General features: G+C 38.8%; 1 protein-coding gene across 1 annotated transcript; it reads right to left on the reverse strand.

Moving 5' to 3' along the window:
- Window positions 1–5,443: 5,443 nt before the first annotated feature.
- Window positions 5,444–103,179, reverse strand: galnt18b (UDP-N-acetyl-alpha-D-galactosamine:polypeptide N-acetylgalactosaminyltransferase 18b). The gene is made up of 11 exons (XM_030722990.1): window positions 102,645–103,179; window positions 60,382–60,577; window positions 54,628–54,794; window positions 46,493–46,676; window positions 44,273–44,470; window positions 43,866–43,980; window positions 23,583–23,768; window positions 21,516–21,653; window positions 15,283–15,378; window positions 12,197–12,361; window positions 5,444–6,107 (listed from the first exon to the last, which is right to left on the reverse strand). Exons 1-11 carry the CDS (start codon window positions 102,880–102,882, stop codon window positions 5,961–5,963), a joined length of 1,830 nt encoding a protein of 609 aa, XP_030578850.1. The 5' UTR covers window positions 102,883–103,179; the 3' UTR covers window positions 5,444–5,960.
- Window positions 103,180–144,179: the final 41,000 nt, after the last annotated feature.

Consider the following 144,179-nt stretch of genomic DNA (forward strand, 5'->3'; position numbering starts at 1 on the left):
TAAGCTCAGTTGTATCCATTAAACTCTTTTTATTTGCTTTTGAACAGTTATGGTTACAGACTCACTTTTCACCCTTTTACACTCACATTCTGAGAGTAATTTATTTGCCATAAAACAGAAAAAAAAAACCCTGGTCTGATAGAACTATTAATATTATTATTATTATTTACATTTCTTTTGCAGGTATCATAATATTGTTAATTATTTCAGTCACAATAATTGCATAGAGACAATGTGATATGTGAAAGACCTGCTTGCATCAGTGAAAAATCTCCTGGGCTGACTCTTACATTCACCCATTACAACTTCAGGCTTCCTCTTTATTTTATCTAAGTGGGGAACTTCAAGTCTGCTGCAGCAAATCTTTCACCCACCATGCTGTTTTACTGTGCATGCGGCACCCAAAGATATGCACAAAAACAAACAGATTTGTTAATTTGCATAGGTCATTCCACTGCAGGATTAAAAGGGCAAAGATTAAAGGTGCATCTGCATCTGAATGCAATTACATCCTGTCAGGTCTTTTCAGTTAATATGCTCACCTATGGTCTGGTGCCTGGGGATGTCTCAGAATATGCAGCTTAGGAGTTGTAGCCATGGAAACGCAGTTACAACTCAGATTCACTCTCACAGAAAACAAAAAAACAAAAAAACAATTAACATTGACATTTATCCACATGTGAAACATTTTGGCTTGCGTGGTGAACACAAATTTCACGCCTACGTGCATTGTTCTGGTGAATCTGTTTTTCTGCTTAAACATTCTCCATTACACTGCTGGCTTGCTGTACATTGCAGGGGAAGATTCGTTTCATCTTTTGGCAGGGTTTATGTTTATTTTTAACGCAAAAGTGGCTGCTTAGGCTTTTCCCTGTTTCTGCTTCTCTCTGCGTGTGATGTCCCACACACCCTGCAGTACTGACAGCCTCCCATCAGCTACCTGTGGCTCACCTACAGGAGAGACAACAGAGAAAACTTCCTGTCTGGATCCTAGGGGGTGTTCAGATAGTCTCACTTCTGACAACCCGCTTCCTTTTGCCATATGGTATTCAAAACTCAGTTGAATCCCCTGATCACATCTTGACTTCTGCCAGGAATATATTCCTCAATGTTTTATGCTTCTGTGTCGGGGGCAGAAAATAATGACAAGATGTGATAGGTTGCCTCTCAGAGCGTGCTCCCACAAGAAGCAAAAAGATGAATGTTAGACGCGGAGAGAAAATGAGATGTCGAGGGAAAAGAGGAAAGAGGAGGAAAATTTAGATTTTATTTTAAGGAACAGTTTGGCATTTTGGGAAATATGCCTATTTGCTTTGTTGAGTTAGAACAAGTTCATACCGTCTGCATGTCTCTACAGTCTACTGCACACACTAGAAATCACTGGCTAAAATAATCACTCACAGTCAGTCAGTATACCATACCAACTGTTACTTTAAACAAATGTTACATTTTTATAATTACTGTTCCTTACCCCACCCAAAATAGGAAATCTACGTTTATCTTTAGCCAGCAGTTTCAGGGTTCCTTCTTTGTCGCCTGCTTTGGCCCCTGAAAGTCACTCAACAATGGCTGCTGGTATCTCTAGCTTCACGTTTCTCAAAACAGTTTCCAATAAGCTGTGGAGAATGTTGCCTGTAACATTTTTCAGTATGACCAGTTTGGTGGTGGGTGGTGGGGAGGCATATCCATGGAGGGTTGCACAGACCTCTACAGGCTAGGCAACGGCATCCTGACTGCCAATAGATATTGGGATGAAATCCCTGGACCCACTATCAGACCCTACGCTGGCGCAGTGGGTCCTGGGTTCCTCCAGGTGCACGACCATGCCCAGCTTGATGTGGCAAGGCTATGCAGGCAGGATGAAGGGGGCATACAAACTACTGAGTACCATTTTGATTTGCTGCAATGAAATCTCGGCAAAATGGACTGGCTTACTGGATCAGTTTTTTCACTTTGATTTTTGGGGTGTCTTTGAATTCACCCCTCTCTAGGTTGATAATTTTTATTTCCATCAAACGATGTGGCATCCTTTGATTCCTAACACATTGCCCAGTCCATATCAGTATAAATATCCAGCATGCACCCCCTTTTGAGATCTGATGTGTTTTCAAAGTGTTCCTTTAATTTTTTTTGAGCAGTGTATTTCTTTCCCTTTCTTCTTTGGCATTTTTTTTTCTCTTCTTTTTTTTTTTTAAATTGGCTTCTTTCCCTGAGCTGCCTTTGTGATTGCCTTATCTGCCCCTGATTAGTTTCACCTATTCCTTGTTAACTTGCCCTCCTGGTGTAATTAGTTCATGCGCTCTACTCAGTCTTTGTCAGATCGCCTGTAACCATTACCTGCGTTACACATCTGTGCTCCTTGCCTTTGTCCCCCATGCCATTTTTGTTCCTCTTGTTTTTGTGCCTCACTTGGTGTTTTTGTACCCTTTATTGTAACCTTTGCCGAATTAGGTATTAGTTGAATCATCTTTGTTAATAATGCTAACCTTCATGTTTGCAATTAGCTTCAGTTTCACAACATGAAAAAATATTTAGAAATACAGATTTTTTTTTCTTCTTAACCACAAAGTGAAATCCTTGGATTAACATATCTGTCCTGGTATATGTTATTTTAATGATACAGCAAATGCCCTCCAACATAAGCAAATGTTTCAGCAGCATTTTTATGCCAGACTTTAAGTCCTGCTGATAGAACCCACTGCACTGCATGGCAAAGAAAAATCAATTAAATCAGTTAAACAGGGAGAAAAATTGCAGGGAGTCAAGAACTCATATCTTTTTCCAGGACACATTTTCACCTAGAGAGCCATTTCATTTACTCAACAGTAAACACATTTCCCACAGTGCCCTGTGGTTCATGCTAGTTATTACAAATTTCTGATATAAACTCAAGATAAAATCAGATCAGTATTTCTGCTAAGTTTAAATTGAAGAAAACTTTCTCCCTCTGAGGAATACCTGAAAAAGGCATGTTAAAAGTCAATTTTTTGTACACGTGAAAAGTCAGTTTTTAATTCCCATAGCAAGGGAAATGACTGTAATTCTGCAAATCGTAGATCTCAAAGTGAAGACGGACATATTATCACTATGGCTTCATCAAAATCAGGCCAGCACTTTTCTGAGAAACTGCATGTGACTCATACTCAAACAGGAGCAGCTCCACAGCTTCATCTCTGTGGGATACATTTAGATGTATCTGCATCTCCACATTTACAGGAATTTAATTCTCTGCTGTGTACTTTGTGCAAAGTGAAAAAGGAAAAAAAAAAGAAAAGAGAAAGAAAAACCCCTTCTGTCAAGTTATTTTGTGGCACAAGATGATGTGCTAAATCAACAAGGGTGAAATATGTATGTAAGATACACTGAATTTTAAGCAAATATCCAAACAAAGATTCCCCATCTACAGTCTGGCTCAGCTTAAAGCTGAAAGTAATGTTTACAGAGTACACCAGCAGACAATCAGGATGAGAGCTCTGCTAAAAGAGGATAAAAGTAAATGTGCATGGGAGCACTGATTTGGAGTTCTTTCATTCAAAAATTCAAGCATGCCAACGTGCTCTTATTGCATATATTAGAACGTGTTAGTGGGAAAGTCCTTTTGATGAAAGTGGGTTTCCATGTATATTTAATGCCACGGTTTGCTGAGCTCTGCTCGAATGTGAATAGTAACGAGGACTGGCATGTTGAAAACAGGCTGTGCCACTCGCCTCGTCCCCAGGTGCATACAGTCAGACTAGATAGCTGCCCCATTTCTCAGCTACTGCCCCAGCATTTGTCACTACAAACTGACAACATCACTGTCATAACTCGGTACCTTCTAAATGTTGTATGTGTGGGTTTATGTTTTAGTCTTCATCCGTTTTCTTCCGCTTAGCCAATTCAGGGTCGCGGGGGCGCTGGAGCCTATCCCAGCTCCCAAAGGGCGAGGAGGGGGTAAACCCTGGACAGGTTGCCTGTGGTGGCTCTTAAAGTTTAACACAGTGGGGAAAAAAAAACATATGCAAATATAAAACAGTGAAAAGGCCACTGATTTTACAGCACACATGCAGAATAGCAAAATGAAGAGGTTACCTGCACTGAATGTGGTTCATCTCTCCCAACCTGGTGGTATTAAAAGTTAATAATACCAGTTTAACATTCTGATTGCAGGATTTATAACACAGCATATATTTATGATATATACATTTATACTGGCAAGCATAGCCAATATCATGCTAAGTAGATAAGTCCTTGACAACTCCATGTGTGGACCGGTCAAAGGGGCATCCTGTTGTGCTTTGATTGGTAGTTTTGCTGTCAGGGAGCTGATGATGCTCTAGAGTTCAAAAAGATTGTGCTACAGGCAAATGGGTCAGTTCGCTAAGTTGCTTCTTTAATCATTAACCGTCTTTGCTGCCGACAGGTAGCAAAAAATACATTTTAAAAACAACAAAACTGTGACTTTACAACCCTAAGTGAAAGCACAAATGTGGTTTCAGCAGGTGTCTGAAACATAAACAAAACCATTAGCAAACCATTTCCTGAAAGAAAGTGGTTTGTGAAAATTCAGAAAATAGCCCGAGTTCAGAGTGACACCATCACAGTTCTTCTTTTTTTTTCCCTTCCATCCAGCAGCTTAAAGCTGAAAGTATTAAAATTACTGAAATGGAATGGAGCCCATCTGCGTGTTTAAAAAGCTGCCACTGTGAAATTTTACAAGCATTTGGATATACAATTTGATATAGAGCAAAGTGTTTCCGTTTGGTCACGCAATTTGAACTAAGATTTGGGCTTCCCTGTATATTCACGGTTAACCCTTGTCCAGAGCAGTTTATGCACCTAGATTAGAGATTGACAAATGTGAAATCACCACCTGCTGAGCAATCAGCTCTCTGAAAAATAACATCACCATTCCTTGAAGATCCCTCAGACCTCTGTGCACAGAAGGAAGGTCTAATTTTTCTCCCCCTGATGAGCATCAGTAAAAAATATACATTCTTATAGACAATTTTATTGTTCCATAAGCATTAATATATGATCCTAAAATAATGCACCTATTTGTACTTCAATCAAATTTGCCTGTAGACTAAGCAATCAATCTCACTGCTGCCTCTAGACTTGTGATTGGCCAGATGCTGTAAACACCACCCCTTTCATGTGAATGCACTTCTAGCTAGATTGATGAACCGTGTGCTAACTTATTGATAACCACTTTTGTGTAACTGCTCAGTCTGATTGACAATGTTAGAGTAAGTGAAGCCACATAATAGAAAGATATCCCGGGTATGTTGAACTTCCTTTGTAGACATTAAACAGTCTTTTTTCTTTAAACTGATTGAAAGCTTTAATCCTTTCAGTCAATAATTACTGATAGATTGACCTGTCATTTCAAATACCGACTTAAAAAAAAAAGGCACTGCACTCAATAATTATCGAAAGTTATTTCAATGTTCCATATATTACAAATATTCATAATATTTACATTGAGAAAATATCATTTTCAGATTTATTCCAATATTTTTCACAACTGTACAGCTGAATCGCATAATAAATCTACAAACCTGAGACACTAAAATAAAAATACTTACAGCAGGGACAGATTCAGAAAGCTTGCTACACAGTAGCAAATATAAACAAGTACCCATTACATATTTTAAGTCAACGAAAATCTGACTGTACTGTATTTACCACAAAATATACTAAATATACTACATTGTCAGATCTGCAAAATATCTGCCAACTATGGCTGTTCCTGTAGGCAAAATAAAATGTTTAACATTTATGATGTGATGTCGAATCGCTCTTCAGAAGACATCGTGGCACTCAAAATCAACTTCTTCAGCCATGCACTATTCTCCTGCTCCTTAGTCTTTCGCACACACGCCCACACAAGCTCACACTTGCATACACACATGTGCACAAAAGAGACGACTCCATCCGGCCCAGTTGCTATTGACTCCGTTGTTTCCTTCGGCAGTCAGTTATAGGGAGCTGCTAAACAGCACATTTGTGATGAACCATTTCTGTCCAGTGCATTTCTGCAGAGCCAGTTGGTAGCCAAACTCATTGTCACTGTTTGCTACAAGCTCTAGGCATCTCTTTGATTTCCTGTTTTGAATGGATCCTCCCTGAAAAGATAAAAGCAGGCTGGTTAAATTTGTGCCAGGCTCCAGAAGAGGAAAAAAAAAAAAATGTCTGCATAATATAACCTGCCTCTTTTAAACCCACACTGCTGTGAATGGTTATAGATGTAAGCTGCTGAGGAGCCCTAAGCTGGGTGTTTTGGCTGATTCACTCCATCCTCATCGGGCCATCAGATAGCATCAACACGGTTAAGGGCAAAAAACAGCAATGTGATTACCAGCTTTGTCATTAGCTTTTTTCCTAGCAAGGCTCTGGATGAAAAAGCACTGAATCAAAAGAGGAAAATGAGACATAACCACAATGACAGCCATCCCAGACAAATGAGTAGGAAGAGAAATTGAAACCAGGGCATGAAGGACACAAACACCTCATGTTAGGTTTCAGGGCTATTACAGCATTGTTTAAAAATCATCATTTAATAGACAAGAAATCTTTGATTTATGGGAGGACGAGACATATGGAGGCCAGAGAAACAGCAAAAACCTTTAGTGCAAAATGAAATAAGGTCCAGCAATTTATAAACTTTAATATGACAGCAGCTGCCAGAGTATGAACAGAATGAGACCATCAGCTCAGTAAAAATATTGAAGCATGTCTTCATGAAATGAGGCAGGATTTTCTCATTACAGTGTCAGGGCTGACAAAGGGCAAGTGACTGAAGAGGAGGCCTTCAACAGTCAATACAGTGTGGAGAGAGCTGTGGGAGAGAGCTCTTTTCAATGTTATGAGTGGAATGCAAAGGGATATGGGAGAAAAAAAAAGATCCAAGGATTGGACAGGTTGTACAGACCTGGTGCTAAATTATTCTTTCTATGTCTTCACAAGTGTTCAGTGTGCATGTGAGGTTCAAGAGACATTTTTATAGATAACAGATTGGTAGTAACTCTGGAAGTGGACATTTATAGACCTTTAAGACATGCACCAGTACATGGCACACTGTGTGGCACAATGAAGGAAATAACCTGAAGGGTTGCAGCTGTATAGACACAGATCTGTTTCTGATTCTCTACTGAATCCCCATTCCTGGTACAGAAACAGAATATTTTATATGATAACTACATGATATTCATTTAAGATACTGTTTGCAAGGTCAAATCTCATAATGAAATCTGACTACAAAGCCAGAAAATGGAAAAGAACTTTTATAACTTCCACTTTTTCAGTCCTGTGCTCCTCATCAGGGTGCATCAACCCCAGTAAATAGTACCTATACCAAGATATGATCGTTCCTGTCACTTAAATAAAGTGCTCTTGTTTAAGCATAACCAGCTCTTTCACTGACTGACCCACAGTATCCTCAGTACTGACTGCTATTTACCAAACAGTTAATATCTAATATCTAATGGCCTTACATTTCAAATATAGCTAACAGTGGCTGTTTTGGTAGGGTAGACGCCTTCAAACTGTGATGTGCCCCTCCCCAGAAATAGTTGAAGGGAAAGATTTTTTGGGGATAAACATGAGGCAAAGCTATTGCATGAAGTGTACCAGAGGGACATTGTAGCAACAACTGTAGCTGTGATAGAGCTTAGAAGAATATTGCAACAAGTAATTTGGTGTTTCCTCTGGGTTGGCTGCATTGAGGGGGTGTGCAGTGGCAACATAACCCCTGAAAACGCTTTCCCTTTTAATTAATTTTTATCTTTTTTTTCCCTCTATATAAGAATATTTGAGGTTTGTTTATAAATGTTGCACCTTCTCTGGTTTTGAAATGAAGTTGGGATTAAAGCTGGTCCTCCTGGGTTGGGTTGTACATCTGTAAAGCTGAAATTATTGTTCAGTGTGTTGGGGGGAGTCTGATGGCAGTCCGGCCCATCTACCTGCAGACAGTGTTTGCTGTCGATGGAGGCAGTGTACAAAGTATTTGACACAACCAGTTTGTGGGCTACTCTTACTCGTGCTGTTGTTGGTCCATCAGCCAACAACTGCGGGACCATAAATGACACTTAACTCTCCAGAAGAGCTGAGGGGTGTACTATGAAGCAAGATTAATGGCTTAGCGAGCTAAGCTTAAAATCAGAGTTTTCAGTGTCATGAAAGTGGCTCTGGCTAAATCACCACGGTAACTTATGCTGAACACATACCTGGTGGGGAGCAGGTTATATTCTGAGTTTCCTTTTAAAACTGGCTGGAAGTGCCATATTCTCACTGATTCTTTTATTCACAGTACACCACTAGTAGCTCTCTAACACTATGTCTACTAAAACCATTGGATGAAACACAAACTGTGCGTTGCATTGTCACAGGAATGTGCATGTATTAATTTGGTGATGCAGAAAACATATAAATGTTGTTATACTTGATCCTAAGTTTGTTTTACACCACTGGAACTATAGCTACTTAAACACAGAACACACACCAAGATCACCTGTTCATTCAGATTAATTTCACTTTGATCTGCCACAAACTGACGTGTTTCATGTGTCCTATATTTGGCTGCGGGACAGTAACATTCACTGTTTAAATGCTTCCAGCTTAAAGTTTCAGAGCTCTAACATGCAGCTGTCAGGTTAGAAATAAACGGCAGCACTGAGAGCACACTGAATAATAAAACTTGAGTTAAAAATATTTATAATGTCATGAATCCCATGTTTTTCTGCAGCATTATTATTATTATCCTATTTGTGACAATTTACTGTTGTTTTATGTTCTTTATAGATTATTAATCACCATTTTATCATCATCATCTTTTTTATCATTTTGTGTGGAAAAAGAGTCATGTGACCTGTGAAACATCCCTTTTTAGTGAGTGCACTCTGAAACAGAGAACGTTGATAACCCCCTTCATGACACTTATTATCTCCAGGTGGAGTTTTAACTTTTGTTGAACCAGCTGATGCAAAGAAAGTCTGGGTGTATTGAACTTCCTTCATAGTACATCCCTCTGCTGCTGCTCCAGTCATATCCAGGACAAATTTTTCTGCCATCAGACTAACAGACATTTAGTCTTTGTGTTTTTGTGCACTATGGTTACACATGTCCATTAGCAATAAACATCCAGAAACTCAGCAAGAAAGCTTAGACAAAAATGTAATTATAACTTATGAACTTGCCTGAGTTTTGTAATGTTATTTCATTGTATTCAGTATCAAACCCAACCCTGCAAAGAGAAACTAATTCTGGGTACTGTTTATTGTGTCACAGTCAATTTTCTTCTGATTATCCAATTTAGGGTCACAGGGGGGCTGGAGCCTTTCGCCCTGTGCCCAGCTGTCACAGGGTGAAAGGCAGAGTACACCCTAAACGATGGCCCGAAGTCATAGTACACAGAGTAACTGAAGAAAACATGCAAACTCCAGATTCACAGTGTGTTAAAAAATAAATATATAAAACTTAGGGCATTATTATCCCTTTCTAAATCCATTTTTGGATAATTATATAAGTATATCTGTATTTTAATTCCTGGATGCAGCTATTTTTCTGGCTCTTGCATAGAAGGATGAAATCCTTATTCTTAATCCTGCCTGCAAAACAATTGTCTGATTGATTTGCAAATGGGGGAGACGGACATCAATGAGCACAATGCAAGCCCTACTGGAATCAGTGAACAAGCTGAGCACCTGGGAGGTGATTCACAGATCTGGAACGTGGCCATTGTAAAAGACAGAATCCCTGCAAATCTGTAACTTTGGATGATAAAATTAGAAGCTCTGGATTTTAATCAGCAAACTTGTCTACGTGAAATCTTGGTACAGCTTCTGCACAAACAATGTGTGGAAGCGTATGATATATGAGAAGGCTGTTATTTGAATTTGTTACAGAATAATAAAAACGGCACCATCCACAAATTATACAACCAAACTCTACCATTAAATGTTTTCCTTCTAATCTACCACTGTGTGAGTAATCTTTACATCAAAGCAAACAATTCATTTATTTCTCAAATTGAGGACAATGGAAATCACACTGTGGCTAATGAGAGGCTTTTAAAGTGAGTAAAGGATGTGAGACAATTTTCCACATTTCATTAGAAAGAGATTAAAAATATCTTTATCTTACCAGGTTTTGTGCAACATTTGAATTAAGATAAATCAAACTTTTTTCCTCTTATTTGTAGAGTGCTCCTTCTCCCAGAGTTGCATCAAGGCAATTTATTTCTGCTGAAGCTTGACTCTTTGTGCAGCTAAAACTGCCAATAGTTGATGGCACGTTTCAGAGATGTATGCTCAAGCCTTGCTGATATGTCCTCATCCCACTTACTAAATTATACAACCTTAACTAAAACCACCTTGTAAAGATCTGCAAGAGGATAACAGACATATGATCTCAAGAGTGGAAAAACCTTTATTGCACTGTGTGCCTGCCAAACCAAACAGACATAGGTGTAGAGTCACTGCAGTCGAAGCAACGCTGCTCTTGTTACAGCAAGCCTCTTAAAAAGCACTATTTTGGGATTTTTAAACATAAAAACAAACAAAAAAATAAGAACATGAATCTGATGGTGCCCTAACAGCATAGCAGACAGTATGTGGAGTATCAAGCCCAAATGAAAGCATGAAGTAAATCAAATTTGCTCCAGTTCTATTGAAATACCACTGAGCCGCTAATGAAGTGGGACATTCATTAAGTTTCAGCAAGTCTTTGTGTCCAAATGAGCTGAACGAAACTTAAATGGTAACTAAACCACCTACACGATTACAGCCTTTTTCTGAATGCTTAAACACTAAAAGTGATCCTTGTCTGAAACCAAACAGTACACTGTGTGGACTGTAGATTTTAGAGAATCCAAGATGCATTATGCAGGAGGCAGAGAATGAGGTTTTTATGCTGATAACCATAAAGAGGAAAAGCAATCCAAAGCACAGGAACAAGGCAGGAACATGCTGAACCTAACAGACGACAGGACAAAGGACAGAAGGAAGACAGGACTATCTACTGTAGGCAGTGTGGCTGATTTTAAGTGTTCCCTTAATTAGTTTCAGCAGAAAGAATTCAATTTCATTTCATTTATTTAGCACCAAATCTGAACAACAGTCACCTCAAGGAGCTTTATATTGTAAGGTAAAGACCCTACAATATTAGAAAGAAAACCACGACAATCAGATAATTCCCTATGAGCAAGCTTGGAGACAGCAGTAAGGAAAAACTCTCTTTTAACAGGAAGAAACTTCTGGCAGAACCAGGCACACGGAGGGGAAGCCATCTGCCTCGACAGAAGAGATGACCATGAAAACAAAACAGGAAATAACAAGAGACCCCAACTAAATACTAAGATAAGAAAACTTACAGTGAACAAAGAAAACAGTGTGGAGGCAATAATGATAACCTAAAGACAAAAAAACCCCCAAAACAAAGGGCAATATTATCAGAAAACTTAGTAACAAGAATAATAAAACCAAGGCACAGACTTCAAAATAAAACCAACAGAAGAATCAAAACCCCAAAACATAAGAATCAAACCTTCAAATACTAGAATATAGAAAAACCATAACCACAAATTTAAACTCAGATGTATTAACTAAAGATTCAACACTCAGAGGCAACACAAAGCCCTGGGACCAGGACACTATTAACAGTTGTAGCTAAAGCTTTTACTGTACCAAATGTGTGGATGCACACCTGCTTTTTCTGCTATAACACCCTTTTATAAAACTATAAACACAACTCTACTTCACAATCTCAAGAAAAACATCCTAAGGGATGTGAATGAAAATCTGATGGCTTGACCAGCAAGGAAGGTGAGATTGAACTTAATGTATTCTGCTCTGTTTTCATTTTTAGGACAGTTTGTTTTGCTTACAGTACCTCCAAATGCACTTACCATTGTTTGAGGAGTTTTCCTGTATTTTAAGAAGAAACCTTTTTCTCTTTGGTTATGTTGTTAATTTTATGTTCTGAATACAAAAACGCCTGTGTCTATGTGTGTTTACCACAAACCTACACTGGTCACTGCTATGTGCTGCAGAAAGAATGAACAAAACCCACAATTTATACTGTCGGTGAAAATTTGGTGCTTTCTGTCCTTATTCAAATGATGGATAGTAATAATTTAACAATGAGTTTTGCAAGAACTGTTTGCTTTTGGAAGAGCTATATAAGGTTCTTCCTGAAGGTCTGTGTTATGGGTATTTACCTGAGTAAAGAGCCAGTGGAGTTTCATGCGCTTTTCTGCAGCATAACTGCACTCGATGAGGCGGGGTCTGCTATTCACATCCACCAGGCACTTGTTGTCATCGTCGTCAACGGTGGGACTGAGGAGCCCGATGTGGAGCCGCTGCGTACTGGTGTAGTAAACATTCTGAAATAAATAGCAAACCTTGCTATAAGCAAACTGCATGCTGCTTTACTCTACATGTTCACACTGTTGCGGTTGACATTTAGATAATGACCCTTCTACAGCTGTGTATGCCGCACAGGTATTAAACTATGCAGCAAATGAAGCTTGCTCTTGGGTTTTTCTTTCAGTATGAAAGAGAGATCTGTGAGGTTGATTTACATGCATTAAAGATGCATATTTATACTGCTTTCCTGACTGAACACAGACCAAAGAGAGACCAGGCGAGGCAACAAAAGAAGCTCATTGTTAATTCAGGAATGGGGGGGGGGGATAATTGTGCTTTCTCTGGTGGAAACCTTCCCAACAGCTTTTTTTCAAGGGCAAATGTTTGCTCATATTAAGCTGATAAAGCTGTAAATCATTTGCAAGAATGAAGCAAAAGAACCAGTTATGTATTCACTAATACAAAACGTGCTTCGGTTTGGTGGCGAGCACACAGACTGAAAAACACGATGTCTTTAACGAACCTAGTGTACTATACTGAAACTGCTCAGTCATGCGGGGGTGGAAGGTAAATAAGTAAACCTTAGTGAGCTACCTGATTACTTTATTATACAATAGTGTGCTATTACTTTCATTTTTACACACACACACACACACACACACACACATATATATATATATATATATTTACAAAAACATGTTATGTTGGTACCCACTTAGATATCTGTAATTTTATCAGTTTTACCAAAGAGACATTTCAAAAAGATAAAATTATATGACATTTAACAAAAAAGCAAAGTTCAGCTAGAAGCCTAAAGCAATGAAAGGAAATTAATGTAGCTTTGTTTTATTCTATTTTCTTTTTTTTCCCCTCTCCCACTAATCAGCTCACCAGATTTATCTGGTGACCCACTGGAGGGGCACAACGCCCACATTGGCTGCCACAGCATCTAACTGTGTAGTCCAGAAAAAAGTTAAAATTAGCTCTACGCCTCCACCTTGACCAGTCATAAGAACAAGAGTAAAATGCTATTTACACATCGATGGATCATATCAGTCATTTGATTATGCCCCTTTGTATGCACAGCGAGTATAGCTTTACACGGTCTGCTGTTAATGCTGTAGTTTTACGTAAGCAGAATTGTGACTCTAGTATTTTTGCATTGTTTACTAGTACACTTAAAAATGTAAATGTACTTCTATTAGCAGCTTAAAACAAAGGGATAAAAACTAAACTCAAAGGAGAACGCATTAATCAGTTTGTATAATTCAACGGTGAAGTGAAGCGATCAGAATGAAACTCGGCGCAGACAGTTACATAGAAACTATGGTGAACTGGGGTACGGACTACCTCCGCCCCACCCCTACCCATATTATATTTATTTTATTAAAGCTTTATTAAAAAACAGGGTTAGGTTTTTTTCTGCTGATTGCATTACTATTACTCTAATCTTATTTGTCTCATAATGCCCAAATTACATCCTGCCTCCTTTACACCCGGCATTAAACAGTCTGATAAGTGTGAATTTTTTTTTTTTTTTTTTAATTCGTCTGTGCTGCTCACTTTTGGAAATGTGCAAGCTGCCAGGCCATTTGTGGTGGCAGCTCCTATTGTTGCTGTGCTTAAGTCAGTATGTTTTATTACTGCTCGAGCTGGAGGGCTGTATGTTTGCTGACAACATGTTCTACTGTGGGAGTGTAAGCTTTGTATTACTCTTTCTTTCATGTGTACCTTAGCAGTTTTCTTTTAGCACATTTATGTAGTGCTTTTACCAAAGCACTTTGGACACAAAGTCTCTAAAAGTAACATCTACGAAAAGTAGCTGACGCTCAAAATGAGTCATTCTGACCGACTACGGTGTGCGTTTGCAACAGTCATTGCATCTGTACCAATATAAGAGCAATCCAGGGACTAATTCCTCCCGATGATGTAACAGTGAAACATAAAAATAGAGCAGACTAGATTTGTCTTGCAGCCGAGATCCCTAATCTCATTAGAAATGCTGGTGCTACTCCAATCCTTTGTTTGATATGCCTGGATTTATAGCTCAAAACAGATTTATAATTAGCGAGCTTTAAGTTATCTAGGTCTCAAAAAAAAAAAAAGAGCTAAGTTAAATTAGCAGACTATAGAAACAATAATTATCAGAATCCGTAAAGCTTACAGATATTACACTTCAGATTTCTCTTGAATTAGTTTTAAATTGTACAGCGGTGTACCCAGCAACACAGGCCATGTGTGAAGCCCATCCAGTAGTTTCATTTGAATGGAAAGGGATAATGTGAGATCAAGCCACACTCTATAATACAGGTTTACAACTGTCACAGCAAGGTTAAACAGTCCGAAAACAATCTGCTCAGATGTAATGGGATGGAGGGATCGATATGCTGGAAGAGGCTGGAAAAAGTAAATGATAATCACGCTGTGCTAACATTGGAAGACGCAAACTCCCTCCTATTTGGGCTGACATACATCCCGAACAAGCAGTCCACACAAACAGCAAATGAAAAACAATCAGAAAGAGACTAAATGTTTTTATATTAAATAAAAGAAAGATGGAGACAAAGATTTAGGTACAATGTAGTATAACTGAAAACCTGTTTTTTACAACATGTTTTGCTGATAATGTGGAATTTCATTCTGAGCTGGATTCCTTTAGGAAGTCTCACAGCTAAATGGAGGTGTACTGAACATAGAGACGGGTTTAAGATGTATTTAAAACATCAGGGACTGACGTAAAGGGCAAACAGAAACTCAGATCCTGTTGTATGATGTCTAGCTACAATCAGAGGAGGAAAAATGAGTTATAAGATAAAATGAGTTTGAGTAAGAAAACCCTAAAATAGAAATAAGATATAGAGGTGTTATATTAAATCTGGCAGTTTGCTACATGCTGAAGTGGTGCAGATGCAGAAAGAGGGTTTGGGAGAGCTCTAACCTGTGGTGTCATCCCGTGGCAGAGATACAGGATGGGTACGTTGTCATTGTCAGGGCCCTGGTCCAGACACAGATCAGTCTTCAGGGAGTTTTTCAACTGAGAAAATGCACAAAGAAACAATAGATGTGTTCTTTTTTTAGTCAGCAGTATGACTGTGTTTACGGTCACATATTTTATACTCACAAAATGTGTGCTTTCATCAGTAATCTTATCTAATTTCAACAAGGCTCACACGGTGATGTGCCGAGCGCCCATTCAAGTCCATCTCAATTAAAAGACAACTCAATGCATTCTTTTGAAGCACACCTTGATCCATTCACCTCTCTTAATTTATTAAAGAAGCTACAAAGAAAATTGAAAAGAAACAGTGCTGAATTGCACTCTGAGCGCTGAATTGCACTCAGAGGAAGAATTCTTGACCAACCGTAAGAGTTTAACTAAGTGAACAAAAAAAAAAAAATCCAATTATTTAAGTTGGTAAATTACACGTCACTTTATTACTCTGTCCATTGATCCTGGGACCATTTTATAATGCTTACTGCGGCACAAGTGTCTTTTCTCTTTCTGGGGAAGTCCTGTTATTTCTTTAATTTGTTACCCCCAAATCTGTGAAAAATCAATGACGTGCAGAGGATGCTCCTGCAAGAAAGTGATATTTTCTGTGCTGTTTTGCATGTGTGGTCAGTTCTATTTGTTTTGCTAGAGTAAGTAATGATGATGTTTTTGTAATACAAAGTTCTAAATGTCAAAGAACTACATGTTTGATCAGTAAACTAAAAACAGCCCTGGAACAGGGGGGGGGGGGGGGGGGGGGGGGCTGCTGCATACTACAACTATTCAACTCTGCAGTGCATTATTTCTTCTTCCAGAGGGGAGAAAATTATTATCAAGACATTTAGTACTTCCTGCTGCAGTGCCTGCTTTTGCTATGAAAATGCTTCAACAAGCCTGTGTAAGTTTGGAGTTACGAACCAGAAAAGACAACGGAGAAATACACTCACTTGCCATTTCATTAGGTACATGTGTTCAACTGCTTCTTAATGCAAATATCAAATCAACCGATCATATGGCAGCAGCGCATTTAGACATCAGGTCATCAACAGGTTAAGACAATGTGCTGAAGTTCAAGCCGAGCTGACAGGAAGTCAACAATAACTCAAATAACCACTTGTTACAACCAAGGTAGGCAGAAGAGCATCTCTGAATGCACAACACGTTGAACCTTGCAGCAGATGTTAGAGCAGCAGAAGACCACACCCGGTGCCACTCCTGTCAGCTATGAAAAGTAAACTGAGGCTACAATTTGAAAATCACCAAATTTGGACGATAGAAGGTTGGAAAAATGTTGCCTGGTTTGATGAGTCTTCATTTCTCCTGTAGGGTCAGAAATGTTGTGAACAACATGAAAGCACTGATCCATCCTGATTCAGGGTGCTGCTGCTGGTGGTTGTGTAATGTTGTGAGGGAATTTTCTTGGCACACTTTTGGCCCCTCAGTACCAAGTGAGTATCTAAGGAATGTTTCCAGCACCTTTTTGAATCATTGCCACGAATAATCAATGCAGTTCTGAAGGCAAAAGATGATCCAACCCAGTGCTAGTGAGGTGTAACTAATAAAGAGGCCAATGAGGTTTACATCCCATAGAAACCATCTAATACCAACATCAATCAGACGCACTCACTGAAATTCACAGAATATGAGGATTAAGGTGTAATTACAGGAAACACAGAAGAAGCTAGACCTTGTTGAAACATCTTTACATGAATCATCTTCTGAATCCTCTTAAACTAAGTTTTACTTTATAAAAATGCAAATCTGAATTGTTACGCTTCATGAACATGACTCAGTCTTTGAGGCCCAGAGGGTTATTCGTGTGCGTCATGACAAAGGTCGGCATGATTGCAAGATACAAAGTGCACCGCAGGGAGCTCAAGGATAGTGGTTTGTGCAAGGAGTGAATTAGGCAAAGATGTGAGATCAGAAGAACACAGCTAGGGATGATTTCAGCTCTCCAGTTGCTCTGGGGATGTCTACTTGTATCTGATAATCTGCAGATCCATAGGCAGCACATGCCCACATCAACATTACAGGTCTGAACATTTCTAGAGCTGAAAAAAACAAACAAAAAAAAAAAAACAATATATGAGACTAAGCGAAACCTGTGGGAACACAGTAACACTGAAACACCATCAGTGCACCTTTAGCTTTTGAAACATGATGTGCTGGTGTTTCTGAATGAAATACGTGGGTGGAGTATTGTTATAAGAGGGATTTAAAAATGAAATCCTTCAGATTTGATTGGACTGCTCTAATGTGTGAACAGCAAATACAAAGCTGGATAGGAACAGGAATGAGAGACAAAGCTGTAGAGGACAGGGATGAGCGAGAAATAAATAGACCTCAAATGAAGGAAATTTTTGGCTCTAGGAATAGTAATATCAATCTACCACTTTGGACCAAAGTATGAACATATGTAAAGGTTAAAAAAAGCAACAGATGCTTCTTACACATGATTTAGCAACATCTTTTTGTTTATTCTACAACATGACAATAACTCAAAAAATAGGCTGCAGCCAGAGTCATAACAAAACTGGCATTTCCTCAGGTCATCATTTGGTCAAATTCCTTCATTTTATAACCAAATACCTGTGAAAACGTAACATATTTCCATTAATTGGACTTTCAACTTTGTGTTTGGACAGATTCGCATATGTAAGCATCTTTACATGCTAGGCTAACCTAGAGAATGTGGTAAACATAACACCAAAACATCACAATTTGCAATGTTTTATATATTGTCATAGAGGTTGAGATCCCCAAGGCCTTACACATCTGGAACTGTTTATATAAATAAGGGATAATATCCAGCTCTAGGATAGTTGATGAAGTGCAGTACACTATTTAGAATTAACAAATGTAATAAAATGAGTAAAAGTAATCATTCTGAATAAGAAATGTGCAATGAAAATATGAACAGGAAGTCAGCGGGGTCGATATACAGACAAATACTTCAAAAACCAGAAGTAAGTGGCACAATGATCCTCTCTCTTCTCTCTGCCAAAGTCAGTAGCAGATATACTCAGCTTTTATGATTAGTCTTTGTGATTTATGTATTAATTTATAGGAACTGGATTTTAATCTGTCTGAGCAGGATGATTTGCCCCCGGTCCAAAAGCTTGAATAAATATTCAATTTGCAGTTAAAGACGAGACTGTGGACGTCATCTTTTAATATTCTTCCTATAACAGTAAAGGCTATATCTTGTATATAATTATTACATGTTTTTAATGGTATTAACAGGTTTTTCTAACCTATAAAAATAACAAATCCTTGGGGCCTATTTTCCAGGCCACTAAAGTAAAAAGCTAGCAATTCACCAAGTGAACAGATCATTAAGGGGAGAGCTGCTGTAAATGGGTGTGGCTGGTAATTGTACCTGATTATATACTATATATGTATGCCAGGAGTGAACGAGACATTGATTCACTGATCCACACGACACGGATCTACAGCAACGACATCAGAATGTCATTCGAAATGGAGATGTGTAGTCAGATGGTAACAAAGAGAGGGAAGGTAGTCAGAACGGAGGGGATTGCACTACCAGAAGGCAACATTGCAGACACTGAAGAAAGTTACAAATAACTTGGAAACCAACAGGCAAATGGGAACCATGAAGAGGCCACTAGGAAAGCTGCAACCGCCAATACCTGCAGAGAGTAAGGCACATCCTGAAGAGTCAGCTGAATAGGAAGAACAAGATCTGGTCAATCAACACTTCAGCACTTGTCAGATACTCTTGGACAATAAAGCTGGCCAAAGGAGGAGATAGAAGCCACTGACATCAGAAAGCTCTTTACCATGCATGGAGGATTTCACCCCAAATCCAGCACCCTGAGTCTGTATGCTAAGTGAAAGGAAGGAGGCTGAAGACTTGTGAGTGTCAGAACCACTATCCTAGATGAAACAACAAAGATCCATGAGTACATCAAGAAGATGGCCACAAAGGATCACATGCTCAGTGATTACCTCAGGCAGCAGAAACCTGAGAAAGAAGAGGAGCAAAAACAGGAACCATCATGGAAGAACAGGCCTCTGCACGGCATGTACCACCAATATAGAAAAAGTCTACCAATGGCTGGACAAAGTTGGACTGAAAGACAGCACAGAGGTACTAATCATGGCAGCACAGGAACAATCTCTAAGCACAAGATTGATCAAGGCTGGGGTCTACCACACATAGTATACAGGCAAATCTGTGCTGAGTATGACCTGGAAGTTAAAATGGAATACACCCTCAGCAGTGGTTGAGAATGACCGAGCTAAGATCCTTTGGGACTTCAGATACAGACAGACAAACTGGTGATGGCTAACCACCTGGACATAATAGCAGAGGAAGAAGGCTGTAGGGATAGATGTAGGAATATCAAGTGATGGCAACATCAAGAAGAAAGAACACAAGAAGCTTGAGAAACACCAAGGTCTGAGAGAAGAGCTAGAGAGGATCTAGAAGGTGAAGGTAATAGTGGTCCTCATGGTAATTGGGACACTCGGGACAGTGACCCCCAAACTGGGAGAGTGGCTCCAGCAGATTCCAGGAACAACATTTGAGATCTCTGTCCAGAAGAGTGCAGTCCTGGGAACTGCGCAGGACCCTCAAGCCCCCAGGCCTCCAATAGAGGACCCGAGCTTGAAGGACAAAATAGGGTGCCTTGTTATTTATTTGGCAAATAACAAATTAAATTCACATTTTTATACCCAAATGTGAGCCGGCACACTGGAGTTCTCTGAGAAGTCAGAAATGAATCACCCACTAAAATAAATGTGTTTTACTGTTTGTTTCTTGGGTTTTTTGCTTTTGTTTGGCAAAACGATAAATTTCAATATTCCAATCTTATAATAATAATATTATATTTCAGCATTAAAAATATTTTGGTTAAAGAGCTTGCACATAGTGGTGGACTAATCATTACAGGAGCATAAAAAATAATTTTGTATGTACAATACTGGTAATTTAGGGCAGTTGTGGCATAAACCTCACATTGGGTGGTGGTCTAATAAATTTGTTAAGCACTTTATATAAAACAGCAGTGTCAAAGTGCCTAATTATAATCTTCCAGAATTACTAGAGTGGCTAAAGACCCAAATACACACCTCTAGCTATAATTCACAAACTAGCTGTAAGGTGCAACTGTTTACGTTAGTGCATGCCATAGCAATGTTCAATTAAATATCTGCTATGTTTTTCTGTTTAGCAGTCTATTTGTTATGCATGTGAAACAGTTTATACCTTGGGGAGAATCAAATCAAATCAAATCAAATCAAATCTGCTGGGCTGGGTTAGCTAATCATCCCAAATCACTTTTGATTGTATACATCCCCAAGATCTAAAGGAACTCTCGCGCTCTCTCTCTCTCTTTCCCATACATACACACATTCACACACATTTTAAAAGGGAGGAAAAAGATGAACACATATTTAGCATATATGATACTCAAAAATGAGTTGGACACTCTACTGCTTTGCCTTTGTATTTTGTTGTGTTCCCTAAATGAAGCTGACAATCTGCTGCATGTAATGAATCCTCATGACACCACAACAAACTAACCCACGAATGCATGGCACAAATTCAGGGTAATTAGGTCAACTAATTTTGAGAAATTAATGTAATGAGACTCATCTATTCCCTTCTCCATATCCATCCACTATCCAATGTCAGTTAGTGTGAGAAGGAAAAAAAAAAAACCCATAAAAATGAGTGCGATAATAGTGTGCCCTGTGCGTCACAGTGTATTAGGGTGCATCATAGTGACGTGACGTGGGAGGACTGTGGAAACGCAGCTGTTTGAGAACACCTAGGAATGGGCAAATAGGAACACTGCCAGCATACAATGATGGCTGTCGGGTTTTCTGGCATGTCTGACTGAAAATGGTGCTGCAAAGCAAAGAATATGCTATAGCTATATTTTAATTAAGCTTCCATTAATCTGTCCAGTCTTTCTATTACAAAATATAAAAATACAATAAATAATTCTTTTTTTTTTTCACTAACTTTTTAAGAGTCAGAGTTGCTGAAGCAACCTGGTCTATGAGAACTGTTTGTGTTTCTGACTGCAGCCATCCGTATCCCAGCACAAGGGATTAAAATGATTTGCTCAGGCACGGTTTAGCCCTGTGTTGGCATTTGCAGACAACAAACTGAATTTAGGATGAAGAGAGAGGCGGCGGCTTACTACTCCGTATGCGATGGTGTCGCTGTACATCCTCATGTCGGGGTAGATGTTGACCAGGTACCAGCGGAAAGTTTTACACTGCAGCCTCTTCCTCAAAGCCTTCCTCTCAGAAAGATCCCCGATATCAATCCCTGAGTCCTGCATTAAGGGGAAGAGCAACACACAGAATAAATCAGAGATGCACGGACATGGAAGTATAGATTAAATGTAGTTTGTAAAAGGATGAATCAAATAATGAGCCGCTGAGGTGCATTGTGCAGCTGTTTGTTGTGCATTTGAACAGCCCCTGTAAGGTTTCAATATTCTTTCTGTTCTGACTTAAAATCCATCTGTACTATCCAGTTGCCACCTCAAACAGCAACACTCAAGACCTGCTTTATGTTTAGATTAAATGCATTATTAAATCTAATTTAAATCTCTTTAAATCTCATTTTGGTTATTTAATCTAATTTCTTGGATTTAAATTAGAGTTTTTTTTTTGTTGTTGTTGTTTTTGTTTTAACAATGTGTCACCTCTTCTTTACCTTAGTCAAGGTTTTGAAACCTTCTTCCACCACTCAGTGTTACCATCTGCTGCATGTTTTCCACTGCATCTCCTCTAACACCACCAACGCCTCTCTTAATTAAGCTGAAGAGGATGCAAATGTTGCTGATGTGGCTCTCTGTGGCTCCGACACATCCACAAAACTGAACTCAGATGGATGCAAACTTGGGATGAGCACCATGCTCATTTTGAAGCTCTCAGAGGTAAATTAACACTGATGATTTCACTGTGTAGTTAATTCATGGGGCTAAAACTGGGGCTAAATTTCATGCTTCTTGAGTACAGACTCTGTTAAATGCCTCATTATTGACTGAATGAATTGCCTGCAGATGTTCATCTTTTCATAACATGGATTTACATATTCAAACAGATTATTCAGGACAAGAAAAAAAAAGATTCAGCAAACAAACATTTGTCTTTGCCTTTGAGGGATGCTACATTTAACATAAGACAACATGACATGATTATTTATTTTGAATGACCAAATCCAAGATCAAATACAAATCCTTTATATATATATATATATATATATATATATATATATATATATATATATATATATATATATATATATATATATATATATATACCCTGAAATATGACACTAAAACAACTGTGAAAACACTTGATATTGTTGATGCTGAAAATGTCACATTAAATATATTTGAGTATGGCCTCAAAATGCCTCAAATGCGGAGATTGAAAAGAGTAAATCAGCTGCCTTTCTGCTCTACTATATTGAATAAATTATGTACAGCTTCTCTCTTTGTATTTAATTTTTTACTTTCTGTTATTCATTATTTCACTCCCAAGTCACAGCTGTAATCCAGTTAGTTTCTTTAATTAATCTTTTAAATTATTATTGTCAGCCTTTACAATGGATTTTCTAAATGCTAATGTCCTCATTTAAACCATTTTCTTGAATCATATTAAGTATTTATTTATTCAGTGGCACGTATTTAATTCAGGCCAGTCTGTAAGTGACAAGAAAATCATTTCATTTGAGCCTTCAGGAGGTGTCAGGGGCCTCGTTCAGCTAAGCATCTGCGATAGGAGGAGAGCAGCTGATAAAAGGTGACACTCAACCCTCAACATTTAGATTAGGTAACTGAAGACTGGACTGAGCCTGTTTGTCCTGCAGATTTATGGCGCTTTTCTCTGATCTGTTTTATTTGTGGATTTGCACGTCTGACTTTATAAATGCTCCCTTTGGATTATGACACGAAAGGGAAACAGTAAGCCAAGCGCTGACAAATTATGAACTTCTTGTTTTGATGTTATTTTTAGGGTTTTGTAAAAGAACCAATATTCTTTGAACACATCTTGAAGTATCAGCAGTCATCTTGTCCATCACAAAGAGAATCAACATAAATCAAATCTTTGCAGGTGTAAATCACTAAAAAAAATTCCCACAGGATTCACTTTTTTCATTGTACATTGCACTATGGACAAGCTATAAACTGACATTCCCCAACTTAAAAACCATGTGTGACTTGTGCAACATCAATGACACGGTCACTGACCTCCAGGGGAATATTCCAAGCCATGTAGACGTGGCTTTTAAACTCATCCATCCAAACTTCTGCAACTCTGAGGGCGTTTCGACGTACATGAGCCGTCAGGTCCTCAGTGTAGGGTTTATGAGCACGCTCTATGTGGGCGATGTGAGCACAAGGCAGGACTTCAACGCTGCCTCCACACTGCCACACCTGGTTTTAAAAATTCCAAATACAAAGAAAAACAGAGAATTTTTTTTTTTCACAGTAACAAATCAACTATTCATCTGCATCTTAAAAGCTTATCTTAAAATATTCAATTGTATCGTTCCAGCAATGAAAGAGACCGATACCCCCCAAAGACTTTGAGAACACAGCTGCACTAAAGGCTGCACAGATGTTGCTCTTAGATACTGTAGTAGGGTTTAATCCCGGGATCCGGGATTCCCGGGAAATGCGATCAGAACCATTTCCCGTTTCCCGGGAAACGTTAGACGGGAAACCGGGAAAAAAGTCGCGCGCGTCGATTTGACTTTCAGAAAGAAAAGAAAGCTTCAGAATGTTAAATTTAAGGAAATATTGAGAGAAGGGTTCGTTTAATGCGAAAAGCATTTCTCTTCATTTCAGGCACGTTCAGCCTCCGTTTAAGGCTTCAGCCTTCATCTCAAGGGTTTTAATAGAGGTATTACACAGTTGTACTTTTTTCCTCTTTAATTTGTTGAAATCGTAGGCAATGTGTTTACCCTAAGGTATTTTGTATTATATAATTTTATATTATATATTGTTATATTGCATTATATAGCCTATAAAATATGCCTGCCCTGAACAATAAAGAAATATCTGTTTAACTTCGAGTGTTTCTTTTCCTCGTTTGCAGCCGCTTACTAACAATCATGAATTAGGATACGGGCCTAATGTGTGAAGAAATTATCATGAAATAGATTGCTTTAACATATTTCGCTTTTAAAATGGAGTTGAGTAAAATGTATATTTTTTAGGCTATAAGGATTGGCCAGTTTTTCAAAAGACGATTCACAGCGAACCTACTTTAACCCTCAGACACGGTGTTATAAATTTGCTGTTGCCAGAATGGCAATGACCAAGTCGTAGTGCATTACTCAAGGCCCTGTGTTATGTCATATTATAGTGTAGTACGGTAGTTAACTTTTCAATGACTATTACAGCGTTCCACTGGTGGAGATATAGCGCAACAGATGTCGCCACGACAGCGTGGCTGAGCCTTTATCAATGCTGTGGAGATGAACCGTATTGTTTTGCACCAGCAGTTGTAAAATAGCTTGGTATAATTCCATGTACAATGGAGGAATATTCGAATTATATTTGTTAAGGGAGTGTTGAGGAACGATACAACACCGCATAGCTCGAGCACTCGAATGTCGAGATGTAGGTTTTATTGCGTTAATCAAGCCGACGTTGCCCCCTACTGGGCATAACAGGACATAGCTGGAAAGCTACCTCTACAATATCACAATAGGTTAAGGCCGACACAGGCTACAGAAGGCCTAATTAAAATAAAAAAATAAATAAACTTTTTCCCGGGATTCCCGGGAAATGGCTCGTCATTTCCCGGGATTTGATTCATGTCATTTTCGGGAAAAATATTAAACCCTATACTGTAGGGCCTTGCACCTGATGCTCATGCTAGCAAACAGGCCGTCTATGGAGCACTGAAAATGTCTCAAGTTTACTTTAGAACGGAAATGAGTTGCTATAAAGCTCAATTTTCTGTTCTGCCAGGGCTGACAGTAGTTCTGAAGAAGATAACTTCACTGCTGTTTGGTTTGTTTACATTGTTGAAAATCTGAATTTTCTCTTCCGTGTTGATTTGTGAACCTTTTTCTGTTGTTTTTACCTCGAAGGCCACTTTGTTAGGTACACCTGTTCAACTACTCAAGCGCAACAATTGAATCAGCCAATCACATGACAGCAACTGAATGTATCAAGACAACTTGCTGAAGTTCAAACTGAGTGTCAAAATGGGGCAGAAAGGTGATTTAAATGATTTTGAACATGACATGGTTGTTGGTGCCAGATGGGCTGGTCTGAGAATTTCAGACGCTGCTGATCTACTGAGATTTCTCAAATCATTCATTACAACCAAGGTATGCAGAAGAGCATCTCTGAATGCACAAAATGTTGAACCTTGAGGCAGATCAGTTTCAGCTGCCGAAGACGACACCAGGTGACACTTCTGTCAGCTAAGAACAGGAAACTGAGGCCACAATTCAGAAGGGCTCACAAAACTGGAGAGTAGAAGACTGGGAAAATGTCTGGTCTGATGACTCTCGATTTCTGCTGGAACATTGGGGTAGTAGGGTCAGAATTTGGCATAAACAACATGAAAGCATGGATCCATCCTGCCTTGTATCAACAGTTCAGGCTGCTGCTGGTGTAATGGTGTGGGAGCAATTTTTTTGGCAAACTTTGGGCCCCTTAGTACCAAATGAGCACATATACTGCTGACATTAGGATTGTTGCTGACCATGCCCGTTCCTTCATGACAGCAGTGTACCCATCTTCTGCTACACTGGGGACAAGTCAATGTCAATGTGGATGTGGTTAAACAAGATTTTCACATGATGGATGTGCAGCTGACAAATCAGGAGGAGCTGTTGTATAAATATGGACCAAAATCTCTGAGGAATGTTTCCAGCACCTTGTTGAACCTATTTCACAGAGAATTAAGGCATTTTTGAAGGTAGAAGGAATCCAACCTGGTACTGGCAGGGTATACCTAATAAAGTTTATGTGTAAAGTGCGTATTGTACTAGTTAGCTCATGGTTCTGTTCTAATGCTTACACGGCACCTGAAAACAGAATGTTTCCCAGGTGTAAGAACATTTTGGGAAACTTCACAATCAATGCAGTGGATCATGATGACACCCAGGCTGCTTAAAGCACGTAATGGATAACAAGCAGAGGCCCTTCATTACCTCTGCTGCCTGCTGTATCCTTGACTGTGAAGAGGGAGTGCCCATGGTGGAGAATGTTGATAGTCCCAGTGCCCGGGAGGAAAAGCTCAACTCCTTGATAAGTAAAAAGCTAGTGGCACTAAGTCCTCATATAATGAAGACCTCTGGGAGACTCAATGCCCTGTTGTATGACTCTTTGCAAACTTTTCCCAACTGTAATAACCTAATCCAGGAAAATGGAGATAGTTAATGAACCCAGATTGCTGACAAAAGGGAAATTTTGTTAAATACAATACATTTGTATAATCACATTTTTAATGGATTTCTTTTTTTGGAAAAAAACCCCAAACTTTTTAATCAACATAAATTGAAATATTAAAATGGTTGGTTAAGTGATTGTGGTTATTATAAAACATGCTTGATTTAAATTCATATTTACATTTTCCCTGTAGTCTTCAACAACCCAATCAGAAATATGAATTATTTGAATTTTAATTTAATTAGTCATTTTTAAATTAATATTAATACATCAAAAACACTGTAAATTTCAGAGTAAGCAAAAAAAAAAAAATCCAACTTTGAATGGAATGAAATGAGAATTCAATCTTGGAGGGATATGAATTAGAAAATAAATTGGGCTGTACAGTGCTGCTGATTGCTATCTGAAGAATTTGAATGGCCTCACAAAGCAATCCAAAGACTTCAAAAAAAAGCAGTGATGATGTGTTCTTCCGCGTACATGCCCACATTTGTGTGGGTTCGTCACAAGAGATGTCACTAACAGAGCCTGTGGAGCACGCTCAGAAATCACTTAAATGTGTTGAACGCAGCATTATCCCAGAGCACCCAAAGCTTCAGTGTGAATAAGCTTTAAATGATCACACTGTGCTCTTATGTGAGGACCAAATAGCCCAGCTGACATCCTTCCTGTTATTTTTCAACATTTTCATCAACCCAGAGAAACATAAAAAGCATTTGGTGCAAATGAGCATCATCCAGGAGAAAGAGCAAACATGAGCTGCAGCATAAACTGTGGATATTATTGGTGCAACAATCTCTGCAGATGAGTTGAATTGTAAGTCAAGCAAATTTGCTCATGCATTTATTTGTTTTGTTTTGTTTTTTAAACCGCAAATTCAAAACAAGGCATCTGAATTCTTGGTTGGTAATGAGCTGAGGATTATGTACATAATAATGTACTTAATGGGTCCTTGGTGAGATTTTGCTGGAAAGCAACTGATCATACATCTGTTTAAAAGTTCAGGCCACAAAGCCCTCTGAGGATCAGTTTGGTTTATTTATTACCCATTTTAAGGTGCACATCAGGTTAAGCTTGTCTCATTCCAAGCAGATTTCTGCGAGTAGTACCGAGTCACTGGTTCATGTGGTTGTTAATGCCTCAAACGAAACTGCTCAGTCGCAGCAGCTGTTGCTTCTGTGTCCCAGAAGAGAACTAAAACACCAGATTAAAGACTAATATTCTTATTCATGTACAGTTTCCAAAAGGAGATCAGTGACATAACTTTTATTTTCAACAGTTACAACAAGGAAGCTCAAAATCCAGTCAAGTGCATGTTTGCAAACCGATTAACAAACAACAAAAAACAAAAAACGGAAACATGGCAATCAAATCTGGCAACTGGTTGCTTTTGAGGAGCACTTGATGATGATCAGCAATTAAAATTTTATTTCTGAGAAATAAATCAACCAAAATTTTTATGCTTTGTGGTTTGCGGTTTTAATCTGTGTCTGTTGTCTTACTATTATACATGAAATCTCTCTTTGCTTGTGATCTCCTCGTACACAATCAGGAGCTGAGCAACCAAAATTAGCACATCTTAGGCCCCCAAAGGCTCTTATGTATATCAGACATACTTACTTAACAGGCTAAAATGACCCATTTCTGAAATTTATGCACCTAAAACACCTTATAAAAGCATTGTAGCATTGTTTAATTTCATCATAATAACATTGAATTTATATCAGCAAACTTTTATTATGCATTGTATATTACAATGTCATCAGGATGCCTTGCAACCACCTGCAAAAAATGATATATTTGTAGCATTTATGTACCTATAACACCTATAACACCTTAGGTACACAAATTGTGACTCTTGGCCAAGCAAATGCTGACAATGATATGTTACAATGCTGAAAATCATGAACATGCCAATCTTAACAGGTCAGCATGCGAGCATTTCCTAACTAGACCGTAGCTCAAAGTTTAGTACAGTGTGACTGGATTAATATTAGTTTTGCAGATATTTGTTTATAATCAACACGTTGAAATTTTGACCATTAATGGTATTTGATTAAAAGCTGAGAGGGAAGGTTAGAACCTAATGATGTGGCGCTCAAGAAAATACTTATTGAGACATTTCCTTCAAAACTAACCATGAACCAACCTTGTGGTGACATTAAAGGACAACAAAGAGGGATTCATCCTCTTGGGAGGTTATCTTTACCAAAATTAACAGAAATTCATCAAACAGTTATTTTGGTCTGGGCCAAAGTGGAGGACTGGCTGGCCTTGGCAGCCCCGATGGGATCTGGAAAAAGTCTAGAGACCAGTGGATAACATATGACTTTGGTGGGCAGCTGCGATGTTTTACTACACCAGTTTTTTTTTTTTTTTTCAGCTTAAACAACTGTGCCAGCACTTTATGAAACATGGTCAATTACAGCTTGTAAACAGCATGATTCTCCATTATTTAGTGTCAACTTTCTATTCTGACACTGAAAAAAAAAGGAAAAGAAACAACTGGGAGTTTTTCCCTTTGTTATAGCCCTGCAGTTAACCACTAATTTCCAGCTGCCTGTTTCTAAATTAATTTCAAGAAACAGGCCATTACTGTCAGGACAGAGGCCTGAGCCTACCATTATTATGCATGCCTATATTCTTTTCAAAAATACAAAGCTTTATACAGTTGCCTTCCCCTTGAATGATCAAACCCACCACCTAATTTGCATGTTCACTCATACAATCTGTTTTCCAGCGTGCCGCTCAAGCAAAAACAGCACAGCTAAACAGCACTGCAGCAAACAATTACACTACACTTTACTCCGAGGAGCTGGCACAATCTTGGATGAGAGACTACTCTCAATCTCCATGCTGTCAAACAGGAGTTCTATAAACCTAATCGTGACACTTAATTGGCCCTTGTCATTACTGGTGGTGGCAATGTTAACCCACACTGTGCTACATATAAATCACTACTCAACCACTTACAGTCCACGAGGCTACTTTGTGTTATTAAGAGTCAGGTCCTCACTCCGCCAAGTCTCCCTGACTCCTGACGATGGAACAGTCTCAGGCAGGGTTGCACAACTTCTCTTTTTCCTTGTAAACTTAAAACTCATCTCCTTAAGAAATACCTCACGTCACCTGCTCCCTCTTGTATCACAACCCGTTCTGCCATATCCTCTTGCAAATATACTCATGTTTAAATATCCTCTTCCTCACCATCTAGCTGCTCTTCCTGTTAATTTCTTTTTGTAGAACTTTTCTGCCAGAGAGGCTGTCTCACATTACAGCTGTGTTTGCTTAGATCTATTACCAGGGCACCATCAGTCTGAGCCTAAGCTAATTTCACTGCTGCCCTCATCATAATTTGCTTTGGATAAGAGCAAGAGCTAAATACCTTTAATGTAAATGTAATGTGAGTGGAAGTGCTTTATTCATTTTTCTGTGTAGTGGTGCCACTTACCAAACAGGAGTGTGCAGCAGTTTAAAGTGGATTTTGATGAGAGTAGCCACAAGGTTATTTTTGCTAAATCTTTGAGGATATGAATTTTATGGTGCAGCAATAGTCATAATCAAATTACATGTATGCAGGCTTGTCTACTTAATAATTTCATGAACTTTTGGCAACCTCTGGTTTGTACATATTTCACAGCCTTAAAGTACTCCACCCATAATCGTTAGTGTGTCAAATATTCACTCCCTACAGGCTTAAAAGGCAGCGTGTAAGATGTTTGTGTTTTTCTTCTTCACTGAGAACAGCAGCTTCTTGAAGCTGTGTTACCAACAACTGATTTCAAGATTTTCACAGGCAAAAAAAAAAGATGAAGATGAACATAAAACAGCTCAAAACACTCATTTGGCATAAAACATTTCCCTGCTGCTAAATATGCTCAGGATAGCTGAACAGTACTGTCTTTGTTACTCCATGTTTAACTGAAAGATAAACACATTTTACATGAATATTATGAACTGTAGACTAGTATAATTATATACTGACAGATTACTGAATTCTAAAAGCTCTTGCACCCTAAAATAGCGCAGTATGTTTACTTCCAAGGCCAGGAGCTGGCATTTGATTAGCCTCTATAAACAGATTATGTGGGGTGGTTATAAGATTAACTGATCTGGAGTCAGTCTGGTTAAAAAAAGAAAAGAAAAGAAAATTCAGCCTGCAGCAACATTTCTAAAGTAGCCTAATTCCACCTGGCCTTTCAACCCAGACTTCATGTCCTACCTACCTGCCCTACCCAAGACAGCCACTATGGCTAGTGGCTAACTTAAGTGGACAACTTCTTGTTGTTCTTTGAATAACTGCATGCAAACTCTTAACAGGTATTGTGCAGCCACAAACTGTAATAAACACAATATTGTGATTATGTAATGATATGTCTTGTTCAGTTGGACAAAAAAAAAAAAAAGACCCAAAACATGAAAAGTCCCTAAACTACACACTACGCAATTAAGAAACAGATTTTAATCCCACATGAAGAAGTGTGCTAATCTGTCTTTTATACATCTATCTAAGTTCTGATGCTAGGTAGTGTGCAGAATTTCATTGTGCATTTTTTACACAGTGACAATAAAAGAATCTTGAATCTACAGCATCTGCACACAATGAAATTGTAAGAAACATACAGAATCCTTTGAGCATTATGAGCATTATGGGATGTCTGCTTGAGGATGGGGAACATACTGGAGACACCAGAGGATTTAAAAAATGATATAGCATTGTTTTCTAGCCGGGAAGTCTTAGAGCTGGAGTTCATAAGTTCATGTATCGGTCTTGCTATAACTGCATCCTGGAGGTGTGAAAATGAAACGTGGTGCATTTTTCTGTTAAATACCATGCCCTTTAATAAAAGCTGGCATACATTTAAACGCCAGTAGAAATAAGACTATGGCATATCTATCTTTGAATAGATTTTCAGCAGGATACCGCAACTATTTTTGTCATAAAAGAGAACAAGAATCGGATAGAAAATGGCGCACAAACTAGAGTCTTGCTTATGCAAATGAGCAAACCATCCTATAAAATGACACAGGTGTTGCAATGATGTAACAATCATCCAGAGGTGCTGATGTGATCACCTTGATGTGACAGCTTGTCTGTGACTGATGTCAAACCTGAAAGGAAACACAACAGCAAAGGAAACACCCAGAACAAGAGAAGCTGAACCTCTACAAAGTCCTGTGATTTCCTACATGCTACTTCAGGAATTTTATTTCTTTCACTTTATGCTTGTCTGTGTATCTGAAGGTATCTGCTTTCATCTTCCTGCACAACCTCTCCTGTCCCTCCAGAAACCTTAACTGGCTTTTAAAAACTCCCTAATATTTCCCACTGCATTCATTTCACATTTCCTTGGTATTTTGTGATAATAAAACCCTTCACATCAAAGTGCAGACTTACTTTAAAGGTAAAGCTCGGCTTCCTCTTTTGCTGCCCAGAGCGCAGCGTTAAAGCACTGCAGACAATTGGTATAGAATTTCCACTGAGCGTGCATCAGCTTGTACTCTGTTGTTCGAAAAGCAAAGCATATTTCCCGTCCTCTCCACAGAAATGCTGAAACATTTACAGACAGTCCTAAACACACCAGGCAGAGTATTTCTAATTGAGCAAATCAGTCTTATTATGCACATGTGTATGGCACAATAAAAAATTATGTTAATTTAAGCCAGGTTCAGACATTCACTTCATTATGTTAATGTGTTGGCAATTTCTCATGTTGGTTTTTGCATTTGAATAAAAGTCGCAGCCACAGGATTCCAAAATAGTCATAATCACAGTTTCCTTAAATGTTACATATTGAATAAAGCCCATACTTGGAGCAAATTACAATTTAATTTGGGCTTGGCCCAAAATTTCAGCGGAGTTTGACTATCAATTTACCTCACAGTGATGTTTCATTGCTCATTGAATCTGAATTTAAATTTTTAGAGCTAGTGATGCATATAACCGTGTCTCATAAACACCAGTTTTAAACACAGTATGGTCTAACAGGTGTTTACTTTATGTGAAAAAGGCACAACACCTAATTGGCATCTTCAACAATTTTGCTGCCTGTTGTGAGAACTGCAAAACTTCAGAAGGTGAAGTTGCAGTAAGTTATCCTCAGAATAAATGTAAAATAAGCAACAGCTGTTTCTGTTACTTGAACATCTCCTAAACCAAACTTACTAATGGACATGGATATGCTAATGCTGTTGGAGTGTGGGCGATAAAACGAGCAACTAAATTCTATATTCCACCTAATAAATGGTGACACTGAAGAGAAAATTATTAGGGGATCTTCCAGCCTTGATTAGCACAGTGAGGAGAGGGTGTGAAGGTCCCTCTTGCTCACTGTGGTCATTAATTAAAGCTCAGAGATAAACAGTCAGTCAAATGCAACATAAGTTTTAAAACCCACTCACTCACTCACTTCATTTTCACATAATTTATTTTCAGTGCTATCAGTCCTTGCACACACCGTGTGCAAAATATTGTTAAAATATGTGAACCAGTGCATCAGCAACTGGTCTTTCAGACTTGAATATTTAGTGCATAACGGCTAATAAGCGAAATACACATGTATGCATGTCTTCATGAATCCCATGACTGAATATTGCCAATTAACTAAAACCATGGAGCATATTTTTATGTAAATTTTAGTGTCTGAAAGAGACCTGCACCTCATCTGGGATCTGTTTTAAGTCATACTAGCAGGCTTAGAACCTGAATATTTATTTATTTATTTTATTATACTAAAAAAGTAAATCTTACTTGCATTGTGATATTGTAATCTTTTAAAAATATTTTCTGACATTTTTAAAAATGTCTAACTGATTTATAAATCAAGTTACTGACTTGAGAATGACTAGAAAAATAATTGAAAGAACAAAACAAAAAACTATATACACTACAGAAGTTTTAAGCCCAGCACGAAACATAAAGAAGTGTCCTGCAGTGGATGGTATGGCTCCTTCTGGGATTACACCAGAGACGGAAGACACTGAGAGAGTCTAAATCCACTGTGGCAAGATCTCCAAGATGCTCGGAAAAACTTACTGCCAAGCGCTTTGAAAAACTTTCCACAAGTCTGCTGAGGAGAAATGCTGATGTTTTAAAGGGAAAACTACCTTGTTTTGGTTTTTCTGTTTACTGGACTGTGTTATCATTTGCACACCATTCAAACATGCTAACTTTACATGTGCATCCATCACTTTAACTACTTGGTATTTTTGCTGACTCAGCTCTGAATGTTGCCCTTGAAAATAAATAGCTAATAAGGAATAAATGCATATAAATGCAATTTCTTAGGGCTGAAGTAATCCATACAAACAGGAATGTGAAAATTCATAGCCTTGAATTATTAATGTACGATCCATCATCCCATCTTGTTTAAAACATGTAGTTTTCTGTTAGAGATACAAGTTTGTTGTCAGTTTTTTAAAATTATTATTATTATCCAAGAGCTGTTGTGCTAATTTGTGTTCGATTATAGTTTCAGGTATGGAATTTGATGGTATAAATTCACCCATATATAAAGCCGTTGTTAAAGTGTGAATGATGAAATCAAACAATCACTACTTTTGTTTTCTAACATATACAGCACTGTGCAAAAGTCTTGAGCCACTCCTCATTTATTTATATTTTGCAAGGAAAATTGAAAATACGGGCATCAATTTGAGTTTGTACAATTCTAACAAGTTTGAAACTCAATATTTGGCGTGACCACCTTTATTCTTCAGCACAGTCTGAACTCTCTGAGGCAGCTTTCTTGTAATTTCTTTAAGTAGTCTTCAGGAATAGTTTTCCAGGCTTCTTGAAGGACATTCAAAGCTCTTCTTTGGATGTTGGCTGCTTTTTGTTCTGTTCTCAATCAAGATGATCCCACACACCTTCAGTAATGTTGAGATCCAGGCTCTGGGGAGGCCAATCCATGACTGATAGTGATCCATTGTGTGTTTTTCTATCCAGGTATGCTTTTACTTTCAGTGTGCCAGTGTGTTAGGGATAAATGCGATGCTGAAAAATTAATCAGATGTTTGCCAGATGGTACTGCGTGGTAGACCTAAGAGTATTTTTCTGTATTCATAATTCCATCCATTCTTACAAGATCCCCAACACCACAGGCTGAAAAGCAACCCCAAACCATGACAGAGTCTCAACTGAGTTTCCCTGATGGCTGCAAACACTCTCCCTGTACCTGCTCTACCTCCTCCTTATGCATCAACAAAGGTTTGACCCCAAAAAATTCTAAATGGGATTCATAGTCATAAGACCAATTAATACTGACTTTCAGTTTGCTGTTTCCCTTCCTTAAGAATGACTTCTTGACAGCCACCCTTCCACTGAGACCATTTGTGATGAGGCTTCAGTGAACAGCTGATGGATCAACTGAAGGACCAGCTGCATCTCTCGGTCCCTCTGTCCGATCTTTGCTGGATTTTTTCCTATTTCTTAAGGACATGACTTTCAGATACTGTTCACCTGCTGTAGATGTTTTTTTTTTTAGGTCACTTAATTTTTGGTCCTCCATTCGTCCAGTTTTCTCAATCTTTAAGGCTATGCTGAACACAATGCCAAGTTTTTGGGAATCACCGTATTGCTGCAAAAATCCAGTTTTATTCCTGTCCAATTGTGTTATATTTGGCATTTTTTGTAGATTCAACTAAAGAAATTAGAACAAGTTATGTGCTTTTGCGACAGACTGCTAGAAAGAAATTGCTTAAAAATGCAATTTAAAACTTTATCTGAGTTGTCTGTTATGTGTCAAACACAATACTGGTTCATCCCTTGAGTTAGGCACCTTTTTATTTTTCTTGATTGATTGATAGGTCAGGACTGGACAAAACGAGTGAAAACAGGGCCAATGTCCAAAGAAAAACTTTGAAAGACTTTTAGAAAGCCTGGAGAGCTATTACTCAACACCACTTTACAAAAATTACCTGAAAGTCTGGATTCTTGGAAGGAAAATATGAAGAAACAAGGGGCGAATCAAGACTTTTGCACATTACTTTCTATCTGCTTGTCTGAGTCCCCACAGAAGAATACAGTGTTTTTCCTTCAAAATGCTGCTGTAGACCAATTTTACCTCCAGAAGCAGCAGCATAAAGAATTAAAATCAGCAGCCTGTATTATGAGCATCTCTTGGTATGTTTGTACTGGGTAAATTCCCACCACTGAGAGGTGCTTTTACAAAATAAAACTCTGCAGCCTGATGAGCACAGTTCTTCTGTACAGAGTCGATATTGAATCCACTGAGTATTTTCTTTTCTTTAAATCCAAACAGTTTCCTTCTTGCTCACAATTTTGCGCTGATGTTTGCTGCTGATTATTTCTGGATAAAGGTTTTCACATTATGATCAAGCACACTGTTTATCTTCACAGTGATATTTACTATAATACCAAAAGCCAAGAAAAATCAAAGCCCATAGAGCAAACACAACTAAGAGTTTTGTTTTCAACTAAATGTGTATACTTAACTTAATATTCTTCTTACCGCTGTGTGGGTTTCTGCAAAATATACAGTTGAGATGAATATGCAAATCAAGCCATAACCACTTTCATATCACAAAAGAATGTGAGATAAATACAACCTTCGGCAGGGGAGAAGGAAACAATAAATACTTTCAGTAAGTGGAAAGATGGCTTATGTTTTTAGTATAAAAATGGAACCCAATGACAGTAGTATAGTCTTATAAGGCTGCTCCTAAGTTGAGTAATGCACTCTGGAGCTCTGCCATGCAATCCCTTGCAGATAAAAAATAAATACATTCTAAATCTGTTTTAAAATAAACAGGCCAGAGTACTGAAACCAGTCTGAAATATGTGAGCAGACTTGTGTTCATTAGGAGCCACTGAAGTTAATGCTGTTAATATAGCTCCTATTAAAACAGTGTTTCTGCAGTTGTTTCAGTACACTATGAAAGCACTGTAGCAATGTTACAAGTGTCCATCTGCTTACTGCAAACCATGGCCATTTATAGGATTTAAATGTGGCTCATATAGCATTATGGTATAACAAGGATCATTGTATCCACGAAGCTGCAACATTCCTCATTTTTGTACAAGAGGGCTGCAACGCTGTTCCCATCACCCCTGTTAGAGAAAAGACTTTCTCAGTGATTGTGCTGTTGGTATGAGATTACGCAGTGGGGTTCAATAGATTTCCAGCAGTACAGGGGTCATGGAACTCAATCAGTGCTGTCTTACAATTACAGACTGGGTCATTATGGTACAATGTTTTGTTATTCATTCGTGTATGATTACAGAGCGCTCAATCTTTTGCACATTTTATATGGCGGAGAACTTCAAAACAGCGATGTGCAGAGTGAACACTGAACACGAAATTGAGTTGGTAATTTATTCACAGGTACTGTTAATGTGAATGTGACTATGCCTTTTGTTTCAGATTTATTCACTTGAAACTGATGCACAAAATATTGAAGTTAAGTCTAAAATAATGACATGCGGGAAACATTGTGTGAATGTGAATGTGTTTTTCAAAATACAAAACACACAGTTTGTATAACCTTAATTAGTTACAGCCTGCTAGTACTGGGTTGGACACACTTTGCCTTCAGAACTATTTTAATTCTTCATGGTACAGATTCAACAAGGTGCTGGAAACATTCCTCAGAGATTTTGGTCCATACTGACATGACCGCGTCACACAGTTGCTGCAGATTTGTTGGCTGCACATTCATGATGTGAATCTACTGTTCCACCACATCCCAAAGGGGCTCTATTGGATTGAGATCTGGTGACTGTGGAGGCCATTTGAGAACAGTAAACTCACCATCACATTCAAGAAACCAGTTTGAGATGATATGAGCTTTGTGACATGGTGTGCTATCCTGCTGGAAGCAGCTGTCAGAAGATGGGTACACTGAAGTCATAAAGGGATGGTCATGGCCAACAACAATACTCAGGTAGGCTTCAGCTGAGTTCAAACTAAGGGGCCCAAAGTATATCAAGAAAACACCCTCCACACCACTATTCCACAACCACCAGCCAGAACTGTTGATACAAAGCAGGATGGATCCATGTTTTCATGATGTTCATGTCAAATTCTGGTCCTACCATCCCCATGTTCCAGCAGAAATTGAGACTCATCAGACCATACAACTGTTTTCTGATCTTCTGTTGTCCAATTGTGGTGACCCTTAGTGAACTGTAGCCTCATGTTCCTGTTCTGAGTTGACAGGAGGGGCACCGGGTGTGGTCTTCTGCTGCTGTAGCACATCTACAAGGTTCAAGGTTTTATGCATTCAGAGATGCTCTTCAACATACCTTGGTTGTAACAAGTGGTTATATACTGTTGTCCTCCTATCAGCTTGAAGAAGTCTGGCCATTCTCCTCTGACTTCTGGCATGAATAAGGCATTTTCACCCAGAGAACTGCAACTCACTGGATACTTTCTGTTTTCCACACCAGTGGCTGAGTGTGTATTTAAATACATTGTATATGCAGTATCTAAACATGCTGTATTTATGTATTTGAATGCTTATCATTATTATATGCTTTGTACATTGTGTGTGTATATATATATATATACACACACACAATGTATACATTGCAAGTGCAGCACATGAAGTATTTGTTCAATGGATCAATATTCTATAATTATGATGTTTGGTAATTGATCAAGCTGCAAGTCTGATCAATGACACCTAAAATTTGAAACATTACTGCAGAAAAAATGGTTCTGTTTGATGACTGGCTTTATTATTGCGTTTTTGTTGAGTTTGATTGATTTGCTGTCCTATTTGTGTGTTTTATGCTTTTTAAAATGCTCATATAGATTACACTTTGTTTATAGTGAATAAAAATTGCATGGTGAATATTTGGCTAACATCTACTGTGTAAATCATTATTATGACAGTAATGATGTTTTATTGCCACTTCCATAAATACTGTGCACAAAGCCTGCTGCATAATTGTTTTTCATAGCCCTCAATGATCCTCATTTCTCAACACAACCGTCCTGGCACTGTTAGAGTGATGATGTCTGCTTTGGTCTTCTTATGATGCATTGTCCTAGGCTGACTTCACTGGCGCAGTACCCAGTATTCACAGGTGTTTGGGGAAATCATTTGTATTATAATTTTGTTTCATGGTCCTGTGGCAATTTGCTGTGTGTTCCATTGTACAGTCTGACCTGAAGGATCACCTCAAAAGAAACAAAACAAAAAAAGATATCTAAGTTTTTCAACTCATCCACCTTCAGTTTGAAAAAACAAAAATCCCCCCAAATCATCCAATTGTTCCTTGAAGCTCAAACAGATACTGTAAGAAACAGTTCAGATTTGTGTTTTGTTGTGGACATGACTCACACTTCCCAAGACTATCCTTCAGAATTTTAATGCAAAAGACCACATAAATACATCACATTCACATAATTTCTTTTAGTGATTGAATTCAACTCCCACACATAGAGACAGGAAACCAAATCCATTCACTGAGTTTCAGAGTTTCTATCAGATGATCAGAGCAGTAGCCATTCGGTAGTTTTCACTAGTTCGACTAGTTTTAAAATCAGTAAAGATAAAGCGCTAGCATTACTTTACTACAGGCAGCACTGTATGACAATAAGAAACTGCAGTGTGTTATATGATGCTGCTTATGAATGATTCAATTGCATACATAATGTAATAAAAATCTAATGCAAACTTTTAAAAGTGGTCTTTGGTCAGTCTTTGATTGGCACTTAAAATGCAAATGTTTCCACTGGAGATTTGTTAAAGTCGAAAAGGTATTCGAGTGCTTGTCCCTTGTATTCTGGTCCGAGCTCACTTTGTTGAATAATTGTGTGAGAGGAAGATTAAACCACAGATAAACACTGAACCAAAGATTTAGAAATGTTACTGTAAAATTTCTCACTCCCAAACATCACCAGTGTTCTCTAATGAATTTTACATGTTCAGAACAAGGTTTTAAGAAATTTACATTTTCCAAAATTCTTTATATTTTTAAGGAATTTAGCACACTGGCTGCTCACTGTGTATAATAGTTTTTAAGAGTTTTTTTTTAATGTGCATCATAGTTTTTTTTTTAATTTCATCAAACTTGTCTCAGACTTGAGGAATGCCTTCAGGTGTGTGGAAACATTTGACTGGTAGTGGATTGCACCAGTACAACAGAATCTAACTCTCATATTTAATTGCATAAAATATATAAAAAGATTTTACGAAGGGCATAAAGCTGGAATTTTCACAGAGGATATGACAGGAATGCATAATGCCTGTTTGTAAGCACAATGACATGCATTCCCCTTCAGTTACACATAAGATGCCATTTATGAAAACAACACATCCAGAAAGTCAAATATTATGCTTCCGCATTGTGACCAAATGTGATCATAGAGCAGCAGCTCATTCAACCCTCACACTGCAGAGCACAGCCCTTTAAAGCCCCAGCCAAAGCCTGCAGTTTTTGGCCTGGCTTGACTGTGTCTCTGAGGATCTGTCAGCAGCCAGTCTGCATGCTGGCAGGTGGTCTGGAGGCATGACCAATACGCTACAGACAGACAGGCAGACAGACAAACAGACCCTGTTGGGGCTCTATGGGACTGTTAATCTGGGGCCAAGCCAGGGTCCTTCAGACTTGTGGCTCTAAGCTCATTGTCTCACCCTCTGTTTCCAAAGTGCTGCAGAACTATAAACTGTATTCACCTCCTAGCAAGGGCGAGCTCCTTCAGTCCAACATAACCGCAGACGTAAACAACATGGTGGATGGAGACTCAACGCAAAACTAAGATAAAGAAAAGCAATAAACCAAAGTGATGGTTTATAATGTATGTGATAAAATCATCAATGTGTCCAGCTATAAATCAGTCACTGGGGCTATTATCAGGCTCAGGAATTCTAAAAGCATGTAATTTCTGGAGGAAAATTACTTGCAGGACTAATCTCCCTTCTTTACTGATGATTGCATCGCTGTCATTAGTGAGGATGGATATTTCCACATTCAGCATCCTGTCATAAACTTGTCTCCATTTCCTGATCACAATGAAAACTAGGGAGAGTGCAGCTGAGGAGGAGCTGTCCCCCATTTCTTGCTTTTAATAAACCAGCTGATAGCTGTATTAATGGTCTTGGTACAATACATGTGTGCTATCATCAGCTAGAGGGTACTTCTAGCTCTGGCCCATCTGCTTTTGGTTCTGCTGAAGTGGATGCACACCAAGTGATTTCCAGCTCCCAGACAAAGCTGATGAGGGTGTACAAATTAATTAAGGCACTGTTAGAGGAACGCAACACAACGGCAGACAAGGTGCATCTCTCTGCTCTAAACAATGTCAGCATTCTCTTCACACATTGTTGCTCTCAGAGTCTCACATGTGCTTCAGAGGGATCGTCAGGGCATGAAGGTGATCATTCAGACTTCAGAATTCATTAATAGTGATCATTTGTTCTAGCTCAAACTTCCAGGTACAGTAGGTTTTTGTCAGACCATCTCAGCATTTGCATTACAGTGTCCTCCTATTTTTCTGATTGCAAACTTATGCAAACAAAAAGAGAACATTTTAAACATTTTATGTGATGATTGAAGTATTTAAAGAATTTGCCTAGGTGGCAGTTGTTTTGTCATCTATTGTTATCAAGACCAGGAATTATCTCCGAGCCTTAAATTTAAGGCCATCGTAGATGAGAGGTCTTTGAGGTGCTTTAAGGTGTTTGCTATTTATGATAAATAGCAAACACAAAGAAACTGATTTGAGCCAAGTTAGGCTAAGTCTAGGTTGGTGTTTGTGTTTTATTGTATTAAGAGATATAAAATGTTAGTTTTGCAATTTACTTTTTCAAATAGTACAATAGTAATAGTACAATTTCCCCAAATTTCCTTGTTCTTTGTGTGGTCAATAAACACAACAAACAAACAAACAAACAAACAACAAAGAAAATCCCTGAAAAATGTGCTTGCTTTCAGTTTCTATCCCTCTCCTATGGTGATAGTTAGGTAATGTATGTAGTCCTAAGGCTGCACCAGTGTGCTAGTGAGATGGCACAAAGGATAACCTTTACATTTTGTGGGTGAAAAAGACAAAAAGTACAGTAAAATGCAAACTGTGCCTGACTGAGGATAAATGTTTATCAGAGCTCTACTTCACAATTGAAGAAGCACCTGCAAGCAAAGCACAGCAGCTCCAGAGCGCTTTAAAATCAGCTGTCACCTCCGTTGGAAATTCATGAGCTTGTTGCTGCTCAAGTGTTGGAGGAGATGCTACCAACTCCATATGCCATGAGTGAGTTGGCAGAGTCAGTATATTCAGAAGTAGATATACAATAGCCTCCATGGCCTACTGCACATCTACCAACATGAGAAAAGCTTACTTTATGGTCCCATGAATGTGTCCGTCTTTGTACACATTTCTGTTTGAACATTTCTGTTCAAACGTGCTCCTGTGCACTCCTCTAAAATCCCAACTGCGTGTCACTGGATGCGGATGATGTACTGTAAACACCGGTTGAACGCTGATTGGTTGACAAGTAGGCCAGAATAGGGAAGGGAGCAATAGCAGAGTTCATCAGGAATGGCAGAAGCCCAAATAAAAGATCAAAGATTGAAAATGCAGATTGAAAAATACAGACGGGGTTGCAGTGGACACTATTCATTGGTTTTAACACTAAGTTTCACGTCAGCTCCTTGTATGCTGGATGATGGACCAAAACAGCACAAGCAAGAGTAGCCTACACACTGGTTGTACTGGTTGTACATATTTTGTACACTGCCCCCGTTGACAACAAACACTCTTTGCAGGCATGCTGCCTTTGTGCTACACTTGCTTAAGCATAAAACAAGCATGAGAAACATGAGTAAATGTCAATAATCAGTTCAGAAGCTGACCCAGTTGCAGACCTGGACTCAAAGTAACAAACTGAAGGCAATTTTTTATTAAAAACCTGATAGTATTAAGTACAAAATGTAGCAAACAGAACATAAACCAGCTTTGCAAAAATAAAACAGCACAGGAGAGACATCAACAGACAATCTAACAAAGGCTGCGAAGAAGACACGAAGAGAAGGGAAACAAAGCACGGCTGAACATAAGGGTGATGACACACAAGAAATAAAACTGAAAACAAGACACAAGAGACATAAACTGACAAAGTAAAACAGAAAATAACTAACTAAACACAGAGGCAAGAAACTAACACACAGAAACATGTCTGAGAGTTTGAGAGAGGCTAGGAAAAGAAACCGAAATGCAAGGAATGAGCTCTAAACACAAACACGGCAGATGCTTTCAAAATACTTTCAAAACTAGCAATAACTAAAGTCTGAGGATCCTTACAGACTAAGTAGGAAATGCCTAATAAAAAAATGAGGATACAAAATTCAAAAGGAACTAAAAACAGGAAACAATGTTGAGTTAAACAGAAACAATAAAATAATTGAGGCACAAAGAAACACAAAACCACAAGAGTCCTAATTATAATTAGCAAAGAAAAACCCTACACTGAAAGCTGAACCTGAAACCAATAAAATAATGACTTCAAATAACAAAAACCCAGATACCATGACAAGCAAGGAATTGATACACAGACTTCTCTAATGAGTTACTGATCTCCGTGAGTATTTAATATTTTTTTTTTTTTATCAGTAGTTATTTTTAAAAGTATGTCATCTGGACCAAATAATAATAACAAAAACATGAAAAATGTATGAAAAGCCAACGTCACCACCAACAACTACTGCTACTACATGTGCCTTGAAGGGAGATTGTTTTGTGAATGATGTAACTCTAACAACTTTCCAGAGATTGTTTTCTTCAGTAGGAATTTGAAGTGCCAGCTTCATTTTAAAGTTCAAATAGTCCGAAAAGTTTTGAGATTAAAAAAAGTAGCGTTCTGCTAAAAGACACAGTCTGTATAAAGGATATTCTACATTTGCCCGAAAGCTGCTTCATATTTCTTTCCCAACTGTTACTGCACCTCTATACACAGGCCACATTGCTTGAAGCCAAATTACACTTTCCCAGGTAATGATTATGGGTTTAGCATTTTACATATGAACCAGTGAGTGAAGCCCTCAGTGACCTTGCTCCTAACAACCATTAAGTTTCATTATCATAGTTAATTTTCCACACATTACCTGGATGAACAATGGGCCATTGCCGCAGGAGTGACATCATTACTCACCCTGATGCCCAGCTCCACATTTTCTCCCCCGTACACCTCCATCCCTTCATCCAGCAGGCCAATCTCCTCAAAGTACAGCCTATCCACCACAAAGCAGCCAATCAGAGCTGGGCTCCTGAAGGATTTAAAAGGGATGAAGATCAGCTTTTTAAAAATTTTTTTTTTATCACTTACTATCCTCTGCACATATAATGTTAGCGTGGCACTGTTGCTATAGTAACAGAAGACAGGAAAAGATGTGTGACCCAATATAACATGCAAAAATGTTCATGACTGCTGCATAAATTTCCATTTTAGCAGGGTTTGCATGAATAATAATAATTTATTTTAATCAAGATGTATTTTTTTTCAGATTTTAATGATATTAATTTTTTTAGGCTATAAACATAATTGTGGTGTTCTCTTACTGAATCGGTGCACTCTTGTTGCCCTTGTGCCACCAGGACTTGGGTGGGTTGAGGTAGCGACACCACAGCTCCCAGTCAAAGCCCTGTGCAGACAGCGGATACTCTTCAATCTCAAATGTGTCATACTTGATGTTATCAAACGACGGGGAGATTATCCGGGTTCTGTCTTCTTTAATTCTCTGCAGAATAGGTTCAGCCCTGTAAATATGGAGGGAAAAAGTAATTTCAGAGTCAGTATCTGGTGTGCCAGGCTTTCTCTGTCATCTTTATGATCACACTTGTCAAGTTAGAACATTTAAAAAAATATATTCAGTTAAATTTATGCTGACAAATCATTATTGCTCATTTTGAAGCTTTATGGAAATGAAATTTCCTAATGAAAATATGAAGAGATGAGATATGTTTACACACAACTGCACCCTTTGTCTTTTCCAAAGCTACTCTCATAAACGGTTTTTAACAATTCATGGAAAAATTAAAACAAGCCACATTAACAAGAAAACGAACACACGCACAGAGAAATATAGACAAACTGAAACTTATGTTATGAGCTATATCTGAAGTTACATCTGTATTCAGTGAATACATTACAATAAACTCCATCTATACAATCTATCCATCTATATATCTAAATTCACAGGTATGCATGTGATTGCACTTCAAAAATTGTGTAAAATGATAGCTTATTGAAATTAAATTGGACAATAATCTATAAGTCTAGTTTTCTATCATTTAAAATCCACTCTTTTCCAAAACAAATCATACTCCTTAATTTTGCTGTGATTTTGACAAAAGCGACTAAAGGTCATTATACCTGACAGGCAGGGGGTCCGCACAGGAGAAGCACCCTTCCATGTCAGACATTTGTCTTTGATGCATTTGAGTGATCTTGTCATAGATACAAATTACAAGTACCAGTAGGACAACAGCCACAGCTTGTTGTCAGACATTATGGTCTTGCTTGGTGCACATGTACAGTATAAGTATATACTGTGTGGACCATTAAATCCCTTCACATTCTCTAACACAAGTCAGTCAGTTGTTTCAAAGTGCAGAATAAAAACCTTTGGGGAGGCAGCTTTTAGCTTTTATGCTCTGGACACTCTGACTGAGAGTATGTGAGCCCTGAAAGCACCAAGAAGTGCTGAAATATTCAAAAGTGAACATAAACCTACCTATTCAGCTTGGCTTTTGATGCATGACCATCACGTATTGTGTTTTTATTTATTTAGTTCATTGTAGAGACATTTTTACAGGCCTGCAGTACTTGTTTGCTTTGCTTGTGTATTAAAACACAGGCATGATAGTCAAATGGCATGAACAGCGTGTTCATAAAAATATATCAAATAATATATTTCTTTTTCTTTGCAAGCTGCATATTCATTGTATAAGGCATCAATTGCAGACACTATTAGCATCACTGTCTGATGAACACTTATTTACAGATATGCATGACAACACGTTCCAGTGCCACTGCACTAAAAATTGTTTAGCAAAATTTATTTACAAGCAACAACATACATGTAGCACACATGTAATGTCACCATTCACTTTGAGATCAGCTACTATGCATAATATATAGAATTTTTTAGGAGCATTATAAAAATAATTACTAAAAGCTAAATAAACATTGATAATGTTAGTACCCTGGGCAGTTTATATAGTAAGTTTCATCAATTAAGGCATGTAAGAGGAGCTACGTAGAGAACAGACATAAATACACTATCATTATATCATTATAGTAAGATGTTATATAATATAGTTTTCTTTATTTTAATCTATTATATTCAGAATCACTTTTTAAAAATGCACATTAAGTGTCATGTTTTGTCTTTTTAATATATTTAATCTAACATTAATTCAATTTATTTTTACTGCTCGATATGTTCACTTTCTCATAAAGGACGTACTACATGTTGTACATTATATTTTTTTATAATGTGTCTTTATCCAGCTTTAAATACAAATAGAATTTTTCCAGTTAAATGTGCTTTTTCTTATTGTCGTCATCTTGTCCGTCATCTGTGAAGGACTTTAAACTGCACTAACCTGCACGAAAGGTGCTACACAGCTGAAGTCTGATGGTCTGATTGAAAACAAGAAGAACAGTTTTGTTTTGAAGTGAAACAATAAACCCTCATGGAGCGATATGACTCAAGAACCGGTGCTCTCGTGTTGCAGAGCTGAGCTTATCTCATGCTGCTCTTGTGAGTTACTCACCATCCGACACTGAACTCAACGTGGGCATCAAAGAGGGCAACAACTGGGGCAGTAGCAACCCTCCACCCACTCACTCTGGACCGGATCAAACCCTCCTGCTTGGCGTGCCGCACCATCTTTATGAATCCTGGACGCTGGCTGTTAGTCTCAGACACAAAATGTTGAAGTTTGTCCTTTAGCTCATCTGTAAGAAACAAATGAATGCACATCAATGTTGCTAGATACCATTTGAAAAAAGTAAGAAAAGTGAGAGCTACTTATAAGCAAACTTCCACCCACAAGAACACATCATGTCCTCCTCCAGTGGGCAGTATTTCACTGGTCGGAGGCCAGCAGCACTTCTGCTTCACTGCTTTGATCACTGGACCAAACAGGCAGCAGCTTGAGCCAGCACTGCAGACCTCCATGGGGCTTACCAGTCATAACGGGATATTGCAATATTGAGAACTCAGCCTGCAATGCTTTTCAAAACATGGAAGGAGGAGATGAAATGTGTGTGGTTTGATGTTTGGGTTCAAAGTTTACCTCCATTATTACCTGAGCTGTCTACTGTATGATGAATCATACCATGGAGAATATGAGTCATTGCTGCTTACATGACAAATAAATATTAATTTTACTTTAAGGCTTTGAGAGAGCCTCATTTTTTCTAATTTTCTCTAAAATACAATCAATTACAACAGTCCATTACAGGTTCACCCTGAGCATTAACTAGAAAAATGTCAATGCTAGTGAAACAGACTGAAAACTGATTCTTTAAAAAAGGCCAAGCTTCTAAGTCTGTTGTAAAATGTCAGCATAAACCAGCGAGAAAAGGCACAATTATATCACCGCTCTATACTGTACTATCAACTGGATAAAGCAGGAAAATAAAAAAAATGTTATCAGTACCGTGTTTCGTCATTCCTTACATAAATCACCCGAGGCTGTGTTCCCACTGTTTTACTTTTAACCACCTTTTCAGTTTGAAGAGAATGGGAAGCAGCTGCGCGCAGACAAAAAGTCGCTGCTGTGAAATTCTGCCTTGCTGGCTTTATTAGAGGCTGTGTGAGGTGTTTTAGAAATTTGAAAAATAAGTTTGATTTTTCTAAACCAATAAGACAAAAAAAAAAAAGAAGAGTTCTTTTAAAGAAAGTTTCTGTTATTCAAAAGTTGTGAAGTCCAATCTTCATCAACTCAACAAAGGCAGCATATTTTTTTTGGAATGTAAAGATTCCCTGCAGTCCCACAATGCATTCTGTAAACCAATATGTGGACTTGAAATGAAATATTTTTTCAGTCTTATTTTCTGCTGGCATCTGGCTTAATAGTTAATGTTTCCAACTGTTAGTAAACAAGTCCCACAACATATCACCCAGTGCATCTGCAACATTTAATATCTATAGAAAGAACAAAAATATGTGCTAAGAGCTCATTTTTTCATCAGGAATCCTTTCAAAGGTTGCAAAAGTAGTAATTATCTTCACCTCCTCTATATGTGGAGAGTGGGAATTGCATTATTTCTCTCTTCTCATTGACATTCACAGTGAAGCAACAGTATTGCCAAAGGGAAAATATCGCACACACACACACACACACACACACACACACACACACACACACACACACACACACACACACACACACACACACACACACACACACACACACATACTGGACACACTAGTTTGTTGACGTCATATAATTCCTAGCAAACTATATTGTAAGGTGAATTTGAGCAGGGGTCCATCCATCCATTCATCTTCTTCCACTTATCTGTGGCCGGGTTGCGGGGGCAGCAGCCTAAGCAGAGAAACTCAGAGCTCCCTTGCCCCAGCCACCTCCTCCAGCTTATCCGGGGAACACCGGGGGTTCCCAGGCAAGCTAAGAGATATAAGCTCTCCAGCGTGTACTTGGTCTGCCGGGAGGAGGAGATTATCATAAAAAAGGGAGAGGGAGATTATCATTAAAAAAATCTCCCTCTCTCCAGCCTTGGGGTGGTGGTGTATGCGCTCTTCAAACCCTCAAACTCCCAGGCCTCTACCAGTATCTTAGCTGTTCCTAAGACTCTGGACAGAGACCTCTGATGTTGTGCCTGTAATCTGATAGCGCCACTCTTCCAGTTTGAGAGTTATAGCTCCTAATACTCCCATTAGGACCCCTTTGGACCACATCTGTTCCAGGTGTTCCTTCAACCCCTGGTAATTCCCTTCTCCTGGTAATTTTGTCATGCTCCTTCTTTCTGATGTTGTTCCCTGCTGGGATTGCCACATCTATCACCACTGCAGTCTTCTGCTCCTTGTCAACCACTATGTCTTGTTGGTTGGCCAGCAGCTACTTGTCTGTCAGTCTTAAAGTCCCACAGGACCTTAGTTCTGTTGTTCTCAGCCATCAGGAGTTGGGGACTTCTAGCCCATATGGGCCACAGATGTTCCCGTACACTTTCCCTATCACTTGGCTGTGTATATTGTCTCAGCTTGCATCTTACATCCTGCTACTATGTGCTTGATAGTCTCTGGGGCACCTTTGCACAGTCTGCAGCTTGGGTCCTCATGGCTGTGGTAGACTCCTGCCTATATGGATGTGATGAATCTGTTATCTGGTGCTCAGAGCCTGATCTTGTGCTGCCGTAATCAGAGCCTCTGCGCTGTCCTTTTCTGGCCACTGGTAAGATTTCTTGACGTCAGCCACTTCCTCTGTTGATGGCACAGTTCCTCTTCCTGTTCGTTATCATCATCTGTCTGCAGCTGCCTGAGGCACTCATCTCAGGGGACCATCTTCCAGATGTCTTCATGGATACTCCGTGTTTCATCATGGATTGTGGCTCTGTCACTAATAAATCCTTGCCCTCTCTCTTTCTGTTGCCTCAGGGTGCTAGACTCTAGGTGCATTGTGAGGAGTTTTTGTGTCTTGACATCAGTGGCATCTAAGTCTCCTGTGGCCAGCTTATTATACCAGCTGGGTATCTGATGGCTCATAGGGTGTATTTATTGATGCCTAAGATCTTATTCCTACTGTTGAGCTGGCTTACCTTCTGGAGGTATTTGGCAGTGGCTGACCTTGCATCTTCATCATATTTCCCGTTGGCCTATGGGATACCCAGGTACTTGTAGTTGTCCTATATGTCTGCTATCCTGCCTTCTGGCATCTTCTCCCCTTCAGTGTGTATCAATATTCAGTATACAGGAACTATATAATGTCAAAATACCATGAAGACTGACATCAGTTAATTCAGTTTGTGAACACTCACATTTTCCAGAGAAGAAATGCCATCATGCAGCCAAAATAAAAAAGCCAAAACAACAACAACAACAACAACAACAACAAAAACAACAACAAAAACAACAAAACCTATGTGGTCCATTCTGGAATATATCTCTAGTCTGCTGAGTTATTTTTTAGAGCCAACAGCCAACTATTGGGTATTCAATTCAAGACAAGATGCACAGACCATTTTTTTTTTTTTTTTTACAAATGCAGATACATTTTAAGAAGTTCTTATAAAGCAATGATACTGTATCTGATGGTTCTGAGATTGCATTTCAGCAAATGCAATCTTTTCCTCTCCATGCATACTGTTTATCTGCATGCAACCAAAGTTGGCCCACAAGTGGATCACACATGGAAACAAGAGTGCTTCTGCTAAAACTCTTGTCCAGAAGAGTTTTTTATTTATTCCAGTGGACTGCTGCCATTTCCCACCAGGCAATAAATAATTCAAGACCACCATAATTCTTACAGTAATGAACATGCAGTCACATGAATCTCTGTGCCATTTTACACTTCCTATATATTGAGTATGATAGTCACTCAGCAAGAGGAGCGAGCAGTGGTCAGTCTTTATACCTCCTGATTACTGCGATCAGCTAACAACCGAGATGTAAATGTGCCCCTAATGAGATTTCTCAAACTCAAAGCAAAGTAATTTTTGTACTAATTTGACTTTAAAGGCATTTAGTAGAGAGATTAACTTTATAATTCCATTTACTTTGGCTAAAGCCAATAAAGTCACTCGTATGAGCAGCTGCAAAAGATCTATAAGCTTCAATCAATCAATAATTAAGACATACTAATGCGTGCGTATTGAAAATAGGAATGATGCTGTTATTCCTCATAACGAATCCTAATAAAGCACAGTTCATTACACCAGAAATGGCTGATGGCCAACGCTCATCAATCTTTCAGGACCGATATCCGGCTGAAGCGCTGCTGGAAAGCAATGGGCTTTGGGATAGAGTTGGACTCGAACAACAAGCAAACATGTGCAGCCATGCAGTAATTTCAGTACATAATTTACAAGCATAAAAGAAAATTCAAGGTTTTTCTCAGAAGATAAATAGCAAATCAAATGGTGAGTGGCAAAATGAAGAACGTGCCATTTAGCTCACCTCTAGCCTATTCTCAGTCAGATGTGACACAGTTATAGAAACAGATTTTCTGAATAGCATTTCTGAAAGCTTTCCATACGGCTACATGGTTTAAAATCCTCTTGACTGCACAGAGAATTAACTGTGACTGTGTCATATATATCACTTCATGCACAACCAGGCCAAGGATTTTTGATGAATGGAATTTTAGTAATTGTTTCCTTGCTCCTCTTCTATACGACTTCATAACTGTACGTTTACGTTTGTGTGAACTGAGCTGTTTCTTTCATGCATGTTTGAACTAAACATTTATCACCAAGCAGGAGTTACTGCTTGCACAGCAGATGGCAAATCGTCATGGATACAGGTCTCGCAGTTGATGAGTAGTTTGCACAGCACCACTTGGCAATTTCTCACTGCACAACTCTGTGGCAGTGAAAATCAGTGTTTAAAATATCCAACTGAGAATTGCTCTTCCTCCACAATCAAGCCAAAAAGTCCAAAGGCAGTTTTTTTTTTGTTTTTTTTTTTTAAAAAACCTAACACCCCCCCCCCCCCCCCCCCCCCCAAAAAAAAAAAAAAAAAAAACAACCCAAACTAAAACTAAAAAACATGGTGAACATACAGTACGTTGCTGCAGCTCTAGTACAAATTTGCACTGCCTGTTTATCACTCTAGCAGTAGATTCAGTTCATTTCAGTTTGGAAGTTTCAGTAAACATTATTACCAAAGCACAAGAAAATATGTGGACATATTCTGGACAGTATAGAATAAGAGTAATATGAGCACTAATATAATGTTACAATTGTAAAATGAGCTCAAGTTTTTTTTTTTTCTCTGATATCAAAGCTTTTGAGTACTCTCCAGCTTTCACTGGCTGGACCTGCAGTGACTGCTAGCCGGATAACTCAATGCTTTCAGACAGTTCCTGGAACCTCTCTGTACACCTAAGGAGCTGAATGATTCCACATTGAGTCAAGGGTAAAAACGTGCCACAAAAACATGCCAGAAAATTCTTCAGCAAACTGAATCTCTTTCCGTTTTTAAAGGAAAAACAAGATTTTTCAATAAGCTGAACCTTGAACTATTATGGGTAGTTCACTATTTTATAAGCACTTTAAACTGTGTGACTAAAGCATTAATTAACCAACAAAAATATCAGAGTCATATCTGAGAAGATGACTGACTCAGACAGTTCCTAACAACTGATGAAACCCACATGAATCTCAGCCTATGATGATCTTTATATGAAGGCAAGGGAGAAGACTTTTGGTACTTAAGCCTTTCATTAGTAGTTCCAAGTTCTATTCATGTTTATTTAACCACGTCTGAGGAAGCTTTGGCTGCATAAACAGTCTGCGTGAGAGAAAAAGAGGGATTACATTTGTCAAAATCCAATCTTGAAACCACTGGCTATCTTCTAATCAAAGCTATATTCTTTTTTAGTTTTGTTTTTTAAAAGAAATCTGCATATTTTAATAACAGAACAGGATATTTTGGCCCAGATATCCACTAATAGATATTCTGGCCTTTGAATTCCCAGATTGATGTTAGCGATAGTCTTCTTCAACAACTTTAAACATCTTTAAAGATAATTTTATTCTTTCTGCTGTCTGTTTTCTTTCAGGTTAGTGGCTCATCACAAAACCCTAACATATTATCATTTAGGGTATAGAATGGATCATAAGTCTTCTGACAGCCTGTCTAATAAGTGAGACCCTCTCAAAACCCTACTCTTACACAGACCAGACTTTCTCGTCCCACAGCTTGGGACATTATCCAATTAAGGAGGAATCAGCTAGGTCAATTTGCCCTTCTCTCCCGTGATGGCTACATGTCCTCCTGCATGCTAATGCTTCTCGGAGGTGAGCTGTGACAGTGGCAGATGACTAATGCAAGGCAGTGGGTGCCTCAGAGGTAAGCTGCGGATGACGACCCTTTCAGCACTATCAGCAGCATCACAGGTCAACAGGCTAACGACATTTAGCACAGATAAGATTCACAGTCATGGTGATAATGATAACACCAGGCCTATCATACGCAGTGTGACGGAGTGCTCAAGCAAACAAGGTGAAATGCCATCAGCAAAATGTCAACGCGTGACTTAGGTCTCTGAAGGCGCTGAAGGCAACTGCTCTCCAGCTCTCAATTTCCTGATGAAATATGAATCCATATTGGTTGCAATTTGGGATCAGACTTTTGGATTGTACTTTTTTTTTTTTTAGTGGATAAATTTGAATATATTCAACTTTATGGTCAATAACAGCCAGAAGGAGAGAGATCATTCCTGTTCAGTCGAGTTGAGGTTATCAAGACATACCACAATGATCTATGTTTTGCTCCAGCGGGCTACAGGCAATGCTCCATGTTGTGCATTATTGACTCTGGTAAACATATTCCTCCCAGTGCCAGTATTTCCCTTGTTGATTGTCCCTAATGGCTGTCTCAGTTCCTGTTACAAGCTGCAGAGCCTATTTAAAAGTGAAAAGCCTATAAATGACCTTGGCACAGTATCATTACCTTTTTATAGCCTGCTTTCTGCCTTTGTGATGTAGTTAAGTCTTCTGCTGTAAATTTTCAGGTCCACTTTCACAGGTGACTTCAAGTCTATATCTCGTGCTCTGCAAGGCAGACTAAAGCCACCTGTCAGTGATCTCACATATCAGTCATGTCAGTGATAGCAGTACCGAAAGAACGGAGCCCAGCAGGTACACGCTGTCAGCATATAATAAATGTCTTTTTGACCCGACAGTGTTTACTCAACATCCAATGCATGCAGATGTAAGAATTAGGTTTGCAAATGCAGACGAGATATGTACAAACACTTCATCACCTTGCTGGATTGTTATCTGCCTCGGGGCAAATTTCCTGGCTTTGCAGCTAATTAGTGTTATTCATCTATCATTTAAACCCAGTGTACACAGCTCCTAATTAACATTAACGGAGTCTGAAGGCCCTCAGAGGAGCAGTGCATATAATACAGATACAGACTACAAGCAAACACCGATATTTAAACTTTCCAAATTTGCATTCTCATGTGTACTCTGTGTTTTTATGGACTCATCAGTCACAGGCCGTTTTATTGAGGATACTTTGGTAGCAGATTTGTAGGGTTGAATGGATGCATTATGCACCAATCAGGAGTAACGGTGGAAATTTTTAGTTAACGTTTGAGAAGACATACTTGGTCACGTCACTGCTGTTATATTGAAGTACAGCTTAGTACATCAGTTTAGCTGCAGTTTACACTTCAAATTTTACAGTGTGCTTTCACGTACACACATTAGAAGTAGAATGGCCTTCAGACTGAAAACCATCACATTTTTCAGTCAAAGTAATTTTGAACAGCATTGGCTGGAACTGCTCAACTCCCCCAAACCAATAAAGGCAGAGAGGAAACGAGCTGCTAAAGGATCCCTCTGATAGCATCCAGGATTGGCTTCCACACAGTTTTTACATAACCTGCAACACAACACAACAAGATCTTTATCTGATGATGTTCTCCATTACCTTGGGAGTAATTGCATGTGACAAGCCAATTATCTGATGGAGGCTTAGGGAAAGGTAGATTAATAAAATGCTTACTCACTTTTGTGCTTGTGGTAACAAACCATATAAAACTTTTAGAAATGCATAGTGGGAAAAAGTATCAACCTAATTACAAATCCATGCTTATTGCTTCAGCGTGCTAATAAATCCAGCTTCAAAGGCATCTCATGCCTGTTTGCTGCTGCTAAGCTACAACCAGACAAACAGTCCATTTCTGTTATATAAAATGTGGGTACTTACTGTTATTGCTGTTGTCGTCCACCAGGATTATCTCTTTGAGCAGGTGGGAGGGTGTCCTGTTGATGGCAGAGTGAACAGACCGCAGGATGACAGACAAGGCTTCGTTCACAAAAATGAACACAATGCTCACTTGAGGGAGGTTCAAGGGATAAGTAATGTTCCTGCACCTGTGGAGGACAAATAACAAATCAGAGGTGACGTCGAGGCAACGTCTAGACCTTCAGCTTGTCTAAAGGATTAACAGACACATTTGACACAGAGTTGTTAAGAGCAGGATATTGTCAGGTTTCTTGCCAAACCTCCTTCTTGGCTGACTATCAGAACCTTCATTTATCAAGGCATAAATGTTGTTCCTGGTACTGGTTTATGGTTAATTTAACAATTAGAGTGCTACTGCACTAGTGGTGCTCTGCAATGCAGAAGAACAAAATTGCTGGCTGTGGGGTAAGGTCTGTCATCAATCTCTCGCTCCTCTCTTTCCCTTTCAAAACACTGTTTTCTGTCACAACATGTTGACATTTGCATTGTGAGTGATGAGTCCAGCATCTTCTCCTGAGAGGAAACTGATGTCTGTTTCCAAGATGCGCAGAAAGAGAAAGCACAGAATGCCCATAACAGTCCAGGTAGCATAGTTTTCAGTCTGGCCTGAGGTTTTTTTTTTTTCTTTTTTTTTTAATGACCCAGGAGTTTTCTCTATATGGCTCCTGTGTTCACAAATTCATAAAACAATTATTACTTCAATAATGGCAGTGCACCATAGTAGCTAAATCCATTAAAACCTCCCCATGAAATCCTCTCAAAATGAACATTTAATTTAATTAAAAAGAAGGAAACTGTGTTTGGATTGTGATATATTATTTGCTCCTACCCACCCTGAAAAATTCAACCAAATCCCACTGCTGTCCATGTTCATCATGCTCTCCCCTCCTGTTGTATTTACAGAAAGCTGTGGCACAGGCATATTGTTTGGGAAATGTGAAACAGAGACACAAAACATGTGTGATTAATGTCTCCCCTGGAACTGTTTCAGAAGAGGCAGTGTTGGTGGGAATGAATGTTTTGAAGGGAGTTTGGTGAAGAAAATGCCCTGAAGATCTTTAAGCTGTGTAAACTTTTGCACAATGATATCACCATATATTCTCCTTTATAGAGGCAGCTACATAGGCTGGTCCCATATTATTTACGTATTTATTTATTGACATGTTTCTTTGTGACTTCTGCTGTGTTTGTGTGCCTATAATGTAAGGCACTACTAGAACTTCAATTTCCCTGACAGAATCTTCCTAAAGGGATTAACAAAGTTTAATCTAATCTAAACTATGTGCTGACATGCAGCCCCCCCCCCCCATTTCCTTTAACACAAACAAACAAACAAACAAACAAACAAACAAACAAACAAGCGTTTGGTGTAACTTGTGTTATCACATAATTTGAACTGTAGTGCAGCCTTCATCACACTGTCACCTCTAAAAAGGTGCAGAGTCATGTTTGGCGATGTATATGTGACTGATACACTGAGGAATGGGTCACCTTGTAAAGATGGTGCTGTTTTGATCTGCAAAGAGTTAGTGCTTTTCCTCAGGACTTAATATACCCTCAGTGGACAAAGACCTTGAAGATTCTTGTGTTCGTATGTCCATGAAAGTGCTTTCTTACAGGGGGTCACTTGATTGTTGGGGTTTTCTCCAGAATACTGTACGGTCTTTGCCTTACAGTACAAAGCACCTTGAGGCGACTCTTGTGATTTGGCACTGAGTGGAATTGAACTGAATCTGCCTACAGCTGCCCCACCACCTTCGGCTGGCCGATTTGTAGCACATATTTGTAGTGTAAGATTTACCCTTTAACAACCCGAGTGCAAACTAACTATTTATAACATAATTAACTCAGCAGCAGGTAGTGGTGTTGCATCCTTTAGGCAAGAGTAAACTCTTCACTGGGTTTCAATTATTGAGACGGCTTTTTTTCAAGTAACCTTATGGGTTCTTTGTCACCTCAAAGTGATTAACCATCAAAGCTAAAAATCAGCACAGAATACCAGTGTGGATATGTTTATCCAATATGTGATACAGTGAGACTAGAGACAAAACATCTGTTAATTACTAGTTAAACATCACTTCAGCATTAGTTTTAAAAGATGGCGACCCTGAACAGGATAAGTGGAAGAGGATGGGTGGATGGATGGTTAATGGTTTATTTTTCAATACAAATATCAAATATTTGATTCTGTTATAGATTTTTGAGTGTTGCATAGTTTTGTGTTTTTCTTATAGGTCAGTCGATGAATTGAGAAAATAAAGTTTTATAAACAGATAATAAAGAATTGATAATTAATATTTTCCAGTTCAGGAGTTTTGTTTCCTGTTTGGTCAGCTATATTGGACCATAAATCTAGTAGAGAGATTCATGGTCCCCAGAGGATGAATCCATTTACTTTTCATGAAAAAGCTACAACCTCAGGGGCTGAAAAACGAAGCTAACGGCAAAGTGCCAATTTATGTGCCTCCAATGTCTAATTAAGACTCGCATGTTAAAATCCTTGACTTCAGTGGTGAAATTAACTGCCTGGAGCAAAAAGGATTTTGGTCTATCTAATTTTCCTCTTCATACTTTTGTAACAACTCAGGTGGTGAATATTTAACATTTTGATTCACTCAGTATTTTAAGACTTCAAGATAGGGGTGTAGCTATTTTGACTGACGGGTATAGCCAGCAGTTGTCTACTGATTTGGATCTCTGAACCATGTTTGTGGTGTTGGTGCTTTTTTTATGGAATTATCTGACAAATAATATGATCCACTCTGAGATGCAGCCTGTCAAAGAAGACAGTGTGCTCTAGTTTTGATAAATTGAAATGATGATTGATGATTTTATTAGTCTGTTTATTAAGCTGCATTGTAATTATCGGATAAGTGTCACCATGCTGTATCCATATAGTTTATCCAGCTTACTAAATAAGCTTGCTAGCATTAGATGATAACTTAGTGCTCCACTCTCTCATCCAAATATGGTCACTTTGGCTCTAAAACAACAACAAAAAACACTATAGTGGGACAGAGGCAGAGAAATGGTGCAGTCAGGTTTTGTGTTGTGAATATGAATGCTGGGCAGAAAACTGAGACACAGCCAATGTGGCATGGTGTTAAAAATTCCCTGTAAAGATGGTGCCATTTGGATGGTGCAGACAGGTGGACTGATAAGCATGAAAGAGCCAGGAGGAAAGATAAGCAGAAGGTCTGAAAGTGGTGAGCACCTGTATCATGTTTCTTGAGTTTGGAAGCATTGTTTCCAGTTTCCTAACTAATCTTAAGATCATGTTGCCTGATCAGCTTTAATAACAGCTGAAGTAGGATTCCTAAAATGAATCCTATAACACAGATTCCCATATGTGGCAAGTGTTTTGAATGTGCAGGACATTTTACACGTGAGCAAAAATCTTGCACAAACAGCTCTAAGCTGTTAAAATTCAAGGAGCAATATATTAAAAAAAATCTAAATTAAAATAAATGTGTATGCAAGTATATAAGTAACATGAACTACTTACTTAACCAACCAAAAGATATGAAAGTTGCCTGATATCTGTGAGCCTGTGAAAAGAGGACAGTATCGTGCACTCATGGGGCACATTCTTATGTACACCTGTTCAAATCCTGTTAATGCAGAAATCTAATCATCCCATCACATGGCAGCAACTCAATGCATTTAATATTTCAGAAACTGGTGATCTAATGAAGCTTATGTGTAAGTTCAATATGGAGGATCTGTAATCACTCCTCTGCCTGCTTTCATGAGTGTTCAGCTGCTAGTCTTTGCTTTACATCACTTACACTTTCCCGCACTGTCAGACTCAATACTGACATCATTGCTCAAATCCAATCATTTTGCCTTATCTGAGCCAATTAGCCAGCGTGTTTTAAATCTCAGTGCTCTTCTGTCATTCTGCCTTTCACTCATTTGTGCGACCCACCTCTTCCCCATCTTTGCCTCACGCTGGTCACTCAAAACCTCATCCAAGCCTCCATTTTTATCTTCACTACCACCAGTGCCTAGGCTCTGGGTGGTCCTCTCCCAAATCCTATTCCGTTCTGCTATGATGAATCATGATGAATCTAATTGGCAAATAGCTTAATTGAATTCTGTATCTCAATAAATCATGTTCAGTTCTTCCAAATGATGTCTCCTTTTTGACCTGCGATTTTCACACACAATCATCTCTAGGGTCCACAGAGAACGGTCCGAAAAAGAGAAAATATCCAGTGAGTGGCAGTTTTCTGGGTGAAAATACCCTATTGATGTCAGAGGTCAGAGGAAAATGCTCAGACTGCTTTGAGTTGATAGGAAGGTAACAGTAACTCAAACATGAATTTACCACCAAGGGATGCAGAAAAGCATCTCTGAATGCATCATATGGCAAACCTTGATGAAGATGGACTACAGCAGCAGAAGATCACTCTGGATGCCACTCCTGTCAGCTAAAAACAGGAAACTGAGTCTACAGTTCACGTGGGTGTACAAAAATTGGCAACATAAGACTGGCCAATTATGATGAGTTGTGAAATTTGGAAGGTAGGGTCAGAATTTGTGAGACATAAAAAACATGAAGGCATAGATCCATCCTAGCTTGTATGAATGGCTCAGGCTGCTTTTGGTGGCGTAATGGTGTGGAGGATATTTTCTTGGCATACTTCGGGCCCCTTAGGACCAATTGAGCACTGTTGTTGTTGACCATGTCCATCCCAGTGTACCCATCTTCTGATGGCTGCTTCCAGCAGAATAATGTCACAAGCTCAAATCATCTCAAACTGGTTTCTTGAACATGACAATGAGTCCACTGTACTTAAATGACCTTGAAGGTCACCAGATCCAGTAGAGCACCTTTGGGATGTGGTGGAATGCCATGAAGAATTAAAGCACTTTTGAAGGCGAAAGAGGATCCATCCCTCTACTAACAATGTGTCCCTATTAAAGTGATTGGTGAGTATAAATCTATGTGTGTGCTGATTCAGCAGGGACAATAATAAATAAGAAAAGTCATGAAAAATTAATGAGAAAATATGAACCTCATTGCCTTACATTTCTGTATAAATTGAGCTGTCACATGAACCTGTCACCTGGATTTTGTGTTTTCCTTTGCATAAAAGACATTTCTGCCATAAACTGATTTTTAAAAAGGTACTAAAAATCATCAGAATGCAGGAATAGAAGAGTTAAAAACTCAAAATGTCCAGGTGTAAGACTCTGGATCACCTACTTTGTGTGTTCCCTTAGCGCTCAAATGTAACCTACACTAATGCTTCTATTTATGAACAAATACCATGGAAACTGACGAATATTATAATGCTAACATGCCAAATTAAAATGGTAACATGGCAAACAATATACACATATATATGTTAGTATCATAATGTGTGAATATGGTGTCATGCAAATATTAGTATTTAGCATGGCTGCAGAATATTAGTCTGCAGCCATGCACATTAATGCAATAAGGTGCCTTCAGTGGAAAGCACATCTAATTCAATGCAATTCAATTCAGTTGGGGAGACATTCACACAGAATTAAACTACCACATTCCCAACATAAAATTTTAAGCACATGTCTCACTCTAAAACTGTAATTCAGGTTGTTTCAGAAAAATTGAGTGGGATAAAACCAATAAAACTAACAATGGACACTTTACATATAATGTCAACATCTAGTCTAGGGATCTAGCACGTAGGCAGTGTTTGAGCACCTTTCTATCTGGAGTCTTACCCATCAGGCCTGAGGTCTGGTATTGGCCTGTCTAAAGAGAGACGATCACTGAGGTAGGCGTTATATCCGTAGTACTGGAACTGCTTCAGAGCCACCCGCCTGTTGTCCGGACTGAGCTCCTGACCCCAATGAGCAAACAGCGACGAGTCAGAGAATGATGTATCCGGCTGACCGTCCTCCTCTTTCCCTGGAGTCTCTATGAAGGACAGGAAGATGAATAACATAAATATTTGTTTAAGCCACAACTTCTCAGCCTATCTGTGAGGTTGTGCCTAATGGGATATTTAAGGAATCTGGAAAAATGAGCTAATAGAATGCCTGTGATGAATACCATTTTCCCTGTATGTTCGCAGGTGGCGGTGGACCGTTATTTAAAGGGACTGGCTGAGTGTCCTTCAACAGAAATGCTAGAGTTCATGCTGATGATGAGAAGCTCTCTCATGTCCTTGAACATGAAATGCTGAGAGCTGATGGGCTGCTCTGTACCTGACTTTGCCGTTTGACCTACACAGGCAGGACAAAATAAAACCAATTTGCCTACGGCAAAAGACACAACCTTTCTTTAATAGTTAATCACTTGGTATTGTGTGATCATTCTTGGAGAATGTGCTCCACTTCACTGTGTTTTCTTACACTACATGAGACTGTGTTTAAAAGGCCGATAGCAGAAAAATTCAAGGCAGTGACCGCACCGACACCACGGAGAGCTTAGAAACATTTAAGTTGTGGCGAACACTACATTACTGCTTATGGCCCCTGTTGATAGATTCACTTCATGACCAGACTCCATAAAACACTCATAGCATCATTTAAATATTTTGTACAGCTTCCAAGAGACTTTAGTGCACTTTAGAGGCAAACTTCTGGGTGTGTTTAACAGTTAGGGTGCTTTATCCATAAGCGGGTGGATTGCCAAAACTACATAAATAAATAAAAGCAGATTAAAAAAAATGAACTAATGTAATCTCAAAGAGTGCACAGTAAAAGTTTCCCAACTACAATTGCATGATTGCAATATCTAACGCCAAAAGATCTAATCTATGCGTTTCCATGTTGTTCATTTAATACACCACCTTTTTCTACTGAGTCCTAGTATCTGTTATGCAGAGTCAATAGTGTGCAACAGTCAGGTCTGAGTCTTATTAAAAAGAAAAAGTGATATTGAAAGCATTGGAGATCGTGAAACGTTGGTGGTAACCCAGTGAATAAAAATCTTGAATGACATTTTATTCCTTGACACTGCAGGCTGTATGACACAGTACTGTATATAGAAGTGATAAAACCAATGCTGCAAACAGAGGGACAGAAAATATTAACGTCATAAAAAAATTGCCTCTGTGTCATGGTTAATAATAACATATTGTAAATTAAAACGGTCTAATCAGCAGGAAATGCAGTCTAATGAAAAAGGGGTTCTGGTACATCACGTGTTAATAATTTCATTAAGAGAAGGCATCAGTCCCCTGCAGCACAGTGGAACTATAGAACAATAATAAAAAAAAACAGACAAATTTCATTATAAACCTTCAGTATTTCAGGTCCCTGCTGACAGACTGAGGCTAGCAAGATAATTCACATCCTGCCAGACATAAACAGTTTATTTTATTTTTCATAATAAAAAAAACGTTATCTTGTAGAAGAGTGACAAGAATAATTTCTTCCTTTAATTGTTATTTTTCATAGTTGAGTTTTATGCATTTTTTAAGCTGTTTTAATGCACGTGTTTGAGAACATGATATAGATGCATTACGCTAGTAGCTTAAGACCAATATTCTTTTTAAAAATAAAATGTGCAGAAATAAAATGTGAGCAATATAAACTAAAAACCCTCCAAGATGCAAAGAGAAGTGAGGAATTGAGTCCTCAATGAGACTGCATACAAAAGACAAGGCTGTGTTTGTGTGTACAGTGTGTGTTTTAAGCAGATTGGAGAAGGTTAATATTCATGAGCAGATTAAATACAATAATACAAAGGGGAGGCAGGTGCAACAGGATTACATTATGAACAAAAAGAAAAACTTTTTCTGAAAAGGCAGGAGATAATCCTATGTTGGTTTGAAAGGTAAACAAAACTACAAAGTTTATACCCCATCAAATAAAACACAGTTTCTTTCCCTTATACATCTGGTTATTATGAGAACACATTCAAATTCATGCACCCCAACCCTCAGTCTGACCTTAAAATTCTCCCTGAAAAGTCTTTAAATAGCCTCTGGGCATCTGGTGATGCAAACCTTCACTGAGTATTTTTTATATTTTCTAAGTATTTCATTTTCTAAATATTTCTTTTAACTAAAATTAAATTCAAAACTCGAAAAGTGCACAGTGTTTGTAGACAGGTACAGACACAGCTAACTAGCAAGTAAACGTAGTGGAGCATTTAGAGGATCGAGACAGACACTGGAGATAAACAAAAGTAAACATTACACTCACGTGTATTTGTCACTAGGTGAGGAATACAATTCCGAATGAATGAGTTTGTCTTCTGCAATCTATGGTGTGTAAATATATGTAACAAATTCATATGTGGTAACAAATGCACCGTGTAGAGGTAATAATACAGTTACCACCTTTACAAGATAATTCTGTGTGTCAGTCTTGTTCTGAAAACTACTCTGTAGTTAAAAATATTGCACTGAAATCTGGAGTAAATTGCACTTTTTGGTTAATAAATCAAAACCGCAAACTGTGAACTTGTGCAACACTGTTGTCAATCCAGGACATTAAGTGCTTAACCAAAATATAGCTACTAATTTACTTAACACTGTTGTTAGAGTCTAGTTATACAGTCCACAGATATACCAACTAGACAGTAAGCTTTAAATAAGTTAAATATTGTGTACTGTACCAGGGATTAGATTGCACTGAAGCACAAGCTGATGGTTGAAAGTATTCATCTAGCTGCACAGTTACAAGCTGACTACATATGTCTCCTGCATTTATCAAATGTGTTGCAGTATTGTACACAAAGTTATTTATCTTTGATACATCACAGTGACATAGCTGTATTTCTTTCTTTCTTTCTCTCTTTTTTTTTTTTTTTTTAGAAATGCTCAGTGAAACATTAACAAATCAAAAAGCCAGCCAACATCCAAGCTGAGCGAACACAGCAAACGATACAAGCCTGAGGCAGAGAAACGTACATACAACCCACAGTTGTTTCACTGCTGTGAAGCAGAGAGAAAGTGTCTCAGCTCTCAGTAAGTGTACACTGTGATTAGGCTAAGGCCTGCATAAAAGTTCTCCAAGTCTTTCAATCTGGGCAAGTACGCCTGAAGGCCCATTCATCTGACTGCTTGTGGTGGTGATTAATTAAGCCTACAGAGATGATTTCCTCAGTGGTGAATCCCAAAAGTGGCAGTTAGGGCAGGTTGGTGTTGTTTAGACAGAGTGAGTTTGGCAACTTGGTCTTTTTTAGCATGTCTATATAATCACATCTGACAAACATGCTAGCACAACACAATTAATGCAGTGGTTCAGATGAAGACCAAAGCAATTTAACAGTATGTCACATGGCTTTTCTATCTAGCAGATCGTGTGACTTACTTTAACCTTGTGTTTGGAAAGTGGTTTCCTCTTGAGTACCCATTCCGTCAACGAACACTGCTACTAATTCAAGTAAAGCACAGCCAAACACCTGAGGCAAAGAGTAGGGCACGTGCGTAGTGCGTGTAGACTGGGAAAGTATTCCCTAAGCTTCCCAGAAGCACTCCAGCCGTGTGTGGAGTGCAACACTAAGTGTGCTTTCAATGCGTGCACGGGAAGGCAACTGAGTTACGGCTGTCTCCCACAGTCACAGAGGAGAGATGCAGGAGAAAAGATATGCACATACACAAAGAGCACACTCGTCATTAACAGAAAAAACAAAAAAACCCTAAATCTCTAGAGAACAGACAACACTTAACAGAGACGTCACTGAAAGCGAACAACAAACCTCCAGGTCCTCCATGATCTAATTTTTTGGAAGAAGACCAGTACATATTAAATTATTCAATTTGATCCCATAAAAGATAGTTCAAAGTGATGAAACCACCCCACAATGCACAAAGATTTTATCAAATTATATTTACTCATGCCCTCGTGCTTGCGGAAAGGAAATGTTTTGAATGTCAAACACAAAGCATTATCATTTTTTGAGAAATCTCTTCTGTGCAATGCTAACTCACAGTGGTACAGATGTAAACCTCTGATAAAGCTCCTGTAGACAGTGGGAGCTTTTTACCTGCCTCTCCAAACCCAAAGCTACAGAGTACACTGGGTAAGAATGGAGAAGCACTTGGCTGTTGAAACTATTTCAGTGTAAATCAATAAGAGGATAAAATGTCCTTTAAGAGATACCTACTATATTAAAGATGCTGCAAACTGTCAAACAGACAAGAGTCAGTGGATGGAGAATATTCTCATTAAACTTAATCAGTACTAAAATGGTTTAACTGTTGAACAGCTTTGTTTTGTGTTTAATATATGGTGCATATTACACACGGTTTTAGACCTGGATCATGTAAGAGTGTTTTTGTTCATTTTAAGTAGCATTCTGGCCAACACAAGGCTCATGCTAGGTGCAGCACCAGCCAAGACAACCCAAGTCAGAGCCAGCAAACCAAACAAATTATTTATATTATTTATTAGATATTCAAAATGAACAAATTAACTTTTTATTTTTTTGTAGCTCTTATAGCGGTGATATTGTTTCACATCTTCACAGATCCTTCAGGACAACACTGGCTACTCTTGATCCTTTTTTTATTTAATGAATGATAGTAGGTTTAAATCGGGACAGATAATCACTGTCATAATCATAAATAGTCATCCAAGACTTTCCCTTAGGGAGGCTATCCCTGTTTGTATTTCTGGCAGTAATTATGGCTTAGTGAAGGGGAAGAGCTGTTTTTCTAGATATATTAGAGGAAGTCAAATAGATGTGTTATCAATATGAGAGGCAGTCACACAGGCCTCAGTCACACAGGCCTCGAAAGCAGTTGGTGACCCTCTGGCAAACTCTATTTGCTAGGGAAAAATGTACTGTATATTCCCTGACTGGTTAGTGAATGGCTGCTGGGAATTTTTGACTATTGCTAGGTTGTCTTTCTCAATTTATGATTTGGATTTTTTAGAATAATTAATAAGCAGAAGATGATTTTTAAAAGGCCACAATACAATATCCATCATAAGATTATGATTTCAATAGAGCAATAAGAAAATGTTATTGACCCAGCTGCAACCACTTGTAATTAGTTCCCCAACCAGTTCCAAGTGGTTGTTGTGAAATTGATTTCTAAGGCCTAAAAACCAGTCAAAGACTCCATTGTAACCGCCGTTCCCTAGGGAAAAATTTGTATTCCCCAACCAGCTGATGAACAGCTGTGGAAAGTTGCTTGCTATCACTAGGTGAAACTGGTCACAAAGAGATATGTGGTGCCTCTTTTCATTGCTTGCTCTGGTCACTATCAGATGAGCAAATTTGCTTGCAGTTTGCATGGAATTCAATTTCAATTCTTTTCTTTTTTTTATACAGCACCAAATCACAACAAACAGTGGCCTTTATATTGTACGGTAAAGACCCTACAATAATTACATTATTGGAATACATGACTTGTTAGCAAACACTCACCAACTACTCACTATGCAATAGTAAAACTTGTGACACAAGTGTGATGGAAAATGGAAACCATTTGCCTTCAAAGTAAAAGTTGTGCCTTACTGCTGAAATCAACACATTTAGGTGCAATTAGGTGCAAGAGGTGCAACTTTTGCTTTGAAGGCAAACATTCTGTATTTCTAATTTGTAATTGTCACAGTTTCACAACTGCTCAGCAAGTAATTGGTGAGTATTTGAAAACAAATTTCCATACAAGCTGTGGGTGTCTGCGGCAATATGTTAGCATCTGGTTGGGGAATACTATTTTTTCCCTAACAACCAGTGGTTGCCACGTGGTTGCCAACCACTCTCTAGGCCTGTGTGAGTGGGGCCTTAAGGAATTCCTCTCCTTCCTGTTTATCTCTAGCTGTGGTATCAGGCTATGGTAGCCTTGTTGGACATGCTGTATTACCACATTTATTCTAGGAAGTAGTAAAAACATGTGAACCTAAAAAGTTAAAATTAAAAACAACTTATTATTCAGGATATATTGTTAGTGCTTCAGTTTCAGTGGATTATTTTGTTTCTAATTCATTCAGTGTTACATAACTAATTAATGGGTTAAGTAGAAATTTTTGGCAAAAACAAAATAAAAATGGATGTGTGGGCCACTGCAAACAATGGGACAAAGTGTCTGAATATATAATACAGATACTGTGGAAGTCAAATGTGTTTAACTACAAACTAAACTTGATGAGCACACTTTGCTTTAATCAGTGAATGATCCCTGTTTGACCGGGACACAAGACAGCGGTTTCAAAATGACTCTGGTCTATTCTTTTGATTTCACTGTCTGGAAAATACCTTCCAATTAAAACAGACAGTCTGCAATTTATCCTATCCTGTCATTTTGTCATTTTTACATCCAACATAATGAGAGTGGAGTATGAAGCCAGGACATCTAACACTGTTATGCAGTCAATATATTCACTGTGTATTCATTCTGACATGACCATGAGCAAGGAGAAGACCCTCGACATTGATTACAGTCTTATGAAAAATGCAGGTGTCATTATATACACGAACATTTCAGAAACACTGATGCGTTTATATAACTTGGTGCCAGCAGAAAGATAACAAATAATTACAAAAAATTGACAATAGTGCAAAAACAAACAAACAAAAAAACAATGATGATGAAGAGGAAGAAGAAATCCAAGTATTTAACCTATTCCTAATTAAACGAATGATAAATGATAATTCAGTAACATTTTGCTAACAGCTTTGATTGAAATCATAACGTTGTGACATGAAGATGTTTTTAAAATCCTGTTACGCTTATTAATTATTTGGAAAATCTAAATCATGAATCGATAAAGACGAAGGACGTAAGATCTTGTTTGATGCATTTAAAGAGCTTTGTGATATATATTGCATCATAGTGGAACACACACACTCATGTAGCTAAAAGTATCCTTTGATATTTTGATATTGATCTATTGCCCAGCTCTAACCTCACATAGAGCCATGCGTGTTGGTACACTGCACATGGCTTAGTGCTGGACTTCTGACTACAGATATGACTGTCTTCATCACTCGGGATTTAATGCTCTATAGGCCATTTGTTTTTCAGTGCAGTTCTGTCATCTGTAAATCCTCCTCAGTCCATTTGTTGTTCCACTTGATTACATAATTGAGAAATGCAGACAAATTACACACAGCAAAAAAAATGTTGAAAAGATCCCTTTGGAGTTGCCTCAGGAAGGGCAGCTGGCGTAAAAAAAATCTGCCAAATCAAACATGTGGCGCTACCTGCTGTGGCCACCCCTTATGAATAAGGGAGAAGAAAAAAGTAGCTGCTAAAAAAAAACAAACTTTTTTTGTTACTACTTTTAGCAACGGTTCAAGCTTAAGTCACTTGTTCACTCAAAAATAAATTATGCAACACAAATATTAAATAAATATACAAAAATATTACCTGCAAGGGACAATCAGCATTATTAAATCTTACCGTGCAAAGATTTAGATTCTACTAACACACGAACCGCAAATAACTTAAAGAGAGAAAATAGTGTTCCGAAACAACAGAGAAAATAAACGTCTATTCATCCAGCAAGTCAAGGTGAATGAATGGATACTCCAGCTAAATCTGGGCCAGAGCCAAGATTTTAAAAATAGCTGCAACCATAAACCCAAGTGAAAGACACCCATCATCCCACTCCAGTAAAAATTTGCTGGACAACAAAAGGATTATTTCCTGTTAAAAAAAAAAAAAAGTTAATTTAATAAGCAATGTATTTATAAAACAGCTAACAGAAAGCCTTAAGAAAAAATGAAACAAATTTCTGTTGCATATACCTCATCTAGTCATCAATTCATCAATTCTCTTAACCACTCATCCAGTTCAGCGTAGCAGGGGGCAATGGAGTCTATCCCAGCTGTTACAGGATGAGAGGAGGGGTGCACCCTGAACAGACCAGTCCATCACAGGGTTAACACAGAGACACAGACAACCAATCATGCTCACACTCACATCTACTATTAACTAATTAACCAACACACATGTCTTTGGACAGTGGGAGGAAGCTGGAGTACATGGTGAGAACCAACACAGGCACAAGGAGAACAGAAAGTTCCCAGCCGGCCAGTGGATTCAAACCCACTACCTTCTTGCTGTGAGACGATGGTGCTAACCACCATACCACCACCCAGGAATAGAAAGCATGAATAGACAGTTAGGAAATAAATAAATAAATGCATTAATGCTGCAGCAGCATCCTTCACAAATAACCACAGACAATAAAATACAAGCCAGGAAGTCCATTTTGAGTAATTGACTTGCCCACACTAAAAGGAGGATGAGTAGCACTATAAGAGGTTAGCTGTGTACCACTCCCTGCACTCATCTTTCCCTCTAACAATCGCAGGCGAAACAGCAGAAATATACAGTGTCTGTGTTAGAAAGTAAATGTGTTTTTACACATATTCAATCTGCCAATTCAGAGCTGTGTAAGGTGGCACGACACTTTTGCTGAGCACTATTTAAAATGTTCACACTAAAACTCTGTTGCTATCCCAGGGTGGTAACTCAGTGGTCACATTCAAGTCAGTGAGAGGGGTGCAAGAGAAACAGATTCTTTAAATAAATAATTTGCTGGAGACTGTCTTATCTTAATGCTTTTGCTTTATTTGCAACAGCAAGTCACGGTTACATTGCTCCACTTTAACATGTAAGCACTCATATAAGATTAGTTCAAAGAAAAACACTCATTTGCATTTTGCTACAATATGACACACTGCTCCTTTGCACCTTTTGTCTAAATGTGTAGCTTCAAAGAATGACTCGTTTTAAATTTTACACTGACATGTAAGCACATGAAGAGCTAAGTTCAACAGCATTCATAAATGTGGTGAAAATAAAACTGCTCTTATCTGACAGGACTGTGAAGGAGGTCATCGATGCTTTGATTTCATTATAAATCAACCTTTTCTGTTCCTGCTCTTGCCATTTTAGCTGCAGGTAGCAGGAAATATTGCTGGCAGATGCCTAACAGAAGCTAAATGACATATTAATCCAGTTTTATCGCCTTTCCTCTGTTTCTCTCTGAGGTTTAGAATGAGTTCAAAGATTTAATTGATTCTGGCATCACCTGTTTCAAAACCATTTCACAGCCTCCTCGCCCCCCCCCCACAGCCAAGACACAAGGGTCTCAGATCTTTGATAAATTACCTCACGACTAATCCAGAATCAAGACAAATATGGAATTTATGCTACTGCTGTTAATCAATGTGTATAATAATTACTGTTATTATCAGAATATCATTAATTTATACATTGACTGGATGTATGCATACTTGAAATAAAATATTCCTTAAAGCAAGAAGAAAAGGGAAACATTAATCCTCCTACCTATGTAGAGGCAGAGGTTTTATTATTTACTCTAATGAGTGGCCTGCAGTTTGTGCCTTAAATACCAGATTATGAATACGGGATTAGTCAATACAAACAACAAAAGTGGTTTTGTCAAAGGGACGTTGAAAAGGGACAAAAACAAAAGGGACATTCAGAAAGAAATTCTAACTAAAACACTTTGTTTTTTTGAGGTGATCAATGCTAAATTGTCTAAGTGCTATAAATTCATCATGGAGCCAACTGTACTAATCAACTTTCTTCTACACTTCTTCAACACTATGGCTGAAGAATATTGGCACATAAAAGGTGTCACTTATAATGACATACTTCCAAAGAATAATCACCTGACTCTGCACTTTGCCTGAGTTTTAGCAGTTAAAGAGACATACAGTACAGTCCCAAGATTCAATAGCTCGTAGAACCACCTTTAGCAGCAATAACTTGAAGTAATCTTTTATCAGTGTCTCACATCTTTGTGGAGGAAATTTTGGGCCACTGTTTTTTTGCAACATTGCTTCAGTTTGTTGATGGTTTGCGAGCATTTGTTTATGCAAAACCCTCTTAAGGTCCAACCACAGCATTTCAATCAGGCTGAGGTCTGAAATTTTACTGGATCATTGCAACATCTTGATTTTTCTTTTTCAGCCATTCTGTTGTTAGATGTCAAACATTTGATTCTAAAACACTTTTGTATACAGGGAAGTTCATGATCCACTACGTGACTCTAAGGTCCTGTGGCTGCAAAACAAGTCCAAATCATCACCCAGGTATCTCAGTCTATAACCTTATATTAGATTTGACTTCCTCAGCATTGAGCTCATGAAAAAAATCGTTTAATTTTTTTTTTATCTTGTCATTTTTTCTTCACTGCTGTGCTTGACAGTTGCTATGAGGTGTTTGTGCTGCAATGTTTTCACCAAATGCTGCACAGTGCAGCATTTGGTGAAAACATTGCAGCAAATGCTGCACTGTGCATTTTGGCCAAACATCTCCACTTCCAAAGGACATTGTTCCAGAAGTCTTGTGGTTTGTTTGGATGCAACTTTGCAGCCCCAAGCTTAGAGAGAAGAGGCTTTTTCCTGGCAACCCTTATAACAAATCATAAGTGTTCAGTCTATTTCTAATTGTACTCTCATGAAATTTAACATTTAACATGCTAATGGAGGTCTGTAGAGTCTGAGATGTAGCTCTTGGCTTTTGGCAGTTTTTCAGAGAATTGCGTGGACTGACCTTGGGGTGAATTTGCTGGGAAGATTGGCAGCTGTCTTGAATGTCTTCCACTTGTGAATTATTTTTCCCACTGCCTATTGATGAACTTCAACTTTGTTTAGAAATGGCCTTATAACCCTTCCCAGACTGATGGGCAGAAACAGTTGCTTCCTTAAGATCACTGTTGGTGCCTTTCCTCTTTAGTATTGTGTCAATGCACACCTGAATGCTCCAGACCAGCAAAGTGCCAAAATCTGCTTGTGCAGGTCTGATTACACTTGCTGACAATCAGATAATCATGTGCATTTGAAACTTAGTTTCTGAATTTCTGTTTAAGCAATCATGTAAATTTGACATGATTGCATGCAGTCATGCAAAATTTCTCCTTCTCACATTACTGTATATTTATCTGAGGCTTTGGTGGAGAATAAAGCAGAGTTAAAAGAGGAGTGAACATCTACTCACATCATACTTCATCAAGCTTCTCAAGACATGACTAAAAGTAAATACTAGTATTGCTCTAAGTTGGTGGGTTATCCAAAAACATTTTTTTTTCTTATGTTTATCCACAACTTTTAAGACACCACCATGTCACTGTTGTATTTGTGTCTTGTTTTACCGTCCACAAGAGAAAACAAACAAACAAAATTCAAAATAAGTGCAGGTTTAATGAGTGAATAAGCAGCTTGTAAAGCAGCTTATTGATAGAGCATGAGAAAAAAAAGGTGAGAAAAAAATGAGTGCACTTAGAACTGTGTGTATTACTTCTAGACATTGTTATACTAATAACGTGACGCTACATACACAATCATGTAAACTTCCTCTTCAGAAGATGCACGCTTTGACAGAACACAGCAGCCATTACACACTGAGCATGACCAGCTTTGCATGTTCATACAGCTTTTATTGTTACTCCTTTCTTAGTAGAAGTCATCTCTTTCCTGACAATAAATACAGCTAATAACCAATTAGCTTTCTTATTGGGAGAGAGGCTAAGCTGGCTACTGTATAGGTGCTGTGTAGGCATCTCTGACTCGGGCGGGGGGAGTGGTAGTGATGGCGGCGTATGGGGTCTCTCATTAGGACGCATCAGTAGCTGGCACGTCACGCTGACATTTTCCTCTTGAAAGAGGAGAGGGGTGTGCAGATTTTTCATTGTTTATTCCCAAGAGGGGATGTACAGGGACAGAATTTAGGAGGGTCATGTTTACTTGCAGCGGCCTTTGTCATCTCTACTCCTTTTGTTCATTTCTCCTCATTAAAGCCCTGAAATCACCCATGGCCTTCAGAGGGGCACAAATGCTTTGTTTTTGCTTTTTCATCCTTTAGAAAAAGAAGTCTCCTCTAAAAATTCAATGTCATTAATGGCAAAAACATCTGAGCAAAGTAACTCATAATATTTTCCTTCTTTTGAAGAACAGCAGATATCATGAGACACTGCTGGCGTTGTTTGATATTAAGCTCTGGACATTTTCCTTCTCAGCTACATTTCTCATTCTCACTGCTCAGCTTGAAAAGCTGGATTTGCCATTCCATTAAATCCAGTCATCTGAGATGCTTTTTCTATAACCTCATATCAGATTTGACTTCCTCAGCAATGAGCTTGTGGAAAAAAAAAACAAAAAAACTTCACAGTATCTTTTCTTTTCTTTTTTTTTTTATTATCTTGCAATTTTTATCCGTGCCCTGCATTTAACATCATTCGTCCTTTATGGAGGGGTGGTTTTGGGGGGGTGTTTTCTTAGAGTCTCGACTGTAGCCTATTCTCAGAAAATCACTCATCGGCGTAGGATATAAATCAGAAAATAATTCAGAGCACGGGGAGCAGAAAAATAAACTCATGTAGCCCAAGGCATAGAAAAGTATAGGGTGAAGAATCCCATTTATCTCTCAGAAAGGACATCTGTCTTTTTATAACAACTATTCATTGGTTATGAAGTTTTAAAGTATAACAATGTGATTTTTTTTTTTTTAATCCAAGTCCTACTTTTTAAAAAAATAATTCACCATTATACCAATTTGCCACTTTGTGGCTGGATTTTTGAAAAGCATAATTACCCAACAACACTATAACAGAGACACACATGCTGATAATTAAAGAACAAGCTGTGAACGGCAACAGAAAAACCAGCAAAGAATTGTGATTACCACTTTTAAAGCACTTTTTTTTCAGCAAGGGACAAAAAAACAAACAAACAAAAAAAAAAAAAACAAAGTAAACAATGTATAACAACAGAAGTTTAAAAATATTTCAGCATCTTCAACAAACTGACCAGAAAAGGCAAGTTTTGTTTTAAAGCCCATAACAAATGATAAAAAATACCGTTATTACAGTATTTAGCATGATACCATGCTTGCTCAAACTAACTGCTCATATGCCCCTACGATGGTCCCATTGCCAGAGTTTGATGTGTTCATGTACTTTTGAGAATATTAAAAATATTAATTGATATGACAAATACACTCACCTAACAGTCACCTACTCAGCACCAGCTCATTTACATAACTAAATAGTTCCCTATGAAGATAAATAATCTTAGAAAAGTATTCCATAACTCAAAAAACAAACAAAAGAAAACATTCCTACAACAAAAGAAAACCATTCCATTTAGTTTGGCATGGTGATATTAGATACAACATTACCAGTACTACAAACATCAGGAAATTCTGGGCAGGTCCCTTCCCAAACCCCCTAACACCGGAATGGATGCTTGGAACAAAGGAACAATATATAGTAAATATGAACATAAGAAAAAAATAAAATATAGACCTACAACCAAAATAATAATAAAAAAGAAGTGACAAGAAGCTCAAATGCTTGATGTGAACTGCAGCATAATGCTAACACAGACAAACCTGGATGAGTAACAGAAGCCTAGAGATCAAACCAAAACTGCGTACCAAAAATTTCCACTTTCTGACTTGGGGTAATATTCACGTGACCACATTTACCAGATGCAAATTTATTTTTATGATTATTCTGAAATCACATGAATGCACAATTACATACAAATGTTTAACAGGTTGGTCATTGAGCATTTGTTAGTGTGTTTTAGGAAGGATCAGTAATAAAGCCCCTGTCTTTGTTCTTTAATATTGTGCCTTCCTGTCTGATTTGTGTTTTTTTAAACTTATATTTTGCTTTATTTTATTAATTTTTTTAAAAATACTTATTTTACATACTTGAAAATGCGAATGGAGCCTTAACTGGAAATTTGACTCTTTGAAACTAACATGATGCAATCTGCAAGACAGAAATTTATCCCTCTGTTGGGACTACAGAAATTCTCAGTCTATGCTTTCAACCAAACTGAAAATTTTACCCCTAAATTGCCGATTATACTAAAACATTTCCCTCAAAAGGCTCAAGAGGAAAAGCCAGGTGGTCATCCAACTAAGTACCATTCATCCCAGCATGGATTTCAGAGCAATCTATCCAACAGTTGTTAAAATATTTAACTGTGGAGACTAAAGTAGCAAACTTACTGGCTGACACTGCCAGCAGTGGTGCAAATGTGGCATAAAACCAAAATATATATATTTATGTTGTGTATGTAGCAGTGTATACACACATATTTGTGTGTGTGTACACTGCTCAAAAACATTAAAGGAGCTCTTTGAAAACACATCCGATTTCAAGGTGGAAAAACACCATCCTGGATATTTATACTGAAATTTTCTGGGTAATGTGTTAGGAATGAATGGATGCCACATCTTTTGATGGAAATGAAAATGACCAACCTACAGAGGGCTGAATTCAACAACTGCCTGAAAATCCACGTGAAAAAATGATGCAGCAGGCTAGTCCATTTTGCCAAAATTTAATTTCAGTAACTCAGTAATTTGTATGGCTCCAAAGTGCTTGCCTGACAATGTCGGGGCATGCTCCTAATGGAGGGTGTCCTGGGGAATCTCTTCCCAGGTCTGGACCAGAGCATCACTGAGCTCCTGGACAGTCTGAGGTGCAACCTGGTGGCATCGGATGGACTGAAACACAATATCCCAGAGGTGTTCCTTGGATTTAGGTCAGGCAAGCATGGGAGCCAGTTAATGGTATGATGCCAGGAGGAACCCAGGATCCACTGCATCAGCTCGGAGCTTACCTAAAGGCACTGCAGCCTCTGTTGATTCCAGGTATCACCACATGCTACCAGCAGTGACACTGACCCTAGACAAATGCAAAACTAGTGAAAAAACTGTCAAATGAGAAGGGGAAAAAAAAAAAAAAAAAAAAAATATATATATATATATATATATATATATATATATATATATATATATATATATACACAGTGACATTTTTTTCAACATTTTACTATTCAGTGTCTTTTGAGCAATGAAAATAATTCCAGCAGAGCTCTACAAAGATGTTCAACTATAACAGCACAAATCTGTGAAGACCTTCTATTAATAAATGCAAAAAGATCTTAGGAAATGTGAGAGACTGTGACACACTGACAAATAGTCACTGAATCTTTAAAACTCTGTATTGACTATTTTCTTAACCACTGCATGTAGAAACAGAAATATCTGCTCTATAATCAGTGAACTCTACATGGATTTAGATGACAGATACAGGCAAGTATTTTTTTTTTTTTCATGTTTTATTTTTGATCATGCCCTGTGTTGATGACTGGTGAGGGGGTATTTATCAATTATTCAGGAGCTCCTTGATTTTTCACTTGATGGAAATATGGAACAGGTCACCTAACAGCTGGAGCTATTGAGAGAGTCACTATTCAAAAAGCTGCTCATCTCCCGAGGTTTCTTCTGAGGTTTTATTTCTGATTATACTTGAATGAAAAAAAAAAAAACAACAATGGCATACAAAAGCATGCCATTCACACTCTTCACACATGCATGTTCAGAGACTGATCAATAAAACATCGGGTTGAGTCTCTATTGTTTGGGGGGGGGGTGTACTTGTATTTTTTGTGTTTTTCTTCTGCTGCTGTAGCCCATCTGCTTTGAGGTTTGATGATTTGTGCATTCAGAGATTCTCTTCTGCATACCTTGGTTGTAGTGAGTTGTAATGTTGTTATTTGAGTTACTGTTGCCTCCTATCAGCTCAAAGAAGTCTGGCTATTCTCCTCTGATATCAACAAGGTATCTTTACCCAGAACTGCTGCTCACTGGGTATTTTCTCTTTTTCAGGACATTCTCTGTAAACCCTAGAAATGATTGTGTGGGAAAATCCCAGCAGATCAGCAGTTTCTGAAAAACTCAGACCAGCCCCCGGCACCAACAACCGTGCCACGATCAGCCACATAAATCATCTTTCTTTCCTGTTCTCATGCTCAGTTTGAACTTCAGCAGGTCATCTTGACCTTGCCTGCATACATACATGCATTGAGTTGCTGCCATGTGATTGGCTTATTAGATGTTTGCATTAACAAGCAGTTGAACAGGTGTACCTATGTGGTGGGTGAGTGTATTCTTCTCTCTAGCATATCTCAACCAGGTTTAGAACTGCCTTTTTAAATGTTGACATGTGCAAACTGGGAAAGAATAGCTGTCATAACGAGAGACACAAGACAGAACTGTGATTAAATTAATTCCAGAGAAAAGATCAAAAGTATCCCATCCAAATAAGTCAGTCTTCACCACTGAACAGTTGTATGATTCAGACTCTTTCACACCTTCGAAACAAAGGGTGTGCTATGATCAAGGCTGTTCTATCACTTCATCATCAACTTTTAGACACATCTACCAGCTTGGTCTCTGTGAGGTTTTGGTTTATATAGTCTGCCATGAATTTACATTAAATATGTTTTAAAAAAATGTTGTTCCCTTTGGATTAAAACCACTGCAAAAAATAAATGAGAAATATAAATCTGAAGGAGACAGGTTTATACATCTGGAGATTTTAGGCACTATCTTGTCTCTATATTACAAAATAAGTGAGATATGTCTCTAAAATAAGTCTGGGTTATAGAACAATCTGCTGATTGGCCTTCTGTGTGTTAACTTAGTAATAAGTATATTTAACAGTTTCTCTGAATAACCTTGTTTCTTTGGTGAATGGACAAAGAAAACATGCCAACTGAGAAACATATGAGAAATTGCTTATTTACCCGTTCATGTGCTTGTCCCTCCATGTTAGGCTTTAAAAATCTCAAAATAAATCTAGAAAATGAAACTAAAATGGATTAAAGCCCATTTTAGTTCAGGCAAACAATTTAAGTTGCACTGCTTCAACACTGCTCACTCTCCTCATCACATACACCAAATACGCCCTCCCAATTTGGTTGTCTTTTTAAGTTGCAAATTACCTTCCTCTGCCTCTGATTGTTAGTGCTTCTGCTGCCCTGCGTCACTGCTTACTGCCTCTACCAAGCCAGAAGGGATTTTTAATCATCACTTTCCACCTTCTATATGTATTATATTTGTAGGGGGTGATGAGCTCGGACCCCCTACTCTAGCTGTATTCTACTTCTAAATTTCCTGACCCATCCCTCTGATATACTAATGTCTAATCTTGCCCATTCTAGTCAGTTCCAATGAAAATCTTCAAGTCAGCCATGTCTAGCTCCACCTCCCGTCTTTTTGTTAGTGCCATCGTCTCCAAATCATACATCATAGCAGGTCTCATTACCATCTTGTAAACCATCCCTTTCACTGTTGCTGCTATCCTTCTTTCACAAATCACCCCTGACACTCGTCTCCACCCACTTCACACTGCTTGCACTCTCTTCTTCACCTCTCTTGTGCCCTGTCCATTGCTTTGGATGGTTGACCCCAGGTATTTAAAGTGATCCAGCTCCACTACCTCTGCTCCTTGTGTCTTCACTGTTAAGCATCTTCACATACAGAGAGGACAAAACAAATCTCTCGGAAGTGAAGGCTGCATGTATATGAATGTGAGGCAATGTTGCTGGTTAGTTGATGTAACAATAAAATTATTGTGGCTGGAAATGCTAACAAGGAAGTACATTGAAAGTGAAATGAGACAAATATCAGAAGAAAATGTGCTCACAGGGTAGATTGGCTAAAACGTCTAAGCTTTGATAACCAATTATCCATTATCAGTATCTGCAAGTAAGCCGAAGGACTGGAAAATGATATCAATCAAGGCTTTCTCCATTTCTTTTCAGAAGAGGAGAACAGACCTTGGGTCAAACTGCAGGAGCTGCCTGCAGATGAGGGATAAAAACAGACTGAAATGATGTTGTCAAACCCAGGAGCCACAAAATGTCAGCAGAAAAGTACACATTTAAATGTGTTACTCTGTCCTGATTTACTCATGGAATAAGTTGGTTAAATCATTTGCGAACAGCTGTCACACTAGAGTGAAAATAGGAGGCAGCATCCTTACAATTAGGAGAAATTGCCTGGCAATTGCACTGAATTTTTTTGCATTCAGCAACAGATTGCAAGTAGTTACAGCAACCACTTTTGATCGTAAGGTGATTGCACAGATTGTCTGTTGAGAGGCAACCTGTCTCCAAACAATCGCCGTCAGACTTGGACTGCACTCACTCTCTGGCGAAGGTTTGCAAATAACTGCCATCAAATTTAAACACAAACAGACTGCCAACTGGTTCCAATGAATCTGAGTCAGTCTGTGCTGATGACTACAATTCACTTTTGACATGCCTCTTTGCAATAGGGGACTTGACTCACCTGGTTGCCAGCTGGTTGTATTGTGTTTATATTCCTATATAAAAGCAAGGTTACTAAGTCATTTTGTAGTTAAATTGCTGTCCTGCATGAGTTTTTGTTTCACGGTTCTGGGTAAACTCTGAATAGAAGCAGTTAATGTGAATTTGTGTGTGTATAGATAGCAACAGATTTGCAATTTCAGCCACTTGATCACCATATTGTCACAAACAGATTGCATGTAATTGCCAGCTTGATGTCATGCAATCAAAAACTGATAGCAGACTGAAGAAGCTACTTGTCCCAAGGTGTGGCCACAGCCAGTAGCTCTGCACGTTTGATTTGGCAGAGTTTCACATCAGATGCCTGATTTGTGTCTCCGGCTGGAATTGAACCAGCGACCGTTCACGTCTGAAGGGAATGTGGAAACCACTACAATATGGAGCTACGGAGACTAACACACCAGAGTTGCTTTGAATACAGCAACTGACTGCAAGCGGTCCTGGACCTGATCCTCATCTTTGAAGCAACCACTTCAAAGGCAACAAAAATGCAAGTTCATTGCTGCAATAACTTTGGTGGTGCTGTGCTCTCCAATCACTGTTTCCCCCTATTGTAACTGCCGCATACAGTAAGACTGTGTCTCATTTTTTACATTCTGCTGTTCATGGATTACTGCAAACTATATGTGTCAGCTTTGATCATGGAGAAGGTGATCATTCAAATTCCCCTGAAATTTTTTTAAATGAAAGCCAAATGCAGTAAAGCTTTTACTGCAACATTATGTAGGCTATTCAAATGAAAACCCTCTCCCTGCTGTATGCTACATGATACTCTCATATTTTTACCAATCAAAGACACCAACAACACGAAGACAAAGATGTTTATCTTGAAGAATGCCTTTCAAATTGTACTTTGATGTGAAGTAAAACATAAAGGACTGCAGCTTTGATAGATTTAAATTTTGGCTTCTTGTTTTTATGGTTTTACAGAGACTGAATCAAACATGTTTCTCCTTGCTGACTTCTCCCACCCTTGGTTTTCACGTCACACAGTGCCCTTATTTGTTGTTTGCCCTTGCTTTTATTGGAGAGAATTTTTAAAGATCCCCATGAGGTTTCTTTTTATCTCATCTCTCTGTATATATTTCTTAATCTCTCCCTATGCCTCAGTTTTATACCTATAACTTATAATAAAAATGGCATCCCCCAACCAAATTAAAGACAGAATCATGGCCTTATGGTTCAGAAACAAAACAAATCAGTGGGAATTAAGAATTTAACAGGATTTTTTGACAACAGTACAGTATGTTGAATGTTTTAAAGGTGATAGGGTTGGAACTCAAAGTGTGAAATGAAATGTTTTTGTCAAAGCTGAACAATAGAGAGTTGCTTGTTATGTTTTTGTGACTGAGGTGAGAGATCAATAAATCAAATGGTGCAGTGATTGGCAAAAAAAAAAGGAAAAAAAAAAAAAAAAAGAACTATTTCAGCACTGTCAGGCCTTTATCATACTTGGTTGAGAACAACTTTGCAACAATGCACCACTATTGATGAATATGACAATTTCTGTATGGCAATCAACTGCTGTCTTGTTGTTGAAGAAAGGGGACACAGAGGCTGAAAAAGACAAACTAGAGAGAACAAAATGATTCCCACAGGGATTCAGCTGTACTGTAGTCATGTTATTGACTTTAGAATACAAATATTACTTTTTCTGAGTTGCTTAAAATGCCCGGTAGGAGCAAAACACAGGTCAAAAGGGAAAATGGAGTCCGATTTGGCACCAAATAAAATGCATGCATAATCATAAGAGTCATTAACCTCACATAAAGCACCACTGCCCAGACGCAAGTATGAACTGGCATGCTCACTCATGAAGAAATAGAGAAAAATGGCCTCAGGCTGTCTTTTTGCAAAACCAGCTGGCTATATGAGCTGCACCTTTCACATCACTCGTTAAGGGTGAAGAAACAAGGTAAAGGCCAATAATTGAGGTTTATCAAGCCTTTAGTGAAAAAGGCTGCCAGTGAAAATGAGTAAAACAGCAAAAATACTATAAGGACTATGAATCAGTGTCGCATTATAGTGCATGTTATAGCATCTCAATGCTTTTTTCTCTTTTTCAACAAGACCAAGTTGCAGTATTTACATATACCCTTTACAGCATTCAACACTGAAGGTCCTATGGTCACTTTGGAAGTCTATAGCTAGTTAATCTAGCTAAGCTAACTAACTAATTAGGCTAAATAGGGCCCACTTTTCATTTATATTATTTCAAAACATGAGTCATTGGCAGCTCTCACACAGTGTTTTTCTTACATTATACAAAGAAGACCCCACCTTACTATGACCATAGCACTCCCCGAAGCCAGCATTAAAGTGTGACCCAACATAGCACAAAAATGGTTCAGGAAAAAAAGCTCAGAAAACAAGACAATGGGCCTAAGATTGTCGATCGAGATTGAGATAATGTTCTGGTGCTAGAAACCACATGACATACCCAAGAGACCATGTCTGTATTGACAGATTATCTTTAGAAAAAAAGTTTAACTTTAAATGCATACACAGTGCTTCTATCATACTTAAACGCACCAAAGAACACATTATACTTATAAAGGATTTGCAAAAATGTTTTGGCTGTTTGCATCTTCAGGCAAGGGACAGATATAGCTGCTTCTGCACACCACCAAATGATAAACCCACCAGCCAACTAACTGTACTGGCCTAAATGTTCTTTGCAGGAGCCACAAAGGCAGCAATTCAGCCTGCAAAATGACAGCGATCGCTGAGAAGTCCAGCAAGTCCATATGTTCAACCTGAGGCTCCAGATACAGCAGAACTGCCAAAGTCAGCCCTCAGTAAAAAAAATACAAAAAATAAATTTAAAAAATGAACATAGGTGCTTTGTATTTCACTTCTGTAATCACAGTGGAGCAGATGTTCCTACGCTTCACACATTACTTTGAAAAAGCCTTATATTCTGCCTTACACTCACATTATCAAGAGTCATAACTCTACTGCAGAACATATAGGTTAAACATTAATTCCAGCAACAATACATTGAGAGATATAATTAGCTCTAAAACTCTGTGCTTTGAACCAAACAGTGAAACAACCGAGTTCAGTCCTTATCACTGCAGAGCAGATGTCACACAAAAGCACATGACAGGGAGGTTTTTGCAAAGTGCTGGTTTGCACCTCAGGCCAGACAACTGGATGCTGGCTTGTTGTTGATGGCAGCTGCTGGCCCCTGTACCCTGCCTGACAGCTGAATGTCCTGTCATGTTGTGTCAGAAGATCTAAAAGCTTCCCAAGTACTATCTTAAAAGAAGTAGGACAAAGAAGGATAGTTAGTTTTGTTATCAGCGTTTACACCCTGTGAGGCAAGATACAGTTTTTTTTTTTCTTCATGGCTTTCAGCGCCTCTTCCCCTAGAAAACGTGACTAATATATGAGGACAGTTTTTTCTGTGACCAAATATTGTGGGAGGAAATATACACTCCTTCCACATAACATTTAGATGAACCTACAGAAGAGTGAATATGATAACTGAAGGCCTGATCACCCATTTTCAGGTGAATTGGAGTCAATTCCACCTGAGTGAAAGGTGGGGTACACCCTGGACAGGGCCATTGCACAGACAGACACTTTCACATCCACAGTCAATTTAAAGTCACCACTTTACCTAAAAGGCATATCTTTGGACTGTGGGAGGACACTGGAGTAGCCAGAGAAAACTCACACAGGGAGAACATGCAAGCTCTACACACAAAGACCCCAGTCATCCAGCAGGTTCAAACCCAGATCCTTCTTGCTGTGAGGCAACAGTGCTAACCACTGCCACTCATAACTGAACATCCTGTAAAGAAAGTATTCCAGATTTGTGAAGAAACTAACTTTAAATCTTTTTAGGCTACAGTGCAGCTGGGACATCCCATTAAAAACAAAAAAAGCTAACCAAATTCTAAGTATTATCTTTTGGAAGAATATCTAATGACTTCATTTCTGCACAGAATTACCTTCTTAAAAAGCACAGTCTACTTTTATGTGAAGCATTAGCATTCAAGAGGCATTTGCGGGCATTTGATAGCTTGCACTTGCACCAGGAAGAGACTCAGACAGGCAAAGGAAGTTGGTGCAGAGCTTCAGGCATCAATTGATTCATAACATGACCAAATCTGCTTCCCTACTGTTTATTTCAAAGGGGAAATTAGTGGGTACAGTACATGTGTCTCCACTGTTTATCTTGTCTAAAGCTTTTTATGGAAGGGGAGTAAACAATCTTTTGTTTACCGCGTAGAGTCTTTAATATATATAGAGGTAAAACTGTTCCTGTGTCTGTCTGTTAATGGAAGAACAATGCAGGGACATATTGCATGTCAGTGAATGCGGTTATTAAAATAAAAATTTTTGTTGTGGCTAATGTAAAAACCAATTCAGGGTTCACTTACGCAGCTTAAGATTAAATTATGCACTCCAGTATGCATTTAAAGAGGGTTTAGAAAAACACCATTAATTGCTTTTAAGAGTAAAAAAAAATAATCTGACTGCAACAATTACGCCAAGCCTGCAAAGAATGATTACATTCCTTATTGACTCATCTGGCAATCCTTTAATTGTAAGATCAATAAAATATCAGAAAATAATTTAAATGCAACACAGAAAGAGCCAGAGTTAATAGTAATCCATTTGAAATGTTTGTTTTTACAAGGAACAACTCAAAACCCAAAGAAATTCATTTGTAAGGCATTTGTAAGTGCCACATTCTCTCTTTTTCTTTTCTCTTTCCCCTCATCCCACAACCAGTTGTGGCAGATGGGTGCCCCGTCCCTGAGCCTCGTGCTGCTGGAGGTCTCTTCCTCTTTGAAGGAATTTTTCGTTCCCACCGTGCTTGCTCATAGGTGGTCGCATGATTGTTGAGGTTTGCTATAGAATACTGTAGGGTTACAGTGTAAAGCTTCTCAAGGTGACTGTTATTCTGCCTTCTGCCCTGTATAAATAAAGCAAAATCAAAAATAACTGACGTCAATAAGTAATTTTCAAAATTGTTGCATTTTGTGTAGAGACTAACTTACAAATTGACCAGCTGTTTTATTTCTGCCAAAGTAGTCTCACAATAGTTAACTACATTTAAAGTATTAATTTGTTCATATACTTTCCTTTATTTTTTATAAACATGGAAAGGACATTCACTTAAGAGTCTGTAGTTTTAATCTTACATGGGGCACACGTTTTTCCACTTTTTGCAGTAATATTTTTCCACTTTACACTTAAATAAGATGGCTCACAAAATTTGACGTGATATTAAAATTTGTGTGCATTGACGCACATTTTCCTGGGTGGCATTGGTGGTGCACTGTCATCCAACAGTGTGCGAACACGCTGGTCAGCTTAGGCCTTTTGTTGTGTTTGGATGATCTCCCTGTGCCTGCCTGGATGTTCTCTGGGTGCTCTGGCTTTCTCCCACAGGCTAAAGTGATGCATCTTAGGTTAATTAGCAATCTTGGCTTTCAGTGTGGATAAGAGAGTGAAAAACTGCCTGTCTCTGCGTAAGCCCTGTGATAGACTGGTACACTTTCTCTCACCCAGTGTCAGCTGGGATAGGCTCCAGCATCCCCCCACAACCCTGAACTGGATAAGCAGTTAAGAAAATGGATGGACTGATATGTGGAAAAGGTGAACGTTGTGAAAACTTTGAAATAAAGCACCTTTACAGCCTCTTCATCTCTATGGGCATAATCTGAGGTTTCTGTCAGTGATTTAAGCCTCGACAGAGACATAAAAGCTTCAGAACAGGAGGTCGACTTCACTTCAGATGCTCACAGTGTAAAGACTGTCAAGACATACTGCAAGACAACAGCAGAAGTATCACAGCAGAAAAATCTTAATAATTTCACAAATTTGATATTTCCCCACCTTTGTATTATACACAGCTGTCACATTAGCAGGCCCCCACAGCAAAACATCATGTCATGGTCCCTGGGTCCCAGGTTTTTTTTTTAAATATCTGTGTAATGTAATTCCTGGTAATTCTTTATAGTTATATTCCTAAGTTTTGATTCTGGCTTAGTTCCGTTCATGGTTGCTGTTTATGTAATATTTTGTATGTCCCGGCGTTTTCTTGCCTCCCCTGTGCTCCTGTGTCTGGATTTGTTTCCACCTCTGCGTCCCCATGTCTGTCTTGTGTCTGTGTCTTATTCCTTTAGTTATCGTGTCTCCCCGTTCAGTTATGTCTCCTGTTCTCTGTCCCTTGATGTTTCCTTCCTCAGTGTTTCCACCTTCCCTGTTATATTCATTCATGTGTACTGTGTAATTGTATTTCCTCAGTGTGCCTTCCTCTTCCTCTGTTTCTGTCTCCATGTTTACTCATTTCCTGTTTTACCCTTGCTTCATGCACTTTGTATTCAGTTTTGCTTCCCTTGTCTCATTAGTTAGATTCAGTTCACCTGTTTCTCCCCTGCTGTCTCCGCTCTCCCTGATTACCTCATACGTGTATATATTGTCTGTGTCTTCCTCTGTTCGCTGTCATGTCCTCGTCTATGGTTCCCCCCTCACGCTGTGTGCTCTGTGTATTCTAAGGTTCAGCTGAGTTTGCTAGTCTATGTGTTTCTGGTGCCAGTCCTGCCCTTTTAACATTTAGTACGTTGTTCCTTGTGAATTCCAGTGATTAAAGCTGCATTTGAGTTAATTCCCTGTCCTCCAAGTCATGTGGGTCCAACTCTTCCTGACACTTCACTACATATCAATCACAAAGAAGTGCAATAAGTTAGATGTATTATATTCATTTCCAATGTCTGTCTGCAACTCATGTCCAAAGATATCAGTAGTCAGAGAAACAATTGGAAATTTGAAAATGTATTCTTGTTTCAAAAGTTGGCTTTTGTTTTCTCTAAATTTACATGTACGTGTGTGTGTGTGTGTGTGTGTGTATACTGGGGGAAATACTTGCTTGCTGAATTTGCTCACAAAGAAATAAACAGCCTCTAACTTTTTTTTTTTTAATTTCAGTGGAGAGAGAATATCAAACTAAAATCCAGAAAACACACATTACATAAATTTGTTAATTGATTTGCACATTTTTGAGTGAAATAAGTATTTGATCCCCTACAACCCAGGCAGAATTCTGGCACCCACAGATTGGCTGTGTTCCCATGTGGCACACAGATTACAATCAATCGATCAATTACAGATACTCCTGATCTTAACTGTCCACCTGTCCACAGAATCAACTTCTTCCATTCCAACCTCTCCACCACTATGGGCAAAAAAGAAAAGAGAAAAAGAGCTGTCAAAGGACATCAGGGACATGATTGCAGACCAAGGCTGGAATGAGCTACAAGACTGTCAGCAAGAAGCTTGGTGAGAAGGTGACAACTGTTGGTGTGATTTTTCGGAAATGGAAGGAATATAAAATGAGCAATAGCCTTCGGTCTGGAATTCCATACAAGATCTTGCTTTGGGGATGAGGATGATCATGAGAGAGGTTGTGGATCGGCTCAAAACTACAGGGGAGGAGCTTGTTAGTGGTCTGAAGGAAGTTGGGACCACAGTCACCAAGGACACTCATGCCATAATGAACTGAAATCTTGCAATGCTGGCAAGGGGCCCCCTACTCAGGGAGGCACATGAATAGGCCCGTCTGAAGTTTGCCAGTGAACATCTAAACGATTCAAGGAAGGCTTTTGAGAAAGTGCTGTGGTCAGATGAAACCAAAATTGAGCTCTTTGGCATCAACTCAACCTGCCTTGTTTGGAGGAAGATAAATACTGACTGAATATGACCCAAAGAACACCATCCCCCCAGCCAGAACACTGAAGATGGGTCATGGATGGGTCTTAACATCCATGACAATGACCCAAAACATACCACCAAGGCAACAAAGGAGTGGCTAAAGAGCACATTAAGGTCATGGGGTAGCCTAGCCAGTCTCAATTCTACAGACAATCTGTGGAGAGAGCTTCAAGTTGCCAAGTGGCAGTCCAGAAACCTAAAGGATTTAGAGAGTTTCTGTTGAGCTATGTGCAAACCTGGTGACCAACTACAAGAAACGTCCTACTGCTGTGCTTAATAACAAGAGTTTCTCTATCAATGACTAAGTCATGTTTTGCTTGGGGATCAAACACGGTACTTATTTTACTCAATGACATGCAAATCAATTTATAACTTATGTAATATGTTCTCTGGATTTTTGGTTGATATATCTCCATTAAAATGAAACTACCATTTAAAAATGAGGGAATTCCTTTCTTAGTAAATGAGCAAACTTACAAATTCAGCAGGAGTTCAAATAATCATTTCCTCCACTGCATTCTGTATATTGCTAAATCATATTTTGAACAGGACATGTGTTGTAAGGCGAAATCAGAAAGGCCAGTGTGGTGTTATGGTGTTGGGGCCTGCATTATATCTACCTTAAGCCCAACTCATACAGTGGTATGCAAAAGTTTGGGCACCCCTAATAATTTTCATGATTTTCCTTTATAAATCATTGGTTGTTTGGATCAGCAAGTTTGATTAAATATATCATATAGCAGACAAACACAGTGATTATTTGAGAAGTGAAATTAAGTTTATAGGATTTACAGAAAGTGTGCAATAATTATTTAAACAAACTTAGGCAGGTGCATAAGTTTGTGCACTCTTGTCGTTTTAGTGATTTAAATACCTTTAACACTAATTATTGGAACACAAAATTAGTTTTGTAAGCTCACTGACCCCTGACCTACATACACAGGTGAATTCAATTATGAGAAAGGGTTAAGGTGGCCAACTACAAGTGTTTCTCTTCTCTGCATCTTCTTTGAAGAGTGGCAACATGAGAGCCTCAAAACAACTCAAATGACCTGAAAACAAAGACTGTTCAGCATGTATCCTTCCCCTCAACATGGTTTAGGGGAAGGATACAAAAAGCTCTCAGAGATTTCAGCTGTCAGTTTCAACTGTGAGGAACATATATGGAAGACCACAGGCACTTTTCTAGTTAAGGCCCGAAGTGGCAGGCCAAGAAAAATCTCAGATAGGCAAAGGATGGGGAGAACAGTTATAGTCAACCCACAGACCAGCTCCAAAGACCTACAACATCATCTTGCTGCAGATGGTGTCGCTGTGCATCGTTCGACTATTCAGCACATGTTGCACAAGGAGAGGCTGTGTGGGAGAGTAATGCAGAAGAAGCCTTTTCTGCGCACACTCCACAAACAGAGTCGCTTGAGGTATGCTAAAGCACATTTGGACGAGCCAGCATCATGTTGGAATAAGGTCCTGTGGACTGATGAAACTAAAATTAAGTTATTTGGACATAACAAGGAGCGGTATGCATGGCGGAAAAAGAACACAGCATTCCAAGTCAAACACTTGCTACCAACAGTAAAATTTGGTGGTGGTTCCATCATGCTGTGTGGCTGTGTGGCCAGTGCAGGTACTCGGAATCTTGTTAAAGTTGAGGGTCAGGGCTGGATACTTCAACAAGACAACGACCCTAAACACTGCTCTAAATCTACTGAGGCATTCACGCAGAGGAACAAGTACAACGTTCTGGAACGGCCATCTCAGTCCCCAGACCTGAATATGATTGAAAATCTGTGGTGTGATTTAAAGCGAGTTGTCCATGCTCAGAAACCATCAAACCTGACTGAACTGGAGATGTTTTGTAAAGAATGGTCCAAAATGCCTTCAACCACAATCCGGACTCTCATTGGAAGCTATAGGAAGAGTTTAGAGGCTGTTATTTCTGCAAAAGGAGGATCTACTAAATATTGATGTCATTTTTCTATTGGGGTGCCCAAAATTATGCACCTGCCTAATTTGGTTTAAATAATTATTGGACACTTTCTGTAAATCCTATAAACTTCATTTCACCTCTCAAATATCACTGTTTGTCCACTATATGATACATTTAACTGAAATTGCTGATCCGAATAATGATTTATAAAGGAAAATCACAAAAATTATCAGGGGTGCCCAAACTTTTGCATACCACTGTACTCCAATCACAGAGTTGGAGACCTTGTGATTAATGGCTGGTGTAACAGTCGTAATTGTGATGTCTCTTTACGACAGTCTGGTCTTTTTGTGTAGATGATGTCACCAGTGTGCGCCCACCGCTCCTCAGTAGAGAGCGCGGGAGATGTGTTTTGCAGACGGACATTTTGGCTTGAGGCGGACCTTTTCCTTTTTCCTTATTTTTTGTACCGTTACAGGTTGTATGAACACTGCTCGTTTTCATGTGTGTTTATGTAGCAGCCGTTCAACCGGGCTTCATAAGGTTGTGAAGATTACATTTATTAAAAGGGCAATACTGAAATTCTCAGTGCCAGTGTGCTTGTGCGTTTTTTTGGCTGCTCGCCGCCTCCTCTTCACCACCGAACACAACCCAGACGTTACACTGGGTTTTACTAAACATCTTCTCTGTCCTCTCAATCTGTGTTCACTTTTGATCTACCTGTCAGCATTAAAAAAAAAAGGCTTATTTTTATATGAACTGTGAGTATTTTTAAAATACTATATACAAATGCTAAATAAAATACTAAATTTACAAACGCAACATTGCCTCTTGGCAGAGACTGAAAAAATAGGATACAATGTCATGTAAGTGACTCAGCAAAAATATCATGCTGTAAGCCTACATGAAGCAATGGGACTTCTAAATCTATTGAGGAGATGAAAGTTTATGACGGACAGAAAAAAGACTGACAGCTCAGATAACACGATACTCCAAAGTTCAGATAGTTCACCTCTGTGGAAAGTAATGCATGCACAAGCAGGCATGGGGACAAGGGACAAGGGGCAAAGTCAGCAGGCAGACTAAAATATCAAGAGACCAAAAGCATTAAGGGTCAAAAGGCAGAGTCCAAAAGACTGTCAGGAAGCCAAAGACAAAAAAGGCACAAAAGCCACAACTAGAAAAGCATAACAGACAATTTGACAGAGGGTAATTGGAAGTGGCCAAAATATATTTACACTCGGGAGCTAATGGTGAGGTGTGGAGTTGTGATCAGATTGGTAAGGGGAATCAGGTGATCAGGAAAGGTGAGCGGGAGTGGAGTTAGTGCAGGGCTCCATGTGAATAATGAATGACCAGAAATAGAAAATATCAGATCTGGGTGGAGTGATAAGGATGCTAAAATGTTATTCAAATTAATACAGGAAACAAACACATCAAGCTGTAGGAATCAAGCTTCCTACATCACTTTCCACATTTATTTATTTTTGTTTGCAATTTAGACTGGTGCATGAAATATTACAGCCATATAAAGTATAGACGGACTAAAGCATCAATTAGTAATACTGTTGGATGACATTTTCAAGTCATCCAGCCCTGATAATTTGAGATAACAAAAGATTTGTGCAGAATGATTATTACGAATCCTGAGAAAGAGCCATTCATTTGTAGAGGGGAACTTTTGGCTTTTCTGGTCTTTTTAAGGATCCAATCCAATCCAGCTTTATAAATCACCCACAGGGTCCAAAGTGCTGTACAATATAACAATAATATACATAAAACAACTCAAAATGCATTAAAATACCTGCAAATTATATAAAAAATACAAAAAAAATAACACAGCTCACAGACTCGGTGTTTACTTAGTGTTAAAAACCAAAGAAAAAAGGTGAGTTTTTAAAAGTGATTGAAAGTGCGCGAGTGATGAGGCCGGTCTAATATGCAGTGGCAGATCGTTCCAAAGCCCGGTCCCCTCTGAGCTTAAACCTGGTTTTAGGCACCATCAGAAGCAGCTGGTCTGCCAACCTGAGTGACCAGGTGGGAACGTAAGAGTGTAGAAGCTCAGAGAGAGAGAGTGGGGCAAGACCATTTAGATATTTAAAAGCAAATAAAAGAATTTTAAAATGGATCCTAAAAGAACGGGTAGCCAGTGAAGCGAAGCTAAAACAGGTGAAATCTGCTCATGCTTGCAGGGACCAGTTAAAAACCGCCCAGCAGCATTCTGCACCAGTTGAAGGAAGCAATAGCGGACCCTCTAAGCCCCATATAAAGTGCATTACAGTAATCCAGCCGAGTGGTATCAAAGGCATGGATTACTGTTTCAAAGTCTCACCTTTGGAGAATTGGCTTTATTTTGGCCAGTTGCCTCAGGTGAAAAAAGCTTGACTTGACTACAGTATTTATGTGGCTATCAAGCTTCATGTCAGGATCTATTTTAACTCTTAAGTTTGTGATTGTTGGTTTGAGATACTGTACCAGAGAGCCCAGATCTACCAGAGGGGTCACAGAGTTGTTACCAAAAACCATCACCTCTGTTTTTTTTCCTCATTGAAACTTAGGAAGTTTAGAGCCAACATGCCTTAATGTCACCTAAGCATCTAAGTAATTGTGCCACTGAGTAGGAATCTTTCCTTTTAAGAGGCACATATATCTGGCTGTCGTCTGCATGGCAGTGGAAAGAGATACCATATTTTCTAAGTATGTGGCCCAGCGGTAGTAGATAAAGAGAAAAAAGAAGTGGGCCTAGAACTGAGGCCTGTGGTACTCCACGCACAAATGGAGCAGTGGAGGACACAAATTCACCAAGTCCAACACAGAAACTCCTACTTGACAAGTACAACTGAAACCAACTCAGGGCTCTGCCCCTGATTCTCGCCCACTGCTCCAGAGGAGAGATTAAAATTTTACAGTCAACTGTATCAAAGGCAGCAGTTAATTCTAAAAGGACAAGACCAACACAATCACCTGAGCCAATAGCTAAAAAGAAGTCATTAAAAACTCTTGAAAGTGTCGATTCAGTGCTGTGCAGGGGGTTAAAAAGGTCATTAGATGATTGTAAATTACCTTTTCAAGGATTTTTGATTTAAAAAAAAAAAAAGGCAGACTAGAAATAGGTTTAAAGTTAGCCAAAACTGTGGGATTCAAACCAGGCTTTTTTTTTTTTTTTTTTTTAAATCAGAGGCTGCACAACAGCATGTTTAAAATTTACAGGGACCACACCTGAGCACAGACTACTGTTTATAATATTGAGCACAGCTGGAAAAATTCCTTTAAAAAGACAAGGAGGGATAACATCATTTGGAGAACCTGAAGGCTTCAAGTGACCAACAACCTCCTGTAGAAATTCCAATGTTGCAGGTTTAAAACTGTGAAAAACAGCAGAACAGGAGAAGGAGACTGAGGGGTCATTCGGAGGAGGAGAAATAAGAGGCCTTGCAGTGGGTGACCTTACTGATAAAGAATTGCAAAAATCTTTCACAGACATCAGAAGAGGCCTCAATACAGTCAGACTGCAGTAGATTTAAAACACTACTGATGGTTTTAAACACACGAGGCTTGTGACAATTTGAGACAACAATAGTTGAGAAATATATAGTCCTAGCCTCTTTTACAGTTGACTGATAGTGACGCCAACAGTCTCTTAGAATTTGAAAGGACACCTGCAATCTGTCTTTTCTCCACTTCCGCTCAGCTCTGCGGCACTCATGTCTGACTGAGTGGGTCATGTCATTCAGCCAAGGCTCATGTTTAGCTTTAGACTGCCTAATCTTTAATGGTGCCACAATGTCGATAGTGTTTTGGCAGGTGTTATGAAACCATAAACTCATCTCCTCCGTATCATCACCTACATGTGATGACACAGTTCTGTGTGAAAACAGTGGAGAACTGAATAGCTGTGGAAGGGTTCATGATCTGGCATCTGCAAGCAGCAGGCCGAGGATGTATTTGGTTATAAAAGTTACACAATAGCATCCTTTTAAATCAAGAAAAAAAATTTAAATTAACATGTTCATTTGATGTTCAGAGAACTGTTTGTTCCATTTGTCCCACAGAGATGACTACAGTTCCAGATTTGTCTGTATCAGTGATGGATTAATAAGGGAAGCTTGGGAAAGCATATTTTGATAGAGGATCTCAATTATAGTGACCCAATGATGAATATCTTTCTGAGGCCACAGTAATTCACTTCTGTGTTGTCGAGTCTCACCCTGTAATCCATCTACACTGTCCCCATCATTGTCTTACATCAGCAGCAGCTGACCCAATAAAGAGAAATCAAACACTGACAGATAAAGTCCACTGTCCTGTAGGCCAAAGACCTGCTGAGTGGAAAAAATTAACAATGCATGAAAAATATTTAACACCACAAAAACATAGTCAATTGAACTTTAATAGAAGTTTCAGTTTAGCAGATTGGCTTTGTGTACTGAGTGCACACACGGACAGCACATTATATATTTGCCATGGAGACCACACGCTGCATGCTGGTCCACATGGTTCATAAAAGCAAATCCAGGCAGCTGGCAGATGGGTGATGGTGGGTGAACACAAGCCAGACACTGTATGCACCAGCAGCTCAGAACAATTTTCTTCACAATCTGCCCTTTTTTTTTTTCCTTTTTTTTTTTGTAGGACTGTGTGCAGAGGCAAAATTATTATAATTATTACGTTATAATTTAAGTTTCATCTCTCCTTTTTATGTTTCTCATTTAAGAGTAAACTGAAGCAGGGTTCATTTCAGAATGTTTGTCCATTTGTAGGTATTTGGCTACACGAAGCGAAGAATTAAAGGTGAAGGTATCTTATTTTTATGAATATCTGTCACACTGACATGTTTCAGATCAAAAACATTTTAATATCAGACAAAGATAACCCAAGTAAATACAAAATGAAGTCTTTAAATGGTGATTTTACTTACTGAGGGGAAAAAAAGCTATCCAAACCTACCTGGTCTTGTGGGGAAAAAATAATTGCCCCCTGAACTTAATAATTAGTTGTGCCAGCCTTGGCAGCAAGAACTGCACTCAAGCATTTGTGATAACTGGCAATGAGTCTTTCATATCGCTGTGGAGGAATTTTGGCCCGCTCTTCTCTGCAGAATTGTTTTAATTCAGCCACATTGGAGAGTTTTCCAGCATGAACGGCCTGTTTTAAGGTCATGCCAAAGCATCTCAATTGGATTTAAGTCTGGACTTTGTCTAGGACACTCCAAAACCTTCATTCTGTTTTTTGAGCCATTCAGAGGTGGACTTGCTGTTGTGTTTTGGATTATTGTCCTACTGTCTAACCCGAGTGCACTTGAGCTTCAGGGCACAAACCAATGGCCAGGCATTCTCAGGTTTTTCTGGTTGAGAGCAGAATTCATGGTTCCATCAATCACTGTAAGTCATCCAGGTCCCAAAGCAGCCCCAGACCATCACACTACCACCACCTTATTTAACTGTTGGTATGATGTTCTTTTTATGAAATGCTGTTAGTTTTTTGTCAGATGTACAGTAACAGGACTCAAACTCTCCAGAGAGTTAAACTTATTTCTTGTCAGTTCACAGAATATTGTTCCAAAACACTTAAAGCTCATCAGGATGTTTTTCTTGGCAAATGTGAGATGAGCCTTTGTGTTCTTTTTGTTCAGCAGTGGTTTTCTCCTTGGAACTCTCCCATGGATGCCATTTTTGCTCAGTCTCCTTCTTATTGTTGACTCATGAACACTGACATTAACTAAGACAAGGGAGGCCTGCAGTTTTTGTTTCAGTCATTCAGCTTCTTTATTTGGCACAAATCTCTGATGGAAACTCTCGTATTCTGGCCTTGATGCAGACACATTAGTATAATGTGAATGACAGCAGCCTTATACCCAAACTGAGCAAATATAAAAACATGGATTTAATTTCAGGGATTTTAAGATTTATGCTACAGTAACAGATTAGATCTAAAAAAAAAAAAAAAAAAAAAAAAAAAAAAAAGGTCTAAACTCAAAGAGACATTACATGAGAAAATGACAGGCCTTGTTCATACAGCAGATGAAAACATGTTGTGCATAATGGCAGAGCTGTGTTGGAAAAGCATACTTCCTCACTCAGTGCCATTAATTATGAAAAAGTGCAGAGGAGTGAGAAAAAAATGACTGCTGACAAATCTTGAATGCATACTGCAACAAAATACTTCAATTTGTTCTCTACTGTTGCTCCTTTTACTGATTGTGAAGCATGAAGGTCTAAAGCATTTACAGTGGATTATAAACTAAGAAAGCCAGATGGTGCATTCTTTTACCTTTTTTTTTTAAAGTAAATCATGATTTATATCCTAATCCTGCAAAACCAAGAGCCTCACCTCAATGTGCCCCAGTTTGTGTTGCCTAAACATAACTGCATAACAGCTAAAGCTTTAGATGCTACAGATTGGCTGTTGAATGTTTTGCTGATACATTCTTTTGCACTGAGCATTTTGCAGATGCTCTAACACAAATGCATTTCTGCTATGTCCGTGCAGCACAATGTTTCTCAGAAAACACCCTCTGTTTATTTTTGCTAATTAAAATCATAAATGTAATGTTGACAACTTTTGAGGATCAGAGCTAGCATGCTAATCTTCATTCTGCTGACAGCAAATAACTACTACACCGGCTACAGGATGACATCTGGTTATCAGAAATGTGTTCTTGTGAAGAGACTTTCATTCCACATCAGTCTAAAGTCACACAATGCATCTTTATGTTCATCCTGTGAGAATATTTATTATGTTTACATAACCAACTCCGGGGAAGGAGGTTCTTATCAATAAATCATTGTGTGTCAATATATGAAGATAAACTGCTTACAGTCAGCTGGGACTGTAATGTAAATCCCATGCAGTTATAGCTAAATCAGACTTCCATCTGACTTACAAGGATTGCTTTCATATTTTGTTGTGACTTTAAATTCAGTGGAGGAAAAAAAAACAACACTGAGAACATTTGCAATAGTGAACTGATCAATTCAGGATAAACTGTCAAGGGATGCCCTTCTTGTAAGAGGGTTTTACTTACTTTAACATCTTAGCTCTCTGGATTCAAAATAATTGTTTTCATTACCAAAGACTCTCCAGTGGATTAATATCCCAGTGTTTCAATAGCATCTTGATTTATTGGAATTACCACCCAGAATATTCTCCCGTTTTATATTCCCACTCCTCAGCTCGCTCTCACACGCCGTCTGCAGCCCTGCCTACAGGCTGCGAACAGCAAGTGCTGACAGATGAATCAGTCTTGTAATAAATCTACAGCAGAATGTTTAGAACCACAGTTACATTACAGTACAATGTGAAGGACTGTTAAGCTCTGTGCATTAAGATAAAGTTATGCAGTAAAATCCTCTTTGCTATATTTCAACAGATGGTGAAGTCTGAGAATCACCATCACTGTTCAGTGATCAATTCATAAAAAAAAAAACAACAAAAAAAAATTTAAAGGGTTTGCGCTATTATGAACACTTGTATTTTCATGTCTCTCTAAATGTGCTCAGTGTCCTTCCTGGCTGCTTAATGAAAAAGTCATGAAATTTTGCCAGCCTACCAAGACTGCAATATTTTCCCCAAACAAATATTCTTTTTAAGCACAAAATCTTTACAGCAGCGCCAGAACAATATTAGCTCGTCACAGATCTATTGATTTAGCATAAAAGGTATGGCTAACTACTGAAACACCCGAGACACCATCCATCCATTTTCTTAACTGCTTATCCAATTCAGGGTCATTGGGGAGCTGGAGCCTACCCCAGCTGTCACTGGGAAAGAGGAGGGGTGCACCCTGGAGAGGTCACCAGTCCAGTAAAGGGCTAACACAGAGAAACAGACAACCATTCGTGGTCAGTCTCACCTACGGCCACCAATTAACCTAACATGCAGCGCAGGACTGCTGTGGCAGGAAACTGGAGCACCCTGAGAGAAGGCACTCAGACACAGAGAGAACACGCAAATGCCACATGCACTCCACACTTGAGATATATTTGCAGTAATTTAGAAACAATCTTGAACATACTGCAATGTGTTTTGAACCTTAATCTGCGTTTGAAAATCTTTAGCCAGTTGTTTAAAGCACATTAAAATGTTTCAAGAACTACTATATGGTGTGCAGCCACATTTATTCACTCCCATCACGATAATTTACTGTGGTTTATGATACAAATACCTGCAAAATTAATGACATTCAGCCTCAGCTGCAGGGTACTTTCGTGCTAATTAGTGATTTTGGCATGCTAAGGCAGCATGGTGGCTGTGTAGTTACCACTGCTGCAGTAACAGCAAAAAGGTCCTGGGCTTGAACCCTGGTATTTCAAAGATTTTCCATCAGAATACCTACAAGGAGCTAAATACAATGAATGATTTTTTTTTTTTTTTACTTACATGGAACTAACGTGGTAATTATGGCAGGTGTTGTATTTGTCAAGCACAAGCATGTCATCATTCTTATTTTATGTTAGCATTTAACTCAAAGCATTGCTTTGCCCAGGTTTTGCATTGACTTAAATTGCAGTGTTTTGTCCTCAGCATCTTGGATTGTTCAGTATCACAAGACACAAACTGTGGTAGAGAGAGGACAAAACTTAAGGATATGTCGCAGTGGCATAGAAACACATGGAAACTGAAAACACAGGTGTGTAGAAGAAATGCTCAGTGCATCATGGGAAGTCCCAAGCAGCCAAATCCTATAGCAGCAAGACTAAGGGATGCTCAAGGTCACCTGATCCAGCCATAACTACAATTTTTAACAGAAAGTAAAGTTTTAAGCTTAATCTTAAAAAGTAGACATGCTGTCTGTCTCCTGAATCCAGTATGAGAGAAACCTGATAGCTGAAGGCTCTGACTCCCATTCTGCTTCTGGAAACTCGAAGAAACACAAGTCTGCAGTCTGAGAGAGAGGTGATCTAGGGGGATAACAGGATACTATGAGGTCTTTAAGATATGATAAAGGCTGATTATTCAATACTTTGTACATGAGGAGTTGGATTTTATGTTAAATTCTGGATTTTACAGGGAGCCAATGAAAAGAAGCCAATATTAGAAAGAGAAATATGATCGCTCTAACAGCCTGCTACAATAATTACAAGCATTGTTTCTTCAGTATATTGGCTAGGGAGTGCTTGAGAACAATGGATAAAACAATACTGATTTTTTTTTTTTTTTTAAATACTGCAATAACTTATCTTTTGGTTTGTTTTGGTCATTTTGAATAGCACACGACTAAAGCAGCAGTTAACCACAATTTGATTAATTCCAAAAGCTCCATTTTCATCCTTCGTGGTTCTGCACTCTAACGCTCATCATTTTCTGCCAGTCTGAACCTGTCCTGACACTTCAGATACCACCTTCTCTCTCCACCCAGCAGCAGCAGTCTTCAGCTGTTCCTGCTGTCCTAATCCCCCCAACCTGCCAGCACCTGCCCTCAATTACCTTAATTAGTCACTCAGTTCATGCCCACTAACTCTAGTTATCTGCCAGATTGCAGTGTGTCAAGGTACATGAACTATTAATAGTAGTGGTGGTAGTACACTAATCTTTGTTTTGGTTTATGACCTGTGGAAAAAACAATCATCACAACCTTTAAAAACTGCACTGCACCCATAAGAAAAAAAAACGCCTTTCACTTTCTACACCCACTCCACCATGACAGCAGCATTTGTGTAGTTTGTTGCACTAGTCTCTGCTGAGGTAACAAGCTCTCAGAGCTGCCAAATGAGTCTGAGTCCGATTCAGAAGAAATTTAATGATAAACAGAAACAGACCAACCATCAACAAGTTTCTGCAACATAAAAGACAAAAAAAAGAAGAGATTTTCGCATATTTTTAATTAGCTTTTTCTTTTCCTTTTTTAGTAATACAGATAAGTTTGTGTGTTATTGTTTATGATAGACATGCAGGCATTATATTACATTATTACATCTGTAAGAAACAAGGCTTTCATTTACTGCCCCTGAGAAGCTACAAGTATGCGTGAGTGCAGCTTGTTTTTTCCGGGGCTGCATGCCGTAGCCTGCACATACAAGCACACAACCACCTGGGCACATGCATCCTGGCAAACACGCACCCACCTTTCTCAGTTTTTACCCTCACTCATTTATTCCAGCCTGCACTGATTTTCACTCTAGAAAATCGCACCAGATAAACGGCCAACGCTAAGAGTCCTCTGAGCACTAACTGAAATGCTATTTTACTGAGCTTCTCAATTGAATTGACGGGTGTACAATATTTGCTTGAAGCCATCACGGGAGCTATCACAGTCATTTGCAGCTAAATCGGCATTGCGTTAATGCCTCGCTCGCTCAGGCTTCATGACTGTTCAATCAGATGATATGCTTGTAATATACGTCCTCAGAGGTCAAATGAAACCAGCTGTCTTTTCATAATCACCATCCCAATAAAACAGGGCTTTGCTAAAACAACACAGCTTCCACGGTATGCATTCATACATTATCATTTAAGATTTTTCGGTTTGAGCTTCTAAAATGTGGTGATTGGCCTTGTTTTTTTTTTGTTTATAACAACAAAAAAAGCCAAATTAGAAAATGTCACTGTGGGTTCTTAGAAACTGTGAATATTTTTTTACTTCATAAAATGAGGTCAACAAACATAACAAATAGCAGAAGAAAGAAAACAAAAGAAGGAAATGATCACTTTTCAAAATAAAGATATGTGGAATTCTGATACTTCACAGATTAATAAAGAAGTACAAATATATGCAAAAAAGCTGTACAAATGCTCGACTTGTTGCACTAGTCTCTGCTGAGGTAACAAGCTCTCTCTCTCTCTCTCTCTCTCGGTCTCTCTCTCTCTCTCTCTCTGTCTCTCTCTGTCTCTCTGTCTCTCTCTGTCTCTCTCTCTCTCTGTCTCTCTCTCTCTCTCTGTCTCTCTCTCTCTGTCTCTCTCTGTCTCTCTCTCTCTCTGTCTCTGTCTCTCTCTGTCTCTCTCTCTGTCTCTGTCTCTCTCTCTCTCTCTGTCTCTCTCTCTCTCTCTCTCTCTGTCTCTCTCTCTCTCTCTCTCTGTCTCTCTCTGTCTCTCTGTCTCTCTCTGTCTCTCTCTCTCTCTCTGTCTCTCTCTCTCTCTCTCTCTGTCTCTCTCTCTGTCTCTCTCTGTCTCTCTCTCTCTCTGTCTCTGTCTCTCTCTGTCTCTCTCTCTCTGTCTCTGTCTCTCTCTCTCTCTCTGTCTCTCTCTCTCTCTCTCTCTCTGTCTCTCTCTCTCTGTCTCTCTGTCTCTGTCTCTCTCTCTCTCTCTCTCTCTCTCTCTCTCTCTCTCTCTCTGTCTCTCTGTCTCTCTCTCTCTCTCTCTCTCTCTATTATATAAAATATAATATATACACACTAGAGTACTCCGTTAACTGTATATTCCACAGGTTTATCGGACATTTTGTAGCACAACTTCACAACATGCTCTGTAAACTGTCACACATGCAATAGAACGCAGCTGCAACATTTCCCCCCTGAGTTCTGGGTCTGGTAGTATAAAGCAAAGAGTGCAGCAAACAGCTCTCATGGTGGACATGTGTGAACATGCTCAGTCCAACCATTTGGATAAAATTCTCCTTGGCTGACTGTACTTAATAAAAGAGAGTTCAGCCGATTAACATGCCGTTTCCATGATGCTTTGTCCTGGTAACAGGCCACTTAACTTCATCACATAGTGGAATATTTCTCTCATCACTGAAAGTGAAGCTGACACCGGAGACATCTCTCTCGACTGTCTGCAGTGAGTCAGCTGCAATAAATGTTTCATTCTCACATGCAGTAATGCTCTCTGGTGTGAGCGCTCATGTTGGCCTCCGCTGCACTAAAACTAAGTGCATATACAGTTGGTGGCTGTGCGAGTAGTGTAAAAGGACTCAAGTCGCAGCACTAAACTTAAGAATGTGAGGGGGGAAATATACCATTTCTGCATTTGTCTCACGTCATTGTGTAGAAAGGAAATGTATTTTTAGAGATGTCAAAAGTGCACTAATGACTCTCTGGCTGTTTTTCCGAGGACGCTGTTGGCCACATATGCACTCAGATTATGGGTCTATATTTGCTGCAGATCCAATGAAAGCAATTATCAGGGAAATCCAGACAATATGGCTTGTACTTAAAATGACAGGTCATTCTGCAAATGTGCACTGAGTCACCTCCAACACTCTCCCCCAGCGTTAGCCCCAGCAGATTTTTGCTTCCAACAACAAAACTGTGGTTCTGAACTCCAAAAATGACAAGCACGGAGACTTACTGTTGCTATTAAAGTTATCTCTGTCTTGTTTCTGCAGTTTATGATTGGCGCTGGAAACAGGTCCACAAACTCAAAACGAGTATTAAAAACACCCAAAGCAGCCAATAATAGTGCTGGCTGACTGTGTGGGAGCTTGTGAAACAACGGAGAAGTGAAAATGTTTGATATGCATGACGTTTTCTTTAAAACTAATTACAGGATGATTGTCCTAGTTTTAAAAGTAGCACAAAAAGACAGTGAGCCACAGCCTGTTTTTAAAGGAAGAGTTTCCCATTCAGGGAACTATAACTCTGTTTCTCTTACAGCCAGAAGCCAGTTGTCTAAGAGAAATACAAACAGCAAGCCTTTGTCCAAAGGTAAAAAACAAGAATCCAACAACCAGCGCCCCTGAATACCTCCAAATACCATGAAACATCTTGCCAGAATGGAAAAAAAAAAACAAGATGTGGTTTATGGAGAGTTGCATAGGGGACTTGGTCTGGGTGCAGCAATTTCAGCAATATATAACAAGTTAATTAGTGAGCCTCAGAGGGGCTGCAGGGAGATATTTTTTTAATCTTTGGACAAAGCAAGGTGAGCTTTTTCCCTGTTGGCACTCTTGCAGCTTAGCTTCATTACCACACAGAAATGAGATGTGAGGGTTTGCGATCTTTTCATCTGACTGAATGCAATAACGTGAATAAGCAGATTTCCCACATGTCAAACCCTACCTTAGACTTGGAAAGTCCAAGCACTGAGATGTTGGTTGTGTGTGTGTGTGTGTGTGTGTGTGTGTGTATGTGGTGTGTCAAAAAAGCAGCTTAAAATAAAGCACAGCTGATTCTAGAGACCATGTTAATAAGCAGTAAAATGACAGCAGCAGTGGCCATGTCACATATTATCTTTTCAGTCAGAGTAACAGAAGTAGCTGAAACGTGTACTTTGGAGCCAAGTCACTGGGGGCAACTCAACAAAGCTCCTGCAGATGCCTATGGGTGCCAAGCTGAAATGGAGACCTGCCTCCAGGAGGAATGTTTACCCAAGCTTAGCACAGAGCCTTATTGCTCAAAGAAGCATGAGTAGATTTCTGTCTGCGTTTCAGTTCTGCAGCAGCTCTGTGCCATTTCAAATTGGGACCTGCCCAAAACGACACGACCCTCCCCCTGTGACGACAAGAATAGCTCTTTTAAAGACAGGGAGAGGACAAAAATTAACTGTGTGTGTGATCAAGCATAAAGCAACTGCACGCCAGCAAGGAATCTGACCAGGAGGATTCCCGACATTCCTAAAAGTATAAGGACAAGTTCAAGCAAAACGTGTTCAGGGAGAAGAGTTTTTTTTTTTTGTAACAGTTTGATTTATAACTCCGTTTCATTCAGATGAGGTAACCGAGGAATGAAAGAGCTGATCCAAAAAAAAAAAAAAAACTCTTTGCAAGTTTTTTATGCATATAATCAGACTTAATGTAGATATGAAATATACTATCGTGATGTTGTATTTTAGCGCTGGCAGCACTCAACATTTTATTGGATTTTGGCTCTCGAAGCATTGTGTTAACATTTTGTGTTGTTCAGCATAAACACCTAAATAAACGAAGAAAGATCCTATCCTCTGTTTAATACTATCAATGAAAGGGGCAAAAGATTCACTCATTGTGTGTAAATCAGGAGAAAAATGCTGCTCAGACTTCATTGCATTCTGTTTATTAACAATGAAATCTCCTTATATGCAGCTTTTTAGCTGGTGTGTGTGTGTATATAGTAGTATTGTCATAGGTTACAGCCTCGTTGCACTCCTTAGGAAACCTGCAGCTTTTCTTTCTGTGCTTTGTCCTTTATCACACCCTCCAAATAACCTGATCGTCAACAGACAAAAGAAGTTCCAGTTCTACCCATTTTCCCAAACACAACGCACCTTTTAAATACCACACACCTTGATGCGACAAGAAATAAAACTTTCATATAACTGAGCACAGGTAGTATATGCAAAATAGAGAGAGCCGCGTATCCAGGAGCACATTAAAAAAACAGGCTTTACCATGTATGTGCTGGTTGACCACATTCTCCAGCCGATCGAGCCTCTCCATGATCCGGAGAGTGTCACCTCGCTTGTCCCCTTCTAACTTTCTCTCCGGTAAAGGCATCGGGACCTTGATGTAAATATTGGCGATGTAGTTAGTAACCCATCCGACATAGAGCAGGCAAACAATGTTGGTCATGCCGCTCAGTATCACGCATGTGGACACCAAAGTTTTGGTTCTCCTGGTGCAAGCCATGCCGACATCCCTCCATACAGCCGACGGTATCCCGTTAAACCGGAGCAGGAGGCGACGGTCGCCCGCAAAACTGTGACAGTGAAGTTATTTCCAGCAACTGTTCAGCAATGCAATATCCAAGAGAAGAACATTTACTTCCAAAGAGCTGTCAGGGTTTTTTTTTTTTTTTGGCTTATTTTTTGCCCCCCAGTTTTGAATCACAGGTTAATATCAAATATCTACAGGTGAAGCTCGCTTTCGCGATCCATGATAAACCTCCGTCAGCTCCAGTAGCTTTTGAGAATTAAGGGAACTGGAGAGACACCGAGCATCCTGCAGCCAATGGGAGGGTGGTGAGGACTGACAGTCTCCCCGCTGCACGCGTCCTCACACTGCGCACTGATTCACTGTGAAAGTGGATCTGTCAGGACTGTTTCCACATTAATGGACAAAAAGCGCTATTTTTATTTAGACAGCGAGATAATTCCGCTGCACCAGCACGCGAAAATATCTCGAGCAAATCCAGCTTAATCTCTTTTTTTTTCTCTTTTTTTTTTTTTTTTTTTTTTTTTTTTTTTTTCTGTCCCGTGCATGAGTATAAAACACTTTTGATGCAAGAGCAATGAAATCCACAGCCTACCTGCTGCAATACTGGATCAAACCACGAGATAGAGACAACGGGGCTTCGCATTGAAACCGAGGCGTGGGGTCATGTTATAGGTCTGGCTGTGCAACGCCTCATCGATGCAGAGAAGAGGCTGCAGAGGGAAAGATATCAGACAGATTAATTAAAAATATATATTTTAGGGCAAATCATGAACTTGATTTTTTCAAATCGCCACCATCTATTTCGAGGCAAGTTGAATTTGTTGTTGCTTCTTATTGTAGGTCATGATGAGTGGGTGATGAGTGGATTTTTTTTTTTTTTTTTCTATTTTGTAATTGTACCCCCTCTGTTATTTCTGCAGACAAAGACGACTCAACAAATGACACATAGCAATAACAAACGGCTTTAAATGTAACCTTTGTGTAGAAGATCTTCCTCACGGACAATGCACTAATACTCATGTCTGCAGGTGGGTGCAGCAGAGCCTCAGGTTTATGCAGATCTGCGACTTATTTAGCAATTTTCCCTTTTTGTGTATCCAAAGCAGGTGGCATTTCTTTATCCTCTTTAAGCAGATCAGAATTTTTATTTTTATTAAGGACACACTCTTTCTCTGCAGAATCTAAGTGCACACAGAAATGTCATTGTCTGAATGCATGCCAAACGTCGTTGACTGTATTTTTTTCCCCCACTTCAGTTCTTGATTATGTTTTGACAGCATTTTCCAGTATCATCTTCACCAGATGAATATTTGCTAGTAAAAAGCCTTTGTCATCCAATCTTCCCGACAGCTACAACACAGCAGCTTGCCAGGGTGAAGCTATTATATTCAGTAATGAAAAGCAAAAGTTAAATCAATATGATATAGAAATATTTTTGAAATGGAATGAAGAGCATTAAATTTGATGGTTCACTCCTCCATATTTCCCCTGAATGACTGAAGCATGTTTGTGAAGTATGATAAGAAAGACAAACAGGACAAATACTGACAGATTCCTCTGTTTGCAGTCATATTCACTAACTTTACAGAGCAAAATGCCTTCTTTGTGCTCCTGTCGTACACCACAATTATAGAGAGTGGTGGAGAGAGAACAGAAATTCGGTAAATTGAACTGACAACTGGGAATATGTGGCCATTTGAAAAACAAATCTAAAAGCCTTATTATTCTCAATTCAATCACTTTTAACTTATTTTGACAGTCATAGATCATCAATGTTATCCGATTTGTGCTCCATCTGTGGTGGCCACCCTAGCAGCCATTATTGCTGGGTAATATCATTTCCACTCAGCTTCAAAGTCATTTAACCCACCCTTTGGTATAAAATGTTAAAGGACAGCTTTCATAGAATTAAAAACCATCACTGTGTGAGTTAGCATTTTAGCTTTATTAGTTTTGACATCCATACTTAACCAAATCAGAGGTTTGTTTATTTGAATTGTAAACAAGTTTTGCCATCTTTAGGATACAGTTAGGTCCATAAGTATTTGGGCAGGATGGGTTTTTGTTTGAAATTCTGCCTCTGCACACCACCGCAGTGGACTTTAAATCAAACAATCAAGAAATGAAGTGCAGAATTTCAGCTTCAAATCAACAAAAGTTAACAAAAGTATTCCAGTAACTGTTTAGGAATTACATACATTTTTATGCACAGTCCACCATTTTCAGAGGCTCAAATATAATTGGATGAAAATCATTTGCAGTTAAAGACTGCCTGAAGTCTAAAACCCGTGGACGTCTCCAAATGCTGTTTCCTCCCCTTAGATGCTCTACCAGACCTTTGCTGCAGCCACTTTCAGTTGCTGTTTGTTTGTGGGTCTTTCTGCATCCAGTTTTGTATTAAAACATGCTCTATTGGGTTGAGATCAGGTGACTCACTTGACCACTGAATATGCCTTGCCTTGATAAACTCTTGGATTGCTTTTGCCATATGTTTCATGTCACTATCCATTTGCTCTGTGACAAGCCACCTCCTCATCTGAATGAATCTGAGCCGAGAGTACAGTCCTGTACAATTCATCATTTTACTTCTATCTGCAGTCACATTATCAATAAACACTAATGAATCTGGATGCTGGAATCTGAATTGGTCAACTCAAGATTTTTCATCTGCTCAATGAGGGACCAGGCCTCACCTGACCATAAAAACTGCTTGTCAGTCAGTTGTTGAATTACTTTTGGGCTTCTGAAAATGGGGGACTATGAATAAAAATGTATGTCATTCCTTAACAGTTAACACAATACTTTTGTTTTGTTGAATTAAACCTGAAAGTCTGCACTTCAATCACATCCTGATTGTCTGATTTGAAATGCACTGTGGTGGTATACAGATCCAAAAATGACAACAATTGTCATTGTCCAGATATTTTTCTTTTTTACTATTCAGATGGTGTATTTTAACAAATGATTAGACTTGTGAACTGTTTTAATTTTCTTCATCTGGGCTTTGGACCTTAGCCTGTCTGTTTAGGAAGGAGCTTAGAAGTGTTATGCTATTTTAGTTGTTAATGCACAAATGCTACTTATTTTGTTTTTTTGGTTGTTTAAAAAAAAATACATAATATGAATGAACTTTCTGAACAGTGTTATTTTGTGGTGAGTTTCATTATTTTGGTTCTTTTTCAGCTGTTATTGGTTTGGATAGCCTGTATCTGTTCCCTGTCAGTGTCATTTAGTGAGTCATTGTTACGGTTAGACTCAGCTGTGCTGCAAATCAGCAGCTCTCTGTCCTTCAGAACACAAGTTAGCTGATAGTTTTCTTTGCTTTTTTCAAATTGTTTTTATTATTCTTATAGATACGTATTTTAATCCCACTGTCCAGTGTCTTGCTGCTTAGCGTCTGACACCTCTATAACTTAGATCTGAAGACAGACCACCACCTCTGTCCTGTCTTCTCAGCAGCAGCAACCATTTATGGCTGTGAGATGATCAATGCAGGAGCACGCTGCCCATTCATCTCAGCTAACAGACCTGCCAGACTGCCAAAAGGTAGATTTGTTTTAGTTTGCAATATGTGAAGGGGTTTCCTCTTCTCTAGTTACAAGGATCAGATGAAAAAGATTTTTCTTGCTTTTCCCATTGTTACTACTTATCCCAAACCATTAGATTCTTCAGAAAGTCAATACACTGTTTGTGGACTCTGCAGCCTTCTAGACTGTAAATTGAGGACCATGGTAAAAGTTTAAAATGTTCTGTATAAGATGTAATTTACAATTATGAAACCAGTTAAAAATCACCATTACTCAGTTAATCAGAACATTTATCTACTTTTAATAACCACACATTTTATTAGTACATTTTGCAGCTGAACATAAAAATTGACAATTGTGAATGTTTTCTTGATCTGGGATGTTTGGGTTGTAAAATGTTGAATATTACCCAGAATTCAAGGTGACAGATTGAAATGTTTTGTTGTCTGACCAACTGTCCAAAATCAAAATGTTATTTTGCAATATACAGAAAAGAAAACTGTCAAAAAGTTGTTTGGCTTTTTTCCTTAAGATTTACATTGAGCAACTGTAATGAACTGTGACAATGGTGTGAATATTTTTTTTTTTTTTTGAGTTATTTTGTAAATATCTGTTTAATCACACTAAATGGACTAAACTAGAGAGTCTCAGCTCTTAATCTTTGAATTCAGCTGTTTTCAGTCCCTTTGCCACAGGTGCATACAATCAAGCATCCAGCCATGCAGTCTTCCTTTACAAGCATTTGTGAAAGCATAGGTCGTTCTAAAGAGCACACTGAATTTGAGTCTTGTGCGGTAACTGGCCGCCACAGTTGTAACAAGTCAGTTTGTGAAACTTCTTTCCTCCTAGATATACCATGATCAACTGTAAGTGGTGGCATTGAAAAGTGGAAGCGTTTAGGAACCACAGAAACTCAGCCATCGGTGGCAGATGGTGTAAAGTTACAGAGCAGAGTCATAAAGTGCAAAGTAAATGGACTTGTTCTTATATAGCGCTTTTCTACTCAGTCTGAGCGCTCAAAGCACTTATACAGCATGTTTACATTTACCCATGCACACCCATTTATACAAGCACTTCCAATATTAACTAAGCTAAGTGCTTTAATTATCTAACATTCACATTCTGACGGTTGCATCGGAGAGCAACTTGGGGTTAAGTATCTTGCCCAAGGATACACTGGCATGTAGCCTGGAGTAGCGAGGAATCAAACCGCTGACTTTCTGATCAGTAGGTGACCTGCTCTACCTACTGAGCTACAGCCACCCGGAGTGCGTAAAAGTCACCTGCATTCTGCTGACTCGATAACTGCAGAGTTCCAAACCTCATCGCACATTAACATCAGCACAAAAACTGTGCCGGGAGCTTCATGGCATGGGTTTCCATGGCCGAGCGTCTCCTGTAGCTCAAATGTGTAGGTGGCCCAGTACTGTTGTCCCTACTGTGTAATTGTTGCAGCCCTAAAGTAGGCACGAGTTTAATTTAACTTATTCATGATTTGCTAAGGCAGTGTTTGATGAAATCATTTGTGTTTTAAGTCAAATAATCAACTTGAGGTCACTTAGGCACAAAAATATTTCACAGGAATCTGACAAATAATTTTAATAGAAACACGAGACATTGTCTTTCACTGAGTTTAAATCGCCTGTTAGATGCTTTTAAGAGTGCGCAATGTAGATATTAATGCAACTGAAGTAGACTTGAAATAATATTGAGATAATTATAAGTCACCAGTCATGCTGAAAAGTTTGAAACTGAATATCAGCTTGTTTTTAATCTAACAAATTGATACAGCGTGACAATCAGGATTTGACTGAAGTACAGACTTTCCTCTTTAATTCCATTTTCATTTGTTTTTCGATAAGTAGCTGTGCTGACTGAACCACACATAAGTAAATGTAATCTTGCGACACACAGATTCTGAGAATGATACAAATGTTGAGGCTACCAGGCAACAAATGTACTTAAAACATTATAATGCACCAAAAATAGATACAATGACAATAGTGAGGGAGCAGAATTACAACATATGGGCAGGGTAAGCAAGCAAGAATCAATACTAGAGGAACAAACACTTAATTTACACAAATGTTTTACGATACAAGCATAAACTATCAGAGAGAGCTATTTCTTTTCTTCCAGAAATCTTTCATTTACATGTTTTGTAGAGAATCTTTTGTCCATCACAATTAAAGAACAAATTATCTTTCAGTTAAAACCCTTTTTGCAATAATCCTTAGACAAAGGTATTTATAAAGGGGTATAACTGTGGCAAATCTTTCAAGGTTAACAAAAACTACCTGGCTATCATGTCAGGTCTTTCAGTGAATTTTTTTTTGTACCCAATGTGTTTGACTATAATGGAAGATAAGTGTTTATGAAGATAGTTATGCTTCAGCTTACTTTTCTTTTTGACTCCTGTAGACAAAAATGGTGATAACCTCTCTTGATTCCTTCCTGCTTGTGCAGAGAAAGCTCTGTGACTTCTCTTTCAATGCACCAAACTGAGCCAGTAAACTCTATTTCCTCTAAAAAGCCCCGGTGAGCTCACCAAGCTTTTCCCTTCAATATTATTTCAAACTGAACTTCTGCTTCTCCTCAAGCCCCCTGCCACCATTTTTCTGATACATCAGTTCATTTTGCTACATAAAAACAAAAAAAAACAAACAAAAAAGAACCCACAACACTCCAAAAGCACTGAATTCAACCTGAAGAATTTTTTTTTTTTTTTCCCCTCAGCTGATAAAGTAAAAGCCTATCCCTTAATGGCGACGCTCTGTATTTGCCTTTTCATTTTCAGCCATTTTCTGAGCCTATTTACTCAGCAAATACTTTCCAAAATTAAAGACATGCATATTGCTTTTTGGTCCATTAAGGCCTTGTACCTGCTCGAGACCTGTGGATTCTCATTTTGGTGTTTTTATTTGAAAAGCAGAGTTTCTGCACAGCAGCCTGCAGAGCACAGCATGTTAATAACACTCATAGACCTGACAGAGATGAGGCTATTCAAATTATCCTTAGTGAAAGGATGCTATACTTCAAGTGTGATCTCAGTAGATGGCTGCAGCTTTGATCGTGCCGAGGAAAGGTTGACGGTGTCAGGTAAACAAGACTAGACCTCAGAATGTACAGGGAGTGAGCACAATATCTCTTGCAACCTCATAAAATCTTGTTCCAAACCCCGGCAGCAATCACTAACTACAAATGTATTAAATTATAAGGTGAACATTATATTTTGTCCACACCGGCTCTGCTTAGCACTGTGTAACATAATCTAATCTAATATAAACACACAGAGTAAAATTTTCCAGAGCTGGCTTCTCTCATCTCGTCTCAACAAAAAAAATGATTACTTTAAGCTTGACAAATCTATTATTCATCGCAGGGCTGTTGAGCTAAGTTATGCTACACTTGTGATATTTTGTCCACCTCTTGTAGATTAGATGTATGAGTCTAGTCTGAATTCTGGAGCCTTGTTTGTTGGCTTGCATTTCAGTTGTTTCATCATGTATTACAGCACTTCAGTTTGTCATGTGAGTGATTATGATTAGAGAGCTCTAGATATGTTTGCCCTTTTTGTCTCTCTGGAGTCCTATGAGACATACTGTACTTGTGATGAACAAATGAGCTTGAACTTAATGTGGTTCTAATCTCACAATCCCTGTGTCTACATCAGGAAGTATAGCTGAATTAATATGGGGACTTATTTAAAATTACAAATGTTCAGAACACTTCAGCCTGAATTAAAAAAGACTTCTCCGATCTGAATTTTTGCCCTTCAGCTGTTGCTGGCAAAGACTAGTTATACCACTTCAAATAAAGCCTTTTAACAAGGTGCTGGTCAGAAAAAGAGAGATGGAGACTGAAAGCATGTTTTCCAATTAAAAAAAAATAGAAATATGATTCTTGTGTAAATGCTTCATATGCAATTATGTTTTAAGAACAGCAGCTAATCTATGTGCATAAATGCTCAGTGTAAACGGTTTGTGATCCAAAAATGTAAAACAGTACAATATGCAGATAGCAAAAAGGTTATTATTTAGATACATTGGTCATTGGTGTGTGGATAACAGTTCGATAACAGTTAATCAATATGGGAATGAACTGCAGACCTTCAGCTTTAATTCATTGGGTTTAACAAGTTAAGTGCAGTTAGTTTGGTTAAGCACTTGAATTTTCCAAGAAACACTGAAAAGAGCCTGCACAGTTCTGGATGAAAAATATCTGGATAGATGAAACCAAGTTGAACTTGTACTAGAATGATGGCAGAAGAAAAGTTTGGCATGGACAGGTCTTGCTGCCAGAAGGGGTATAGTCTCTCTGCTCAGATTCAACACTACAAAACTGATCGGACGCTCCACAGCGTAACTGGATAATGACCCAAAGCAAACTGCAAAAGCAGTCCAAGAGGGTTGGCTAAGAAATGTGATATTCTTTAATAGCCAAGTCAGTCACCTGATCTCAACCCAATAGAGCACGCTTTTTTGTTAATGAAATAAAAACTGTAGCCAGAGAGACCCACACGCAAACAGCAACCGGAGGTGGCTACAGTAAAGGCCTGGAAGAACGTCTCAAGGGAGGAAGCACAGCATTAGTTGACTTCTGTGGGTTCTAGACCTCAGGCAGTCATTGTTAGTTTGTTACTTTCTCCAGTTTCTTTTGAGCCTGTGAAAAAGGGGGACTATTTATAAAAGTGTCTCTAATTGCTTAACAGTTAATGAAGCGCTTTTGTTAAACCCCTTGAATTAAAGCTAAAAGTCTGCACTTCAATCACATCCTGATTGTTTCATTTAAAATCCAGTGTGTTGACAGACTGAGGCAAAAGTACCAAAATATTGTCCAAATGTTTATGGACTGAACTGTATGTAGTGTAGCCCATTTCAGTACACTATGTTTGCACCTATACAACAATGAGCAATGTTGTATAGGTGCCTTCAGTATCATCACATCAACAAAACACATCAGTTAAGGAAGGGCAACTAAAGCCTCAGATGTGGGAGATGTTTTATAGTTTGTATGATGGTCATGGTATTTAGACGGAGGAGACTAGCCTTTGTCCGGCTGAGACATCTGAGGAGTATTATCCTCACCAGACATTCTCAAGGGTAGGAAAATCACATTTGCTCTATACAGTATCTGATAGCTCCTTTTTTCCCCTTCGGACAACAGATGGACAAGGATGATGGTGTCAGTCAGTGGATGTACAGAGATTTACACTTGAGATTTTGAGTAGCACATCAAAATACTACGTAGTAAACAAGTGGACAGCTCATAATGAGGCAAAGTGCCTAATTTCAGGGGAAGGTTTAAAAGTTGGTGCAAAATATCAGACATCTGCTTCATATTTCCACACTTGCACCACCTAATAACTATGTGTCGAGTGTGTGCTAATTAATGGTTACCGTGGCCATAGTTGAAGAACTTACAGAGGTAGTGTCTTTGTCTGTATGAACTTGCAGTGATGATTATAGGATAACCTCTCACACACAGTTATTAATCAGACACGCAGAAGCCCATTTGCTGAGACTGGATGTGACAGTTGCTTGGCTCGGTGGCTCATAGTTCCCTAATACCAACCTCAAAGAGTCCCAGAGCCTGGCTTCACTTCAAAAGAAATCAATAGAAATTGCAGGTGTTTGTGGTTTGCCAATTAAAGGAATACACCAGTTACCAGGCCATCCAGCGATTGTACTCCCTTGTAGCGGGTGTATAAACAAATGCATGTGAAATTTGAAATGGTTTTGTCACGTCTACATGTGTCCGAACTGGTCACCTTGGTATCCTAGAAAAAAATTAATTGAAAAAGGATTTAATTAAACCCAAACCTTCTTTTTCTAACATTAACCAAGTTGTTTTGATCCCCAGAGCTAACTTACCCAGCAATCTTTACTGAGATGTTTTGCTCCTGGACAGTTTCAGTCTGGCAGAGGTGGATGGTAATGAGGTTGTTTCCATGTCCTGTAGTTGTCCTGTTACATCCTTTCTTTTCAAACCTGGAAAAACTGATCATACATGCACCGTTTTTTTTTTTTTTTTTCTTTTAATGATGTGCTCTTGTGCTCAGATCCTTACTTTGGTTACTAATTATTTTATTGCTAAGATATAAATTTTTTTACATGTCACAAATGGCACCTAGTAAAACTCTACTGTGTATGTATGCTGATATTTTGCAGCTTTAGCCATTTGAACATTTCTAACCTTCAGTCAGAGATGCTTTTCAACCTCTGGTCGCCTTTTTTCCTCTGACTGTGGAGCTGAAATAAACTCATCATCACTGACCGTTATAATAGTGGAGCCTAATACCCAGCATAAAGTCTCCTTTCTTTGCCCTACTTTCTCCACTTTAGCTTCACATTCTTTTCATTGCTCATGCAAGAATGAAAAGAATTTGGCTAAACTTTTGCAGTATGCAGTATTTGACATCATGCATATATTTGTTGCACAAAACAAGAATCCCAAAGTCTCCATGGTATGTTTTTCTTGTTCAATAGTGAAGGTAAGTGAATCTCTTCAAAGTGTTTTGTGGCATCATAGCAACTTGGATACTTTTAAAGCCAATTAAGATATTTTATGAAGTCCAATCGCCTTGTAAGTGAATATTCTTAGTAGATTTGTTTTAATAGTATAATAGACGGAACAGCTTCCTTTTTTCCATTAGCACGGTGAATGAATAAAGTAATAATTCCTAAACACTTCCGTCTCTAGAAAAATTCTGTCCTTTCCATATTGTACTAACCCTTGGAGGCTTTATGTGTAATCCTTATTATACAAGCTTTGTAGAAAAAACTAATCTGTCTTAAATCCTTTTGTTTATAAGCCTTTAAGCCACGAATGATTCACATTTCCTAACAAGCCTTAGCATTTAATGCTGAACCTGAGTTTGTCTAAAAATACTCAAGTATAAGGTCTAACAAGCAGAAAATCATGCTGCAAATCCACTTTTCCACAATTTTGACTGATATTAAAGGTGACATCTCTTTGCTGTGGGAGACTGACTTCAACACTTTGAGTCAGACAAAGGCTTTTAGGGGTTATGACCCAACTTGTCCGTGTGTGTGTTACTCCTGGATTAGAGAAAAAAAGTGAATTTGTCTCTTTAAAGATTTAAATAAATAACCACTGAGGTCCCGAATTAAAGATGAATCCATATTTAACCAGAAATATTAAGATATTTCAACCATTAATTATCACTATGGAGTCTGTGATGATCCTCTATATAGTTTGTTAGTCATTTATTGTACTGAGCTGAAATCATAAAAAAAAAAAAAATCCATCCATCCATCTATCCATCCATCCCTCCCTCCACTTTCTGCCTCTTATCTGCATGGGCAGCAGTCTAAGCAGAGATGCTTCTCTCCAGCCACCTTCTCCAGCTCTTCCAGAGGACACCAAGCTTGTTCCCAAGCTAGCTGAGAGACATTATCTCACCAGCATATCCTGGGCCTGCCCTTGGGGTTCCTACCAGTAGGACATGCCCAAAATACCTCATCTAGGAGGTGAAATTTAACTTTCACTTTTCAGCAGTCCAGACTGGACACAGGGATGATCATATATAGCACACTGTCCTGACTGCTTTCAAATATGAAGTTTTTCAGACTGTAAAATATTCTGGGTGACTGAATGTGATGCAAGCTAAAGCTGAAGTCAGTGCTAAAACAAAACACAGGCAATAAATAACTTAATTAATTCAGACTAGTCATCTATGCACAGACTGCAAAAGTCTTTATGCCATTCAGGTGAAAATGTGGGTTTTTATCAAAATCAATGGGGCAGCCAGGGCAGCACCACAAGGCCCAGAAAGTTGGAGGGACCCCAATGAACATGACTATCAAACTGGCCCCTCTCCCCACATTTCATCACATGCAAATAATCACTGAGTTAAATTAAAGTTATTTATTTAGTTTTATTTCAAAATATTGGCAAAATTGGCAGCACGGTGGCGCAGTGGTTAGCACTGCTGCCTCACAGATAGAATACCATCTGGAAGGCCTGGGTTCAATTCCACCTTGGCCCAGTCCTCTCCCTCTCTCTGTGTGGAGTCTGCATGTTCTCCCCGTGCTTGCATGGGTTTCCTCCGGATACTCCGGTTTCCTCCCACATTCCAAAGACATGCATTTACTGGGGTTAGGTTAATTGGCTACTCTAAATTGCCCATAGGTGTGAATGTGAGTGTGAAAGGTTGTTCGTCTTTCTGTGTTGGCCCTGTGACAGGCTGGCGACCTGTTCAGGGTGTACCCTGCCTCTCGCCCTATGACAGCTGGGATAGGCTCCAGCCCCCCCGCGACCCTGAACAGGATAAGCGGAAGCGAATGGATGGATATTTCAAAATAAAATTTATATTAAAAAATTAAAGTTTGGACAGATTATAAGACTTCCACTATACCTTTAAGTCATGGTTCAATCATGTGACCCAATGTCAAGCTTTGATTATGCAGTATACTCTTTCTTCACAAATTAAATTTTAGCTGCAAATATTCACTGTTATTTTACACATCTCATCTGAAATGTTTTCCTGGAGGAGGGACATGCTGGGAAATGAATTACTTGTACTTCCTGACCTTGCTGTCTGTCCTTTGTGGATAATGCATAGTGACTTACTGTACTTAACTTATACAACAACTTCTTTTTCAGCAAGTATCTACAGAGCAGTTTGTTGACACAGGGGCATCATAAATTATGCTTAGTTGAACCAAAGCAAAAAAAAAAAAAAAAAAGTGGCGTTCAGAAGACAAAGGAGAGAAAAGAGTAGGATGAGTATACTGCCAGGACTTTGGACTTGAGCCGTTTTGTCAGTGACTTGCAGTGCAAGTCCCAAAAGATGAAATTCTGATGTGTGTATTTGTCTTTGTGCTTCTGTAAAGGTTTGAACCATTTTTAGCACTTATATGTTGAAAATATCTCACTCGTACTCGAACATGTGTGTGTGATATATATCCAGAAACAGGTTCACTGGAAATGATTGTTAAATGAGGAATTCTACAAATGAGTGTATTTGCTTGGTACACGGCGTGGCAGAAAGAGCCCCAATTTATAGACCAATAACATGTAATTTAACAATTGCACTTCCTAAATAAATGGCAACAGTATGAGCCAACTGTTAACGGTTGCATGTCATTAATTTTGTGTATTCTCTCTCGTAGTTTGTGCTTTGCCTTGTTTGTTGGTTGGTTGCTCCTCTCGCTCTGCCCTAACCCCAACCACTCATGGCAGATGGCCGCCCTCTCTGTGCCTGGTTCTGCCAAAGGTTTCTTCCTCTTTAGAAGGAGTTTTTTTTTTTCTTCTTCCCACTGTGCTTGGTTCAGAGAGAATTATGCTGCTGTTTTGTTTTTTTTTTCTATAATGATGTAGGGTCTTTACCTCATTAGGTGAAATATCTTGATGAATTACATCAGTATTTGTTGCTGTATGAATAAAAATGAACTGAAACTGAATAAAAAGCACTAATTGTTATTTAATGACCACACACATACATAACAGACAACTTTCCACATAATATTAGTGCTGCACTTTTTATTTTTAATATAATATTCCATTTTTTTGTCTGTGTCCCTGCTGCTGCCTTTTAAGTGGCCCGTTTAACTGTGGAACATGCTGTGCTGTTTATACTACAAAAGCTTTATCAAGGTACTCATATTGTTTAGGTTTTAACAGTTTATTTTAAAAGTGTTTTATATTTCAAGGAAAGAATTTCAAATGAAAGGAAGCAAAAGTCACATGGGTCTAAGATTAAAAAAGTGAGAAGCTCAGTGATGAGGAAGAAAGAGCAGCTATCAAAAATACTTGAACACCTGGTGGTCACTGTGTTTTTCTCTACAGGAGAAGCAGGGAGAAAGGACAAACTCCACATATATGAATGACGAAAACAACACACACACACACACACACACACACACACAACACACATACACACACAACACACAAACACACAGAGTTGTACAGTATAAAGCATTACTGACCTAAACATTTCGTGAAACAGACGCCGTTACATCTGGTTACACCCTGCATGCCCTCAATGCTGCAAAATAGTCTCTGGTGTACAGTCTGCACTTTATTTTCATACATCAGTAGAATCTGATTTACACTTCAAAGCAACACGGCACAGGATTAGGATGGAGGGGCTGGGGGTGGGGGGAAAGGAGGAAAAGGAAGAGAAAGACTGAGTGGCCCATGGCTGAGTTTTGATTTGATTTCCATTAAGCAACAGAACATAAAAGTAAAATCAATTAAAGTGTGACTCTTTGTTCCCTCTGGTCACTGCAGGTTAAAGTGTCTCTGAGCAGGAAAGAGCACCCAGCTGCAAAGTTACAGATCCAGGCGCGGCTTTGATTAGTGTCTTGATCTCCAGCTTCTCAATCATGCTGTTCCTTCTGTTTCTTTCCCTTGGTTCCTTTGTTGCAACTAACCTTTGCCTCTGCTAGCTTCCTTTTAAAATTTTTTTTTTTTTTATTGGAAACAGATATGAAGACTGGGAACTGCCTGCTTTGTCAATATAAACCACAACAGACTTAGCTCAGAGGTGCTGCTTAGTGTGCCAAAATTAACTCTGAACTTTTTTTAATTGCTTAAAAATAACAGGCATCAATTAATTAATGTATAACTACAGTACTATGCAAAAGTCTTGAGAATTTCTTGTAATTTTTTAGAGTGGTCTTAAACAATAGTTCTCAAGGCTTTCTGAAGGTCTTTGGACATTGGCTGCTTTTTCATTCATTTTCAGTCCAGTCCTTGTGCCTGACCATTTTCAGAGAAATTTTTTGTTTGTCAAACTACCTAATACTGAGCCTATGAATCATCCAAGCATTGAAGGCCCCTAACTAAAGGGATGAACCAGTGCTGTGTCTACACATAACAGACAAGTTAGCAAATAACCTATTTTAAATTGTCTTTAGGCACTTTGTTACTGGCAGGCTGTCAAACAAATGCATAATTTGTTCCCATTTCTTTAGCTGAATCTAGGGAAAATGCATAAGAAAACACACTTTGACAGGCATAAAATGGCATCACCAATGAGGTTCAGCTAAAAACGTAGCATATCTTGGTATGGTGTGCAGTGTGTCCCTAAAAAAAATCTGAGTAAACCAGAAAGGAGAGGATTAAAGAAAAAGTGGCAGGCCTAAAAACCTATATACAGCACATGAACAGTCATGTCCTTAAGAAACAAGAAAACATCCTGCAAATACCTGACACAGAACCTGAGAGGTGCATCTGCCACTTGGCTGGTCTCAGTGGAGGTGTCGCTGTCAAGAAGCCATTCTTAATGAAGGGAAACAGAGAAAAGGCTGAGGTATGCCAGTATACACAAGAACTGAACTGAATACCAGATGCAACAGATCATATGGAGTGATGGGTCCCAATTTGATATTTTTAGTTCAAATCTTTGTCAATAACTACAAAAGAGGTCACTTAGAGGTACAACAGTGAGTGTCTACAGGCATCTGTAAAACATGGTAGAGGCTCTGTCATGGCTTGGGGTTGCAGTTTAACCAGTGGTGTTGGAGATCTTGTCAAAATTGACGGGATCATGAATGCAGAAAAGTACTGTCAGATTTTACCATCTGGAAAGCTTCTGATTGGCAACAGCTTCATTTTCGGGCATGACAATGATCCAAAATACACTCCTAATGCAGTAAATGCATACCCAGATTGAAAAACACACAATGGAACAATATCAGTCATGGACAACCTCCCCAGAGCCCGGACATCAGCATCAGTAAAGCAGTGTGGGATCATCTTGATAGAATAATTAAACAAAAGGCAGCCAACATGCAGAGAAGAGCTTTGAATGTCCTTCAAGAAGCCTGGAGAACTATTCCTCAAGGCTACTCAAAGAAATGACAAGAAAACTGCCTAAGAGAGTTCAGACTGTGTTGAAAAATAAAGCTAGTTATACCAAATATTGACTTTCAAGCTTGTTAGAATTGTACAAACTCTGTTTTTGCTTTTATATAAATTTCCATTTGTTTGCACATTTCAATACGAGGGGTGGCTCAAGACTTTTGCACAGTAGTGTGCACACCAGACTATCCACAGAGGGGCTGCTTAGTGTTTAAAAAATAGTGGTGACCTTATCTTAATTGCCTAGTAATAGCAAGCATCAATTAATTCGTATACAAGTACACGTCATGAACATCCTCCATGAAAAACCTGTCTGCAGAGCTTGTTTTTGCATGGCTGGTTTAAAACACACACACACACACACACACACACACACACACACACACACACACACACACACACACACACACACACTCATGATCAGACCTCACAAACACTTGATCTTGCACAAAACAGTACATATCCAGGCGGGTTTGATTTGTATTTATATAGACTCAGTAACCTTGGAACACGCTACATAACCAGATGTGGGATTTTTTCTTTTATCTGCTAACTCAGCATCAGCCATTATTTTACAGTAAACTGTTCTCCCCTGACAAACAATATGGAGCCATATGTTGTTCAGCATACAGCCGTGCACAGATGTTTGTTCTACAGAGATGAGATGGATAAGAAACAAGAGCTCATTTGGATCAAAGTGTAATTAGTGACCAAAGTCATCCATAAGATCATCAGAAGAAACAGGGAAGCAAAAGTGAGTTGTTTGTGACTATTAATGTAAAAAATAGGCTATCTTCTGTGTTGCAGTACCCCTTTAATAGCAATTAGTGCTAACTTTTGAATGAGAGATTGTTACACAACCCAAGAGAAACATTAAATGGCAAACCTTGCTCTCCATTTATCCTCATTATGAGGAGTAATAAGAGAAAAGGATTAATCTTCTAGCAAAGGTGTCTGACCCACTTAAGCATACACAAGTTTAATTTAATCTTGACTTTTACACTTGTCACCTATTTCATACCCGCTGGTTCTCACTATTATCCCAACTGTTAGTTTTCACACATTTGCATGCCAGAAGACTCACACTCACATCTGTGACACATTTATATAGCCATTGCTTAACCAATTTTCCGCAGATAACCATGTTTTATATAACATTTGTATTTGGATTCAAGAGGAAGAACACATTGTTGGAAATGATACTCCTATCAGTCTAATGAGAATAATCCAGAGACTCGTGTAAAATGTGACAGAAATGAGGGGACCGTTAGTGGAAATGCCACGAAATGCAAATTTTCTGGTTTAAAAAAAAAAGTACAGTAATCACCTCTCTGTCCATGTCTTTGCATGATGGCTCCTTTTCCTTTTTTGCATCTTTTTCAGTGGAAAAAATCTGGAGCACAATTGCTAATCATTCCCCAAATAGCTTCTCAAACTCCATGACATATGGGCTCAATGGGATCAATAGAAAATATAGGGAAACCGCACTATCAATTCTACATATTTTTATCAAAAAAAGACCATTATTGTTGTTAGTAAACATTTTACTATTAAACTGTATAGATGGCTGCTTTCCTACAGTTGTGACTGGCACTCTGTCATCCATTTCTGTGTTCTCGTTCAACAAAGAAAATGAAGAAAACTAACAAATGTTTATTAGCATAAAGCGTGATCATTATCCACTTACTTTAACTACATCAAGTAGTTGCAAGCCCATTAATGAAGGTTAACCTAAAACAAAAGGTTTCTTAAATTGTGGAGGAGCTTTGATTTGACGTCAAACCACAGTCCTTCCTGAAACCTGGAGTTTAGTGCCTGAAATAGCCAAGCATGTGTTAAGCTTGTCAAGGGGACACATTTAATGGCACATAACATCTCTATATTCATGAATGAATTCAGTCTGGCATAATATGTCCCTATCTATTCACTCCATTCCATTAAAATACATGTTCTCACTGTGGTCATTTTCAAATGTCACGCCAGGAAACACACAGGAGTACCTGATATAAAAAAGGCTGAAGCTGAACTTGTTCCAGGGTCCAGGTGTCATCCTGGTCCTGTAATGAAACTGAACGATTAACTGAACAATAATGAAGCCAGTGTGTACACATCTATTACGCTGAGCTGTCCTTTGTTGTACAAATCAACACAAATGGCCTTTAAGGTGTTTTTGTAATTCACTGTGCTAGTGGTGTAATTAAAATAAAAACACATGCAGCCTACATTTCAGTTGTTTCATGACATAAAGTTTTGCACACAGTTAATCTCCCCTGCGACACTCATATATGCAGATGCACGTAAAGCTTTAATGTGAATCACTTTGAATGAGGTCAGATATATATTTTTGAGAGGAAGCATTCAAAGTCTTTAGAGATGAACGAAAATTTGCATTACTTCACCCGTTGCTGGAGATTAAAGGAGCCAGCCTGACTTGTGTTTAAGATACAACATGGAAGGAAAAACATTTTTTTTAGGTCTTCAGTTTTTTCCTCAAAGTGTGTAAGACCCCTGTGTTATATTTCTATAACGTGAAAACATGGCAAACAAGACTGCTGCAAACTTCAAAATGTTGTTTCCAGGGACATCTAAAGCTGCTGCCTGAACCTGTGAGGTCCCATGAGTCAGAGCTTTATGTTGTGCAGGAGCAACATCAGCAGTGTCAAAACAGCCGCCTTTCTTTATCAGTCACAAAACACAAGAGGGGGGAAAGAAAACACTCTCCTGCTCTATTACCAGAGTGTTATCTCCTGCTAATACATGCATAGATCTGTAAATTTAAAGGCGGATTGACCTGCAAATCTCTCACTAGTCATACACCTCAACACCAACCAAGTTAAGTACTCCTCCAGGGTGATGAACACCTTTGCCTCAATAACAGTTAAATAAATGTACAAATAATTTCTTTCTAAAAACATATTTTGAGGGGATCTCACCTCTCACCCTCTACACAGTGCGCATGCAGATAATAGGACATTTACACTCAAGGCCACAGTTCAAATCCTGTTTCCTGCCTCAGGTTAAGGATTAGGTTAAGGTTTTATTGCAGTGCCCAGGATGTAGCTAGGCAACCCTGGCTTGCACAGAGGTGGTCAAGGTGAAAGCTGGACATGCAAAGCATAGATCTTGACAAATGAGATCAAGGTTTATGCAACAAAAGCAGTTTGGGAAAGTCAGAAATAGTGTGTTTTCTTTTGTTAGATGATTCAGTATCAGTGTGGTGACTTTGGCTACATGCTCGATAAAAACATTTCCTCATTTTGAGGACAAAATAAAACAACACTCACACTACATTATGCTCCTCTCAGAACATCCTCGCAGTGTCAGGACAGAATGTGTAACAAGTATATAGGATCTGTTTACCAAAAATGATGGGATCATAGTGTAACCCCCTGTCGTAGCTTTACACAAATTGCTTGTTTGGATGTTTTCTGTAACCAATGCATTTTGTGTGTTTACTGTTATAGCACATGCACAAACTGCATCACAAATTGCCTCAGATATGACACTTCAAGCAAGCAGGTGTCATATCTGTCTATTATAGCTGGCAAATATATATTTAATTATTCTCCAGAAAATGTATTTCATCGGGGGGATTATGAACATTTCATCTAACGCTGACACACTTCTTGTGTAAACAAATGTAATACAAGAAGCAAGCTTTGAAATTGCTCACGTACATTAGTAAAATGCTGCAGTTTCTCAGTGATATTTGAAGAGCAATTACTGAAAATACTGCTGGCTCATTATGGCAGGGAAAGAACGGATAAAGAGATGAAATGGAAAAAGCAGAGATGCCACAAAGCATTCATGTATAGACAATCTAACTGATTTCATCCCTCAGACATACTGAGCAGTGAAATTAAATTGTCTTCCCTCAAACAACAACTTCCAATCCTACTACCTAAGTTTGCAGTGGGATGTAATGTTGCCTGCTTGGTATACATGCTGAGATGGCTAAATAGTTTCTCCCCCTGAGCTCCCCGCTGGGTCACGACGGGCGTTTCACACAGCTTGAATGCATTCAGTAGCATCATGAATGGAATCTGCAACCCGCAGGCCAGATCTATTTAACAACTTCAGCCTTGGTGAAGTCTGCCCAACTTAACTTCCTCTGATCAGAGAGCTAATAGGCTCCACAGGAAAGAGTCTGAGGTGTTTTGCTGAGCAAAGTGGAAGTTCTTAGTTTCCTGTGACCAGTGAATGGAAGCTGCACAGTCACTTGCGCCTCTGTTAACCTGAAGAAATTGCCAGCGACTACAGGTGACAGATTCATTTTGAAACTAAATTAAATCTGGTTTCCAGGTGCACGAGGGAGAAGAAGTATGGGGGGGGTCTGAAATGGGATTCACCATTTGAAGGTCAGCCAATGGGCATACAGGGTGAGAAGGATGGTTTTATATCAAAGAAACATTGCCTGTTCAACGAGTTTGAGAGTCTTAACTCTGCTAGGTGCCATTTATACAAGAAGTATTTTTGTAAAAACCTTGAGAACTATATATTTTTTATGCCTATCACGGAGCAAGTGAGCATCAGCGAACATCTTTAAGGTTTTTTTTTGTTTTCTATCAAGCAACTTTACCGCTCAAAGGGCAAGCAGGTGTTTGCAAAAAGAAAAAAGGTTCTTAAAAAAAAAAAAAAGTCACTGTACCATACCTGCTGAACACCAAACAGCAGACAGTCACAGTTAACAAATAGCTGATGAGCATAGAGGAACATCAGCAGCTGAAGAGCCAGATATTTCCCCCGGGGGTTGTACCAAAAACAGGAGAGTTGCCAGGTGGCCGCTGACATGACTCTAAATGAATGCTAATGCTGCTCTGTACCTTTTAGATGTGTCAGACAGAACTGTTTGCCAAAGAGGTTTTCATGTGAACTTGAAAGGTGAAGATACGACAAAGCCACTTTTTGCTGCTTCCAATATCCACAAAACATTTTGGGTGGGTTTTAATGTTTATATGTTTATATTTGCATTCTTCTTTTTTTGACTAAATGTGCTATGTTGAATTACCCAACTAAAAATCAACCAACAAAAAAATACAATGGAAAAGTGTACTTCATACTTCATGTTTCAAATATGTTACTAAGAAAATGTAGAAACGTGACTGTGTTAAACTGTGTAATGTTAAAAATTTTGGAAAAATAACTGGAAACTCCTTAATGCTACAGTCACACTAGGGAAAACGGTGGTTGGATAACATGACATGATAACATGAAACTGTATAGAATCAGGCTGGCAATTACATGCAAAATTGGTTGTGAAAATTTGGCAATAAACTATGATAAATTGCCAAAAATTGCAAGATGGTGCAGGATGGTGATTTAACAACAAAATGACACGGGCACTCAGCAACTTTGCTTTTATGCAGAGGTATAACCAGAATACAAACAGTTGACAACCAGCTGAGTCAAGTCTGCTGTTACAAAGAGACACGTTGCAGATGAGTTGCACTCAGTGCAGACTGACTCAGACTGATTGGAACATGTTGGCAATCTGAGAGTGGTTGCAGTCAGTCAAACTTGGACTGCAGCTGTTTGGAGACAGGTTGCCACCTACCGTGAATCATCTTGTGATTGAAAGTCGTCGCCACAAGATTAAGGTGTTTCATGTTCAACTTTGCTGACAGCAAAAGAAATTAAAAAAATAAAAATAAAAATCAATGCAATTACCAGACAGCCACCAATTTTTCTTAGTCTCAAAGAGGTTGCCAGCCCCCTTTTAATCTAGTGTGAGCCATGAGCCAACCCTTTGTGGCCTCAGTTAGATGACATGCAATTTTCAGCACTGTAAGTAAAACTGAAACAAACGGCGGGATGACACATAGTGATGTTAGCAGTTGTCAGGTCTTCATATGGTCACTTGCTGATCGCATCCAGTATTAATTAACCAGGTTTACAGTCAGTGAAGAAATACATAGGAATCACTGGACAGTGACCTTGACGGGTGCATCTCATCAAACTAATTAATTCATTACTGTTCCTCCAAGTCCCATAAATCAACTTGTCACTCTGCACATTGCAACAGATGTAGAGGGCAGTAGACAATCTATTATCTTCATATATAACTGCTGATACAAAACACCATTATGCTGTTGAGGATGAGAGGACATGGGAGCCTGTTAAGCAGAAGGATTTTCAACTACTTTCAGCAACCTAATTTACTGAGAGGTGATTGCATAGAGATTTACACTATTACTTAAATTCAAATATAAAAAAGATCTGAGTGATAAAAACCAGCTGCTGCATGTTTTTTAAATGCAATTATAAAATAGATCAATGCTTCCTCCACCTACCAAGCTGTACATCAAGTGGAAATGATTTTTCTTATAATGTAGAGGCAGCTAAGATGGTATGCAATGGTTAGTTCTATTCCATTTAAATGGCCATTACAGGCACAGAATATATTCATGCAGCATACATTATTTTATACTTATTGAAGACTATACTGCAAGGCTTCCATTTATTTATTGCCACATGACATTTAAAATGCCACAACATATATTGAATCATCGCAGGAAACAATTATCTGCTACGTTGAAATGTGTTGCAAGCATGTTAAGAGTGTAGCTGGAAAATAGTAGGATTCGTTTTTGCAAATGTTTAACCTGTAAAATTATTTAAGCATTTATTATATAATCAGTTTATTCACGTTTACAAACACATAGATTCTTAAATGCCCTTCATAAAATAGCACTCTACTATTAATCTTGTCATCTATTCAAATTGAAATCCTGTGGAATGACAAGGCAATAAAAAAAATCTGATTAATATAGGCTTCATGTTTTTGTAGTAGCAAAGTTATGTGACGTGAGAAGCGTGAGGAAGAAGTAGTATGCGAGAAGTCACAGGGTCATTTTTAGTTGAAGGTTTGCTAAACGAATTTTTCTGAATTGGTTTCATTTTCTTTGTTATTAAAATGTACTCTGCATTTATCACTACTGCAAAGTAAAAACTGGGTCCTTGAATTTGGCTGACTTTACTATCAAACCAGATCTTAGAGGGTCTTATGTTGCAGTGAGCACTGATACTCCTCCAGGGCTGTTCATGCAGTATCTTACCTCCCAGTACCCTTTGGCTGACTGGCAGGGTTTTGTTCAGGTGTGGACCTCTATGAACCCCACAGGTCTCACTTACCTGAGAGCACCTACACCCACAGACACCCTTTAATCCTCTAAGTGTAGGGTTTTAAGGCTCAACAAAGGATGTTCTTTAAGCTTTGTGCTGAATGGATGTGCTCAGGATGTGATTTTCAAAATGTAAAGGTTAATGGAAGTCATGCACAGTTATCAGCGCTCAAACTACTAAACAAACAAACAAATCAACAACTGTACGCATAGACGAGCGAGGCAAAAACATGGGCGATCCATGCTTATATTGCTCAGATTACTGAAACTGCTTATGCATGGCTTTCACAGCAAGAAGAGTATCTTTTTTTTGAGCTGTTTTCAAATAATAAAATTCTCACACTTGGTCACCTATAATATCACTTTATTTGAAAAACAGTAGAGGACATGTAATAAAGTCTTTAATGAAAACATAGAGGTAGAGCAAGCCCAATGCTATCCTGTATCTTTACCTCGTAATGCCTGCAGTGCTGAGTGGCTACCCTGCATGTAATGGGTTGTGTCAATAATGAGATGGAAGAGTTTTAATACTTCGTCAGACGAGTGCAGTGCTTTACAGTGTATTCATTGAGTTTGGAGTTGGGGAGTTAATAAAACAAGCTATTTATGGTAAATATGGCATATTCTTTATTAAAGTGTCTGTTGAGTTGAGCAAACACTTCACCAAATTAATGTAGTACCAATTTAGCTTCTCAAGATCCACAAACTCCTCTTGCTACGACGTTCCTTCCTGACCTATGTTGCTGTTTGTTCTTGTTTTCTGTGGTCCGCCCTCTCGCCCCCTTTTCACTGTCCTCTCTCCTCAAGTCCCCTGGGGGTTTTACAACTCATGCAGATCCTTCCTGAAGCACTCTCTGTTAGACAACCATCATCCTGTCTTAATTTTTTTTGTCTCTCAGAGCATTTTGTAAACTCAATTTGCAGAAATTATATACCTCAGTAAATGTATCATTACTATTATCTTGCTCTGCCATTATCTGTCATATTCAATAGATTAAAGAAATCTGATTTTCATCTGAGTTGAGATATTTCAAGGTCTCTTCACCTTGAGGCATCAACAAATAATACTGCTCACAGCATGTGAAAAGGATTTACAAAACAAGTCTCTGTATGTATGTGCCTCTTTGTTCCGATAAAGGTCACTGAGCTTTTCACACATCCACTTTAAATGTAGGCACTCTGTCACTGCATTGCACTGAACAAATGACAACAAAAATATTTTATACTGAAAGCTGTCTGCACCTCAAAAAATAACTTAAGTAAATTGAATACTATGGCATCTTTATATGCAAATCCAAACAAAATGAACAGTGAATAATATGGTGAGTATAGTATAATCTATTTTTCTTGTTCATGGCCAAAAACTGTCATGCTAGCAATAAGTCTGTGACCCACTGACATCACTAAACTTTTGCATTCGTCTAATGTGCTATTTTCCCAGGCTTTCACTGCAGCCTGTTTTAGTAGTTGTTTGTTTTTTGTTTGTTTGTTTGGGGGGGCGCCCTTCAGTCTCGTCTTTAGCAGGTAAAATGTCCTATAGGGTTTAAGTCTGGAGATTGACTAGGCCAGTCTAAAACCTTCCACTTCCTGCTCCTGATGAACTCCTTTGTAGTTTTGGCAGTGTGTTTTGGGTCATGATCTTGCTGCATGATAAAGTTTGGTTGCATCTTTCTTTAAATTGACAGACAAAATGTTTCTGTAGACTGAGTTCATTGTACTGCTGCCATCATGCGTGACATCATCAATGAAGATTAATGAGCCCATCCCAGAAGAAGCCATACAAGCCATGATATTACCTCCACTGTACTTCTCTCTGCACTTCTTAGAAATTCCAGCCTGGCCTTCCTGTTCTTCTTGCTAATTAGTGGTTTGCATCTTCTGGTGAGGCCTCTGTACTTTTGTTCATGAAGATTTCTGTGAACAGTAGATTGTGATACCTTCACTCCTGCCCTCTGGAGGTTGTTGCTGATATCATTAACAGCTGTTTTAGGGTCTTTATTTACAGCACTTACAATGTTTCAACTGCTGCTGTTTTCCTTGGTCTACCTGTTCCACATGTGTCACTTAGTACATCAGTGATGACCTTCTTCAGGACGTTCCAAACAGTTATACTGGTTATGGCCAATTTTTGTGCAATGACTCTGCTTGATTTTCCATCTTCTCTCAGCTCAAATCTAAAAATGAGCGTAGACATTCACCACAATTTATTGTTTGAATAAAATCGATTTAACAGGATACACCTGGACAACAAAACACACCTGTCAGTCACATGTTCCAATACTTTTGCTCACAAGAAAAATGGGTGGCTTCAGACAAAAGGTATTCTTATGAATTGTATCAGATCCAGATGTAAATACGTCCACAGTATGTCAATCAATGAGTACAGGAGGACAGTGAAGGACTTTGTCACATGGTGCAAGCGGAACCATCTAGAGCTCAACGTGACAAAGACAAAAGAACTGGTGGTGGACTTGAGGAAAGACAAGGCACCGGTGGCCCCTATGTCCATCGGGGGGGGTCAGTGTGGACACCGTAGAGGACTACAAATATCTGGGAGTACACATTGACAACAAACTGGACTGGGCTAAGAACACTGATGCCTTATACAGGAAGGGCCAAAGTCGTCTCTATTTTCTGAGACACCTGAGGTCCTTCAATATCTGCCGGACTATGCTCAGGATCTTCTATGAGTCTGTGGTGGCGAGTGCCATCCTCTATGCTGTTGCATGCTGGGGCAGCAGACTGAGGGCGGCAGACGCCAACAGACTCAATAAACTGATCCACAAAGCCAGTGATGTGGTGGGAGTGGAGCTGGATTCGCTTATGGCAGTGTCGGAGAGGAGGATGCTGTCTAAGCTGCAGGCCATTATGAACAATGGCTCCCACCCACTCTACAACACAGTGATGGGACACAGGAGCACATTCAGTGCAAGACTCATCCCACCAAAATGCACCACAGAGCGCCACAGGAGGTCATTTCTACCTGTGGCCATCAGACTCTATAACTCCTCCCTTAATAGGTGACATTGTGGTTCATCAGTGTCATTCATTTATCAGTATTCATTTGGTATGTGTGCCTGCAATTGTACATAAAATTGTTTAAATTTCCATATACATTGTACATACACTTATACATTGTACAAAAAAAAACTTGGACTTGCAGCACCTTGATTGTTTTCTTTTTCAGCCATTCTGTTGTAGATTTGCTGCTGTTCTTGGGTTCATTGTTGTGTGACCCAGTTTCAGCCTAGCTTTACCTGCCAGATAAATGACCTTATGCGTGACTGTATACCAATACTTTGGTACACAAAGGAGTTCATGGTCAACTCAGTGGTTCCAAGGTGCCCAGGTCCTGTGGCTGCAAAACAAGCCCAAATCCAGTGATGTCAGTAACACGTTACTCTAATCTGACTACTTTTTTTTTGTTAACACGTAATCTAACGCATTAGTATTTGCAGTCCAGTAATCAGATTAAATTTACTTATCCAAGTCACTGTTCTTTACTATTTTTGCCATTTTCCTTAGTAAAAAGATATATTTATGCTTTCTTCTTGCGTCTCGGGGAGTGACATCTGGCCGATGCAACAATTAAATCCGTTTTCAGCATAAAGACAATAATAGCACACAGCAACACAAATGTAAACAATGGAGGGAGGAGAGAGATGTGCATTTTCTAACTGGAAATTCAGGCACTATTTTGACTTTGTGTCAGCTAAAGATGACAATATCAAGGTTTGTTGTACACTGTGGTGGCGACAAAGTGCTATCTAGCTTCAAAACCACTACATCAAATTTGAAGAAACATTTGGAGTCACAGCACAGCACAGTCAAACTTACAGAGCAAGTCCCAAGAGGTGGTGCAAAGCAGAGCTGCGGCTAATGCAGGAGGTCCCCCAGCAGTTTTGTGATGTCATTTTTATGTTGAGGCAGCAGGGGGTGCCAAAAAGTGATCATATGGCACAAAGCGATTTTCGGTGTTTGCCAAAAAATGATTGCCAAATACAGGCTGTAAATGACTTGTTGACCTATAATCTGTGAAACATGTGTCAAACATCTCTCATGAATGATATCAGGTCATTTTGAGTGAGAAACAGCATTTCTATCACAAGGTAGAGGCTGCAATCATTTTTTGGCAAAGCGAATTTTATAGATTCATTTTTTATCAAGGTTAAAACTGTCATTGACATTAAAAATGTCTTTTTAAACAGAAATCTGGCTAAGAAGGCTGCAGAAACCACAACAAATACAACATCAGTTCTATAAAGATATTTTAAGTGGCCAAAAAGCACTGAATTGATTATAATGTAGGTACAATAACACAGATGACTAAAGATTGTTGAAAAACAGGTTATTTCTTCATTTTATATATAAGCCCTTCATAAATCATGTTGACTGCACTCTATTTACCAATATAAGCAAATACATTACACATAAAAGCACATAGAAATATCGCAATCACTTTATGGCAGACGATCACTTTTTGGCACAACACCGGCACCTGTTGAAAGTAACTACTAAAGTAACTTGTAATCTAACTTAGTTACTTCTAAAAATAAGTAATCAGTAAAGTAAGTTAATTTTTAAAGGAGTAATCAGTAATCAGTAATTGGATTACTTTTTCAAGGTAACTATGCCATCACTGATGCTGAGATATCCCAAGTTTTTGGCTAATAGCTCTTTGAGATCACCTTGTTGGTGCAAAAACACAATTTTATTCCTGTCAAACTGCGTTATCTTCATAGATTAAGCTAAAAGTATGGGGACGAACAATTCTGTGTAACTCTGATAACTGGCACAACTGTATCAGACACTGGCAGACTTTCAGAAGGGGATTCCTCACTGGGTTGAACCCCAGACAGTGGCAGACTTTCAGAAGGAAATTCCATACTGGGCTCAGTCAGTTGCTGTGGGACTGACAGAGCAACAGCACAGAGTTCTGAGGAGTTTCTGGAAAACACCTCATTTTTTTCTTCTTTTTCTTCTTAGGTTTAAGTTCTTCAGAGTTCTCGTTACACTAAAAACTGGCACAACTGCTTCAGACACTGGCAGATGTTCAGAAGAGGGTTCCTCACTTGGACGAACCTCAGACATCACCAGACTTCGAGAAAGGGGTCCCTCACTCTGCTGAACCCCAGACATCAGCAGACTTTCAGAAGGGGGTTCTTCACTGGGCTGAACCTCAGACAAGGATGGAGGTTTTGCACAGGGTTCCTCACTGGACTGAACCTCAGACATTGCTGGACTTTCAGCAGGGGTTTCCTCACTGGGCTTAAACTCAGACATCGGCAAACTTTCAGAAGGGGTTTCCTCACTGGGCTGAACCTCAGACAAGGGTGGAGGTTTAGCAGGGGGGTTCCTCACTGGACTGAACCTCAGACAAGGATGGAGATTTAGCAGGGGGTTCCTCACTGGGCTGAACCCTAGACAAAGGTGGACTTTCAGAAGGGGGTTCCTCACTGGGATGAATCTGAATTACCAGCAAACTTTCAGAAGCGGGTTCCTCACTGGGCTGAACCTCAGACGAGAATGGAGGTTTAGCAGGGGGTGATGCAGAATGCGTCATTGTTATTTTCTGGACTTGTTGTTTTCTTCACAGTCCCAGTAATATTTAAGCTATCTTGAACTCTTGGTGGTCTTTGAGCAGCAGGTGTGTGACTATCTAGCTTTCTGGGGATCTGGGGCTGAAAGATCTTGCAAATGTGCTTCTTTGCTACAACAGCACTCGTACTAAGCAGCTCTGGTGCAAAGTTTGAAATGCTGTTGAGCAGAATGGCGAGTGGGAATTTCTCTCTGATTTCTGTCAGGATGGTCTGGACCATGTCATCTCTGATGGAGTGGGAGAATATGGCCTGGCTTTCCATTGCTGTGACAGTCTTGAGACCTTATCCAAAGTGGCCTTTGTAAGAATAGTGCAGAGTATGCTCAGACTCTGGGATGCCATGTTTAAGAGGGGTTGGGGAGGAAGCTGCCAGAAGCCCTGCAGGACTCGGGGAACTACCTCTATCACCACTTCCTCTGCGGTGAGCAGTCAGGAGGTCTGTGTTTCCTGCTGCTTCTCTTTGAGGATCTCAATGTATTTTTTGACCACACTGAGGAGTTTAGGTGTTCTGTAGATTAAGGTTATATGTGTTGTTTTAAACACAGAAATAGTGAAACACGGTAGTTGAACTATTAATGATTGTTTGTCAAATGTGACTCACTGAAATGTAAGAGGTGTGGCCTCTGGAAATTTGAGGAGCATCCAGGCTTGAAGCTCAACATACCTCATTTTATTGATGATGTTTACTGCCCACACCTGGAACAAAAACACATAAAGTGCACTTTTGTTTTGAGGTTTTGTGAACATAGTGAAAAAAAAATCTACAAATTACTACAAGTGTCATCAGCTTTCTAGTCTTACCAGTTTCAGAAGACGTTTGGCCTCTTTTTCCTCAAAATCCTCCAATTTAAACTCCCAGAGCCTTCAAAGGAAACAAAACAAGTTTTATCTCAGCATTTATACTTCATTACAAACAGGCTTTCTGGTGTGAGCTGGTCTGTAGGTGTCTCAGTAACTCATTGCTCTCTGAGTGTCTTTTTGCTCTCCTGCACCAAAAGGTTGCTCATATCTTCAGCAGTGATGTGAGGTGGAATCTGATTTTCCTGCTGAAGTCTGAGGAACTCCATCATCATTGCAATCTAAAAATAAATGTAGATATTTAATCATGTCCACACTTTTTTGCAGAATTGAACATATTTTTTGTCAGTTATGGCTTGGATGGATAGTGGATCTTACCTGAGTCTTGTAGCCTTGAAGATGCCAACAGGTGTTCACAGCTGTTTCGTATATGAGTGTGTCAAACAGCACTTGCCATAAAAATAAGAAGTTACTCATTAGTTTATTTGATTCTCAGTTTGTTAGCTTTGATGATGTATATATCTGAGGCCTAACAGCATCTGCTGCATATTCAACTTTGGTCATTTGGATAAACTGGCCCTTTAAGCTGCCCAGTGGTAGAGACCTCTGTGTATTCTGTAAATCCTAAAGTCCCACAGCACAATAATAATACCTCAAATAATTAATTCTGTAATTACCAGGCTACCTGTTGCCACATTCATTATGGTAAACACAAGTTTATAATGATACCATAGTCGTATGTCGTACAGCAGATACTGACTCTAGGGGGGAAACAGGACACACAAACCTCACAAGAAATCTATTTGTGGGTTTAGTTTAGGGATCAACTTTTCAAAATAAAAAAGTATTCTGCCTTTTGCCCGATACCTGGGACAGGCTCCAGCACCCCTGCAACCCTGAATTGAACAAGTGTTTAAGAAAATGTATGGAGATGGTACCACTGACAATAAGACAGGTGGCCAAACTGGAGGTGACAGAGTTGAAGATGTTAAAATCTGTTTAAATCAGAGGGGCAGTAGTGACCCCAAAGGGAGCAACCAAAAGAAGAGCAAACTTAGTTGTTACACTATATTGCCAAAAGTATTCCTTCTTCTGCCTTCGCACACATATGAACTTAATATGATGTAGGCACACGCTTTGCAGCTATAACAGCTTCAAATCTTCTGGGAAGGTTTTCCACAAGGTTTAGGAGTTCTTATGGGACAAATTGTTTTTGTTTCTTTTTCAGATGTCATGTATTATGCACATTTTATTTTTGGATAAAGTTTTCAATGGGAAAAGAATGAAGCAGAAGATTTTAAGCACTTAGAGACTCTGGCAAGAAGCAGTTTGGCTGTTATTTAGATCCATGGTGGCCCAATAACTAAGACCTCCCTTATTTAATTCTGTTGCATTTTCATGGACAATGATACCTTCTTTTTTGTAATTTTGCACTTGTACACCACCACAGTGGATTCTAAATCAAGTGCACATTTTCAGCTTTAATTCAAGGGGTTTAATAAAAGTATTGCATTAATTGTTTAGGAATTATAACCATATTTAAACAGAGTCCCCCGTTTTTCAGAGGCTCAAAAGAGTAACTTCACAAAAGACCTTTTTCCATGTGAGGGGATGCAGTCATGGTTGTATGAAGAGTAGCAGGCTGGGCATACAAGCTGAAAAGTTGTCATGAACTCTAGTGTGAAGGAGCCCAAGTGTGACAATCAGCTGTTGTGTGTGTGCATTTATTTAAACTGGGCAAAAAGGAATCTATTCTAAATTGCTCATAGATATTTAATCAAATTTCACTTTGGCCCTTTTTAATCATAATGTATTTTGTTTGAACAATAAAATGAGCAATAAAATAGGTTTATCAAGCACAAATAACTTCATGTTTCAGTTACTTTAGAATTATATTATGTGATTGAATTGAATTGAATTAGCAGATCCTGCTTTAGGCACCAATGGCAGAAGATGCTCACCATCACTCCATCTACTTTTACTTATGAGTATTTTTGGTTTTATTGTGAAATCAAGTTAATTTGATAATCAGGTGCAGTGAATTATTGAATAAACTGCTGGTAAATTAAAACCGATGAGAGAAATCATGGTCAATACTTGTAATGACTAACCTTTAAAGAAAATAATGAAAATTAATAAATCATTGCTTAATTATAGCAGAACAAAATATCCAGTATTTAGAAATAGGAACAAAAATACATTTAAATTTATGATGAACAAAATTGAAATAAAAGTGCATGAACATAAACTGGGACCAAACTATGCTGAAAAGTTCATATAAACACTGGAAAAACTAAAATGTCTAAATGATTACAGCATTATCTAAAACTAAATCAAGAATCATTTATACATTAACTGCATTGTTCCATAACCATACACGGTCCACTCTGTGGAGGTATGGGGAAACATACAAAGCACACAACACTAATGCAGTTTATCTGCTGCAGAAGGTCTAAGAATTACAAAAGGATGAGATTATTAGAAACCAACCTACAGATTATTCTGGATCATTGATCTCAACAACAAGTGATACTGTACAAAGCACAAAATGTTCTCGTTCCACACTAGAAACAGTGTAAACTCAGAGGAAAAGGTATGTTAGGACAAATATTAAAAAAGAGCTATGGCAGAGAATCAAGATTTTGTTGTTCACTGTGTAAATAAAAAAAATTATTACAAATCAAATTATAATTAGCTATGTTCAATTAGACAATTAGATGTTCAAAGCTTTGTGTGGTATAATTACTTATGCTACATAGCAACAGCATTCCTCTGGGGGAAAATGACCTTTGCTGCTACAGCTAAAAGGGGAAATGGGAAATGGAAACAGTGTTTGCTTTATGCAATTTGTTCTTCAGTCTTATAATGCTTTTGTCAACTTTCAATATTTATACCTAAAAACCCTCTCATCCACACAATTACTGCTAAGCTGCAGAGAAATGAAAAGAGGTATTTTTTTTAAAGACAAAGGAAAGAGTTTTCAATCTTAAGATCGTGGCCAACTCAGGTGTATCTTCAGAGCCTGGGTCCAGAAACAGTGATGTCTTGTAAATGCTGACTGAGTTTGTGGTTAATTCCAACGCATCACATAGTCGTAAAGATGAAGCCAGTACACAAGCATCTGCATCTTGGTTGAATATGGACTTTTTGTTTTTGTTGTTGTGGAGCCGACATATTTGAAAGTCTCAAAACAGAAACAGATGAAAAAAACTATTCTTGACAAACTGGAATGTTAGAGATGCTGTGAAGGTGGAACACAGATACCTCTTGTTGTTCTCAGCCTCTTCAGCTGTCTCTTTTTAAAGAAGTAATCAGTAATCGGATTACTATTTCAATGGTAACTATGCCATCACTGCCCAAATCATCATCTCTCCACCACCGTGAGGCATGATTATTATTTTCCATCATGATCAGAGGTTGCCAGGCAGTTACATAGGTCTCTAGATGTACGTGACTGTGGCCATAAGGTTGACTGCTAGAATAACTGTTTACATTTATTTAACTTTTACAGCTCAACTACCAGCAAGACATATAATCTTAAACAGCTAACTCATCTGTGTTAGGATGTAAAACTTTTTTATTTAACCCCTTTGCCTTAAAGTTAGAACATTATAAGAACTGACATATTTCAGTATGTTTGGGCTAATGATGACTTTAGAAAGGCACAGGAATCTAGCCACAACTTCAGAGGCTTCATCATGTCAGTAGCAGCAGCTACAGGCAATCCACTGAAGCCTCCTCTCTCACCAAGACAACTAGGGCTCAGAGTCCGCTGTTAAGATTTCAATTTTAAATAATATGGTTGAAATATTTTAAGATTCTGCAAACATAAGATTTCTATTTTGATTCATAATTAATTTAGGCTAAAAAGCTTAGCAGGTAGTGTGCACTCCGCAGATTTAATTACTCTCCCTCCTGACACAACTGGTTGATTTGTTCATGAATAAGAGTTTAAACTACTATGCACAGATACAGAAGCTCTTGTTTAACAGAAGCATATCAATCAGTTTCTGTTTGTTTATTATGTTTGTACAGGGTATTAAAGAAGGTTGTGTTTTGTTTACACACATACTGTATACAATCCAGCAGTCCAACAGTGTGAGATTAATTTAAAGGTGCTTTCATGCTCAGTAGTTTCACACTTTCAAATTACACTTGCATTATTTCTAAATTACCAGCAAACTAAAGCAAGAGGAGATAATTTAGAAGCCAAGTCATCATCTGTTTCCTGACAACATCTGTCCTACACCAACTGAGTAACTATGCAAAAGTGTAGGGTATAATGTTCCACGCATGGCATGCTTCTGTTCTACAAATCACATCAATCAGCTTGTACATCTGCTTCTCTGCTTGAAATGTGTCATCTGCTAAGTGAGAGAGAAAGTAAGATGAATTAATGATGATGTGCAACTGTGTAAACCGAAGCTGTAAATCTGACATGACGGCTTTCTGTTCAAAACTTTCTAAAGCTTGCTTTAGACGTTGTGCCTTAACTTTCTCTTGATTTCTTTTAATGAATAAGACAGACTGTGTCGCAGTAAATATTGATCATCAGCCTTCAGCTCTCTACATTTGTCTTGTGTTTATCATTAGTAGAAAAAAGAGTTAATGTTTTGTAATGGATCTTACCTTGACATTATTTGAATTTATCTATTTCCAACCTATTCAGCAGGTGTACAGCTTTCTCTGCAGCAGAGGTTGATCGCTCTGTTAGTCCTCTCCCTATTTACAGTACTATTATCCCCCAGGCCATGCTTTTTGCTGTAGTTGTTGTTTGTTCTGTATTTAGAAACTAAATAATTTCAGGCTGTTTCTCCATAAATTTCTCATTTTTAGTCTGCAGCCCTGAAACGTTATTTTGCTTCTTTTTTTTTTTATTGCACAGTAGCCTGTTTTGTTTTCTCTATTCATGGTTACATCAGCTATAGCAAATAATCATGTGGAAAAAGAGTATTCGTGGGGCCCCATGAAGTCCTGTGAAAAACTATCCCAGGATTCAATAACTTTAGCTGCAAATAGCTTAGCTTTAAATAGTCAGTCTCTCACATTGTTGGGAGGAATTTTGTCCCACTCTTCATTACAACATCACTTCAGTTCATTGAGGTCTACAAGTAGGTATGAACAGCTGTCATGAGGTACTGCCATAGAATAGCTTTTGAGATCTGGACATTGACTGGGCCACTGGAACACCTTGATTCTTTTATTTTTCAGTCATTCTGTTGTAGATTTGTTGCTTTGCTTGTGATCATTGTCCCAGTTTCAACCAAACTTTAGCTGTCAGATGGATGGTCTCACATTTGGCTCTAGAATATTTTGGTATACAGAAGAGTTCATGGCCAACTACTGTAAATGACTGCAATGGGCCCAATACCTGTGGCAGCAAAAGTAGCCCAACTCATCACCCATCCACCACCATGCTTGACTGTTGGAATAAGGTGTTTGTGTTGATATGCTGTGTTTGGGTTTCTCAAAATGTGGCGCTCTGCATTATTGCCAACCATCTCCACTTTGGTCTTGTCCGTGCAAAGGACATTGTTCCAGATGTCTTTTAGTTTGTTCAGATGCAATTTTGTTACCATCTTCTTTTTAGAGGGAAGAGGCTTTCTCCTGGCATCCCTGCCAAACATGCCATACTTGTCCAGTCTTTTTCATGTTCATGTCATGAACTTTAACATTTAATTTACTAACTGAAAACTGTAGAGTCTGAGATGTAGCCCTCTGGTGATTTGAATGCTGTCTGAGCACAATCTGACCTTGGGGTAAATATTGCTGGAACATCCACTCTTGGAAAGATTGTGGCATTGTTTTAACACACTGAATGCTCCAGTCTAGCAAACTGCTAAAACCTCTGCTTTTGTAGAGGTGTTCATACTTTCTGATGATCAGTTAATTAAGTACATTTGATTAGCAGCACCTATGTACCCTCTCAACTACTATTGAAGCAGTGGTTGTACTTAGTTTTTCACAGGAAAATAGAGTCCATGACTTTATACACACTGGATTCCATTTAATCTCAGGAAACTGTTATCCTTTCTATACAATATCCAAAATCACTAAACCACAGAATTAAAAATATTTCCTTCACATAGACCTAGAAAAGCTGAAGCCACCAGATATAGAACACACAGCACACGGCAATCCTGCACAAACACACCGTAGGCAAGCCACCATCAGTGTGTTTTTATCCCCGTCTGTGTTGTTCACCTGGGACTTTTTCAGTTGTGACGATGTTGCAGAATAAGGGAGCTAAAACATGATTGGATTAAAAAGAAAAAGTGTGGAGAGTTTTTGTTTTCTTGTGTGCTTCTGTTCTTTTGGTGGTCAAATGTATTTTATCTTAAATCATTTCATCACACTCTCATAGATTTTTTTTTTTTCTGTCTAAAAACACATCCAAGTCTGATTAGTTCCATTTTCGAGAGGCAATTTGTGAGGCAATCAAGATAAATACAGGACATCAAATTGCCATGCTCTGACAGTGCACTGACAGGTTTTGTGTCTTTCTGCACTGTGCTGTTGGGTTACAATTTACATGCCACACAATAATAACTCATTCCAACATTACAGCTGATTCATGTGTAAATTCCTTTTCCCTCAAAGATTATGTTTTCCAGGAATAGTTCAAAAAACATGAAAGGGATGTAAAATTACACTATCTTAAATTTAACTGTCTATAGATGGAAACCCAGCATGAGCAAATTTAGCAAAAAAAAAAAAATCATAAAAGACACATGGGTCAGTATTCAGTTGCATTCATGTGGAACATCTTGTGAAAGTCATCTTTTCAAAGCACACCTACTGTTTTGAGAGGAAAATATAGTACCACTGAGTGAAGAAGGCGTTCTTAATATCATGCACACTGAGCTCACAGCATGAAAATTAAGTCAGAAATTTTCCTCACTTCTTGGACACCAGGAGCTCTGAGCACCTCCAAGGAATGAAAGGCTTTCCTTTATCTCTACACCAAAGTTCTTTTTCCTTGCATGAATGAGAGGATCTACTGAGGCAGGACATTTCTTCTTCGCTGCAGAGACTTCTAATTCTTTTTGCTTAATTGCATTCAGGGATTCTATTGTTCATTTTTTATCTGTCTGCTTTTACTTCCCATTTCTGTCCTGTTTTCCATTCACCCATGGCTCCCTTAAAGACACCACACAGTGACTATGGCTGGGCAATTTACCTCAATGAAGCTAATTAATTTAGGGAAACAAATGGCTGGGAACAAAATAATGGGAAAATTACCAGGATTGCCAGTCATCTAGAAAAACCTATCTGACTTTAACATGTGATAATGTAAAAGTTTAAATCCTGTACAATGGTAAAAAGTCTTTTCTATATTTTACTGTCAGTTTTAATGTAAAGCTGCTATCTCTAATGTTGTTGATCTGTAACTGCCTTATGGTAGAGCGAGGTAACATAAGACACTGGTTGGAGCACAATTTTGCGGAACCCCCAATACTGCCATGCTGTGGAATTTATTTCTGGATTACTATTACCATGTAATAAAATTTGCATTAACTCGCAATAAGTTTTGCATTCTTTCTGATCCATATAAACACTTGGTGTGTTTTAATGCACAGCCCATCATGGAAAAACTGCAGAAAAGTCAGTTGTTGCATTTACTGGTCATTACTCGATTTAAAAAGCCAGTCTGTATATTTCCCCTGGCTGGAAGTGTGGCAGCAGCAGCTCTGCCTTGCTGTGATAGTTGTTTGCATGCTGCTGTGGTTCAGTCTGTGGTGCTATGGATATGTCCTCCTACTGAAGCTGCAGTGCTTCTTTGACAGATGTGATACCAACCCAACAAACAGCAGAAAGAATAGAGTAGTCTGACAACATTCGTACCAGCACAACCATCACTGTGCATGTACAACCAATGGACGTAGTCAGTGTTACAAATGTGTCACAGCGATAGCTCTAACAGCTAAAGCACAGCTACAATCACAGTGAGAGTTATATCATTCCAAGGCTGCAGAGCTCTAGTCTGTCTCAGCATCGTTCAGTGAGAGTGCTGGAGAACAGGCTTCATTAGCACAAACTTGTGCCTGAGCAGACACAGATCAGGGTGCATTCACTCTCAATGCAGCCATAACCAGCACCAATATTACACAATACTGTCTCATATTCGAGCCCAAGCCTTTTTCTGTGGGACAGAGAATGGATTTCCTGGGCTCCTTACAATAGTTTGTGAAAACTGTCAGTCTGCTTAACAATATCCATATAAACTCCAGTACTCAATACTTCCTCACTTAAAGTGAATCACTATATACTGTATCAGTACCCCAAAATTAGGGGTTCTAAGTTCTGCAACAGCAGAAGAAACCCAAGGACACACAACCTCTCACAAAAGCTCATGTTATTTCTGTTAGTAATCATGGCAATATACACATCACTGATGCCATCTTTAACGCTTCACTACTTTATATTGTAATCATAGTAGCTGCACTCAGGCAGCTGCTATGATTACATAAATAACATGAGCTAATACCATGAGCTAATTTTGTATGCTGGTCCACAGATATGGTTAATAGTTAAATATGTCATCAAGTAATTGATGATTTGTATCAACATTTTGTTCAGACATTTATGTGATCACTAATGACTAACTTACTACATATATGAGGACAGTGAGACAGTGGTGAGGTGTTTGGTAGGAGTGACAGATGAGTTCAAAATGGGGGTGGAATTACATCAGGGATCGGCTCTGAGCCCCTTGTTGTTTGCAGTGGTGATGGACAGAATGACAGATGAAGTTAGGCAGGAGTCTCTGTGGACTATGATATTTGCAGATGACATTGTGATCTGTACTGAACGTAGGGAGCAAGAGAGCCTGGAGATGTGGAATTAGCTCTGGAGATAAAGGGAATCAAAGTCTCTAGAAGCAATACATAATATATGGGTGTGACTGAGATGGAGACAAGTGTAAAAGTGAAGCTGCAAGGAGTGAAGGTAGGTGCATTAATGAAAGCTTGGCAGTGCATAAGAGGAGATTACAGGCAGGGTGGAGACAAATGTCCGAGGTGAATATGACAGAAGCAGTAAGAGTGAAAGGGAAGGTTTACAACATGGTAGTTAGACCTGCTGTGATGTATGGTTTGGAGATGGAAGCACTGAGAAAAAGACAGAAGGCTGAGCTGGAGGTGGCAGAATTGAAGATGCTAAGATTTTCACTGGAAGTGACCAGGATGGACAGGATTAGAAATGAGTATGTCACAAGGACAGCTCAGATTGAGTGCTTTGGAGAAAAAGTTAGAGAAAGGCTGAGAAGGTTTGGACATGTGTGGATATAATGGACAAGGGATGTTGAAGCTGGAGCTGTCAGGCAGGAGAGAAAAGGAAAACCACAGAAAAGATTCATGGATGCAGTGAAGGAAGACAGGCAGAGGTCTGGTGTGACAGAGGAGAATTCAAGGAATAAGGTGAGATGGAGGCAGATGATCCACTGAGACAGTCCTAAAGGGAGCAGAAATAAGAAGAAAAAGACTAATTACTAATTTACTAATTTATGTCACAGTGTAGATAAACAGTTACAATCATGCCAAATGCTGATTAAAAAAACAAATCAGTGCAAAATATGCAAATTTCAACAAAATAATCAAAAGTTTCTTCCAATCAAACATTTACTTTAATTTCAATGTTTTTGCCTGTATGCACTCCTTTGAAACACTGATTTTGAGGCATGTAAAAAGACAGTGATCCCAAGCACAGCAGCAAATCTGCAACTGAATGGCTGGCTGGTTTTAGAACTGAAGAAGCTTTTCGGATGTGAGGTGAAATGTCTTCAAGACACTAAAAGAAGGCCAGTCGCCTTTTATTCAAGCTCCAGAGATGTCTGAGACAGGATGTTTCTAAATTTAGAGCTATTGTGCAAATGCAAGAAGGCAGTCTTACATATTTGTTTAATATGTACACTGAAGGACATATCCTGGTCAAAAATTACTCCAAGATTCCTCACTCTGTTACTGGAGATTAAAGTAATGGTATCCAGAGTAAGTGTCAGTACACACCATGTTTCTAAGATTTTAGGGCCAAGCACAACAACCTCAGTTTCATCTGAATTTAGAAGCAGAAAATTAGAGGTCATCCAGGTCTTTATGTCATTAAGACATTCCTACAGTCTAACTAATTGATGTTTGTCATCTGGCTTCATGGATACATAAAGCTGGGCATCACCTGCATAGCAATGAAAATGTATGCTATGCCTTCTAATAATACTGCCTAAGGGAAGCATATATAATGTAATTGGTCCTAGAACAGAACCCCGTGGAACGCCACAATTAACCTTAGTGTGTGAAGAAAACTCCCCATTTACACAAATAAATTGGAATATTAGACATGATTTAAACCACTTTAGTGCAGTACCTTCAATACCTCTGTACTGTGATGAATTCTGAAACCTGCTAAAACTATTCAAATCAACCATTCCTCTGCAGATGATCAGTTAGCTGGTCTATCTCAAAAATTCTTGAAAGAGTAGTTTTAAAAGGAAGGTTGGAGATTGACCTATAATTAGCTAAGACAGCTAGGTCAAGTGATTGCTTTTTAAGTAATGGTTTAATTATTGCCACCTTAAAGGCTTGTGGTACATATCTGGTTAATAGAGATCTGTAGTTTTCTCTGGGCCCCTCCCCAATCAGACCAGGAGCGACATGTTTAGCCGCATGTTCTCCTTGAATCGCTGGCTGTCTGAGTGGTGTCCAAAAAATGACGTGGGCTTCATAGATAATTGGCAAAGTTTCTGGGGAAAACCTGGTCTTGTTAGGAGAGACGGCATCCATCCCACTTTGGATGGAGCAGCTCTCATTTCTAGAAATCTGGCCAAATTTATTAACCCTCCTAAAAACTGACTACCCAGGGTTGAGACCAGGAAGCAGAGTTGCAGTCTTACACGCCTCTCTGCAGCTTCTCTCCTCCTGCCATCCCCCCAAAACCCCATCCCCATAGAGTCGGTGCCTGCTCCCAGACCACCAAACACCAAAGCTAAAATCAGCAAAAAGCTATTTAAGCATAAAAATTCAAAAACAATAAATAATACAGCTTCATCAACTGCACCAAAAAATAAAACAATTAAATGTGGATTATTAAACATTAGGTCTCTCTCTTCCAAGTCCCTATTAGTAAATGATTTAATAATTGATCAACGTATTGATTTATTCTGCCTTACAGAAACCTGGTTACAGCAGGATGAATATGTTAGTTTAAATGAATCAACACCTCCGAGTCACAGTAACTGTCAGAATGCTCGAAGCACAGGTCGAGGAGGAGGATTAGCTGCAATCTTCAATTCCAGTTTATTAATTAATCAAAGACCCAGACAAAGTTTTCATTCTTTTGAAAGCCTGACTCTTAGTCTTGTCCATCCTAATTGGGAAAATCAAAAACCTGTTTTATTTGTTATTATCTATCGCCCACCTGGTCCCTACTCAGAGTTTCTGTCTGATTTCTCAGACTTTTTATCTGATTTAGTGCTCAGTTCAGATAAAATAATTATAGTGGGTGATTTTAACATCCATGTAGATGCTGAGAATGACAGCCTCAACACTGCATTTAATCTATTGTTAGATTCAATTGGCTTCTCTCAAAATGTAAAGGAGCCCACCCACCACTTTAATCATACTCTGGATCTTGTCCTGACATATGGCATAGAAACTGAAGACTTAACAGTATTCCCTGAAAGCCCCCTCCTGTCTGATCATTTCTTAGTAACATTTACATTTACTTTAATGGATTACACAGCAGCGGGGAATAAGTTTTATTACAGTAGAAGTCTTTCTGAAAGTGCTGTAACTAAGTTTAAGGATCTAATTCCTTCATTGTTATGCTCTTCAGTGCCATGTGCCAACACAGTGCAGAGCAGCTACCTAAACTCTGCTCCCAGTGAGGTTGATTATCTCGTCAATAATTTTACATCCTCACTGCGTATAACTTTGGATACTGTGGCTCCTCTGAAAAGGAAAGCTTCAAATCAGAAGTGCCTGACTCCGTGGTATAATTCACAAACGCACAGCTTAAAGCAGATAACCCGAAAGCTGGAGAGGGAATGGCGTCTCACTAAATTAGAAGATGCTCATTTAGCCTGGAAAAAAAGTTTGTTGCTCTATAAAAAAGCCCTCCGTAAAGCTAGGACATCTTACTATTCATCATTAATTGAAGAAAATAAGAACAACCCCAGGTTTCTTTTCAGCACTGTAGCCAGGCTGACAAAGAGTCAGAGCTCTGTAGAGCCGAGTATTCCTTTCATGTTAACTAGTAGTGACTTCATGGATTTCTTTACAAATAAAATTTTAGACATTCGAGAAAAAATTATTCATAACCATCTCAAAGATTATTCTTCATGTTCGGCTGCTTTCAGCACTGCTGGTATTTGTTTAGACTCTTTTGCTCCAGTTGATC

Source organism: Archocentrus centrarchus, chromosome 3, assembly GCF_007364275.1.
Source record: "Archocentrus centrarchus isolate MPI-CPG fArcCen1 chromosome 3, fArcCen1, whole genome shotgun sequence".
In the NCBI taxonomy this organism is placed as follows: domain Eukaryota; kingdom Metazoa; phylum Chordata; class Actinopteri; order Cichliformes; family Cichlidae; genus Archocentrus; species Archocentrus centrarchus.

What these genes read in the sequence shown, in the direction of transcription:
- galnt18b (XM_030722990.1), bottom strand. Translation starts at nt 102,882, where the DNA reads ATGGCTTGCACCAGGAGAACCAAAACTTTGGTGTCCACATGCGTGATA. An exon ending in CCAGACCTCAGGCCTGATGG is followed by an intron (nt 54,795 to 60,381) that starts GTAAGACTCCAG and finishes TGTCCTCCACAG; the next exon opens with GTGCAGGAACATTACTTATC. An exon ending in GCCACGGGATGACACCACAG is followed by an intron (nt 12,362 to 15,282) that starts GTTAGAGCTCTC and finishes TATTTATTTCAG; the next exon opens with AATGTTTACTACACCAGTAC.